Source organism: Amblyomma maculatum, chromosome 9 (genome assembly GCF_055883805.1).
Source record: "Amblyomma maculatum isolate TAMU_Amacu chromosome 9, ASM5588380v1, whole genome shotgun sequence".
Lineage (NCBI taxonomy): Eukaryota > Metazoa > Arthropoda > Arachnida > Ixodida > Ixodidae > Amblyomma > Amblyomma maculatum.
Genome location: NC_139352.1, coordinates 105,678,256 through 105,822,434, shown reverse-complemented (window position 1 = coordinate 105,822,434; position 144,179 = coordinate 105,678,256). Strand labels below are relative to the sequence as shown.

The window sequence follows — 144,179 nt, the reverse complement described above, 5'->3', positions numbered from 1 at the left end:
TGTTATTTCATTTTCCTGGTCCGGATCTGCGGATACTACCTGTCCTAAGTAGACATAATCGCCTACTACTTGCAGTACTTTGCTCAGTTCAGTTCAGTCGTTCAGTCGTGTCCGACTCTTCGTGACCCTATGGACCATGTCACGCCATGCTTTCCGGTCTCTCACTATCATCCTAACATCAGAAAACTTCATCTGCAGCGTCTCGACGATGCCATCTAACCATCGCGTTCGCTGCCTACCCCTTCTCCGGCGACCCTCAACCTTTCCCAACATCAAATCTTTCTCCAGCGACTCCTCCCTTCTCATCAGATGACCAAAGTAGCTGAGCTTTAACTTTAGAATTTGACCCTCCAATGAGCAGTCAGGGTTTATGGTCGACAATATCGACTTATTTGATCTTCTGGCAGTCCAAGAAACTCTCAGGAGTCTCCGCCAGCACCACAATTCAATCGCGTCAATTCTTCGCCGGTCAGCCTTCTTCACAGTCCAACTCTCGCATTCATACATCACAACTGGAAAGACCATAGCACGAGTTATACGGATCACTGGTTGGCAGAATAATGTCTCTACTCTTTACTAGGCGGTCAATGCTAACCATGGCTCTCTTTCCCAGAAGCAGGCGTCTCCTAACTTCATGGCTGCAGTCTCTATCCGGGGAAATATTGGAGCCCAAGAAGAGAAAATCTGTCACAGCTTCCACTTCTTGTCCCTTGATGCTCCAGGACTTGATAAGGCAAGACGACATGATCACTGTCTTTTTAATGTTCAGTTTAAGCCCAAATTTCTCACTCTCTTCTTGTACACGCATCAGAAGTTTCTTGAGTTCCACTTCACTTTCTGCAATTAAAGTGGTATCATCCGCATATCTAAGGTTGTTGATACGTTTTTCAGCAATCTTCACTCCAGCTGAAGACTCGTCCAGACCGGCCTTCCTCATCATGCACTCTGCATATAGGTTAAATAGGCAGGGCGGCAGTATGCAGCCTTGCCTCACTCCTTCCTCAATCGGAAACCAATCAGTAAGGCCATGCCCAGTTCTGACTGTGGCCTCGTGCCCTTCGTACAGGTTCCTGAGGAGACAGCTGAGGTGAATTGGAACTCCCATATCTTGGAGAGCTTGCCACAATCTGCTGTGATCTACGGAGTCAAACGTATTCGCATAATCAATAAAGCAGAAGTAGATGGGTTTCTGAAACTCTCTTGCTTTTTCATAATCAAGCGAAGATTGGCAATGTGTTATCTAGTTCCTCGGCCCTTGCGAAACCCAGCTTGCACGTCCGGAAGCTCCCGATCTACATAGTGCTGCAGCCTACCTTGGAGAATTTTCAAGATCACCTTGCTAGCATGCGAAATAAGTGCGATCGTGCGGTAGTTGGAACAATCTATGGCACTGCCTTTCTTTAGAATAGGGATGTAAACTGACCTCCTCCAATCCTGTGGCCACTGCAGGGTTGTCCAAATTTGCTGACATAATGTATACAGAACATTAACAGCGTCGTCATGGTTGAGGTTTTTAAGCAACTCAGCTGGAATGCCATCATTTCCCCTAGCTTTGTTCTTAGCAAGGCTGGCTAAGGCCCATTCAACCTCACTCTTCAGGATGCCCGCCTCGAGATCAGTAATCACAACCGCCTTATGTTGGGTTTGCACATCCTGGTCCTTCTTGTACAGTTCTTCCGTATATTCCTGCCACCTCTTCTTTATCTCTGAGGCTTCAGTGAGGTCCCTGCCTCGTTTGTCCTTTATCGCGCCCATCTTAGCACAGAAGCTTCATTTGATATCTTTGATTGTCTCATTCAGAGCTCTGGTGTTCATTAATTAGCTGTTGTCCTCAACTGCTTGGCACAGTATGTTTAGGAGAGCATTCTTATCTCTAATTGCTATTTTCTGAAAATCTGCATTGAGAACCTTGTATCTTTCTCTTTCCCCCATAACGTTTGCCATCCTCCTTTCCTCAGCTATTTGCAAAGCCTCTTCAGATAACCAGTTTGCTTTCCTGCATTTCTTTTGCTTTGGAACTACCTTAGTAGCAACTTCTTGTATTATATCACGAACATCAGTCCACATCTCTTCAGGCTCTCTCTCTTCCAGATCTAATTCTTGAAATCAATTCCTCACTTCCACAGTATATTCTGATGGAATTTGATCCACATCATACCTGAAAGGCCTTCTAGTTTTCTGCGTTTTCCTCAGTCGAAGCCTAATTTTGGCAACAAGACGCTGATGATCGGTGCCACAATCGGCCCCAGGCATTGTTTTTACTGCTTGTACAGCGCTTCTGCATCTCTGCCGGCAAAGGATATACTCGATCTGATTCCTGTACAGACCGTCCGTTGAAGTCCATGTGTACAGGCTCCTCTTGTGCTGTTGAAAATAAGTATTCGCTATGGTCAGGTTGTTTTCTTGACAAAACTCTACCAGCCTCTGGCTAGCTTCATTTGGCTCACCAAGACCGAATTTGCCTGTAATTCCTAAACATTCACTCCCGACCTTAGAATTCCACTCTCCTATGAGAAACACGACGTCTGATGATGGAGTGTGGTCTAAAAGGCATTGCAGGTCCGCATAAAATCTCTCAACGTCAGCTTCTTCATCAGTAGTGTTTGGTGCATAGACTTGCATAACGTTTATGCTGAAAGGGTGACCTTGGATCCGAAGTGAAATCATTCGGCATTTTTGGGGTTGTACGCTAGCACTGCTTTGCCCATTCTTCTGTTTACTATGAGAGCGACCCTATTCCTTCTTTTGGATCCGGGCCCACAATAAAATATATAATGGCCGCCGGAGTTAAATTCTCCCATTCCGGTCCACGTGAGCTCGCTAATACCCAAGATATCAATGTTCAATCTGTCCATTTCTCACTTGAAGGCATCCAGTTTACCTTGAGTCATAGATCTTACATTCAATGTTGCTATGTGATATATCTCCTTTCAACATCGGACTTTCCGGTCGCTTCCCGGCACATCCACAACTGAGCGTCCTTTTGGCTTTATCCCAGCCGCTTCATTCGTCCTGGAGCTACTAGGAATTGCCCTTTGTTCATCCCCAGTAACATGTGGGACGCCTTCCAACCTGGGGGGCTCATCTTCCGGCGCCATATCATTAATGGTATTGTGACTGGCCATAGGGTTTTCTTGGCAAGAAATACTGGAGTGGGTTGCCATTACCTTCTCCAGTGAATCACATTTTGTCAGAACTCTCTGCCGTGACCTGTCTATCTTGGGTGGCCCTACACAGCAGAGATCACGACTTCATCGAGTTTCGCAAGCCCCTCCGCCACGACAAGGCAGTGATAGTACAAGGCAAGTTAGTACTTCGCTACCTAATGTAAGCTGCTGTTGCTTCCCGAGGCTGTTGAACATTACCTTAGTCTTCTGCATATTAATTTTCAAGCCTACCTTCCTACTTTTCCTGTTTAGGTCATCAATCATTATTTGTATTTCATCCCCTGAGTTGCTTAGAAAGGCAATGCCATCAGCAAATCGCAGATTACTGAGTGTTGTGGCCGTGCATGGTCCGCACTTGCGCGCACTATTGTGCGTCTGTGGACATGGTATTGATATGTGCTTTTGGTGCAAGGGCTCTAAGTGAGCCTGTTCCCATGAATCTTTTTGTGTGAGCATGCTTTGCTTTGTCCTGACCCTGCAACTGCCAAGTTGGCGCTGTCAAGGGAACGTCAAGAAAAAATACAAAGAAACGTCGCCCTGCGAGAAATAACCGGAAGTGCTTTTGTTCAACTGTTCACCCTTCCCGTCGAGAGGCGCTATTGTCAAGTGAGGAATGCCTATGGTCCAAAGTAGACGATCGGAGTGACACGTCCGCTGACGTACAGGAGAAGAAAGGAGCATGAGAAATACGGCCATTAGAGAATTTCCCCTGAATGCAAGAAAAAGTTGCAATTGCCGGAAAGGGACAATGCTGGGAGCAGTATTCGTGGCGCGCACGTACACGTGGGTTTCTGAGAAGGAAATCCACTTGCCGGAGCCAACATAGCGAATCTTTGCAGAAGAATCGAAACTTACCTCCTCGCCGTTCCCAAGCTCTACCCGCCAGCAAGTGACCACGCCCGACGAAACAATACTGGACCAGTCAGCGCATCAGACCATCAGTGCAGTGATGGGATCGATTGGTTGCCGATATCTGAGGGGTGTGCCCTGGAACTGACTGGTCAGCATCTTCACTTCAGAGAGGGGCTTTACATAGGGGGATTTAAGGACGTTGCAGAGCACGAAATGAAGCTCTGAGCCCCGGGTAAACGGCTCATGCAGACGCTTCTCGCTATGAAGTCTTAACGCTTGCCATTTTGCTGATATACTCTTTTTTTTTTCATGTAAATAACTTTTCTCAAAGTGCCATTAAACCTGCTTGTATATATTTTACCAACTTCGAAGATTCAATTCTTCATCAACCCGGAGTCTCTGCACGCTACCAAGTGAAGGCCGGGTCGGCTTAGTCCCAGCGTAACGACATGTGGTATTCTCCATCTACCATTGTCCCCAACTGCTCCCATTCCAAGTCTCTGAATACTTCCTCTTAGCAAGCTGTGAATAGCACTAGGGAGATTGTGTCTCCTTGCCTAACACCTTTCTTTATCGGAATTTTGTTACTTTCTTTATGCAGAACTATGGTTGCTGTGCAGCCACTATATACCGGGTGTCCCAGCTAACTTGAACCAAGGGTTACAAAATAATATATTTTAGGTAGGTCAATAAAACTAGCTGCATACAACTGGCAGTTGCCTTGCGCACTACAGGAAATTTTTTGTTTTGCAATTACTTAATCAGCTAATTATGTTAATTTTTCTAATTTATGAAATATTCATCTTAGAACAGACATGTGAATTGGAAAGTTGTAGAGCACCTCCAGAAACCCCCATTTAATTATTTGCGATAAAGAAAGTCTCACGTGTATCTTTTTTTCCGGGCTCAGAAGAAAGCCCGCGAAATACAAATAATACCACGTGACTAGTGCATTTGTGCGACGCGATTGTGGTGCTCTCAGTCATGGTTTGAGCGAACTAAACTAGCTGCGGCCGTATCTTCTAGGCCCCGTTAAAGTGGCAGGCCGATATGCCTGCGATGGCTTCTTCGCCTGCGTCAGACAGCCGGCCCACGTGGCGGTGCAGTAGCAGCGAGAGCGGCGAGCCGACACCACGGACATTCTAACAAGGCCTTTGCATCACCTTCTCTCTCATCAGCGAACGTCACGACAAACGGATGAGCGATAAGTTATCAGCCACTGAATCTGCGCATGCAGGCTTGGGTAAAGGGGCGAAATGACATCATGTGACTTGACTAAAATTAGCGCTGCATCTTCATTTGCCGGTTCTTTATCGCCATCCGCCTGTCGTGATGTAGGCTGCTGCGGTGCGCAGGCCTGGCCAAAATCGCGGTGGAGACGGGCGAGCTCGATCTCGCTCGAACCATTGCCAACATTTCTGCCTGCCGCTGCAACGGGACCATGGGGTCACTGCCGCAGCTGATTTCGTTCCCTCAAACCACGACTGAGAGCACCACAATCGCGGCGCACAAATGCGCTAGTCACGTGGTATTATTTGCATTTCGCGGGCTTTCTTCTGAGCCCGGAAAAAAAGAAACACGTGAGACTTTCTTTATAGCAATTAATGGAATGGGGGTTTCTGAAGGTGCTCTACAACTTTCCAATACACATTTTCGGTCTAAAGCCGATATTTAATAAATTAGGGAAATTAACATAATTAGCTAATTAAGTAATTGCCAAACAAAAAATTGCCTGTAGTGCGCAAATAGGCTGGCAGTTGTATGCAATTGGTTTCACTGCCCTACCTTAATTATATTATTTTGTAACCCTTGGTTCAGGTTAGCTGGGACACCCGGTATATCTTCCAGCACTTTCACGTACGGCCCGTCTACCCCCTGATTTCGCAATGCCTGCATCACCACCGAGGTTTCAACTGAGTCAAATGCTTTTTCGTAATCAATGAGTGCTATGTATAAGGGTTGGTTATATTCCGAGCATTTTTCTATCACCTGATTGATGTATAGATATGATCAATAGTAGAGTACCGTTTCCGAAACTCTGCTTGATCCTTTGCTTGATTGCAGTCTAAGGTGTCCTGATTCTATTAGCGATTACCTTAGTAAATACCTTAGACGTGACAGACAGTAAGCTGATTGGTCTGTAATTTTTAAGGTCCTTGGAGTCCTGCCTATACAGGGTGGCCAGTTTGGGGATTGTACATTATGTCTTATTTTTTTTTTTATTTTTACTTCGTTAATCACATAAATTAGTAGTGTAATCTGTTTAGGGGAAAGATAAATAAACACAAAGTAGAAAGAAAAACAACGTGCCGATGGTGGGAACCGAATATCGCGTCCGGTGCTCTTCCAACCTATGTATATGTATATATATAATGTAAAGAAGACAAGGAAGAGAAAACGCTGCGGCATCGCCATCACCATCGCTGGTCTCCAGCGCCCATCTCTCGTGCTGAAGCTGTGCACTGCGGCTGGCAGTTCGACCCTGCTGTGCCCGCATTACTGACAGCGCTAGACGTTCAAACCAACTATTAAATCCACATTTCAATATATATATATTGAAAGGGGGTGTTTACTGTCCTTTAAAAGGGGTAATAGCCCTCTCCAAGTTTCACAGAGAACCACACAAGAGCACAGCCAGTCTAGGCCTCCACAAGCGAGCTCGAGCAGCGCAGCGGCACTTCGTCGTTCTTCTCCTTGTGGTCGTGATATCCTCGCCTGGTTCATCTTCGTCTTCATAATATTTTCGCACAGTTCACTACAATTTCCCCCGGAGCGAAGAGGAGCCATCCTGGCGACTTAGGGTGAGGGCAAGAGGAGCGGATCGTAGTATGTTTTGAGGCGGCTCACGTGCACAGTTTCGCAGCCGCGATGACGCATGTCTGAAGAGGGAGTGAGTGGCTCCACGATGTAATTCACAGGGGAGGTTTGGCGAACAATGCGGTAGGGGCCATGGTACTCGGTTCGAAATTTTGATGACAATCCCGGATGGGTGGCAGGAACCCAGAGCCAAACAAGGGATCCTGTAGGGAAAACGTGTGGCGTCTGATCTTTGTCGTGACGATATTTTTGGCGGTCTTGCGATTCCGATGTTAAACTGCGGGCTAACTGGCGGCATTCTTCCGCATGTTTGGCAACGTCTGAAAGGAGTGTCCACTCGGAGGAGTCAGGACGATATGGTAAAATAGTGTCCATCGTGGACGATGCCTCATGCCCATAAAGCAGGAAGAAAGGGCTAAATCCAGTGGTTGACTGCGTGGCGGTATTGTATGCGTACGTCACGAAAGGAAGAACAGCGTCCCAGTTGGTCTGATCAGCGGCAACGTACATTGTGAGCATATCTCCAAGAGTACGATTGAAGCGCTCAGTCAGCCCGTTAGTTTGAGGGTGGTAGGCTGTTGTGGTCCGATGTATGATGCGACATTCGGCCAGTAGAGCTTCAACGACGTTGGAAAGGAAGACGCGTCCTCGGTCACTCAGCAGCTCTCGCGGAGCGCCGTGGCGAAGAATAAAATGATGTAGTAAGAATAGGGCAACTTCACGGGCAGTAGCGGCGGGTAAAGCGGCGGTCTCGGCATACCGGGTGAGGTGGTCGATGCCGACGATAATCCACCGGTTCCCAGAGACCGTGCAGGGAAGTGGCCCGTAAAGGTCAACGCCAATGCGGTCAAAAGGGCGGGCCGGGCATGGAAGTGGTTGTAAGGGGCCAGAAGCACGAGGTGTTGGTGACTTGCGGCGCTGACAGTCGATGCAGGAGCGGACGTATTTGCGAATATAACCGTACATGCCGCGCCAATAGTAGCGTTGAGAAATTCTCTGAAACGTCTTCACTACACCAGGATGGGCACACTGAGGGTCGGCATGGAAAGAGGCGCAAATTTCTTGTCGTAAATGGCGGGGAATGACGAGAAGCCACCGTCGACCATCAGGCATATAATTGCGGCGGTAGAGAAGACCGTCTCGTAGGGCAAAGTGTGGTGCTTGACGGCGTAAAGTCCGAGAAGGCGCAGCGTTTGGAGAAGCGGACACGATGTCGATAAGAGATGCGAGCCACGGGTCTTTTCGCTGCTCCGCAGGCATATCAGCGAGTGTTAGAGACGAGAGGACGGGATCAGCCGCCGAGGAGCAAATAGGTGCGATGGTTAGGGGAGAACGAGACAGAGCGTCGGCGTCCATGTGTTTACGGCCAGATCGATATATAACGCGGATGTCAAATTCCTGAAGGCGGAGAGCCCATCGTGCGAGGCGGCCGGACGGGTCTTTAAGAGAGGACAGCCAACATAACGCGTGGTGGTCCGTGACGACGTCAAACTGGCGACCATACAGGTAGGGTCGGAATTTGGTTAGTGCCCACACAATGGCCAAACACTCCTTCTCCGTAACTGAGTAGTTGCATTCAGCTTTGGAGAGGACGCGACTCGCGTACGCGACGACGTATTCTTGAAAGCCATTTTTCCGTTGAGCCAATACCGAGGCCAACGCCACTCGCATCAGTATGGACCTCGGTAGGTGCTGTGGGGTCGTAGTGGCGAAGGACTGGTGGCGAAGTCAAAAGACGGCGCAATGTGGTGAACGCTTCGTCGCACTCGACCGACCACGCAGTTAAGTCACTGTTTCCCCCGAGTAGCTTCGTAAGGGGTGCAATTATAGAAGCGAAATTCCGCACGAAGCGCCGAAAATAGGAGCATAGACCAATGAAGCTTCGAAGTTGCTTGAGCGAGACCGGCTTAGGAAACTCCGCCACTGCGCGCAGCTTGGCCGGATCAGGGCGAACACCTTCCTTAGAGACGATGTGCCCCAAAATGGTCAACTCCCGGGCACCGAAGTGACACTTCTTAAGATTTAGTTGTAGGCCGGCGTCAGTAAGACAAACCAAAACTTGCCGCAAGCGCTCTAGGTGCGTGGCGAAGTCGGTGGAAAAGACAACAATGTCGTCCAGGTAGCAGAGGCAGATGTGCCACTTGAACTTCCGCAAGATGTTATCCATCATCCTCTCGAATGTGGCGGGCGCGTTGCACAAACCGAAGGGCATTACATTAAATTCATAGAGGCCATCCGGGGTCACAAATGCGGTCTTCTCTCTGTCACAGGCGGCCATTGGTACTTGCCAGTACCCGGAACGTAAATCAAGAGAGGAAAAGTACTCGGCACCTTGGAGGCAATCAAGAGCGTCGTCTATACGCGGCAGGGGGTAATTGTCCTTGTGGGTAATTTTGTTCAGGCGCCGGTAGTCAACACAAAAGCGAACTGAGCCATCTTTCTTCTTTACTAGTACCACTGGTGAAGACCAGGGGCTTTGAGATGGACGGATCACACCACGTTTTAGCATGTCCTCAACTTGCTCATTGATCACGCGACGCTCTGCCGCTGACACACGATAGGGGCGCTGTCGAAAAGGCGTGTTAGAGCCGGTCTGAATGTTATGCGCGACTGTGGAAGTGCGGCCGAGAGGTGTGTGGGCGGCGTCGAACGCGGAGCGAAACGTCTGTAAAAGGGCCACAAGCTGCGTCCGGTAGGTGGAAGGAAGGGCGTCATCGATGGCAGTTCGGAAGAAGTCTTCTGGCAACGAATCAGGCGTCGGATCGGACTGCAGAGCATCGATGTAGTTACCACGGTTGGTCTCGGAGGCCTCCAGGTCAGAGAGAAGGTGGGCTGGTTCAATAGAACCGGGAGATTCCCCACGTAGTAAAGTATTCGGGCGCGGAGACGGATTGTAGATGAGTAGCTTCGTGAAGCCACCGTGAACATCGAGAACAGCAGACGGCAGTGGCAGGTGCTTGCGGTAGATGAAGGATGCAGACGGCGTAAATAGAACACTAACGGCTGACACGGCAGGACACGAAAGAGGCACAAGGGCACAAGCTTCTGGAGCTACGTCGACATCTTCAGCGATGGCGAGCTTTTGAGGAAACACTGAACGGTTGTCGTCGTGCAGTACGTCGCACAGTGCAGAAAATTCCACTTCAGCTCGGGCGCAATCGATCACGGCGTTATTTTTGGACAAGAAGTCCCATCCAAGGATCACATCGTGAGAACAAGACGACAAAACTACGAACTCTACACTGTACAAAAGACCTTCAATGACGACACGCGCTGTACATGCTGCTAAAGGTGCAATCCTCTCTTCGCTGGCAGTGCGGAGCGACAAACCGTTAAATGGCGTTGTAACTTTTCGTAATCGTCGGCAAAGTCGCTCATGAATGACAGACACTGCAGCACCTGTATCGACCAGCGCATGTACAGACAGACCATCGATAGAGATTGCTATAACGTTCGTGGGCAAAATATGAGGCCTTGAGCTTTTCGCAGAGCACGCAGTTCTCGCCTCATGAACCGCGGAACTTAGTTTCCCTCATCAGCAGGGGGTGGTCGCCGGCGCATTGGTGACAGTGACCTGCGACGTGGAGAAGGAGAACGTTGGGTCGTGTACGAACGCTGTTCGGCGGCGTATGCAGGCGAAGACGGTGCAGAACGAAGCAGCTGTGGGGAATACTCCGAAGACGCAGGCTCGGGACGCGCAGCCATGCGGCGACGGCACCGACGGGCCACGTGTCCAGGGCAACCACAGTAGTAACAAATTGGGCGATTGTCAGAAGTGCGCCACGGGTTGTAATAGCGCGGAGTCGCAGGATGAAGCGGAGCCGTTTGAGGAAGCGGTGCATGGCGTAGGACAGGCTGCACGGGTGGTAACGGCTCAGGCGGAGGCCGCGCAGCCACTGCCGCGTAGGTCAAAGGGGCTGGGACAGATGGTTGGCTATATTGTAGTGGTGCTCCGACGTATGTCAAGGGAGCAACGGCAGGAGCTTCCGGGAGCGTGGGAAGTGCTTCTGCGACTTGGTCGCGGATGACTTGCTGCAACTTTGGCGCCAAAGGAGAGGAAGCGTCAGTACGATGGGGAACGAGGGACAGTTGACGGGCAACTTCTTCTCGAACGAACTGCTTGATTTGTTGCAACAAGGGGGACTGTTCTGCGTCAGCTGTTAAAGCTGCAAGAGGCTCCTGGTGTGAAAGCGAAGAACGAGTGATTTGACGGCGCTTGCGTAATTCCTCAAAGTTTTGGCATGCGCTGATGACGTCGACCACGGTTGCTGGGTTTCTGGCCAGAAGCATCTGGCACGCGTCATCGTCGATTCCTTGTAAAATATGACCAATCTTGGCATGTTCTGTCATTGAAGCGTCCACGCGCTTGCACAGGTCTACAACATCTTCAATATAACTCGTAAAATTTTCGCCGGGTAGCTGTGCACGGCGGCGCAAGCGTTGCTCAGCGCGCAGCTTGCGCACTGCAGGCCTGCCGAAGATATCGGAAAAAGTGGTCTTGAAAGCAGACCACGAGGAGATATCGGCCTCGTGGTTGCGGAACCACAGGTTCGCAACGTCCGTTAGGTAGAATATCACGTTATTTAATTTGAGACCGTCGTCCCATTTGTTGTGCGTACTGACCCGCTCATATGATGATAGCCAATCTTCCACGTCGTGGTCGCCGGTTCCACTGAAGATTGGAGGGTCCCGTTGGCGCAAAGCTCCAGCGCAGAAGACGGGGGACGAGGAGGCGGTTGGACTAGGAGTGGTAGCATCGGTCATGGCTGTTGTCGGTAGTGTGCGGCTGCGAAGCTCCAGGGCGGCAGGAAATCCTGACCTCCACCAAGTGAAAGGGGGTGTTTACTGTCCTTTAAAAGGGGTAATAGCCCTCTCCAAGTTTCACAGAGAACCACACAAGAGCACAGCCAGTCTAGGCCTCCACAAGCGAGCTCGAGCAGCGCAGCGGCACTTCGTCGTTCTTCTCCTTGTGATCGTGATATCCTCGCCTGGTTCATCTTCGTCTTCATAATATTTTCGCAGAGTTCACTACAATATATATATATATATATATATATATATATATCTATATATATATATATATATATATATATATATATATATATATATATATATAATAAAGAAAAGAAGGTACGGCATATTCACGGGCCGGTTAAGCTAAGCAACCCAGCTCTGTTTTTGATGGAACCATCGACGGTTTTCTAACGCATTAATCCCCTGACCGTGCTCTCAGTGACGCTTCCGCAATCTCCTTAGTCAGGCCGGCGTGTTTTCGATCCAAAGCAATCGTTTGGCCGAACAAAGGATAAAACTGTCTCTCACGGTGACACGTTTTACAATGTGCGGCTAACTGTCCGCCTGTAGCAATGTCGCCGACTTTTTTTGGTGTGTTCTTGCAGTCTCAGATTCGATGAGCCGATTCAAATGTTCACCGTTTAAGAGATTGCGGCTCCACGTTTAGGTAACCAGTAGTATAGGGGAGTTTTACTGTAAAAACATGTTGTGTGGTACATTTAGGCAAATAAAGAAAAAAGAGAAATGAGATATAATCCAGATATATTACTGGAAAGTAAGCACTAGCATCTTATCAGTCAAAAAAGCAAGAGCCAAGTAACAGGGAAGTCACTCCCCACAATTGCAAAAACGTCGGGAAGAGTTATATAAACAGAATGAACACCTTACTCACATCTAAACATTTTGGAAACAGACTCAAAAGCTACATGGCAAGTACTCTTCATTCGCAATTGCAACTTTTATAACCCCTTCGTCACGAATGAGCTCAGCGAAACGTGGAAATGCGGGGAGGATATTTGGCTGAAAACTTGTTTCGCACGCCAGACACATTCTTTTCCAAGTTCAGGAAAATAAGTGAACAAAAAATTACGAACAAGTGACCGCACGAAATAACTTTACAATTTTTAACCGCAATTTATTTAATGGCTAAGGGTTTTAGAGGTTATGTCCGAAGTGCCCTGTCTATCAGAGAAACAGCTGCGGAGGGCTGCGGAAAAGTTTTACCCCTTGGATACTTTAATGTTCCCTGACATAGCACAGCAATACGGCACCTTGCTTTTCGCGTACACCGAAGAGCGACGGCACTACTACTTCCCGATCCCACGTCATGGGCTGCAGCCATGGAGGAAGGAAACAACCTAGGAGAGGCCCTTGCCATTCCCAATGCTTTGGAGAAAGAGTGGCGGAAGTGACGTTAAAATGTAGGGTTAGCCAAGTCGGGCCATTAGCAACAGCGACGCTGTTGCTATGAAAACTTGGGTCACTAGAAACAGCGTTGCTAAGGTCCCTAGGTACGTTAGCGTCGCGGAGAAAGAGAATGCAGAGGGTAAAGGAGGAGGAGAGACGTTGCAGCGTCCGGTCGCGCCGCGCCCGTCCGCTTCAAAAAATGACGTCAGGGCCTCTCCTAAGTTCTTTCCTTCCTCCATGGCTGCAGCAGTGGAGACCCCTATGCATTGTGTATGGCAGTGGGTGTATTGAGCACATTAAGTAGTATAGGCCGGCAAACGCACTGTACCAGGGACCGACGAAATACTCTAAGAAATGCTTGCTCTTCTGAATGAGCTCACATTGCACTGATATTTCAAGAAAATATATATATCCGGAATGATACCAGAACCCTATAAAGCCGCCAAACTCCCCAAGCAGAGAAAAGACAAAAGCCCAGACGAGCTGCATCGCAAAATCATCGGAAAACATTTTGAATACATTGCTGTTAGTTCGTGAATATTGTAAACATTACATTCAGCATTGAGACTTCGACAAAAGGACTGCCGGATCTTATCTCCGTTTCCCTTCTGAAAATACTAGTTCAAAAGCCTACTGGGCCAAAGAGATCCAACTTCTCATTTGAAAACCAGGACATTCTGTAGCCATGAAACGAAGGACCTAGCAGCGACAATGATATTCTACCATGTCACTCGTCACAGCTGCGCCTCTCGCCTCCCCCTCTCGCCGAAAACTCGCTCCGTCGTTTCTCCTCATCCTACCAAGTGACTAATCGCCAGATAGTGGCAGATGAAGGGAAAAACATATGACTCTCCGCGGGACACCATAAAGCTGGTTGCTGGAACAAGCTCGTCGACGGCGTGCCGAAGCCGTCTTGATATTTCAGACGATCCTCTTGACAGAGCTCGCCATGAAGCCCAGGTGTTTAGAACTTAAGCAAAGTATAGAATCGCTGCTGAAACAGACGAACATGCAGGTTGCCTGGAGAACAACCTTCCTGAGTGGCAAGTGCAACGGTGCAGAAATTCAGTAGATTCGGCTAGTCTCCACCTTGACTTCGGACTTACGTTCGATTGAAAACGAGAGCGGTTAGGCGCCTCCAATTGAAACTAGCGCAGAGGTTAGCCACCTCCTGACCGGCCAGACGAGAAAAATGGCGCACTATGCTTCGGCTGCAAACCACTCATAGTGTACGCGACGGCGTTTGCAATGCCAACAATGTTCGTGCCGTAATTACCCATCCTAAACTTATGATCTGCAAAAAACACTGACCAGTTAAAAATACATCAATTAATTCCGTGCATTGCATCAGTTTTGAATTCTAGCATGGCTTTAGTTCGAAGGTACGACAAACACCACTGGCCAAGCACCGCATGATAACTGACTAACACGCCTGACCACTGCGCCAAAGGCCCTATCGTGTATCGCCGCGAGAACGCCAGGGCATACGCGATGAAGTTGAGGAAATGCGGCGTGATGACGTAATCCAGCCGTTGAACAGTTCCTGGGCGGTCGCTTCTGCGTTGATTACCGCCGCTTGAATAGCATAACTAAGAAGAATGTCTACCCTCTTACCCGCATCGACGGCACTCTCGACCGGCTCTGCAATGCAAGGTACTTCTCATCGATGGACCTGAAGAGCAGATATTGGCAATATGTGGTCGACGAAAGCGATCGCGAGAAGACCGCATTCATCAAACCAGACGGCCTTTTTGAGTTCAAAGTTATGTAATTTGGCCTCTGCTCCGCACCAGCCACATTTCAACGAGTAATGGACACTCTCCTGGCAGGCTTGAAGTGGCAAATTTGTTTGGTATATTTAAATGACGTTGTTGTCTTCTCGTCAAACATTGAAGACCACCTAAAACGACTGCAGACAGTGGTGGAAGCCATCAAGTCTTCGGGGCTAACGCTAAAAGCAGACAAGTGCCACTTCGACTACGAAGAACTGTGGTTTCTAGGTGACATCGTTAGTAAGGATGGTATTCGCCCAGGTCCGGAGAAAACAGCTGCAATCGCACAATTCCCACCGCCTGCTGACAGGAAAGCTGTGCGCCGATTCTTCAGGCTGTACGCTTATTATCGAGGATTTGTCCGAAACTTTTCGCGCATCGCCGAACCGTTGACGCAGCTTACAAAGGCTGACGTACCTTTTAAATGGGAAGCGCCGCAAGGAGAAGCCTTTGACGAACTCAAGCGCCGCCTGCAGTGCCCTCATGTACTTGGCCACTTTGATGAAAACGCCGAGACCGAAATTCACACCGACGCGAGCAGTGTGGGCCTAGGAGCCATTCTCGTCCAGAAGAGGGTCGGATAAGAAAAAGTAATCGCCTACGCTAGCAGGTCCCTCACAAAAGCCGAAGTCAATTACTCGAAGACTGAGAAGGAGTGAATCAGGGTCATCTGAGCCGCTTCTAAGTTGCGTCCATACCTATACGGCCGACCATTTAAGGTGGTAAGCGACCATCACGTGCTCTGCTGGCTGGCTAAATTGAAAGATCCCTCCGGCCGCCTTGCCAAATGAAGCCTACGACTTCAAGAATTTGACTTTACTGTAGTCTATAACTAGGGCCGGAACCATTCCGACGCAGACTGCTTATCACGCGCTCCCTTCGACGCTCCCCCGAACGACGATGACGACGACACCTTTTTGGGACCGGTAAGCACCAGCAGTTTTGCAGAACAACAGCGATCAGACCCTGAGCTGCAAGCGCTAGCCGATTATTTAGAAGCAAAGACCGCTTCCCCTCCTGGTGTGTTCAGGCAAAATTTATCATCGTTTGCGTTAAGCAATGGCCTCCTCTTGAAGAACTTCGCACCCAACAGGACCACGCAACTTTTTGTAGTGCATAAAAACCTCAGGCAGGAAATTCTGCATGCGTTGCATGATGAGCCTACAGCAGGCCATCTCGGATTTGCACGCACGTTGCGTCGAATCCAGGAGAAGTACTACTGGCCGCGACTGCCTGCCGAAGTTTTCCACTACGTTAAGACATATCGTGAGTGCCAACGACGCAAGATGCCGCCTATGAGACCAGCAAGACTACTAAACCCGATTGCGCCCGCATACCTGCCCTTTCAACAAATTGGGATTTATCTCCATAGTTCCTTTCCAGCTTCGTCTTTGGGTAACAAGTGGATCATGGTGGCCACTGACTACCTTACCCTTTACGCCAAAGCAAAAGCACTGCCCAATGGTACCGCGGCAGAAGTTGCCAAATTTTTTGTCGAACAAACTCTCTTGCGACACGGCGCCCCAGAATTGCTCATCACGGACAGGGAACGGCGTTTACGGCAGAGTTGACGCAAGCCATCCTGGTATACAGCCATACAAGCCATCGACGAACAACTGCGTACCATCCCCGGACCAATGGCTTTACAGAGCGCCTGAACAAAACGATCGCGGACCTGATCGCCATGTACGTCGATGCTGAACACAAGAACTGTGACGCCATCTTGCGCTACGTGATCTTCGCGTATAACACGGCTGTCCAGGAGACGACCATAGCGACCACGTTCAAGCTTGTGTACGGCAGGGAGCCCACGATGACGCTCGACGCAATGCTGCCGCACGTAAGCAACTAGGACAACCTTGACGTCACCGCCTACCTGCAGCGTGCAGATAAAGCCCGACGACTCGCACGGCTGCGTAATAAACACCAACAGCGCACCGACAGCCGACGATACAACTTACGACGACGCCACGCAGAGTACAATCAAAGAGACTATGTGTGGGTTTGGATACCAATTTGTCGTCGTCGACTAAGTGAAAAGTTGTTGCGTCGATACTTTGGGCCGTACAAAATCATGCGCCGCGTCAGACCACTGGACTATGAAGTCGTTCCCGACGGAACGTCAGCATCACAACGGCGACGCGCACGCCCAGACATGCTGTTCGTCTGAAGCCTTATTTCGCGCGTTATTGAATACATGGTGTTTAAACTTTGTATTGTTTCTATTTAAGTTGCTTTGTTTATTTTGGGATATCGAGGCGATGTATTTTTTAAGGGGGAAGTAATGCACGAAACCTTCAAAACTGTGTTTGTTGTTTTTTAGCACCCGCCAGCATGCGGCCTTATCATTGTCATTCTGGTACGCGTATCACTTCTGTATCCCGTGTTTGTTCATACCCGTTGTCGCGATACGACGCGTTATAATTTTCTTTGTGGCGAACGATGCGCCGAGATCTGTCTCGAAGATTCCGAACACTTGCGTGTGTTTCTACAATATTCCAGATTGTGCTAGTATCAGTTTGCGACGTTATTTAGATTGTTCTGAGCATCCCTTAAATTGAGTGTTGACGAGTGTGACGGGTATTCTTTGTTCAACGATCGACGAGCATGTTTGTTGCTATCACCGTCGCCGAGTTGCTTAGTTCTCTTGCGGGCGCACGTCAGCTCAGTAAAGAGTTTCTTCAGTGCAATCACCGACTCTTCATGACAATATCATTAACATGACAATATCTTTAACGTAAAATTTTTACGAAGGCGCTGCATGAGTGATCCTGGTATATCTTTTCATAACCTACAAACATTTTATTTGCATCGCGGCTAGCAAGTATATATTCCTCAACAACAGACACTGATTATTCTGTTTTTAGCATTGCAAAAAATGTTTTTCAGATTTCACCGACATTAGCGTAAAACAATTATAATCATAGTCGTCATCACAGCTTCAATAATTGTAATTTTCGGCGTCGTAGTTGAGAGTGGTCTTTCTCGCATGACGCCGTCGGCGGAAAATGGGAAACATAAATTTCTTTGAACAGAAAGTCAACGGATAAGCAATAATGCCTAGATTTTAGCAGTCATTATCCAGGACATTGTAATTAAGGATATACTTTGTAGGACTGGCAGCGCGGCTTAGAAGTATATGTAGAAAAAATGTTGACTGCTTAACCAAACTAAATTCATTGAAGAAAAAGCAATCAATAGAACTATCTGGAACTTCCTTAATAAGGCATTCGAAAAAGCAAGCAATTAATAGCCCAATGAAGTGCTCACAATACAACAAAAGGCAAACACTCAACGCCAGCCTTCTTTTATAAAGAAACACTCCAATTCCCCTTCGGAACATAGCCAATATTCGGTGAAATCCCGCTCCATACTGACGTATAATGGACGCCTGAATGATGCTTCTTTTCAGATTCGGCCACTAATGGCGGATTTCTGGCAAGGCCTACAAACAGCGACAATCACACCTTCCACTAACCGTTTCACATTCTCTTACTCCGTAATGGTTGGGCAAGCGCGATTGAAGAGGCGATTCATTTTCTGGACGTAAGCGAGGAGAAACTAGTTGGAGAGTTAGACTTTGGACAGAAGCAGTTCTCCTTATCATGCTGGCGAACTGTTTCAACAGTTCCATCTTGATGGGCGGACACGTCTTTAGCGATGACTCGTGGAACACCCTCACTGTTTCATCAAGAGCACATAATACGTTTTGATGCTTCAAGACGTCATTCCGGTTGTAAAATGCGACCACTCTCGCCTATTGCTTTAGCCAGTACAGGATTTTGTCCAGCGGTGGCACTGAAAATGGCAGGCTGTCGGAGCTACTGGATCACGACCGGTACTATATACTGGGCCATTGTCGACGTTGGGGTTTCCTGGTTCGAACGGGGTAAGTCAGCATATCGTATTCCGGTTGGAGGCCTTAAATATGATCCTGGCTCGGTGACCTGTAGGCTGATCTCCAGGGCGACAGGAGCAATGCAGAGTAGATCGGAGTTCAAAGGGGGGCAGCATCTCCGCCAGATATCGCCTGGTAGTGACAAGGCCGCAGGCACAAAGGAGAAGAAACGCGTAATAACACTGAAATCAACTCTTTATTGGGATGACTGGCACGAGCAAAAGAACTAAACTCAGCGGCAGACTGTAAATGGTAACTAGCGTAAGCTGGAATATATAACAAACTGAGGTAAGTGGTCACAATCTTCAAAATATATCTCAGCCCATCCTGCGCAACAAAGCAAAGCAAGCATCTCTCATTAACGAGCATAACAAGCAAGGAATACAGAACCCACTATTGCGCTAGAATCACAGTGATAAGGTCGCATGCAGACGGCTGTCGAAAAATAACAGATTTTTATCTTTTGCGACAGTATGCTAGTTCGTCATCTACAAGCTAAAAATTACGAGGGACTTTAGCAGCTAAAGAAGTGAAAGGCGAAAGCCTGAGAAGTCTCATCTTGTCTAGCGTTCCTGCTATCGGCTATCCCACACTTGAAAGTGCGCTAAGGAATTCCACGCGGCAGGAGCGATGGCGTACCATCCAAACGCACACTTGTCGGAGAAAGTGTGACAGATACTGCGACTTTCATCCAGAAGTCTCATCTTGACTAGCGTTCCTGCCTTCAGCGATCCCAGACTTGAACGCGCGCCCAGGAACGCCACGCGACAGCCGCCGCAGAAGCGGGGCTATAGTGCTCTAAGCACTATAGAGGGGCACACTTTGTCCACGACAGTATCAGCCATTTAAGGCTTTCGCCTTAATATCAGTGTAGATAACTCTCGCCATGGTTGGCTGGCGGTCCTCATGCCATTCATTGCCATTTTTATCACCGCTGATCAGGCTCCTCGGTTCCAGACCCGTCCTGCGAAGGACACATGTGACATTCTTCGAGCCAGTTGCTATGTTCACGTCACGTCTCGGCTAGTAATACACATTTCAAGGGAAATTACAAAACAAGCTCCTTCGTAGGCTGACACATCAGTCGATTTATGCGTTTTCACGCTCCGTCAGTGTATGGTCACCCCGTAGTCCACCTCACCTTTGTAGTTTTCGGCTCCAATTTTGCTTGATCGCTCAGGTAAGGCTGGATTCTGCCTTGTTCTCCTTGTTGACGTATTGGGTCTCGTACGAGGCAGATGCGTACGCATGGCAGATGCGTACGCTTGAGTTCGTCAAAGGCTTCTCCTTGCGGCGCTTCCCATTTAAAAGGTACGTCAGCCTTTGTAAGCTGCGTCAACGGTTCGGCGATGCGCGAAAAGTTTCGGACAAATCCTCGATAATAAGCGTACAGCCTGAAGAATCGGCGCACAGCTTTCCTGTCAGCAGGCGGTAGAAATTGTGCGATTGCAGCTGTTTTCTCCGGACCTGGGCGAATACCATCCTTACTAACGATGTCACCTAGAAACCGCAGTTCTTCGTAGTAGAAGTGGCACTTATCTGCTTTTAGCGTTAGCCCCGAAGACTTGATGGCTTCCAGCACTGTCTGCAGTCGTTTTAGGTGGTCTTCAATCTTTGACGAGAAGAAAACAACGTCGTTTAAATATACCAAACAAATTTCCCACTTCAAGCCTGACAGGACAGTGTCCATTACTCGTTGAAACGTGGCTGGTGCGGAGCAGAGGCCAAATTACATAACTTTGAACTCAAAAAAGCCGTCTGGTGTGAGGAATGCGGTCTTCTCGTGATCGCTTTCGTCGACCACATATTGCCAATATCTGCTCTTCAGGTCCATCGATGAGAAGTACCTTGCATTGCAGAGCCGGTCGAGAGTGCCGTCGACGCGGTTAAGAGGGTAGACATTCTTCTTAGTTATGCTATTCAAGCGGCGGTAATCAACGCAGAAGCGACCGCCCAGGGACTGTTCAATGGCTGGATTACGTCATCACGCCGCATTTCCTCAACTTCATCGCGTATGCCCTGGCGTTCTCGCGGCGATACACGATAGGGCCTTTGGCGCAGTGGTCAGGCGTGTTCGTCAGTTATCATGCAGTGCTTGGCCAGTGGTGTTTGTCGTACCTTCGATGATGACGAGAAGCACTCCCTGTAGCTTCGACGATGACTGCAAATCTGGTTTTTCCTGCTGTGGGCCAATGCCGGGTTGTCAGATGTGGGTTGACGGAATTGGTCCAGTGCGTCTTACAGTGGCTGGTCGTAGAGGGCGAATACGTGTTGGAGGTCCGCTAATTCGCCGAGAAAAACTATCGTCGTGCCCTTGTCCTGATGCCGGTATTCTTCGGTGAAGTTTGTTACCAGCATCTGAGCTTGTCGTCTCCGGAATTTCGCGATGCCGCTTGCGATACCGACACCTCGTTTCAAGAGCAATTGGATATTTCCTTCGATGATGACTTCAGCGGTTTTGATGTCTGCGCTACCTACGCTGACTGCGACGCTAGATCGGGGAGGCACGGTCAATTCTCCGTCGAGGACGTTTAGAGCGACATGTTGCGTCGACGTCGTCGTAGCAGGTATGACTTTGTTTGCAAAGAGCTTGATGGGCTTAAATCGGAGGTCGATTAAGGCTTTATGCTCATTTAAGAAGTCCATGCCTAAAATCACGTCTCGGGAGCACTGCGGCAAGACCACTAATCTGGTGGGGCAAGTGCGCCCATTTACGGCTATTCTTGCGGTGCATCGTTTTGATGGAGTAATCAGGTTGCCACCTGCGGTGCGAATCAGCGGGCCATCCCAAGCGGTAGTGACTTTCCTGAGCTGAGAGGCTAATGGTCCACTGATGGCGGAATAGTCAGCTACGGAGTCTACTAGGGCAGTGATTCCGCGACCGTCGACATCAAATTCAAGGTCGCTTATTCGCGTCCTCGCATTGCACGTGGGCCTTGGTGCCCGATCTCGGCTCCGTCATTTCTTAAGATCATGACCGGTGCATATCATTCATTTTTCGCTTTGCGGCGGGGTAGGCTTGCACTCTGGTCGTGTTGTCGTCGATGTCGTCGTGTCGAGCAGCAATGAAATGGCTGCGTCGTCGTTAGTGATCGTCGGCGGCGAAGGATCTGTGTTTTCGCCTTTGAGCAACCTCACCTCCAAAGGCAGCTGCCTTTATATTCCCTACGGGGGCTAGGAGACCGTCCATGCAAGTAGCCGCGGCATAATCATCAGCCTGACTATACCCACTGTAGGGTGGAGGCCTCTCCCATATTTCTCCACTAAACCCTGTTCTGTGCTAGCTGCATCCACTTGACCCCTGCGAAATTCTTAATCTCATCCGCCAACCTAACTTTCTGCCGCCCCCTGCTACGCTTTCCTTCCCTTGGAATCCAGTTTGTTACCCTAAGCGATCAACGGTTATCCTTTTTACGCTCTGCAAGTCCTGCCCATGTCCATTTCGTCTTCTTAATTTCCACTAGAATGTCGGTAACTTGAGTTATTTCTCTGACCCACTGTGTACGCTTCCTATCTCTTAATGCTACCCCTACCATTTTTCGTTCCATAGCACTCTGGGTTGTCCTCAACTTAAGTAGAACTCTCTTCGTTAGCCACCACGTTCAGCCCCATAGGTGAGTACAGGCAAGATGCAACTGTTGTATACTTTCCTCTTGAGCGATACCGGTAAGCTGCTAGTCATATACTGCGAGTGCTTGCCAAATGCGCTCCATCCCAATCTTGTTCATCTTGTTATTTCCTTTTCATGGTCCGGATCTGCGGTTATTACCTGTCCTAAGTAGACATATTAACTTACTACCAGTACTTCACTAACTAATGTAAACTGCTGTTGCTTCCCGAGGCTGTTGAACATTACCTTAGTCTTCTGCATATTGATTTTCAAGCGTATACCTTTCTACTTTTCCTGTCTAGGTCATCAATCATTATTTGCAGTTCATCCCTCGAGTTGCTTAGCAAGGCAATGTCATCAGCAAATCGCAGATTACTGAGGCATTCTCCATCTACCCTTATCCCTAACTGCTACCATTCCAAGTCTCTGAATAACTCCTCTAAGCAAGCTGTGAATAGTACTGCGGAGATTGTGTCTCCTTGCCGAACACCTTTCTTTATGGGAATTTTGTTACTTGCTTTATGCAGAACAATGGTTGCTGTGCAGCCACTGTATATATTTTCCAGTACTTTCACGTACGGCTCGTCTACCCCCTGATTTCGCAATGCTTGCATCACCGCCGAGGTTTCAACTGAGTCAAATGCTTTTTCGTAATCAATGAATGCTATGTATAAGGGCTGGTTATATTCCGAGCATTTTTCTATCACCTGATTGATGGTATGGTTATGATCGATCGGAGAGTACCGTTTCCGAAACCCTGCTTGATCCTTTGCTTGATTGAAGTCTAAGGTTGTCCTGATTCTATTAGCGATTACCTTAGTAAATACCTTGTACGTAACAGACAGTAAGCTGGTTGGTCTGTAATTTTGAAGGTCCTTAGAGTCTTTTTTCTTATGAATAATGATAATGTCATCGGTCATTGCGAACTGCTTTTTTTTCGTCACCCGCGCTTTTTGTACGACAAAAGCGGAATAAACATTCATTCATTCATTCATTCATTCATTCATTCATTCATTCATTCATTCATTCATTCTTCCATGGTTCCGGTACTGTCGATTACACCAGGCACTGCGTATACAGGGTGGCCAGTTTTTCCAGCACGATATCTCCCCCGTTCTTCAGCAAATCTGTAGTTATCTGATCCTCTTCAGCTGATTTCCCCCTTTTCATAGTTTCCAATGCTTTCTTGACCTCGTCCTTCGTCATTGGTGGAACGTCTGACTGTTTTTCCCTACCGCTAATCTCATTACGGTCCTGACTACTTTGGCTACTGTAGCGATTTGTATAGAACTCCTCGGCTACTTTGACTATCTTATCCATATTTGTGATGACGTTGCGCGCCTTGTCCCTTATCGCACACATCTGGTTTTTTGCCTATGCCCAATTTCTTCTTTGCCACTTTAAGGCCTCCCCCGTTCTTTACAGTATGCTCAATTTTCTCCATGTTATACTTCCTTACTTCGGCCACCTTGCGCTTATTGATTAGCTTTGATATCGCGGCCAATTCGATCTGGTCTGTTGGATTGGAAGCTTCCATACTCTGGCGTTTCTTAATCAAATCTTTCGTCTCCTTAGACATCTTTCCGGTATCCTCTCTAACTATCCTACCGCCTACTTCTACCGCACACTCAGTAATGATATCTCTGAAATTATTTTTCCTTGCTTCTAAGGTAATGTCGCCATCCTCGGTTAGAGCTGAATACCTATTCTGTAGCGAGATCTTGAACTCTTCTGCCCTCCCCCTCACCGCTAATTCGTTGATCGGTATCTTTCTTACTAATCTGGTGCGTTCCTTCTTCAGATTTAGGCTAACTCGGGACCTCACCCTCCAATGGTCACTGCATCGCAGTTTCCCAATTACCTCTACATCTTGCATAATGGCAAGGTTTCAACACATTATGAAGTCAATTTCATTTTTAGTCTCCCCGTTACTTCTTTTCCATGTCCATTTCCGGTTTTTCCGTTTGCTGAAGAAGGTATTCACGATTCTTAAGTTATTGCGCTCTGCAAACTCAGCTAGTAACTCCCCCCTGCTATTCCTAGAACCAATGCCATAGTCACCTACTGCCTTGTCTCCTGTCTGCTTTTTCCCTACCTTGGCATTGAAGTCGCCCATTAGTACAGTATACTGCGTCTTTACTTTTCGCATTGCCGTTTCTACATCTTCGTAGAGGCTTTCAACTGCCTGGTCATCATAACTACATGTAGGTGCATAGGCCTGTACAACCTTCAGCTTATACCGCTTATTAAGTCTAATTACTATGCCTGCCACCCTCTCATTAACACTATAGAATTCATCTATATTCCCCACTATATGCTTATTGACAAGGAAACCCACTGCTAGTTGTCGCCTCTCTGGTAAACTTCGATAACACAGTACATGCCCATCCTTCAGTATAGTATATGCCTCATTCGGCCTCCAAACCTCACTAAGCCCTACGACATCCCATTTTATACCCTCTAGTTCCAGTAAGAGCACTGCTAAACTAGCTTCACAAGCTAGGGTTCTAGCATTAAACGTTGCCAGGGTCAATTTCCGAGGGCGGCCTTTCCAGCGGAGCCAGGCATTCTTAGCACCCCCTGCTGCGTCACAGGTCTGACCGCCGCCGTGGTCAGTTGTTCGGCAGCCGCTGGTGACTGAGGGCCGGGGTTTTGTGGAGCTTATCATGAGAGGTTGCGGCCAATTCTGCACCAGGGTGGCCAACTGCTGTTCTGGTGAGAGAGTGCGTTGCCGGAGGTGTTCACCGGCATCAGGTCGCACCCCAAACCTGTTTATGCAATTCTATCGTCACGCGGAGTAGCCGCGGCTCGGCGACGCAAATCGGGCATTCTACGGCGATCGAGAGCGTGACAGACGCCTTGGCAACGAGTGCTTTTCGCTGCGCAGGAAGTCATTGATCTCCTGTGGTCGCTTGCCAGGACGGGGTCGTGGGGCGTCGACAGCAAATCCACGGAGGCCGATCCACCTGTACGGGCAGTGACGGAGGATGCGTCCTGCCTCACCACTATGGAACAATGGAAGCAGAACAGTCGGTTGTTAGGTGTCCTCCATGCATCGCATTTCCTGGGGCTTGGAGATCTTTGGTAGACTTGGCGGGCGGGGGCCAAGGGGCGGCTTTCGGCGGCAGGCTAGTAGTGACGAGGGCTTAGGAGGTTGCGTCGGGGTGCAGGAGGACGTAATGCAGCAGTATAGTTCATCGCTGCTGATTCATGCACTGAACCCGTCGGAGTCGTCGCTTAAGGAACGCCCAGTGCCTGCTGGACTTCTTGACGTACAACGTCCGCGAGCGTCGCCACCTGAGTTTGTTGTGATGATGGCAGAAATCGGCGGAGCTCCTCTCGCACGATCTCCCTGATGAGGTCCCGAAGATTCTTTCCGCTTACAGATGCGCTGGGGTAGTGGCTTGAGTAGTCCGGTTTAAGTGGTCGCTCGTAGTGGCGCATCCGGGTGTCCAACATCTTGTCGATGGTGGACGCCTCTGTTTCAAATTCCGGGCAAGACCTGCAGAGCGCAATTCTTTAACGCCTCGCATTAAAACTTTGAATCTTTCACCTTCGGTCATGTTAAGGTCGGCGCGGCGAAAGAGGCGCTTCATCTCCTCAACGTATGCCAGCACAGGCTCGTTAGGGAGTTGAAGTCTTGACTGAAGCAGGGCCTGGGCTCTTCCTTTCAACCGATGCTTGAAGAGGCAGTCAAGAACGCTTGAAAATCTCCCAATCTTTCATAGCTGCCTCATGATTTTCGAGCCAAACTCGGGCATGTCCTTGAACAACAAAGTAGACTTGCCTGCGGTTTACGGCATCATTCCAGCCGCTGAATTCTGTCCCACAGTCGATCCAGTCTTCCGCATCTTCACTGGGCAATCCGAAGAAGACGAAGATGGCTGGCTGACAGGCGATTCTTTTCGCTTGTCTTGCTTCTTCACTTTTATATTTTTTACGGGTGTCTTGGTACCCATGTTGCCCGGAGGAGCCCGGTAAGACCTGGGAGAATCTCCGAATGGCCTCCTTCCTAGTGGGCCATGCCCTTGGATTGCTTTTTTGCCCCATTCTGGTCTCTGGCTGCTGGCTGGTTATTCCTACCGGCTGCCTGTTTGGCCATGGCCGACGGGGCTGCTTCAAGCAGCCCACTGTCTCTGTGCGACGCGTCCTCATGTCGGGCGGCTCATAACACCGCCGCGGACCAGACTTCGTACACCCCGACGTCCTTTCACCTCCTGGTGCGATTCGTGAGTCGAACCCTGCAACCACTTCCGCCAGTCTCCATTTGGAACTAGACATCTCTGAGCTTTCGGGGCTCCTGGGCCTTCCACCGCGGACAACTGCGGACTCGGCGTCGCCGCAGTCTAGCCGCTTGGAGCTTGGTATAGACACGGACGCCATGAGGGTTCATAAGCAGATCGTTGCGGCAACTCTGGACAAAGATAACAAGATTGGTCCCGGAACTAGGGCAGTTCTTTTGCCTCTGGTCTGCGCCCTGTACCGACACAGTGTGCACTTTTTTGCGTGTGCGGTCGCTGAGCTGAATCATTCAGAAGCGCTGCGGACCTCTTTGGCGGCGCGAGAGCATAAACTGGGTGTCCTCCGAATGCGGCTTGCTTGCGGGACCACCCAGGACACCACTACTGCGGCGGACCTCTGCGACGTGAAGCAGCAACCCTAAATTCCTCGGACGTATGCTGCCACGTTGAACGGCGTTTCTTAATCTCATCAACAGGGAGGCGCTGCCATTGCAGCTCCTGCTGCGACCACTCATCCGTTCAGGCCTCCTCAGTCTGGAGACCCTGGCCAGGATCCTCAGCTGCACCAGATGTTCCTAACTTCTGTTGCACCATTGGACAATGTTTGCAGCAAGGTGGCGGCTCTGCTCAAGACGAACATCGATCCAGAAGCTGAGGGAATCGGAGCTGTTCCTCTCAGGGCCTCTCATCGCGCCCTGACGATTACCTCCAGGGACCCTGAGGACCTCGACCGTCTGAAGTCCGCCATTTCACGGATCGAGGCAACGCGGAACTCCGTGAACGTCTCAGTCCCTAAGCAACGGAATCCGCCCGTTCGACTGACTGGGGTTGACCCCGATATAAGGCCAGAGGAGCTCATCGCGGTACTCAATCATCGGAACCACGCTCTTCATCTGGCCCCTTCTTCCTGTAAGGTCAGGCTCTCGTTTGCTCAGCGCTCCGGACAGTTCATGTTATTGAAACTGACCCACCCGCTTTTGCTCGTCTCTGTGCGGCACGTCGTTTAAGCATCGGTTGGACTTCCGTCGAGGTCCGTGAGGACCTGCACGTTCCCCTGTGCACTTTGTGTGCGCAGTATGGCCACGCTTTGAAGCAGTGCAAGCTCAAGAATGATCCTTCGAATGCGTGTTGTAACCGTTGTGCGGGGTCACATGCTTTGGCGGCTTACCCTAGCTCCGTCACGGACACCAACGTTAAGTGTGCCCCCTGTGCTGCCGCCGGTCGCCCGGCGAATAATCATGCTGGACATGAGTCGTGCTCTGTTTTGCATGAACGTTCGGGCAAAATCCGCGCTCGAACTCAGTATGGGCCTTAGCACTCAGGTGGCCTCGCGTCCCTTACCCGTTGGCACCCCACACCGCAGCCCAAACATCGAACACATAGAAATCTGGCAATGGAACTGTAGGGGTTTCAGACGAAAACAGGGTTTGCTGAAACAATATCTCTGCACCACCCTCATCAGACCTGACATTATCTGTTTGCAAGAGGTAGGAGCCGACAGGTCACCGATGCTAGACAGCTACTACCCAGTCTGCCAACCCAACATGCCGTCGGTTGCAATCCTCGTCGCAAACGCCATTACTGTAATCGAGCACTCCTTATCCGAACCGGACGTTGAGCACTTAGCGATTGAAATAGTGCCTAACAAACGCGGCCGAAAGAGTACATTATTCATCGATATGTACAAGCCGCCATGACCCGCAAAGGCCGACGTCACCAACCTCCTTTCCGAATCCACCCACCTGGCGCAAGCAAATCAGCTTATCGTGGTCGGCGACTTCAACGCGCCCACCGGGACTGGGGGTACCAGTCAAACTCAGCCAGAGGAGTGACAGTTGCGCGAGCAATAGACGCCCTCGGCTTGGAACTCCTCACCGACTCTCTATATCCGACAAGGGAAGGCAACAGCGTCACCCGTGACTCCTCCCCGTACCTCACCCTGATCTAGAATGTTGCTGAGGCTACATGGGCGAACCTAGAAGAAACCCTGGGAAGAGACCACTGCATACTAAGCGCATCCATATCTTCTAGCAAAATCCGGAGGGATCTGGGTGCTGCCCACATCACCGATTGGCCCAAATCCCGCAACGCATACGTCCCATCAGGTCCAATCCAGTCCACACAGGACTGGAGCGAAGACATCAGAGAAGCCCACAAGAAAGCCACCGAAATAATACAACGCACACTGGAAGCCCCAAGGTAGACCGCCACCTTCTGAAGCTATAGCAGAAGCGCAGCCGCCTTGTGAGGCGATGGAAAAGACAGCGTCTAAATAGACTTCTCCGTCTGCGGATTGCGGAGGAAGCCCAGACATACGTTATCAACCTAGTACAACAAAATTGGCAACAGTTTTGCGAGTCATTGAGAGGAACGCTGGGAACGTCCCGTACTTGGGCAATCCTGTGGAACCTCATTCACTCCTCTAAATCAAAATCCGCATCTACGCGGACCTTGAAACGTATTGCTCACCTTTTTCCAGGGGACGACGCCACACTGCTTCAGGCTCTTAAGGATAAATACATCGGCACCAGCCCAGCTTCCCCTTGCTCTTTGACCTACCAGGGCGAGGAAAATTCGGCACTCGATGCTCCCATTTCTAAGGCCAAGGTGTATGCTGCAGTTCGATCATGCACACGCTACACGGCGGCGGCGATTGACAAGGTCAGCAACGCCATGATCCTCAACTTCAGCAAGGCACACATCAGCGACCTCACCAAGTACCTGAACGACTCGCTGTGGGAGAAGAATGAAATTCCCTCTGAGTGGAAGCGCTCGGAGATAATCGTAATTCCGAAACCGGGCAAGAAGCCGGTGGTCGAAACGCTACGACCCATATCACTCACCTCGTGCCTGGGGCAAGCTCTACGAGCCAGTCATCCAGACGCGACTTGAACACTACACAGAAAATAACGGCCTCTTCTATCCCTCCATGATCGCCTTCAGATCGGGCCTGTCCACTCAAGATGCTTTTCTTCTCCTCAAGGAGGAGGTACTCTCTAACATTCTGAGAGGAGGCGAGCACCTCAGTATGGCGCTAGTTCTAAAAGGCGCGTTTGATAACGTGTCTCACGAGGCAATCCTCTCCTAGCTCAATAACCTAAACTGCGGCGAACGAACCTTCCGATACGTCAAGACTTTTTTGTCCAACCGAACGGCAACGATAGGAATGGGTGACATGAGATCGGATCTTCAAGACATGCCAAACAAGGGCACGCCACAGGGATCGGTCATTTCCCCGCTCCTCTTCAACATCGTCATGATTAGAATCGCAAGGGCTCTGCAACAGGTTCCGAACATTGGATACACCCTGTATTTATTTATTTTATTTATTGAACCCTCAGGGCCGGAGGCATTAAAGAGGGGAGTGGTTACAAACTATAACATAGAAAAAATACAGAAACAAGAACAGTGAGTGTTACAAAATTATTCTGCTATTCTTACAATGTTAGCTAAAGCGTTGCGGAAGTGTTGGTTATCAGTGATGTCGGTGATTTCAGCGGGAAGGTTGTTCCATTCGCGTGAAGTACGAGGCACGAAAGACTGAAATGCAGACACAGTGTTAAATGTTTTGATTCCAACCTTGTAGCGATGATCGGTGCGGTGTGATAGGTAGTGGGGAGGAGAAATGAGCGCGTTTCGTAGAGCGGAATGATGGTACAGTTTATGAAAAAGACTGAGACGAATAATTTTTCGGCGGCATGCTAAAGGTTGTAAGGAGAGGAACGATTTCATGCTGGTTACGCTTGCACCACGGTTAAAGTTAGACAAAATAAAACGAGCGGCATTATTTTAGACCAATTCAAGCGAAGTAATTAATTTATCGTGATGGGGATCCCATATAGCAGCTGCATATTCCAGTTTAGAACGAATTAGTGTTTTGTAAAGCAATAATTTAAGAGATGGAGTTTTCATGAAGTTTCGGCGTACGTAGCCCAACATGACGTTAGCATTGTTAATAACGTACTCGATATGGTGTGACCACGTGAGGTCTGCAGAAATGTGGACACCCAAGTATTTGTATGTAGTAACAGACTCTAGGGGTACGTTATTTAGGTAGTATTTGAAGGGGGTGTAAGTGTGTCGGGATACTCTCATAACTTTACATTTGCCAATGTAAGGTCCATGCGTCAAGCGTTGCGCCAAGAAGAAATGTTAGAAAGATCGCACTGAAGAAGGTTAGCATCGTCAGAGGATTTTATTCCACAAAAAACAGCGCAATCGTCAGCGAACAGATGGATGTTAGATTGCACTTTGGAAGGAAGATCATTAATGTAGATGAGAAACAAAAGCGGTCCAATAACTGAGCCTTGAGGCACTCCCGAATAAACATCACTGAAAGGTGAATTATAATTGTTAGCGCAAACAAACTGAGATCGGTTAAGAAGGAAGCATTCAATCCATTTAAGAATATTAGGATCAATGTTCAACTGATTTAGTTTAAAAAGTAATAAGCGGTGACATATCTTGTCTAATGCTTTAGAGAAATCAAGGAAAATGCAATCATCCTGTGATGCTTTGTCTAAGATAACATGAAGTTTGTTAGTGAAGCAGGCAAGTTGCGTATCACATGAATATGATTTTCGGAAACCGTGTTGTGCGGGTGTGAAGAAGGAATTGGACTCGAGAAAATTAACAATGTGTGTGAATATTATGTGTTCCAGTAATTTGCAGCATGTGCTGGTAAGAGAGATGGGACGATAATTCGCAGGTGAGGTTCGACTGCCTGACTTGTGCAATGGAACAACCTTCCCGATTTTCCATTGTATGGGCAATGTTGAGGTATCGAGTGATGCTGAAAAATTCTGGTTAGTATTTCAGAACAGCAGGGAAAGGTGTTTTTCAAAAACTTGACATTAATACAGTCATAACCGGGAGATGAGTGAAATTTCAAATCGTTAATAAGTTTGGCAATACCTGATGTGTCGATGCGTATAGGAGGAATAACTGGTACTGGAACTACATAACTGTATTGGTGAGTGGTAGGTAGATTCAAGTTTGAAGAATAAGAAAAATTTTCCGCAAAGGTTTCGTTAAGGATAGAAGCACATAAGTTGCTGGGAACGGAGTCCCCTGACTCATCTAACAAAGTGATAGAATCATCGGATGGTGGGTTAATAATGCGCCAGAATTTTTTAATGTTTGTTGATAGCATGGAAGGTAGAGTGGAAGAAAGAAAATTTTGTTTTGCATCTTTTAGGGCTGTTACGTAGGCATTGGCCGCATCCTTATATGCCTCCCAATGCACGTTGCTGTTAGATAGTTTAGCAATGCGATAGCGGCGCTTTTTTCTGTTAGATAAGCGTTTGATATGGACTGTGTACCAGGGGGCCTGCGAATTGGAAGTTATGGTTCGGGTAAGAATGTATTTGTCTGTTAGTTCGTGAATTCTTGTTGCGAACATATCCCAGTTGGCTTGAAGAGATCGATCACTGAAGTTAGTGAAGAAGACTTCCATAAATGCCGATAATTCATTATTAATTGCATCGAAGTTAGCTCTGTTATAGTCATGTATGATCTTTTTCTTTCTGGTACCCTTGGGACTATTTGCTTTAATGACGAAGGTTAGCGAAGAGTGATCACTTAAACTGGGCAAGTAAGTAATGGCGGAAGCAACGTCGGGACAATTGGTTAAAATCAAATCCAAGGTGTTAGTGGTATTAACAGATGTTCTTGTAGCTTGAGTAACTAATTGCGTAAGAGAAAAAAATTGAGCATAAATCTAGAAATTCACTGGCATCGGAAGAGAAGGGAAACAGAGAGGGTGGCTGGGAATTCCATTTTATGTTTGGAAAGTTGAAATCTCCAAGTAAAAGCAATGGAGCTGAATGAAATCTGGAGCTTACTATGTTAATTTCATCATGTAGGTCATTATTGAATGAGCGCTCAGCAGAAGGTTGACGATAACATACTCCGATTATAAATTCCTTATAGTCGAGAGTGACTGAAACCCACACAGTTTCCAAAACGCTATTAGTATGAACGCAAGATGATGGAATATTTTTCGATATTGCTAGGAGTACGCCCCCACCACGCCTTTTCGTTCGGTCACAACGATATATTGCAAACTGGTGAGCGTTAGGAAAGATTTCATTATCAGTGATCTGTGATGACAACCAAGTTTCAGTTAGTGCAATGATTTGTGCAGAACATGTGTCGATTGCCGAGGAAAGAGTTGTACGCTTACTTGAGATACTTCTGATGTTAGTGTACAGAACTGATACGCCAAATGATGATGACCACTGCCCCTCACGCCCCCCTAGGATACAGTGTGCGGGGTGAATCATAAGCCGATGTAACTCGATCGCCTCGTGGCGTGACTTCTTCGACCATGTCAGTAGCTCGGTTGTACATGAATGATTTTCTGTTTAAAACTAATTGTTGTAACGCAGACGAAACTTAGGTGACCACGGTTGACTGTTGCCAAACTCGATAAGTTTTCTACGTGCCAACCGAGTGGAGGGCGAGAAATCTTCGCTTATTGTGACCTGGTGCTCCTGGAAGTCACTACGATGCGACAGGATTAGTTCTCTGATTTTATAATTACTAAATTTTGCTATTATGGGTCTGTTTTTGTCAGGGGAAAGGGCACCTATACGGTGAGCACGCTGGATTGGGTTGTTGGGAAGTGGGTCAACGACTTTGCTTAGGAGCGTTGTGAGCGTGGTTTCTGTTTGTTCCCAGGTTTCTGCAGAATCAGGTAAGCCATGGAAAAGTAAATTATCCCGTCGTGACCTGTCCTCAAGCTCGTCCAGCCACGACTGTAACATGTGATTCTGAGAAGTTAAGGTTTCAATCGACTCCTGCATGCTTGCAAATTCGTGGCTATAATTGTCAAGGATCTTCGACTTTTCCTCTAACTCATTTAGGCGTTGCTGAACGTCAGTTATCTTTGTTTCGATAGTTTTTTGTCCAGCTTTAATAGAGTTAACGTCAGACACCAGTTCGGCCTGCGTTTTCTAGCTCTGTAATGACCGCGTGTGTACGCCCTTCAGAAATCGAAAGAGAACAGGCATTTGTTCAGCGGGGTTGTCGGGGAGGGATTCAATTTCTGAGAGGGATTCGGATCGCGTAGTAGGGCCAGGATTAGTTTCAATGTCGCCAGAGCGTAACAATAAAAGGGCACTAGAAAAGCATTCACACACTGTATTATATAGCACTTCGGGGCACGGGAACAGCAATAAACATATGTCATCGCTTTTTCTGGCGTACAAAGAAAATGTACACACCTGCACCGGAGGAAAGCAGAACTTAGACGACATGATTCCCGCAGTGTTCCCGCGCCCACTAAACCGAAGACCATGAAGTCGTCGCCTTTATGCTTGGCGGGTGACGATGCTGCAGTCGATTGGGCTGGCTGGCCGAATGCAGCAGGATCCAGGAAAATCGCAAAGGTAGATTCCTCGTTGTGGTAATCGTTGGCTGATGACGACATTGGTCGCAACACCGTGAAAGCGCATGCCCGGGGTGTCGACGAGATAAGCAGCTGGTTCAGCAAAAACACGAGAGCAACCTGCACCGGAGGAAAGCAGAACTTAGACGACATGATTCCTGCAGTGTTCCCGTGCCCACTATGCTGGTGACATTACGATCTGGACAACCACCGGCTCTCTAGGTCAGAAAAAAGAAACACTTCAAGCAGCAGCAACCTGCGTGGAAACAGGGGCCTTTCGATGCGGGCTCCAATGCTCCCCAGATAAATCTGAAGTCATCCGCATACGTGGGTACCACTATACATCACCAGGCAATCCTAGCATCCTCCTGCATGGAGTCCCGATCCGGGAAGTGCCACTCATACGAATCCTGGGTCTCTGGCTCCAAAGCGATAGAAAAACAGACCACGTGCTCCACCTCCTCAAGAATACCCCACAGCAGACCTCTAAAATGATCCACCGGGTGGCCAGAAACAGAAAAGGCATGCGGGAAGAAGACACGATTCGTCTGGTGCAGGTGCTGGTCATCAGTCGCCTCTCCTATGGACTACCTTACCTCACTTTGCTCCGAAGAGATCTCAACAAAGTAAATGCAATGATACGTGCAACTTACAGAAACGCGTTAGGCCTCCCACCATACACCTCCAACGTCACATTGGAAGCTCTTGGACTGCACAATACATTTGAAGAAATTCAAGAGGCTCTCTTCCTGTCACAAAGGGAACGCCTTCTGTCAACTGAGACAGGCCATCTCATTCTCGACCGCGTTGGCTGTCCTTCGGAGGTACAAGCTATACAGTCAACGACTAACATTCCTGTTCCGTACCGGACAAGAGTATATGTGGCCCCTCTCCCAAAGGATGTCTCCAGTCCACAACGAAGGCAGAAGACACGCCCGAATGAATTATCTTAAGCGTGCAGTGGAACGCAGTCCGAAAACTGTCTATATGGATGCCGCTCTATACGAGCACACATCGAACGCAGCAGCAGCCGTAGTGGTGGGCTCTTCGTACACAGAAGTCTCCAGCATGTCTATCCCGCACTTTACTATCACAGAAGCGGAAGTGGCGGCGATCGTGCTGGCCATTACCTATGGAGACGCGACCAATCGAGAGCTTCACGTAATCACCGACTCACAAGCGGCGTGTGTCGGCTCCTTCTTGCAGGCAGAATACCGACAAAATTAGCTCGCTTCACAACTAACCCATTGGCTACAAACTCGCTCCTCAGACATCAGATCACTTGGGTTCCGGGGCACTCTGGATTGGAAGGTAATGAGGTCGCGGATAGGCTAGCTCGAGGTCACACAAACCGAGCGGCCACCAATCCCGATCTCACAAACAGCATTCCTGTCCCAGCGACTTACGGCGCGTGACTTAAGTACCTACGAGAACAACGTAGGATTTATCCCCCTCCACACAAGGGACTAAATGCACAAGAAACGCGGGGATGGAGACAGCTCCAAACCAACACTTACGCAAACCTACATCAATACAACATAATGTTCCCAGAACACTACGCAGACATATGCCCTTGGTGCATTGACCAGCCCACCGCCTACCACGTCACATGGGGGTGCACAGGTCCCAAATCTCCAAACATAAACATGCACCATTCGGAGGCGCAGTGGGAGGCCACTCTGCTATGCTCAGATCTAAAGACCCAGCGTAGGCTGGTAACTCAGGAAAGAGCGGCAGCCCAGGCCACTGGGGTCTTGAAATGAACACTCCACTCACTGCCCCCTGCCCCCCCCCCCCCGTTTTCTCTTGTTCTTTTTGAAATAAAGTTTTCTCTCTCTCTCTCCTTAGAAAATGGGGGCTCCCTGGGCTGCACGAAGACGATTGGTGCTGTTGACCGGGCCATTCTCAAAGTTTATGCCTTCCGGAGTCGACCGGGGTCAGGCAGCAGACCATGTTCAGGTTGCAGGCCTTGGAGTCGGCGGCTGGCTCGGTGACCTGTAGGCTGGTCTGCCAGGGTGACAGGAACCGGGATGAGCTCTTCGCTTGAAGGATCAAGGGCAGCATCTCCACCAGATGTCATGTGGTGGTGACCAGGGCCGATTACACAAATGAAGATTCGGTGATTGCACTGAAGAAACTCTTCATTGGGCTGACTTGCGCCCGCAAAAGAACTAAGCAACTCGGCGGCGGCGGTGATAGCAACAAACGTGCTCGTCAATCGTCGAACAAAGAATGTTCGTCACACTTCTTCACGCTCAATTTAAAGGCTATTCAGAACAATCTAGATAACGTCGAAAACTGCTACTAGCACAACCTGGAACATTGCAGAAACATACGCAAGTGTCGCGTACCGCGACGAATATGAACAAACACGTGATACATAATTGATACGCGTGCGATAATCACAGTGATAAGGCCGCATGCCGGGGGGGGGGGGTGTTAAAAAAACAAATAGTTTCGAAGGTTTCGCTGTAGTATCTTCTGTGGTTATGACCGATCAATTAGGAGTGCACCGGAGCTCCACTATATTTGACCATTTGAAACCAGAGCTTCTGGGTAGGGGTGTCACATGTGACATCCCGTATTTTACTCTTCGTCAGTCCCCAAGCACAGTGAGTGATATTTTCCAGCTCTGTTTGTTTTTGCACATTTTGGTTACGCCAGAAGTGTAATGAATAAACGAAGTAAACTTAACTCTATTGCTTCTTCAGGTATTTAGAACGAAGCTTCTGGGCGCCGGTGGATGGCCTCCCCAAACCTTCATTATACCTACACCCCGATTTAACATCTTGACTATACACTCCAATTGTTCACTATTATCGTCGTTGCCGTGCCACGTACCCGCCACCACATCACACTCTTTCTCACATCGATAGCACATACTGGCGACCACTCCAGAAACATTCGTTCCCATCTCCTCAAAATGCCCACATCTTTCATCCCACGGATTTCCCACCATACTGCACCACATGCAACGCCACCCCACCCGCCCTCTACCATTACTTATGGGAATGCCCACATACATCCGCGTTCCTCCTGTCAAACACCCCATCCCCTCCTGCTGGGAGGCTGCCCTTCTAGCCACGCAACCTGCAGATCAGTTGTGGCTGGTCGAACGGGCTAAGCTAGAAGGAACAGCCAAAGGGCTCCTGGACTAAGAGGTCCTCATGGGAGTGTTTACATTTTTTTATTTAAATAAAGTTTCTTCCTCCTCCTTGTAGTGATGGGATCAACATTTCAATGTTTCTGAGCAACTACGGTGTTAAAAGACACAGAATTGATTCCTTTCAGGACGCGGGGACCATGATCAGTTTCCAGCATGGTGTGGCCATATCGCCGGCAAATCGCAAGTACTTCCTTATGTATGACGCATAAAATCCAATCCGGACCATGAATGCGGGAAGAATGCCGGAGCTTCTTCGCGACCTCGGGCAGACGGGTGGGCGAAGTATTACCGTGATTGCTGCTTGAAAGTGGACCAGTTGTGTGTTGACCAGGCAGAAGGTCGACTTCGTGGTGAGATTTTAGCTCTCTAACACATCAATAAATGATTCTAACCTGAGGTTAGAGCTGCCTAGGAAGTCGCTTGAATATTCACTTGTTTGTAATCAGGGAGTAATTACTCATTGCATCCACCCAAGCGCAGCCATATGGCTACAAAAGAAAGCTATACAGCTTTCTCAGAAACTTCGTAGTTAAAGAAAAATTCGTCCGTATCCGGGAATCGAACCCGGCACCACCGCCTTTGCGGGGCAGTCGCATTACCGACTGAGCTAACCAGGACGGTCAGCAGATCAGATGGTAGGGCGAGAGCGAATTGATCTATAACTCGAACTGGGAATGGTGTTGGTCAAATATTTTAGGGGAATCCCCCAAGGTGGAGTAGATTTGTAATAAGGGAGTAATTACTCATTGCATCCACCCAAGCGCAGCCATACGGCTACAAAGGAAAGCTATACAGCTTTCTCAGAAACTTCGTAGTTATAGATCAATTCGCTCTCGCCCTACCATCTGATCTGCTGACCGTCCTGGTTAGCTCAGTCGGTAGAGCGACTGCCCCAGAAAGGCGGTGGTGCTGGGTTCGACTCCCGGATCAGGACGAATTTTTCTTTAATACGACGTTTCTGAGAAAGCTGTATAGCTTTCCTTTGTAGCCGCATGGCTGCGCTTGGGTGGATGCAATGAGTAAATACTCCCTTATTACAAATCTACTCCACCTTGGGGGATTCCCCTAAAATATTTGACCATTCACTAGTTTATACAATCAAATTTCTACTCAGTATTTACTTTCAGCGAACGATCACACCCAATGGCATTGTGGAAAACTTACATGACAGTTTGTAGCATTGTCTGCCGCTATCCTTCCGATACAAAACGTTTCTTAAAGAACTAATATTCTGAACATTTAGTGTTCAGCTGCTTTCCGCCTAGGTAAACCAAGATTGTAACCTAAAAATGTTAGACCTATGTGCTTGCTTTAACAAAACAGAACTAGTAACGCACCCTGCTACAAAAACAGCAAAGTTCTTAAAAGTTATATTTTATTCTTTGCGCGCTCTGGAACGCCAAGTATTTTGTACTTGCCTGGCCAAAGCGATCAGGTGGCATTCCACTTATACCTTCCCGTATGTCCCCCACGTTACCCAGAAGATAATAAAATATTTCGCAACCAAATCAAAGCCGACAACCACGCAATCAATGAAAACTTAATTAGCTATCTGCATAAACTGCATAAATGTTCAGAAACAAAGTACCTGGGGTCTACACATTAAAAATGCATGTGAAAACCGCATTTGCCTACCAGATGCATTGGATCGAACCCAAATTGACGTAGTACGCTGACACAATAAAACGTATTGCTAAAAAAAGAGATCGCTATTTCAATCCTCAAACACATTTATTGCATTTCATCCAAAGAACAGTACCACAATTTTGAAGATTACTATAAAACTATAAATAAAAAAACACTGTTTGAAGCTAAATGCTACATTCCCGTCTTTACTGCCGAGTATGTAATTACACAATTTTAAAATTTTGAGGGTACGTTGGAACCTACGCTGTAGAAATCCGAAAGCCTTAGTGTTGCTTGTGCACAAAATGCATCACGTTTGCTCTCATTATCATTATCAAATGAATACACCGTCATTATCATTGCTAATGCCAGCATTGTCGCTATCCCTAATTGCACGGTTATTTTCACCGATACTATTATCCCCACTATAGACAAGAAGAGTCATAATGTGTGTTTCAAAAACCCAGGTTTGGCGCAGTTGTTTAAACCGCTCGGATGGGGACCCGAGGGATGGAGGTTGGATTCGCTGTGGAAGGATTTTTTTTTCTGATGACGTTAGTTTAGGTTGCTGGTGATGATGTCATTTGATTGAGAGCTATAGTCGGACGGAAGAACAAACACCGACAGTATGAGCCAATAAATGTTTCTGACTTAAAATTGTTCTGGAACATTGTAAGCTGCCGTTGTAGTCGGCAGATAGTCTTTAGCAATCATTCCAGTGAGCTGTTTGCTCTAGTGCGCCCTCTGATTGGACCTCGTACTTTAAAATACTTTTGAAGCGAAGGCCTCACTAAGCCAGGTCTTCGAGACGCCAGCACGGAAGCGAATTCGAGGAGGAATACTTTTTTTATGTCCAGCAGTGTTTAAGGCGACAAGGCCTAGGTCTCTCACGTGGGAACGTTGACATCTTGTCTCTTCGCCGCCATGAGGGCCTGCTGGATGGACGAGAGTTGGTCGTTTAGGATGGAGCTGCGCAGAGCGGCGGACTATATCGACGAGAGATGGTCTGCCATATTTCTTGTGCAACGGGCTCTTCGTGTGTCCTTCAAAACCTTTCGTTTAATGACCCTGAGGTGTTAGCGCCTGCCATCGCTGTTTTTGCCTGCCAAGCAAGAAAGGCCTCTTGGTACTTCAAGCTGGGCACAGTGCCTCCGGAATTCCTGAAGACCTTTGTGTTCCTGAGGCCGTCTACTGGTCATTGCAGGAGACTGCCGTATAATGGTGTCTGAGATGTGGAGACAAGCCCGCCACTTCAACGATTGTCTACGACTCATGTGTGAGTGCACTTATACCAAGCAGCGTGCGTGCCGCAAGTACACAGAGTGGAGAGTCTTGAGTGAAAGAGTGACGGAATTTATTTGGAAGGTGGTTCTACCTCAGCTTCTACGAAAAAAGAAGATGAACGAAGATCAGCAAGCAAGGTATTGAATTTCGCAGATGAAGATAAACCTCTATATATTGATAAGATGCTGAAGTTGGGTCCTAAGCATGCTTTTATGCCTAGAGTTGATGAGGCTGAACAGGTGACCATGTCCCGCATGTATTGCAAGTAGAGTTCAAGGTTCTGATAGTCGCTGTGCATCCATGAGTGCTTGGAAGTGTTAAAGCACACAAAAGAAGGATTAAAGGGGAACCGTGCCCTATTAACTATATAGCCAAATGGATGGCCTCGAGAGACCTCAGAGTTATACTATCAGATAAAGAAAGGTGTTTTACTATTTTTTCTGAGAATCACTTTCAAGAAAAAGCGGAGGCTGCTGTTGAGAAGAATTTCAAAAGGTTTCCTATGAAAGCGACCATGGTAAAAGAGAGGGCAATGGCTCTACTAGGTGATCTTGGGCTTGAACGGACACGTGAACAGGTGAAACAATGAAAGCAATTACATTTGAAAGTATTCTCGGCAAAAACCCACAAACGAGATGTTCCGTTCAGAGCCATCGTATCTTAGAAGAGCACTTGACAGCACCTGGTCTCCAAATATTTGCAGACACACCTTTCCTCGTTGACTTTATCAGACCCCCTAAGGCTACCTAACTCTGGAGCCCTTGTTGAATTCCTCAAAGAACACAACCCAAGAAAATGTGTTGGCTTCAGCATGGAGGTCAAGTATTTGTATAATCGCCTCCCCCATGACTGCCTCCTAAAGCGTGTTCAAATGTGCATTACTGAAGACAATAATGAATGTGACTTCATTGACACCTCAGGTGTAAGTGTTGGAAGTTTCGTTGAACTTTTGAGGTTCTACCTGGAGTCCACCTTCATAGGCTGGAAGGACAAGCTGCATACCCAGAAGGCTGGACTATGCATTGGGTCGAGTGTTCCACCGGTCTTGAGTGACATCTTCTTAGTATACGTGTACAGACACCTGAAGGATAACTTGGAGGGCCTACATCATTCCACCTTCAGGTATGTGGACGACTTCTTAGTATTCACACATCATGAAGGATTCAATCAACGAATGAGGGACATTATGGATGTTTTACTGAATGTGGATCCGGGCTGAAATTTACTGTTGAAGAACCAGCTGACGATCGGTTACAGTATTTAGATTTGTTGATTCAATTCGCTGAAGATCATGTTTGTTGGGAATACAACCCGAGATCGGTGAAGCCCTTGCTAAGCTCCACTTCGGGGCATTCCATATTAGTGAAGAATGGGATGATCAACACATTCTTATTAAATGCGTTGAAGAAATCTTGCTACCACGGCATGGGCAAGAGTTTTGAAAGAATTGCAAATTAAAATCCACGACACACGTCGTAGTGTGTCGTGGATTTTAATTTGTTCCATATGAAGGTACCTGTACGCTTTGGCTCGACTTGGCGTGCTGATTATCACAATGTTCTTCTGCGTATTTGGGCATACTGTGTCTTCTTTTGTGCCGGGTGCGCGCAGTGGACGCGCATACTTGAGTATCTGCTAAGCCCAGCGCCTGTCGTTAGTGGCTGTAGGGCTAGCAAAGCGGCGGCGGGATTGCAGTAACGTCCTCCTAAAGGTGTCGGAATTACTCACCCACCTCAAAGTCGGCTAGCTTCAGATTACTCGTTACTTCTCAGAGATGATGGTGGAATAACCTTGGCTAAATTTTATTGAAATCACTGCGAAATCATGTGTCGAACTTGGCGCCGATTTGTGCACATCCGTGAACTTCGGAAATCACAGCGCCCTCCAAGCGAATTCAACCTTGACGCTTTTTGTTATTCTCTTTGTTTTTCTGAAGTGGCGGCGCTGTTTTTTGATTTTGAAAAACATTTGAGGTGAAAAACTGAACAGTTGCCGTGCATGTCGTTCAGGTGTCCACAGAACAAGTGTGACAGATACCGAGCGTTACCTTTCCTACGGACCAATTATAATTTTACCTTGAAAAACTTTGAAGGTCAAAAACATGAGCAGCTGCCATGCATTGTCGGTTCAGGTTGGCAGAGACCAAGAGTGACAGATACTTGCCGTGCGTGCCTTTCAGGTGTCCACAGGACACATGTGACTGATACTGAGCCTTACCATTCCTACGAACCAATTATAATTTCACCTTGAAGAATATTGAAGGTTAAAATCTGCAACAGTTGTCATGCATTGCCCGTTTAGAAAGGCCTTGGTTCAACGGACGCAGGGTGGCGTTGGTTGCCAATAGGGCACCGGAAAAGGGGCTCCACCTAGTATCGTGAGGGGAGGAGGCCAGTACGTTCCTAACCCAACATCTCTCTAACCATTTAGTGGTTGATAAATGTTTGAACCACCACCAGAGACTAAGTGTGACAGATGCTACACCTCTCCTCCTTACCTGTCCGGTGGGAGGAGGTGGGGGTGGCAGTTGCTGACCCTACGGAGCTGGGACTGGTAGGTCAACGCCGCTTGCGGCTGAGACGAGCCTGCCACGATTTTTTTTATCTGATGTAGGCCGTCATTGCACCCGCCACCGCTCAGGCGGTGGACAACGGCTGTTGCGGCGCGCATTTTTCTCTCCCTCTTTTTTTTCTTTGTTCTCTATTTTCTTTTCTGCCCGCGTGAAGCAGCGGAGGTGGCTCAGCTATAAAGCCAATAGCAGGCCCAAGCATTTTCTTTTCCTTCTTTCTACAGCCACAACTTACCTTTCTTGTGATCCAATTATAAGCAAAAATCATGAAAAGGTCGCGGACTGAAAATGCGGTGTTACAGAGGCTATCGCTGCAACACGCAAAGCTTTCTCTCTATCACTAGGTTGAAGCCATGCTTAAACCCCCTGATTTTAAAGCGATATAGCTTCACTAAGCTAAATAAATGCAAGGTCATCGTGCTCTTCCGATGACCTTACAATATTTTCGAAAGCTGGATCTTAAGCCATAACCAGTTTCAGCAGCCATGCTCCCACTAATGATCAAGATCAAAGGTGAACTGATATGGGAAGTAGCTTAACGCGTGAGTACCTGCATGGCCAGACACATGATTGTTGACGTCAATATTGAGTGTGCAACAGCATCACGGACTAAAGCCGCATTCACACTACACCGAATTTTCGGCGATTCGCTTCGCCTGAAAAAAGGGGCCTTTTCTCACCTACCCCTCTGACGGCTGAACCGACGCGGAACTGCGGCTGCTTTTCGTTTTTTTTTTCACGAAAGCAGCGAGATCGCACGGCAGTTTCTTTTCCGGTATCGGGAGTTCGCGAATGAAACGACAGCACGCGTCAGCCCCGCAGACAGTTCGCGCGCTTTTCTCCCCGCAAGGCTGTACCGCGCCTGCTATTCCTCATTCATTGGAGTGCTGCTACAAACAACTAGCATGGCGCGCGTCTTTATCTCCCTCTACTTTTTCTTTCTTCTCCATTTTCTCTTCTGTCCGCACGAGGCAGTGGAGGTGGCTCAGCTACAGGGTCAGTAGGAGGCCCATGCATTCTCTTTTCCTTCTGTCTACAGCCACAACAACAGCAAACAACTAGCATAGCTAGCTAGCATGATGGCTAGCATTTCGGAAGAGGAGGAGATTGATTCTATCCTCCAGTGCAGTTCCGTAATGACTATGCTTGAAGAATTGCGAAGGGCTGAGCAGCCCGTATCGCTGCGGAGGCGGTAGTGAGTCCGCCCGTCTATGCAGGAGCGCGACAGGCTGGGCCAAGCAAATAACTTCTTGCCACTGCTTCGCGACCGTGACGTGGAGTAACTACAGATAGTAAGTCAAGGTAACTACATGGTGTTTTATATATCTGACCTAAACAGTGCTAACGACTGCATGTGCTGTCGTCATTGTCGTGTACTGAGCAGCTTCCAGCGGATGTCACCGAGCAGCTTCGATACGCTTGTGGAGCTCATTGGGCCCCGCATCTCCAAGCAGGACACACGATTCCGCAAGACAATACCAGCAGACCACCGCCTGGCGCAAGTTATTAGGTAAGTTGAAAAATATTGGAGCGAACTGTCAAGGTCGACCTTATGTTTTGTGTACGTTTGGTTTCCCTTTTATTTTGCTTCCTAAACAAAAACTTTGCCATATCTGTGCACTAGTTCGCCAAAGATGCAGAATAACTGCCAACCAGAGCAACTTAAAAATTTGCTCTCGTAGTTATGGCGCTTGATCAGGTCAATTTTTTAAATCATACAGACTACATTTGGTGCTACAGTAGAATACCGCTATAATGAGCTCGAGTGTGGTAAAGAAATTGCGGTCTAATGCTGCCCTCTCTGGACGACTGCGCTTTTTTTGTTCATTTATAATTCAGACAATTTTCTGAAAAAACGGGTACAGCAATGTGCGTATGTTCATGGCTACGTAGCGCCTGCTAAATGATGAACAGCGGAGTGCGTGCAGACCGCAGGCATCGCAAGGTGCAGCGGAGGATGCAAATCGATATGGACCTTATAAGATGAAACGTTGTTATCCATCATTTATGGTGTATAAAATGTGCAAGCTATCTAAAATTTAAACAAAAGCGCCATTTTTGAGTATGGCGTAAAACGGCGTTTCTTAGGTAGCCTTCGGAGCCTTGAGGAGAGGCCAACTTTATAAAAATTGCTTTCATTTTTCTCCTATACTTATGGAAATGCGGTGGCTTCACAAGAATTATTCTAAATGTGAAATAAAATAAATTATTTGCACGTTCTGGGATGACAGCAACTGGCTGGGAGGTATTTGTTTAAAATCTTTCATTTCAAAATCAACCCTACATGTTATCAAGTAGCCAGTTAATTTCTAGACATTGTTCTCAAAGCCATGCCATCACCAACACCTGATAGAGAAAAGACACTGGTATCGTAAAGATCTTTACTCATCTAAGCAACTTAAAAACTTAGAGGTTGTTTTAAAGGAGACTTGAAAACAATATATACATACATATATATTGTCTAACATTTGGTTTGGAAGTTCTACTGTGCAAATATTTAACTGCTTAGCATCGTGCTTGCATAGAATATTTTGTTTTTCACTTATTTTGCTTTCCCTGTTTCAAATGTGTGGCAGGTGGGGAAACCCTTCCCTCTTCAGCACTTATTTTCTTGGCAGGCCGCTCAGCAATCTGCAACTTAATCTCTAAGTCTGCCAGGCCAATTGGGAGGTACTCGATCCTACATATCTTATAAGGCCTTCATCACCAGGCGCGTTGTTGAGGGTAAGTAGTTCCCAGTCCTTTGCTTTGTAACCCCGGACTCCTGGGATCTTTGAGGTATTGGAAATAAAAAAAAAATCATATAGCTTGAACCATCAACAGCCCCGATGTAATGTAGTTTAGGAATTAATATTTTCCAACCTGTGTGCTAAAAAAAGTGAATATTGGAAATATTCTATACATGATGGGTAACAGGTAAAAATAAAATTAAATGCTACATTTTTAAGGAATACGAAAGGTTCAGAACTCCTGTACTGCATAAGGTGTGTTGCACACAGCATGCGGCTGTACAAGAGGCTTGTTTTAAAGCATATCAACTACACTGCAATGAACAATAACATTTCTACTTTGTCCAACTTTTAGATTGCCAATGACTTTGAAAAGATATGGCAGATGCCACATTGGATAGGAGCCCTAGATTGCAAAAATGTCACTATAGACTGACATAACAAGTCTGGAAGCGTCGACAGAAACTATGAAAATGCATTCAGCAAATCGATGCTTGCAATCAGCGATGCCCACTACAGGTATGGAAGTGTAGTTGCTTTAATCACTGATGTTTATGCTGTCTGTAGATGCTGCATATGCGTAAATTTAATTGTTTGCTTAATGTGAGCTGATTTTACGTAGTGGCTGGTCTCTTCTCAATCATCACTATTTTAGTTGTGTCACGTGGTGTATTCTGTAACCATCCTGTGAGATATCTGAGGAGTTATTTGCGCTCTTTGTTCCCAGAAACAAGCCAGTAAATAATGTTATCTTCAGCATATAATAATAAAATCATAAAGGTGCCATATGCAACTTCTTACCTTAGCACGCAAGGCTCGAACGACTGAACTTGAATTCTATATGAGCCTTTCTGCTCTCATAGCTGTATAAATACAAAAGCTATGGATGCTTTCAACTGTATTACTTAGTGCATGTTTTCTTATGTGATGAATTTTCATGCATGTGATGTAGCTATAGTAAGTTTCATATGTCCTGCATTTTTGCCCTTAGCCGGCACTTATCAATAATGGTATTTTTTAAGCTCACATAAACAGGTTCTCGTTTGTGGAAATGGGCCACAATGGCAGTGAGTCTGATGGAGGCAACTTTGGAAGAAGCCAATTCTTCGAGAGGGTTGCTGACCGCCAGCAAGGAATTCCTGACGACTCGCCTCTGGCCGACGTTGGATGCAGCCCTTATTACTTTGTTGGAGATGAGGCGTTTCCTTTAAAGACATACCTAATGAGGCCATATGCAAGGGAGAATAAGTAATGTATTTATGGCAATTCCTAGCCTGTTTCAGTCTACTAATACTGTAGCACTATAACTCAGGGAATGATTTACAGCGCCAATTAAGAATTCCTGCTTCAATCAGCTGTTCATGTGTTTGTTTCGTCAACCAACTTGAGGTGGACAAGATGACAGATTACATTGAAGACTGAAATTACAGTTTACATTAGCTGGCTCAGACCACTATACATGTTGCCACTGCTACTAAGACAGGCTACCACTGAATGCCTGAAAAAAATACTGTTGTACATTATTATGGAAACATTACATATATATTATAAATCAGTACATGTTAAGATTTCATTGAACTTGCTTTTTGAAGCTGCAATTGTTATTCTCGAGATCTGCCTCCTCTCTTTGGAAGTTCTGAAATGGAAGCAGAGCAGAAAGATGGGGAACGAAGCCAGTTTGCCCAGCAACAGTCCATGGAATTTTCAGCTATAGGTTGAGCAGTGCTCGAAGGGTTATTGAAAACGCCTTCGGCATTCTTTCCCAAAGGTGGCGCATCCTACGTCGTCCATTTAAGGCGAAAGATGACAATGTCAAGCGAATTATATCGGCATGTGTTGGACTGCACAATTGTTTAATGAGAGAGACACGAGGACTGGCAGGGGCAGCTAACAGAATGGAGCTGGTGGCAGGTGACTGAACACAGCGGAGCGTTGGAACCTCTTACTGCCATGGGTTGTCACTCAACTAGGTAATCATGTTGTTGAATAATATGTGCATGAAAACTAGAATGCTGTTTACTCTTCACAACTCACACTGACGGGGTTATGTTCAGTAGTTAAGCACGTCACGACCAGCTACAGAAAACCTTTTCACTTTCATGTCATGCAGTTTTCTTTTCAGGCTTGCATATGCCACAAGAGACAAGCTGTGCAACTACTTCATTGGCAGCGGCAAGGTCTCTTGGCAGGAGGACATGATAAGGGGCACCAGAGTGTAGCATTGGTAAATTTTATTTTGCTGTCGTGCTAATTTTCAACAACATACTTCATATTTCACAGCCCATATTGTTGCTTATATTGAAAATGTTGCCCTTACATGTTTTGTTTCCCTCCAAAACAAACAAGTCCCCTTCATGGATCACTCCCTTGTCGTGGCGGAGAGGCTTGCGAAACTCGATGAAGTCGTGAGCTCAGCTGTGTAGGGCCACACAAGATAGACAGCTCACGGAAGAGAGTTATGAGAAAATGTGATTCACTGGAGAAGGTAATGGCAGCCCAATAAGGTATTTCCTGCCAAGAAAACCCTATGACCAGTCACAACAGCATTGAGGATATGGCACCGGAAGATGAGCCCCGCAGGTTGGAAGGCGTCCCACATGTTACTGGGGATGAACAAAGGGCGATTCCTAGCAGCTCCAGGACGGATGAAGCGGCTGGGCTAAAGCCAAAAGGAAGCTCAGTTGTGGATGTGTCGGGAAGCGACCGGAAATCCAATGTTGCAAGGAAATATATCACATAGAAACATGAAATGTAAGATCTATGACGCAAGGTAAACTAGATGTCATCAAGCGTGTAATGGACAGACTGATAATTGATATCTTGGCTATCAGCGAGCTCAAGTAGACCGGAATTGGAGAATTTATTTCCGTTGACCATTATGTCATTTATTGTGGGCACGAATCCAGGAGATAGAATGGGGTCGTTCTCATAGTAAACAGAAGAATGGGCAAACCAGTGCTAGGGTACATCCTCCAAAATGACCGAACGATTTCACTTCGGATCCAAGGTTACCCTTTCAACATAACAGTTATCCAAGTCTATGCACCAACCACTATGTGGACTGATGTTTGCGATATAATGCAAGAAGTTGCTACTCTAGTAGCTCCAAAGCAAAAGAAATGCAAGAAAGCAAATGGTTATCTGAATAGGTTTTGCAAATAGCTGAGGAAAGGAGAATGGCAAACGTTATAGGGGAAAGAGAAAGATAAAAGGTTCTCAATGCGGATTTTCAGAAAATAGCAAGAAGAGATAGGAATGTCTACCTGAATATACAGTGCCAAGCAGTTGAGGACAACAGCCAATTCAGGAACACAAGACCTCTGTATAAGACAATCAAAGATATCAAAGGAAGCTTCTGTGCTAAGCTGGGCGTGGTAAAGGACAAACGAGGCAGGAACCTCACTGAAGCCTCAGAGATAATGAAGAAGTGACAGGAATACAAAGAAGAACAGTACAAGGACCCGGATGTGCAAAACCAACATAAGACGGTTGTGATTAATGATCTCGAGCCGGGCATCCTGAAGAGTGAAGTTGAATGGGCCTTAGCCAGCCTTGCTAAGAACAAAGCTAGGGGAATTGATGGCATTCCAGCTGAGTTGCTTGAAAACCTCAACCATGACGAAGCTGTTAATGTTCTGTATACATTCTGTCAGCAAATTTGGACAACCCTGCAGTGGCCACAGGATTGGAGGAGGTCAGTTTACATCCCCATTCCAAAAAAGGACAGTGCCAAAGACTGTGCCAACTACCGCACGATCGCGCTTATTTCGCATGCTAGCAAGATGATGTTGAAAATCCTCCAAGGTAGGCTGCAGCAGTATGTGGATCGGGACCTTCCGGACGTGCAAGCTGAGTTTCGCAAGGGCAGATGAACTGGGGACCATATTGCCAACGTTCGCTGGACCATGGAAAAAGCAAGAGAGTTCTAGAAACCCATCTACATCTGCTTTATTGATTATGCTAAAGCGTTTGACTGCAAGATGACAGCAGATTATGGCAAGCTTTCCAAGAGATGGGAGTTCCACTTCACCTCATCTGCCTTCTCAGGAACCTCTATGAAGGGCAAGAGGCCACAGTCAGAACTGGGCATGGCCTTACTGATTGGTTTCCGATTGAGGAAGGAGTGAGGCAAGGCTGCATACTGTCGCCCTGCCTATTTAACCTATATGCAGAGTGCATGATGAGGAAGGCCGGTCTGGACGAGTCTTCAGCTGGAGTGAAGATTGCTGGAAAACGTATCAACAACCTTAGATATGCGGATGATACCACTTTAAAGGCAGAAAGTGAAGCGGAGCTCAAGAGACTTCTGATGCGCGTACAAGAAGAGAGTGAGAAATTTGGGCTTAAACTGAAGATTAAAAAGACAAAGATCATGGCGTCTTGCCCTAATCAAGCCCTGGAGCATCAATGGAGAAGTGGAAGCTGTGACAGATTTTCTGTTCTTGGGCGCCAAGATTACCTCGGAAGGAGACTGCAGCCATGAAATTAAGAGACGCCTGCTTCTGGGAAAGAGAGCAATGGTTAGCCTTGACCGCCTAGTAAAGAGCAGAGACATTAGTCTGCCAACCAAGATCCGTATAACTCGTGCTATAGTCTTTCCAGTTGGGATGTATGTATGCGAGAGTTGGACTGTGAAGAACGCTGACCACCGAAGAATTGACGCGTTTGAATTGCGGTGCTGTTGAAGACTCTTGAGAGTTCCTTGGACACCCAGAAGATCAAATCAGTCGATATTGTCGACTATAAACCCTGACTGCTCATTGGAGGGTCAAATTCTAAAGTTGGAGCTCAGCTGCATTGGTCATCTTATGAGAAGAGAGGTGTCGCTGGAGAAAGATTTGGTGTTGGGAAAGGTTGAGGGTCACCGGAGAAGGGGTAGGCAGTGAACGCGATGGTTAGATGGCATCCTCAAGGCGCTGCAGATGAAGTTATGTGATGTTAGGAAGATAGTGAAAGACCGGAAAGCGTGGCGTGATATGGTCCATAGGGTCACGAACAGTCGGACACGACTGAACGGAACTGAAACAAATAAGTGTGAAGTGTATATATATACGAGATACGTACATTTGGCAGTGACCGGACGTTTTGTATAGGGATTGACAATATACCTGTATTGTCATACATGCAGACTATATATAGGTTTTTTTAGTTGCAAAAGAATGCAAGGCCTTCTCAGTATTGTACAAATTGCATTTAAAAGCTCATGACATTGGCTCAGTGGTTACGGCAATCGGTTGTTGACCTGAAAGACGCGACGGTCCCCTTTTCATGGCAGAGGCCCATGTACTGTGAGGCTAATGAGCATAGTCAACTTATTGTGGAAAATAAAATGAGCTTTTAAAGGTAACGATAGATGTAACAATAAGAGAGTAGAGTGAATCAGGAAAGAAATGTGATTTAATGCATATAGATTGAAACGAAGAACATGGCATAGGCAGGACATGTAATGCAAAGGCAAGGTAATCAATTGTCTTTAACGATAGTAATCTAGATTTTTACGAAAAGCATGCGTGATGACAGATGATGACAGAGGGACAGCAGCATTTCGAAGGGTTTCTGATGAGCTGAAAGCATAGAAAAATCTTTATTACCCGTGTATTGCATACTGACTCTTGTTTTACCTTTGTTGTCGCTTTGCAGCTCGACGTTCTTTTTTCGGCATTCGTGCCATCCTTCGAAGAAATTGAATACCTTTGAGCATTGAAATACATTAACTGAACAAGTACAACAGCAAATGGTTCAGTACATGTGAGCGTTTGTTACACTAGAAATACTGAGCTTCATAAAGGTGGGGGCGGGGGGACTTATGGTACCCTTCCAAGTCAGAGTCGCAGTCATCTTCTGCCCCTCTTTCTAGTTGCCTATAAAAGTGGGTGTGCAAGTGGCATGGTTGTAGTACTTACACTGCACTGTGGTGACTGCGAACAATTGTCTTACATTCTCAAGACGCTTGCCTTTCAGATGCTGTAGCCTTAGGTGTGCTTGGGCTGCTCGAATCCACTGAACGAGCCTGCCAAAAGATCTTCCACTGCTACTTCATCTTGGGCCCGGGACGTCCTGTTTCCAGTGAATGATTATGACTTTTGTGCATAAAGCAGTAGATTTTTAAAGTACCGGACTTAGGTTATGAATTAATAATTTAATGCAATGTTTTTAGGTATACAGGTCACTGCCAGGCACAACCAGCAAGAGCTAATAGAAACCTATACACATGAGAATAAGGTACATTATTTGACAACTTGCTCTTGTGAAAGGGTGAATCGAGATTTGACATGAGCCTGCAAAAATAGTTTACACATAACGCACTCACAAAAATTGTACTGTCTTTATAATGCATTGACATTTGCACAAACATATTGTATCTGCATGTGTATAATGTGAGGGGGGAGTTTGAGGCCTCACAAAAATAAAAAAAATTAAAACATGAACTCGGCCTGTTCAAGACTACTCTTGCCATAAAACATTAAAAACAGCCATGGGGAGTGTGGCACACACAGATAAACGGATGCACCGATATTTCATTTCGGAGAGACTTCGGAAATGCATGCGACATCCTGCGGTACGGCCTCTTACACATCCACACAATATGCTATGCAGCAGTGGCTGCTATAAACCATCTTACCGCTTCTACCTCGTTTTGGCCAACGCTGTGCTCACCTGCCCCCTTTATGTTTCTCTAATTCACTCAACTTACGTTCTTATAGCCACCATCTCCTATGCACGCGCGTTGCATGGCCGCTTAAATTAGGGCGGCCGCAAAATTCAGATCTAGCAGGTCTCAAGTGTAGTGGCGAAGCTGTCCTTTGAACAGGTTTTTTAGGCATGGGTCACGGGAACTAGGTAGCAACCCGTAAAGAATGAAAAGTTGCACTTTTTAAAACATGCTCCTGAGACAGGGTGAAATGAATGCTTGAAGAGCCTGCAAACTATTCAGTCACATATAACAAACACAACAGCATATTGCATTTATAGTACACATGATTTGTAGATTGTATTAGATACTGCAATCACGGAATGAGTGCCCCGAGAGTGCACACTAGTGCATACTGAGGAAATATGCAACTTACATTGGTTCTCTCGACCCAGGCTCCATAACGGCCTGTATTTGTTCAAAGTGCTTCAACTTCACAGCAGGAAGTTTGGCAGGTCCGGCCTTGCTCTTCATACTGGACCTAATTTAGTTTTTTTTATTTTGGAAAACCTATCTTTATGTGTTTGTGTTTAGGCTTGCCTACGCTGTACTAGAGAGGCTCTGCAAATACTTCATTTGAAGAGGCAACGTTTCTTGGCAAGAGGAAATAACCAGGACCAGCAGAGTGTAGTGATGGTAACATTTATTTTGAACGAAATCAATTTTATACACCATGCTTTATGCTGCACAGTTTGTTTGCTTACATGTGACAGCACCCTTGCACACTTTTTCATTTTCTAGAAACAAAATATAAAACAGGGTTAACATATTGCCACGTGCCTAGCGGCGCGCGACAGCCGTGTTTGGTGCCGACGACGACGAAGCGGTTGTTGGCACGAGTGGCGCGCTGGTGCTGGACTCTGTGATCGGAACTACAAGCCGACCTTATTCTCGGGTCCTCGGCTACGTGTACCTTCCCGGCTCCCTGTGACTTCAGTCGTGACAATATGTATGTTGCAGGTACATTTCGTAGTATTTTTCTGACAGAAAAGGAGGCACATGCAAACACAGTAATGGAAAGCTAACAATGATTAACTCTGTGGCTCCTTGTACTAAAACAACACTGGGTATACAACTATGAAGAGTTTTTCTGACATGCTTTATATTGCACGATTTGTTTTGTCGTACTGATGACAGTACCTCTGCAAATTTTTCCATCTTCTAGAAACAAAAATACAACAGGCTTAACTATATATGTTGCAGGTACATTTCGCAGTACATTTCTGACAGAAAAGCACACACATGCTAACACAGCAGTGGTAAGGTAACAATGATTAACTCTGTGGCTCCTTGTACTAAAACAACATTGGGTACACAACTATGATTAGTTTTTCTGACATGATATATATTGCACAATTTGTTTCGTCGTACCCATGACAGTACCTTTGCACATTTGTCTATCTTCTAGAAAAAATATACAACAGGCTTAACATATATATGCTGCATGTACATTTCGCAGTATTTTTCTGACAGAAAAGAAGGCACATGCAAGCACAGTAACGGAAAGATAACAATGATTAACTCTGTGGCTCCTTGTACTAAAACAACATTGGGTATACAATTATGAATAGTTTTTCTGGCATGATTTATATTGCACAATTTGTTTTTCCTACTGATGACCATACCTCTGCTCATTTTTCTATCTTCTAGAAAAAAATATACAACAGGCTTAATATATATGTGTTGCAGGTACACTTCGCAGTATTTTTCTGACAGAAAAGAAGGCACATGCAAACACAGTAACGGACAGATAACAATGGTCAACTTTGTGGCTCCTTGTACTAAAACAACACTTGGTATATAACTATGAATAGTTTTTCTCACAGGCTTTATATTGCACGATTTGCTTAGTCGTACTGATGACAGTACCTCTGCACGTCTGCACGTTATTCCATCTTCTAGAAAAACAATATACAACAGGCTTAACATACGTATGTTGCAGGTACAGTTCGCAGTACGTTAGTGGCACAAAAGAAGGCACATGCAATCACAGTATGGAAAGGCGGCAGTGATTAACCCTAGCGCCTTGCATTCAAACAACACTAAGTGTACAAATGTGAATAATTTTTATAAATGGTTGCAGGAGAGCAATACACTTTTTCAGAACTGCATAAACCGTATTTCTAAATATATTCAATACGTCAGTGAAATTCTAAATGGTCCTAGTAGATTATTTATGCTCGACATTCTCCATATGCTGTTATGGGCACGGAAGAAGAAATGAACTAAAAATGCAGACTCAGCGTGCTCTGCATGTCTGCATGTTTTAGTCCTTTGTTCTCTCACAGCCAGAGTAGGACATTGAGAAATTGAAATGTTCTATACAGCTAGGCATCTGCACTTTAAGGAAAAGAACACAAGCTGCATGCAAAAGCATTAGCTGCAATAACTAGTTCTGGCCAACAGTGAAACGCTCCTTGCGCTATGTGATGACACTACCTGTAAATTCAGAACCCTTCACTATGTGTCGCTTCGGGATGTTAAAATCCTTCAACCAACTTCTGTGGTCATGCTGCTTGATAGGGTTGTGGTGAAATTTTTTATTTTTTTTTTATTCTTTTATGGCATGCATCTCACTATGTAGTTTTATTGCTTTGGTTCATATTAATTTGATCGTGGTAATTGTCAAGACCTTTATTCTCAATAATTACCAATTGTTTGTTTCTGAAATGCTGGCCGCTACAAGTTCAGTTCAGTTCAGTCGTTCAGTCGTGTCCGACTCTTCGTGACCCTATTGATCATGTCACGCCACGCTTTCCGGTCTCTCACTATCCTCCTAACATCACATAACTTCATCTGCAGTGCCTCGAGGATGCCATCTAACCATCGCGTTCCCTGCCTACCCCTTCTCCGGCGACCCTCAACCTTTCCCAACATCAAATCTTTCTCCAGCGACTCCTCTCTTCTCATCAGATGACCAAAGTAGCTGAGCTTTAACTTTAAAATTTGACCCTCCAATGAGCAGTCAGGGTTTATGGTCCACACTATTGACTGATTTGATCTTCTGGCAGTCCAAGGAACTCTCAAGAGTCTTCGCCAGCACCACAATTCAAACGCGTCAATTCTTCGGCGGTCAGCCTTTTTCACAGTCCAACTTTCGCATCCATACATCACAACTGGAAAGACCATAGCACGAGTTATACGGATCTTGGTTGGCAGACTAATGTCTCTGCTCTTTACTAGGCGGTCAAGGCTAACCATTGCTCTCTTTCCCACAAGCAGGCGTCTCCTAATTTCATGGCTGCAGTCTCCTTCCGAGGTAATCTTGGAGCCCAATAAGAGAAAATCTGTCACAGCTTCCACTTCTTGTCCCTTGATGCTCCAGGACTTGATTAGGGCAAGACGCCATGATCTTTGTCTTTTTAATCTTCAGTTTAAGCCCAAATTTCTCACTCTCTTCTTGTACGCGCATCAGAAGTCTCTTGAGCTCCGCTTCACTTTCTGCCTTTAAAGTGGTATCATCCGCATATCTAAGGTTGTTGATACGTTTTCCAGCAATCTTCACTCCAGCTGAAGACTCGTCCAGACCAGCCTTCCTCATGATGCACTCTGCATATAGGTTAAATATGCAGGGCGGCAGTATGCAGCCTTGCCTCACTCCTTTCTCAATCGGAAACCAATCAGTAAGACCATGCCCAGTTCTGACTGTGGCCTCTTGCCCTTCATACAGGGTCCTGAGGAGACAGATGAGGTGAATTGGAACTCCCATCTCTTGGAGAGCTTGCCACAATCTGCTGTGATCTACGCAGTCAAACGCTTTCGCATAATCAATAAAGCAGAAGTAGGTGGGTTTATAGAACTCTTGCTTTTTCCATGATCCAGCGAAGGTTGGCAATTCGGTCTCTAGTTCCTCTGCCCTTGCGAAACCTAGCATGCACGTCCGGAAGCTCCCGAACCACATACTGCTGCAGCCTACCTAGGAGGATTTTCAACATCACCTTGCTAGCATGCGAAATAAGCGCAATCGTGCGGTAGTTGGAACAATCTTTGGCACTGCCTTTCTTTGGAATGGGGATGTAAACTGACCTCCTCCAATCCTGTGGCCACTGCAGGGTTGTCCAAATCTTCTGACATAATGTATGCAGAATGTTAACAGCGTCATGGTTGAGATTTTGAAGCAACTCAGCTGGAATGCTATCAATTCCGCTGGCTTTGTTCTTAGCAAGGCTGGCTAAGGCCCATTCAACTTCACTCTTCAGGATGCCCGGCTCGAGATCAGTGACCACAACCGTCTTATGTTGGGTTTGCACATTCGGGTCCTTCTTGTACAGTTCTTCTGTGTATTCCTGCCACCTCTTCTTTATCTCTGCGGCTTCAGTGAGGTACTTGCCTCGTTTGTCCTTTATCACGCCCATCTTATCACAGAAGCTTCCTTTGATATCTTTGATTGTCTTATACAGAGCTCTTGTGTTCCTTAATTGGCTGTTGTCCTCAACTGCTTGGCACTGTATGTTCAGGAAGGCATTCTTATCTCTCCTTGCTATTTTCTGAAAATCCGCATTGAGAACCTTGTATCTTTCTCTTTCCCCCATATCTTTTACCATCCTCCTTTCCTCAGCTATTTGCAAAGCCTCTTCAGATAACCAGTTACTTTCTTGCATTTCTTTTGCTTTGGAACTACCTTAGTAGCAACTTCTTGTATTATATCACGAACATCAGTCCACATCTCTTCGAGCGCTTTGTCTTCTAGATCTAATTCTTGAAATCGATTCCTCACTTCCACAGCATATTCTAATGGAACTTGATCCAGATTATACCTGAAAGGCCTTCTAGTTTTCTGCGTTTTCCTCAATCGAAGCTTAATCTTGGCAACAAGAAGCTGATGATCGGTGCCACAATCGGCCCCAGGCCTTGTTTTTACTGCTTGTATAGCGCTTCTCCATCTCTGTCGGCAAATAATATAATCGATCTGATTCCTGTACAGACCGTCCGGTCAAGTCCATGTGTACAGGCGCCTCTTGTGCTGTTGAAAATGAGTATTCGTTATGGTCAGGTTGTTTTCTTGACAAAACTCTACTAGCCTCTGCCCAGCTTCATTTGGCTCACCAAGGCCGAACTTGCCTGCAATTCCGGATATTTCTTCACTCCCTACCTTAGCATTCCAGTCTCCTATGAAAAAAACGACGTCTGATGATGGGGTGTGGTCTAAAAGGCATTGTAGGTCCGCATAAAATCTCTCAACGTCAGCTTCTTCAGCTGCAGTGGTCGGTGCATAGACTTGGATAACTGTTATGTTGAAAGGGTGACCTTGGATCCGAAGTGAAATCATTCGGTCGTTTTGGGGTTGTACCCTAGCACTGCTTTGCCCATTCTTCTGTTTACTATGAGAGCGACACCATTCCTTCTCTTGGATTCGTGCTCACAATAAAAGACATAATGGTCGCCAGAGTTAAATTCTCCCATTCCGGTCCACTTGAGCTCGCTGATACCCAAGATATCAATGTTCAATCTGTCCATTTCTCGCTTGACGATATCCAGTTTACCTTGCGTCATAGATCTTACATTCCATGTTGCTATGTGATACATCTCCTTGCAACATCGGTCTTTCCGGTCGCTTCCCGACACATCCACAACTGAGCGTCCTTTTGGCTTTATCCCAGCCGCTTCATTCGTCCTGGAGCTACTAGGAATTGCCCTTTGTTCATCCCCAGTAACATGTGGGACGCCTTCCAACCTGGGGGGCTCATCTTCCGGCGCCATATCATTAATGGTATTGTGACTGGCCATAGGGTTTTCTTGGCAAGAAATACTGGAGTGGGTTGCCATTACCTTCTCCAGTGAATCACATTTTGTCAGAACTCTCTGCCGTGACCTGTCTATCTTGGGTGGCCCTACACAGCAGAGCTCACGACTTCATCGAGTTTCGCAAGCCCCTCCGTCACGACAAGGCAGTTATACATGAAGGGGGGCCGCTACAAGGTTACACATAAAAAGGAAGAAATGATGTCTAAGCTATAGGAGATTAATCTGAACTATCTTCATACGTGGCCTTTGGAGCCTGCGGTGCATTACTGTTTCGAGTTCAGCGATTGCATCCTATTGCTCTCTATGGTTAAGCATTCGAAGCTTCGAAGCAAGTGCCATGCACACGAAGTGTGCGATATTATCTTGTGGCTCTCGTTGCAGTTGAAGCCTCTGCTGCCTCTCTTCCCGCACTGACTGTAGCTGCTCCAAAAAGGCAGCAGCAATTGTCGCATGTATAGGGGCTTCTAGGGGGCTGCGAGTTTAAAAATGCTTCAGTAATCAGGCAATGTGCATCCATTTCATATTTACTTTTGTTGTCCTTTTGATGACCACCATAATTCTTTTGGCCTCGGTGCCCTTTAAAAAAAAATTTAAGCCCTCTGAGCAGTGAAATATGTCCATTTTAGAAACACTGTAGCAAATAGTGCGTTGCAAGCATGTACATAAAAAAAGCTAATGTCACATTGTTCTACCTACCTTTCAATAAGTCACATTCATCTTTTGTTTCTCTTGTCTCAGTATGGCTGTAAAAATGAATGTGACAGTGACATACTTAGTCTGACTGCATTATATTTCAGTGACTGTAGTCTTGTGTACCTACGTTCTAAGTTTACTTTTCAGATGCAGCTGTGACTGGTGTTTCTGCGCCGCTTGACTGAGCAGATGAGGAGGAGGTTCTTGGCATTTCAGCTTCGTCTTGCAATCCTCTGTTTCCAGTGAACACCAGTTATTACATGAATAAACCTACAATTTCTGATAGCCTATTTAAATTTGCGCAAAAATATTGCAATACAATGTTTTAGGTACAGTCATGAGTAGCAGAAGTTATAACCTATGTGAGAAAGTAAGACCGCTTATAGCAACAGCTTAGTCTTGGGAAAGGGTGAAATCAAGATTTGAGTAGAGCCTGTAAAATATGTTTACACATAAAAAGCTTGCTATCTGAATATAGGTCATATACTACAGTGCTTTTCAATGGGTAACATAAAACAGTGAAGCTAGGCTACACACGTGTTTGTATATTTTGTGAAATTGCCCTACTCACATAGGGTCTCTTGAAACAGGTTCCATGATTGCCTGCATGTGAGGAAAATGTTTCCACTTGACGGTGGCGATGTCTGCGGCGCCGGCACCGCTCTTCATGCTCATTTTTATCTGGTTCCTTATCTTCATAAACGTGTCTTTTAAATTCTTGAATTTCTTTTATCACAGCGAACCTGTGCAAAATAAAATGCATTATTATTTTTCGCCCGTACAGGGAAACATTTTGACGTTTTGAGGATGCTCTGCCGCAACAATCCTCCACTGTTCTGTCTTTGGTCGGCAATAACAAAACTACTGTCAATAGCGGTCATTACCAAGAATCGGCTGTCGCCGCAGGTCATGAATTGATAAAAATATGTTACGCTGGCTGTTGTCACACAAACGTTTATTCACTGCGCTGCTTTCGCGGTGCCGCCCGTGCACGCTCGAGCACGCATTCCGGGAGCTCACGAGCTCCGCATGCATGGAATAGGAGCAAGCAGCGATGCAAGCAAAATCATTGCTTTTGTGTGACGCAGAATGTGCATAAAAGCATAGTACTGGCACCGAGAAAGGTGTGTGGCTGGCATCGGCATGCATCGGAGCAAGCAAGTTTAAATAGAAACTCTACTCACCACTGACACCCATCTGCCTGCCGATTTTATCCCATATCTGTTCCTTGTAGGCGACGTCCTTGCAGTTGAGATGGCTCTTATCATAGAGTATTGGGTACTCTTTAATTAGATCTATTAGCATTTCGACGGAGAACGTCGCCTGCGTCGACATGGTAGCTGCCATGTTGACATTCAACGGGACGTGACGTCAAAACCACACCTTCCTACCGCGGCGAAAACGGAAACATCGGTCTCGGACCGATCGGCCTTGCCGCGCCGCTTTCCGCCCTTGTCGGCGTCAAAAGCGGCCAAATCGGCTTCGTTCGCCGCAAATTTGGTCTAGTGTGAACAGGCCTTTAGAGTATGCTAAGTTCAAACAAGGCGAGCTTCTTTACGGATTAACGCAGTCTCTTAGCCATAATCATGGAAAAACATTGTGCTGGATAAAGAACTAACCCATGCGTAATTATGAAGAGTGAACTGCTGAGCTTGCTTCCTATTCAATAGAAAGATCAGCGAACATAGACGCAGTAAAAGAGCAAAGAAAGCCCACACCTACGATATGGTGTGTGTGCGTGCGTGCGTGTGCGTGCGTGCGTGCGTGTGTGTGTGTGTGTGTGTGTGTGTGTGTGTGTGTGTGTGTGTGTGTGTGTGTGTGTGTGTGTGTGTGTGTGTGTGTGTGTGTGTGTGTGTGTGTGTGTGTGTGTGTGTGTGTGTGTGTGTGTGTGTGTGTGTGTGTGTGTGTGTGCTGCGTATGTTTTCGCTGGCTTCCTTTGTATTCCTTATGTAGCATGCTTCAGCTTTTGCTTTTTGCTTCACACTAGGTTGAACCGAAGCTAAAGCACAGTCAATTGTTAACATGGGATGCCATACCCTGGTCATAGTGAGCACACTCAAAGTGGACTCAGAAAGTAAAGCTATGATTCTGGATGCGAACATCAGTGTGGCGTAACAGAGGCATGTGAAGAAAGAGAAGAGATGCTCAGTCTTTCCCTTTCAGCGATCCAAATACTAAGGACACTTAGTTTAGCTTTCATCATAAAGGAAACCGCCGGCGGTCGGAATTGAACACAGGTACTACACCGGAGTATCTGGGTTCTCATCCGGCCGCCAGCGGCGGCGTTTTTGGTGGATGCCGAACGAGAATAGGAGTTAAAATATTTTAATGAAAATGCTTAGGAGGTCGTAATGGCGGTTACAGTCTTCAGTCCGGAACCCCATTGTAGGCTGCTGTCCGCGCTCTTTCAACGAGTTCTTTTCGACTCCGTGCGTCCGCGCTGGTCAGAGCTGCCACCCACCCCTCCTGGGTGGGCTGGCTATTAATAGTGATAGTCTGATTTCGCTGGTATGACCACACCATATGGTACAAGTCCGTCTTCTCCCGTGCAGAATTTGCATAGTGAGTCAAATGACTCTGGATCTATTGCGTGTAGTCTTCGTGGGTTGTTAAACGTGTTGGTCTGTAGCTTTCGAAGCTGTACCTCCTCCCCTTTGTCTAGTGTCATTGCCAGTGGAGGGTAGACCCGGCGAGATAATCTTGAATAAGTGCTGAAGTATTTCAATGCAGGTTAGAAATGGGGTAGGAGCTTCCGTGAGATCTGTATTGGGTGCTCGAGGGAGAAAAGCTCGGGCTGAGTCGCGTGCGCTCTCGTTCCCTGGGATGCCCTTGTGACCTGGTACCCATACTAAGTGTTCATGCGTGGGTTGGTAGCCACGGGTGTATTTATCTTGCAGGATTTTAGCTGCTAGCGGTGCAATCCTGCCCCTGAGTTAATTGTGATATGCTGACCGTGAATGTGTAAGAATGTATTCTGAGGTAGTGTGTGTTGCAGATAAAGCAATCGCCACTTCCTCCGCAGCCAGTGTGTCTTGGCTGGGCAATATTAGTCCATTCACTGTTTGATTTTGGTGCACTTCCGCAATGGCCGCCAATCCCCGTTCAGGACCCACAGCATCGACATAGAACTCGCCCTTGCGCCCGCCGTAGTGCCTTTTTATAGCTTTCGCTCCTGCTTGTCGTCTTGGCTGGTGAACATCGGCGTGCATATTCCTCGGCAATGAAGTTCCTTTCTATTGTCCTCTCCATGAGGATCGGATTTCGCTTTTAGGGTCTAGCTGCGGGGGCAATTGATGTTCAAGTCGTTCAAGACTTGTCGTCCAGATAGAGTCGTGGATAGTAGTACCACCTGTGCGGTGAGGTGTGCCTCTATCAGCTCGTCTACCATGTTGTGGAAGCCGGTCCATCAAAGTCGTATGAGGTAATCTCAGGGCCTTCTTCTAGGCTGTTCTCATTATGATGTCGAGGATCTTGATGTCAAACTTCTTGAGACGGAGGTAGGGTACTGCATAGACGATGCGGCTCGCGACGAAAGGCTGCACCAGTTGGAGAGTATCTTCGCGCATCCCTGATTTACGCGTCGTTATTGTGGCGATCATCGTGGCGACATGCTCGCTCATGAGGCGAAGTTTCTGGACGGCGAGGTTGTTGTTGCACTTGCTATTGATGTACAGGCCCAGTATTTTGACGGTCTCAACTTCCTTGATGGGTGAGTTGTCAACGTCGATGTAGATCGAGGCTTGAGTTTTGGGCTGGCGGAATACTAGTTCACATTTTTAGGGAGAGCAGGTTAGTCCTCACGCACATGTATAATTCTGAACAGTTCCTACCAATGTTCGTAGTATTTCTTCAATCATTCCCATACTACGCGTAGTTGTCCAGATGGCTATATCGTCAGCGTACAGGGTTTTGTGCGTGCCCTGTATCTGATTTAGAAGAGGTGGAAGATTTCGGAGTGCAATGTTGAACATAAGTGGGGCTAATACTGCCGCTACGGAGTACCCCTCGTGCCCATCTTCACTTGCGTGGTTTGTTTTGTTCCGATGCAGATGTTGCCCTTTCTGTCTTTAAGAAAATCATAGATGTATGAGTAAACTTGCTGGCCACAGTTCGTTGTCTGGAGGTCCTGGAGGATTGTGGAGTGTTTGACATTGTCAAAGGCTCCTTTGATGTCGAGGGACAGAAGTGCTCGGTCACTGTTTCTGCGTGAAAGGTCAATGACTTTGCGGTTGAGTTGCAGAAGCACATCATGGGTGGACAGATGTGCTCTGAATCCAAACATCGTGTGTGGCAGTAGCTTGTTGTTCTCTAGATAGTTGGAGAGACGCGCGTGGACTGCATTTTCTATGAGCTTGCCTGCGCATAATGTGAGGGATATGGGGCGTAGGTTTTCAAAGCTGATTTTCACGCCGGGTTTGGGGATAAAGTTTATATCGGCTGTTTTCCATGTCTGTGAAATGGTGCCGATGCGCCAGCATTCGGTAACGTAATCTATAGGTTGCTGCAATGCCTCCGTGCCGAGGTTGTTTAGAAGTTCGACCGTAATTTTGTCTTGTCCTGGGGCTGTACCGCGTCGCATATCTGCTAGTGCTGCTATGATTTCTTCTGAAGTGATGTTTTTATCTAGGTCATCATTGGGTTCTCCCCGGTATTCTGGATTTCAGCGTTCTGTTTCTCTAGAAGTGCAGATATAGCGACGTGTTAGTTCATCCACGGGCTCGTCATCCGTGCCATGAAAATTGCGTAAGGCTTGATGCAAATTTCTACGTACTTCACTCTTCGATTTCGGTAGATCAATTAAGCATCAGAGAAAGTTCCACGAAGTCTTGATGTCTAGATGACCTTTGAGGGATTCGCACCTTTTTAGCGAATTGGTGCGAGCGAGGTCCCATGCGCATTGGTCTGCTTGAGTAGTTAGCTTTGATATTCGAATTCTGAGTTTTCGATTGTGCCTTTGTTTCTTCCACCGTTTTATGAGACTATGTCTAGCTTTCCAAAGATGTAGGAGATGGGTTCTCCGTGGTGGCAAGGGTTTATATGAGGTTTTCTTTCAGGTCAAGAACGGATGCCGCCCACTCTTCGTAACTAGTTATTGGTTCCGATGTAACTAGTTTAGTGTCCTTCCTGAATTTCTGCCAATATGTCGCTCCGGCTTGCCCACGTGGTTTTCTGTGCTTGTTGCTTTCAACGATGGTCTGCAGCACGTAATGATCGCTGCCTAAGGTCTCTCCCGTATTAAGCCACTCATAGTTGCGGGCGTCGCCCCATGGAAACTGACCCTGACAACGTTTAATGCTAGAACACTGGTTAGTGAATCTAGTTGAGCAGTGCTGTTAGAGGAACTAGAGGGCATAAAATGGGATGTCATAGGGCTTTGTGAGGTTAGGAGGCCGAATGAGGCATATACTGTACTGAAGGATGGGCATGTACTATGTTATCGAGGTTTACCAGAGAGGCGACAACTAGGAGTAGGTTTCCTTGTCAATAAGTATATAGCGGGTAATATAGATGAATTCTATAGTATTAATGAGAGGGTTGCAGGCATCGTAATTACGCTTAATAAACGGTATAAACTGAAGGTTGTACAGGCCTATGCACCTACATGTAGTTATGATGACCAGGCAGTTGAAAGCTTCTATGAAGATGCAGAATCGACAATGCGAAAAGTAAAGACGCAGTATACAGCACTAATGGGCGACTTCAATGTCAAAGTAGGGAAAAAACAGGCAGGAGACAAGGCAGTAGATGACTATGGCATTGGTTCTAGGAATAGCAGGGGGGAGTTACTAGTTGAGTTTGCAGAGCGCAATAACTTGCTAATCATGAATACCTTCTTCAACAAACGGAAGAACCGGAAATGGGCATGGAAAAGTCCTGCCGGGGAGACTAAAAATGAAATGGACTTCATAATTGTTCAACCCCCGCCAATATGCAAGATGTAGAGGTAATCGGGAAAGTGCGATGCAGTGACCACAGGATGGTGATGTCCCGAATTAGCCTATATCTGAAGAAGGAACGCCACAGATTAGTAGGAAAGAAACCCATCAACAAATTAGCGGTGAGGGGGGGGGGGGGGGGGGGGGGGCAGAAGAGTTCAGGATCTCGCTACAGAATAGGTATTCAGCTCTAACTGAGGATGGCGACATTACCCTAGAGGCAAGGTACAATAATTTCAGAGATATCATTACTGAGTGCGCGGTAGAAGTAGGCGGTAGGATAGTTAGAGAGGATACCGGTAAGCTGTCTAAGGAGAGGAAAGATTTGATTAAGAAACGCCAGGGTATGAAAGCTTCCAATGCAACAGACCAGATCGAATTGGCCGAGATATCAAAGTTAATCAATAAGCGCAAGGTGGCCGATATAAGGAAGTATAACATGGATAAAATCGAGCATGCTGTAAGGAACGGGGGAAACCTTAAAGCGGTAAAGAAGAAATTGGGCATCGGCAAAAACCAGATGTATGTGATAAGCGACAAGGCGGGCAACTTCATCACTAATATGCAAAAAATAGTCTAAGTAGCCGAGGAGTTCTATACAGATCTCTACAGCAGCCAAAGTAGTCAGGACCGTAATGAGATTGGCGGTAGGGAAAAACAGTCAGACGTTCCACCAGAGACGAAGGACGAGGTCAAGAAAGCACTAGAAACTATGAAAAGAGGGAAGTCAGCTGGAGAGGATCAGATAACTACAGATTTGCTGAAGGACGGGGGGGATATCATGCTAGAAAAACTGGCCACCCTGTATACGCAGTGCCTGGTGTCATCGACGGTACCGGAACCATGGAAGAATGCAAACATTATCCTCATGCACAAGAAAGGGGACTCTAAGGACCTTAAAAATTACAGACCAATCAGCTTACTGTCTGTTACGTATAAGGTATTTACTAAGGTAATCACTAATAGAATCAGAACAACCTTAGAATGCAATCACGCAAAGGATCAAGCAGCTGGGTTTTGGAAACGGTACTCTACTATAGATCATATCCATACCATCAATCAGGTGATAGAAAAATGCTCGGAATATAACCAGCCCTTATACATAGCATTCATTGATTACGAAAAAGCATTTGACTCATTTGAAACCTCGGCGGTGATGCAGGCATTGCGAAATCAGGGGGTAGCCAAGCCGTACGTGAAAGTGCTGGAAGATATATATAGTGGCTGCGCAGCAACCATGGTTGTGCATAAAGCAAGTAACAAAATTCCCATAAAGAGAGGTGTTAGGCAAGGAGACACAATCTCCCCAGTACTATTCACAGCTTGTTTAGAGGAAGTATTCAGAGACTTGTAATGGGAGCAGTTAGGGATAAGGGTAGATGGAGAATACCTCAGTAATCTGCGATTTGCTGATGACATTGCCTTGCTAAGCATCTCGGGGGATGAACTGCAAATAATGATTGATGACCTAGACAGGAAAAGTAGAAAGGTATGCTTGAAAATCAATATGCAGAAGACTAAGGTAATGTTCAACAGCCTCGGGAAGGGACAACAGTTTAAGTTAGGTAGCGAAGCACTCGAAGTAGTAGACGAATATGTCTACTTAGGACAGGTAGTAACCGCAGATCCGGACCATGAAAAGGAAATAACAAGAAGAATAAGATTGGGATGGAGCGCAGTTGGCAAGCACTCGCAGATTATGACTAGAAGCTTACCGGTATCGCTCAAGAGGAAAGTATACAACAGTTGCATCTTGCCTGTAATCACCTATGCGGCTGAAACGTGGAGGCAAACCAAGACAGTTCTACTTAAGTTGAGGACAACCCAGAGGGCTATGGAACGAAAAATGGTAGGGGTAACATTAAGAGATAGAAAGCGTGCAGAGTGGGTCAGACAAATAACTCAAGTTACCGACATTCTAGTAGAAATTAAGAAGAAGAAATGGACATGGGCAGGACATGTAGTGCGAAGAGAGGATAACCGATGGTCGCTGAGGGTAACAAAACTGGATTCCAAGGGAGTGAAAGCGTAGCAGGTGGCAGCAGAAAGTTAGGTGGGCGGATGAGATTAAGAAGTTCGCAGGGGTCAAGTGGGTGCAGCTAGCACTGAACCGGGTTGAGTGGAGAAATATGGGAGAGGCCTTCGCCCTGCAGTGGGTATAATTAGGCTGATGATGATGATGAGTTGCGGGCGTTGCGGACGAGGCTGAGGATCTGGTGAGGTATCCAGCGTTATGCTGGTACCGACTCGAATCGGGTGCTGCGGGTCAGTAAGTAAGGTAAGTGCCTTGTCAGCGATGGCGGAAGTTAGTTTCCTGACTTTAGCGTCTTCCTTTGGATATCCCCATAAGGGGCTAGCAGCGTTAAATTCACCGACTATAGCTAGTGGAGCTGTTTGAGCTTCTCTTAGTGCTTTGAGAGAGATAGCGTAAAAGGCTACGCGGCGCTGTTCGGCGCGACTGTTTATTTTGCGTATTAAGGCGCCCTTGTTGTTTCGGTGTTGTGGTAGCAAGTTTATGAAGGTATAATTATTGTCGCTGTGTAGATCAAGTTCTACAGGGGTAACTGTGCATCATGTGTCGACCAAAATGCATGCTGAGGGGTTTGTTTGATGTGTTGAGTATCCTCTAATCTTAACCTTCATATTCCCTTCTTGCAGGGCTATTATTTGCGCCGCATGAGAATAAGAGTCTATGTATTCTTGTAATGTTTCCCTCTTACGCTTTAGTCCCCTGCGGTTCCAAAGTAGGATGGTGAGTTTACGTCTTGGTTGTGACGCCATGTTGAGGATTAGAAAGGTGTGTCTGATCCTGTGGTGCATCTCCAGGTTCCTTGTCAAGTTGAGGGATGACTACGAGACGATGTCCCATTTTGCCCTGTAATTTTGTGTCCTTCTTGTGAGAAACATCCGAATATTCCAGATTATTTTAGTCTATTGTGATCTCCTGCGCTTGCATCCTGATGAGAGCTGGTTCGCACTTTTACATCCTGGGCTTGATGACTGATTCTAAAATGCTTTTGATTGTCGTCGCGATCATAATTTGTAATTTATTCTCTATGAGATCTTGGACTGTGTTTTCCAAGCGGGTAATGCGGTCTTGTGTTTGGGTGTTCACGGTATATTGCGGCATGGGTGCCTGCGGTGCTGCTGCCTGCTGTTGTGATACCTGCGGTATTGGCGCCTGCTGTGGGGTCTCTAGCGCAGGTTGCCTATCGAGGGTGCTAGTATTTAGCTGCTCTGGGTACGGAGGGTGTACCTTTTCCTTATCTTCCTCTATCGGACATGCCTGTTGCGCCAATGGTGGTAATGGGTTGTTCGGGTTGGCTGCGATGCCTTCTTCTCCTCCATCGGACATGCCTGTTGTGTCAATGGAGGTAATGTGTTCTTCGGGTTGGCTGCGATGCCTAATTGCTCTTTTAATTTCTTATTTTCTGACTCTGCTTCAAGTTGTTTGTAAGCCAACGCTTCGGGGGAGGAGGCAGCTTCATCTGCCCAACTCACCTTGACATCGTTGCGCTGCTTCTTTTAATGGGGTCTTGTTGTCTTCTCAGCTGGACGACAGCCGGTAGGGTGCGACGCCTTGGCGGTAGTGCCAGGTCCTTTGCTTGATGACCGTGAGCCCGTGAGCCGTGTGGTGCTGAGCTGCTGATGTTGAACTGGGCCTGCTGGGTCAGTCGGTCCGAGCTGCTCGATGTGCCTATGCGGCTGGACCGGTCTCTAAACTTGGCCCTGGGCTGGTGACTGTCTTGACCAGTCTTGGATTTGGTTGGTTGTGATGTTCGGTACTTGTACTTGCATCGATTCGACCCCATAGAATGTGGGCCTTCGCGCACCGTGCACTTGGGTTGACAGTCATGGGCTTCTTAAATATCGTCCTGACCGCACTGCCGGGCATCGTGACTGCGCAGGGCAAGGGCAGACATCCGCCCGGTGTCCACGTTTCCCGCACAGTAACCGGGCTGCTATTGTTTTCTTGTGCAGGCGCACGGGAAGCGCCTCACCGTAGTAAAAGACGTGAAAAGGGACCTTTCTTCCTTCCAAGATGAGGGCCGTAATGTTGGAGGAACCTAGTGTTCTCACACTCACCAATAGTGCGTCCAGGAACCAAATCGCTTCCGTGATGTCTAAGTTACAAAATCTAGGATCCGCCTGTATTACTCATTCACATGCGTCGTCATAGGGCCGAAGGTAGGCGTACACTGCGCGTGCTGTGTCCACTAGTCTATGTTCTTGAAATGCCAGGATCTTTCTGATTATTTCGGCTTCCCGCACACCGACGACGACGATGTTTTGTTACCTAATGGGCCAAAAGCTGAGCACTGCTGATGTGTTGTTAATGCCTGCTGCTATGTGCAAGGAACTTCCACTTCCGAGAGTGTTGCTTCCGCTGAATTTGCTGAGATCAAGCGTTCCTTAGGCTTGATTATGATGACTGCGTCTTGCTTGTCGAGACGCGACTGCGGAGGAGGCTTCCAACGCTTGACTTGCGTGCGTGGCGTCTGCTGCAGCGGCGTGTCAGCTGCGGCTGAGTGGTCATCTGGTGTTCGTCCTTTGTGCCGTGCCGAGCGGTTGTTTCGGGCTGATGCGCGTTCCACTCTTCTATCTTGCGTTGGATATTGGCTTCCGTATCCTTGTCAAAAACTGACGTTTTCGCCTGCGGAAAGGAGACGATACGCATGCGATCCGGGTCCTACCCCGTCAAGGTCATCATGATATGCGGCACACTTTGCCCGCGGAGTCGCGGCGGGCAGCTGAGTCTTATCTGTTAGGCTTCGCTACTAGCTCGATTGGCTTGTACTTGAAATCCTCGCTGGATTTGAAGAAATGGTCCCACCAGAAAAACGGTGGTCTCCTCGTTGCTCAGAAGTGACTGGGAACAGGTCCTGGTGCTTTTGAAGCGCTTTGAAAATCATTATTCGAAAAAGGAGCATAAATTCGGCGGAGCCAATGTAACACACGGCCGTCCTTCCCGACTGCTCGCCTCCGCTGGAGGGCACTTCCGGGACCCGCCAAAGGTCTCGACAGATCTGAAGAGTGCCACCTTAGACGGCTCCAAACCGGGTGTTTTCTAAATCCCGCCATACTAAAACACATGGACCCGACATTCACGGGTAGGTGAAAATTCTGCGGGCAGTATGCTGACTTATACCACATTATGTAGGCCTGCCAGCAAAATACAAAACTAAAAGCAATAAAACAGCCAACTAGGGAGGGCTGGGAGGCGGCCTTGTCCAGCTTGGACCTGGAGGCCCAGCGTGTCTTGGTCCAAAGAGCTCGGGCAGTGGCGGCGGCCAATGGCGTCCCAGAATAGGGTCTGCCAATCAGCTTCACAATGAAACGCACCTCCGTTCTCAAATCATATCATCATAAATAATGTTTTCTCCTCCTCCTTCTCGCAGCGCCCTTGTCAAACGAAAAGACGGCCAACTACTGCCTGATGTTGTTCCGCTTGTAGGAAAAAAGAAACAAAATTGCACGGGCCTGCTATTGGCTTGTAGCGAAGCCACCTCCGCTGCAGCGTGAGTACAGAGGAGAAAATACAGAAGAAAAGAAGAAAAAGAAGAGGAAAGAGAAGGACGCAACAGCCGTCGTCCGTCACCGAAGAAGTGGCGGGTGCAGCATGGAAAAGATCAAACTTGTGGTGGCGGGCTAACTCCCACCTCAAACAGCGGGGACCTACCAGTCGCAAACCCGTAGGGCCAGGAGCAGCCACCCTCCCTGTTTTCAAGTACACTTTAAGGGTGACCGCAATTAATCCGCAGCTGTCTACTACGGCACATCTTTCTATTTGCTTTTACTCTTACCTCCCTTCCTTCCATAAGGGCGGGTCAGGTGCCCACAGAAAAAATTGTGGCTGATACTGCTCATTTCGTTTCCTGTGAACCACGTATTGATGCGTTTACACCAAAACGCTGCTGTGCCCTGCCGTTTTAAAACACTTTGATCCTGCCTATACAGGAAAATGCCCGCATTGTGCGGAGAATCTGCGGACATCTTCCCCGTGATATGGGCCTGCCAATGAACCCTAAACTTCGCCTCCACACCCAACCCCACCCACGAGAGGACTGGGGGGCAGCCCTGCTCGGCAGCTCCGACCTGGCGAGCCAGAAGGCCCTGGTCCACCGAGCCCAAGCCTCGGCGGCCGACAATGTGGAGCCCACCCCTTCCTATCTGCAATAAAGTATTTCACACACACAAAGTATCAAGTAGGTAGAGAGAGATAACTTTATTGTCCACTGGTGTGGCCCGCAAGCAGATTTATAATCGATAAAGAGCGGGGAACAAGCACTGTCAATTTCGATTGGGATATCTCGACGCAAATGGCACAAATTTCCTGCCATTGTGAGTATTCCGGTACTCTATGAGAACGTTCACGTGATGATTTTTATTATTTACGTGAACATTTGAAATAGTTGTTTTACGGCGAAAGTCTTTAATGTCTCATCATTGTCAACAGAAGGTTGTCAGCAGAGGTGTGTCGCTTTCGAGAGCAAGAGTTAAAAATCAATAATAAACCTTGTCTCCACAGGAAATCGAACCTCGATCTCTGGATCCCAAGCCCAGCGCAGTACAACTGTGCCACCCCCAGGCTCGTGAAACACTCTTCATAATTCCCCTTGCCTAACGCGAGGATTATGGCGGGATTCCACGAGTGACAGATACTGCTCCAGACACTCATTTCCTGCAAACTAAATATAGAACGCCGGTGAACTTTGATGCGATCAATTAAATGCTGGTTGCGTTCGACAAGGGGCGCGCGATATACCGTCGCGAAAGGTCATGACGTCACCAGGCGATTCACTGACTCCCCATTCCTCTTCAACGTGGTGATGAGGGGTCTTCCAAAAGCGCTGAGCAACATTGATGATTTCATATGAAATCCGTTTAACATGTGTTGAGCAGCAGTATGGCCACCTAGCACATCATATTGACATCACCAATGACAAAAGCTTTCAATTTGTTACTTGATGCATACTCTAAGGCTTGTTCGAGATAATGGCCGCAACGCAACTAGAACCTGTGGGGGTGGATACACGGCGATAACTCGAATAATATTTATGCCCCGCCGGGGTGGCGCAGTGGACATAGACAAGGTTGTCAGCCAAGGGGCATGGCAACCACGATCTTTTACTCATGTATTTGTACCAATTTATGCAATAAAGAAAAAAAAAGAAAGATAGGCTGGTGCTGTCAATAACCGCGTCGGAGGTCGAGCTCGCCATAGAAAAATTGAACACGGGAAAATCTCCCGGCCCCGACGGGTTAAGCGCGGCGTTCTACAAAGCATACAAACATGAAATAGTGCCGGTACTGACAGCCGTGTACAACGAGTCCTACAAAAGAAATGTATTGCCCCCGTCTTATGGCAAATCCAACACAGTGTTGATTCCTAAATACAATGAAGCAGATAAGTTACAACAGCTTACAGCATATCGCCTTATCGCACTCACGAATGTAGACTACAAAGTGTTTATGAAAATTCTAGCCCGTAGACTACAGTCAGTAATTCAACAGTTAGTTGGACCACACCAGACGTGTGGGATCAAGGGTCGATCCATTGTTTCCAATGTGCATGAAGTGAGGAGTGTGCTTGAGTTCTGTGATCACACAAACAGTTGTGTAGCCATCTTTCAGTTGGATCTGGAGAAAGCATTTGATTGTGTCTCACATGAAATCCCGCATACTCGACCATGTGAATGTAGGGTCCGTCATTTGCGAGGGAGTGGCCATGGCGTACCGAAGCTGCACAACAAAATTGATTGTAAATAAGAGTTTGGGGGCCCCCATAAACGTTCAGCGATCAGTGCGCCAGGGTTGTCCATTCAGCCCTCTGCTCTTCTGCATTTACATCGAGACACTGCGTTTAAATATCATAGAAAACGACAAAACTCGTGGCTTCCAATTGCAAGCTGCAGAGGTTAAGCTGCTGGCATATGCGGACGATGTGGTTGTATTCGCAGTGAATCGCGAAGGGGTAATCGAGGCCGTGTCGTCTGTAAAAGAATTCACAAAGGTTTCCGGCAGTAAAGTTAATTGGTCAAAGTCCCTGGGGCTTTGGCACGGAGAATGGCCAACGACGCCAGAGAGGTTCGCAAACATGTCCTGGGTGACAGCACCAGTAAAGTACTTGGGAGTCCCATTAGATAGTTATCGCGATAGCGAATCGTACTGGAGGGCACAGACTCAAGCCATGCGGGAAAAGTTGGAGGGGTGGAAAGGGCAACAATTGTCAGTTTTCGCCAGGGCCACAGTGTGCAATATGTTTTTTAGGTCGAAGCTGTGGTACGTGATGCAAGTGTTGCATTGTGCAAGGATGAACGTACAGATACTGCACCGGATATTTGCCATTTTTGTGTGGGCAGCAGAATGGGAACGATGTAGCCTGACCAGTTTGTTTAGGCGGGTGAAGGACGGTGGACTGGGTTTGGGGAACTTTATTTCTACGACAGATTGTCAGCAGATTTCTTTTTGTTCGCAATGTAAAATATTCATTTTTGCGTACTGTGGGCCAATTAAGGCTCCGAAATGCACTGCCGGACTTTGTTGTCTCGACCGAAAGTTATCGGGACGCATTTTTGGTTATTTTAGAGAAGTTGTCACTAGTGTGTGATTTCTGTCTGTTCGATTTTCTTATGAATATTTATCTTGTGTTAGCAGGAAGAAGCTGTAGAAGGATTTGTGTGACGTAGTTCTTCCCATACCAATGTACAGGGCCTTATACAGTGGAGGACCAAGACGCGACGTACTTAAGCGGATGAAGGCGATGCAGGTGCCGTCAAATGCAAGAACTTTTTTCTTTAAGTTACACACGGAAACACTGCCAGTAAAGAAGTTCTTGAAGGGAAGAATTTATTTTTACCTTGGGGTTCGCATTGCTTAATTTGTAAAAAGCCAGAAACCACGTTTTCCTACATTGTTGGGAAGGGGTATACTTTTGGGATATATTACAAAAGACTTTAAAAAAGGAATTTCCATTAGACTCGCATGGTATTAGGTACTTGCCAGTAGAGAATGAGGATGGGGTGCCTTTTGACCTTATTATGCTAATGGCCCTCCACATTTTTTGGCGCTCGAGAATGGCAGGATACCATTGCGATCCTGACGCACTGCCAGCACGGATCTATTTTTGGGAAGGCATGAATAGCTATATTGAAATTCAGAAACTTGCTCCTGAAGCTCCCGAGTGGCTCCGAAGATTGGAGCCATTAGTGACCCTAAGAGAATTTTAGCACGACGACGCCACAACCCACCTGGATGATTGTTTTATTAATGAATGCTCATTGTGCCCTGTAAGTGGTTTTGTGTATTGTGCCGAAGTCAGGCAATAAAGAAAAAAAAAGCCGGGGTGGCGCAGTGGTTACGCCGCTCGACTACTGTTCCCAAGGACGCGAGATCGAATCCCGGCCTCGGCGGCAGCTTTTCGGTGGAGGTGAAAAGTAAGGCGCCCGTGTGCTGTGCGATGTCAGTGCACGTTAAAGAACCCCAGGTGGTGGGAATTTTCGGGGTCCTCCACTACGGCGTCTCTCATAGCCTGAGTCGCTTTGGGATGTTAAACCCCACAAACCAAACCAATATTTATGCCTACTGCTAAGATATCTGCATCGCTATACATTAAACTAAGTTCTGGCCATTATCGCTATACATTAAACTAAGTTCTGGCCTCTTATAATGGGCCCCGCCGGGGTGGTGCAGTGGTAAGACGCCCGACTACTGTGCCGGAGTTCCCGGGTTCGAACCCGACCGCGGCGGCTGCGTTTCGATGGGGGCGAAACGAAGTGGCGTCCGTGTGCTGTGCGATGTCAGCGCACGTTAAAGATCCCCAGGTGGTCGAAATTACTCCGTAGCCCTCCACTACGGCTCCTCTTTCTCTCTTTCCACTTTCACTCCCACCTTCCTCCCTTCCCTTACGGTGCGGTTCGGGTGTCCACAGAGCAAGTGTGACAGTTACTGCGCCTTTCCCTTCCTGTGAACCAATTTAACTTTAACTTTAACTCTTATAATGGTTTTTTCCTCTCTTCATATAAACAAACTGCACGTTGCGGGTTAGAGATACACAAGCAAAGTCATTAATTTCACAGACATTTAAAGTGTCTGAAAACGAAGTTCCTCATAAATCAAAGCATCAAATTTGAAATTTACCTGCTTAAAAAGTTCGCGCACGTCTTCACTCTGTGGACGTAGGCTCCATGCATTTAAGTGAAAAACAGAAAAATGTATTCTAGGATTCCATCAAACCTTTTGTGCATTTGTTTATAGAAATAACATCAGTATAAGTCATATTGGATTATCCAACCATAAATCAATTATCCTTCTAACAACATCAAAACAGTGCTACACAATCTTTTCAAAATCACTTTCCGTTTCAATGTATATCGCTCCTTCTCCTGGCCTCCTGCCAACAAACATTTGGCCGCCTGTCTGCCACAAGAATTTTTACCCCATCTAGTCGGCTTTTCCGCATGTAAGACAAAGCAGGCGCTTGTTGCAAGGCAATTTTTTATAGAAGCGAAGGTCTGAATAGCTTACTTCTGAGATTTTTCCTTTAAAGAACCATTGATCTCTGGGGCGGTGGTGTAAAAGCGAATATAGAGAAGCAGGCTTGTCTTTTTTCGAAGGAAGTATGTGAATGGCATCAATGTGTGACGGAGTATAGTAACAATATTCATATTAACGGCCAGTTCGTTGACTGAGGACAACAGGGCCGGCTTGCACGATAAAGTCCGAGCTAAGTCCAGACTTAAATGGTGTCTTTAGAAAGTCCAAGCTTATTTAAGTCGGCTCGTGTTCCGAACGTCGAACGCTTCGGGTTCATGTTCACCAGAGTGGCTTCCCAGAACGGCCTCAGCAACCACTTGGGGCATTTTTCCTCGTAACACAATCTTAAGCCGCGAAAAGCAATGGCACGGATTTTACACAACGCAAAATTGACGGAATGTGTACATCTTACAGCAAAGACAGTGCCAGCGCATCCCTGTATTTCCCTAATTTCTCTACTTAGACACCTGGCGTCCTTGTGTCTTAACCAAGACAGCACTAGAGTCGTAATAAACAAAAAAAAAAATTAAGATAGGCTGGTGCTGTCAATAACCGCGTCGGAGGTCGAGCTCGCCATAGAAAAATTGAACACGGGAACACGGGACTTTAAAAAAGGAATTTCCATTAGACTCGCATGGTATTAGGTACTTGCCGGCTGAACTACGGGGGGATACTGCTAAGCACGAAAGATGCTAGCGTCCAGAAAAAGTTTTATTACGGTGGTAGTGGAATCCAAGGTGTCAATAATGGTCACAAAATTGCACACAGCCTCCGTGATGCCCTTTAAATGCCTACTCTGCTTTCTTGAGACACTCGAGATTGAACACTTTGCATAAACTCTGAAAAATTATTTTTAAAAGGCAGATTTCTGGGGTCTAAATGATTTGCCAGAACCATTAATCCTTTTGATGACCAACTGGAATAGTATAAACGGTTTTCCAAAAGACAAAGTCAAGCTTGAGTAATGGTTGCTTTTTTGCACGTGCTTCACAGGAGATTAACAGTTGACCCTTGAAAACAAACCCAGGGAGCACAATATTACTGCCAAATATTGACTGTTTAGTCAGTGAATGATGAGTAAAGGATTAACCATTAAACCACTGAGACCAATTTTTTATCCACACGATTGTCATCCTCGCACGACCCTGACATGCTGGCATTGGTAGACTGCGTTTCACTCATCGCTGCATGAATGTATGTAGGAACAAAAAAGAGGCAATATCAACTTCAATTCTTAACTTTTTTTGGTTTAGTTACCCTCTTCGCTCAGTCAGCAATATACAAGGGAGTGCAACTGGAAACCAAAGGGCAAGAGGAGCAGGGGCACTTTGCAAGGTAAGGGCTGAAGCCGAATAAAAAACAACATTGCTCAGAGGCACAATAGTATAATTAACATAGCAAAAAAAAAAAAACGGATTACAGCCGGGAGTAGGAACTTATATGAGACCAGAAGCACAGGACAATGTGGAAGTAGGAAAATAGGCTAACAGCATGAACACTCAGAATTTAATGTACAGGAAGCATCCTCAATAAGATAAATAAATGCGCAGGTAGAAACGCAACGTGTAACATTTCGACTGATAGGTCAAAGTACAAAATTGGACCTGCTAGACAGTTTGCTAAACTAATCAAACGTTGTTACTCTGTACCTGTAACTTTATTTTAAAGTCCTCGACATCGTCGGCAAAAACCAGTCTAACAGGCAGGGAGCTCCACTTCGATGGTGTTTCAAATAATAGGAACGTTGAGTAAATGCAGCTCTAAAATAACCTATTTCCCCTTTACATAGATAAAAGGTGAGACACACAGAGGCCTAATAAGGGCATTCTTGAAAGTTGGATGATGTTGATAAATTTCAAAAGTGACGTAAGCAGGAAATCTTTCTGCGTCACGGAAAATATAATATTGACAGAGTTGTGTCTTCATGAGCGTTGCGCACGGTAAACGACTATACAACTTGAGAATAAAACTTTCTTGACACTGTTTTTTATAATGCGCAAAAATGCCAATGGCGGAAGCACAATACACAGAAGCACAGGTGTGCACAGAAGCTCGCACGTCATTTTCGAACGAATGTCAGCAGTACACTTTTTGTACCAAAGCAGTTCAGTTTTCCATGAGTGCACGTGCTGCTTCGTCTTCATCCTTCTCTCTAGAAGAGATCCATCGCCTTCTCATGGTGTGATTCGTGTCGGTGTGCGACCCGGCTTCAGGTCTCTAATAAACATGGACTACCAAGACCGTCCTTACACGTGGTGGAGGAGCGTCTCGATATTTCTGCTGCCTCGTCACCTGCATCTACCTGGAGCTCCGTTCCGGCCACCCCTTAATAGCTACCACCATCGTTATGACTTAAGAGCGGAACGCCAATGTTTTGGGTTCTTCGCACTCCACCCCAGCTCCCCTTACTGACCGTGAGCAGCCTTCAGCGCGACCCCCAGACGTTTGCCGGTCTACGCGGGGACGACGATGATTACAGGTTTGACAACTACGACCGCGTCCGTGCCTTCACCCAGTGGGACGATCCCCTCAAACTTATAAACCTGTCATTTGACTTGACTGATGTGGCCAAAACATGGTTTTTCAACATCGAGTCGACTATTCCAGACTGGGCCAGTTCGGGAAAAAGTTGATATCCTGCACTCCTGCTGTCCGAACGGTATCCGCTAAGAAGCTGGATGCTCGAGTTCAGCGGTGCGGTGAAACGTATACATCTTATATCCTTGATAGAAGCCGAGCGGGCCCGCACGTCATTAAGGGCATTGGATTACTCGCCTTCAGAGCCCTGGCCATGCAGAACCCCACCACCATCGACGCCGTCATCTCTTTCCCCGGAACGCTACCAGGCTGGCCGCTTCAACTACCACGGAGAAATAGTGTGAGCGCTGTATGGCGCTTCATCTTTCACACGAGTGCACGTGCTGCTTCATCTTCATCCTTCACTCTAGAAGAGATACATCGTAGTGTTATTCACTTCGGTGTGCGATCTTTGCTTCAGGTCTGTAATAAACCTGGACTACCAAGCCCGTCTTTGCAATAATTGTACTTATTGTAAAGAGGCAGACGAGCTTGTGCTCGAGCCGCTTGGCCTTCGCCTGTGTGCACGCATGGCTGGTCTCGTTGATCTGTGACTCCTGCTACGCCTGCTTCTGTTCTTGCAGTTATCATGAGTTTTAGAAATAAACAGCCACCTTCTATTTGGTGGAGACGCTGGGTAGATCCATCGTCTCGCCCTAGAAATCCGCAGCCGCATGTTACCACCTCCTGCGATGCCAGAAGGCGCCAAACACCAAGGCGTACAAGTTGACTCGGACATTAATTTTCCCGGTTCCCTCCTCCAGCAAGCCCCGCCATCTTCAGCGGCACTGAAGAGCGTGACGTCGTGGACTGGCTTACATCCTAGGAGCGGGTGAGCGCTTACAACAAATGGAAAGGAAGCTAAGCTAAGCAACGTAATTTTCTTTCTCAAAAGCGGAGCAAATCTATCGTTTCGGAACAATGAATCGACATCCCATCCTGGTCCACATTCATAGCCAGTTTTTCTGAAGAGTTCAGCCTTGGGGCTTTGAGAAAACTCCGCTCTGAATAGCGCTTGCGTGCGCGGTCTCAGCAGGTTGACGAGAATTTTACGAGTAATATCGCGTGAACGCACAGGTTTCAGAGGCCGACAAAATCAAGCATATTCTGCAAGGCATCAATGGCTTTCATATGCTGCTAGCGCGAAACCTCCGCACCGGCGCAAAAGTCACACTATGTGAAAGGTTTGATAACCTGCGCAAGAAAAGGGCCCTGAATCGCGCAAACACCATGCCCACTGAGTCGCTTGCTGGCCTGACAGATACAGGTGAACATCCTGCGCTTCTGCCACAAATCAAGAGCTTATTAGCGAAGAAGTGTCTCGACCGCTCTCCCTTATGTCCCCGCTATCAACAACCTTCATCACACCTTGCTCTAAGTGTAGGCCATGTTATTCAAGAACAGGGCCCGCTTGCACAAAACAATCTCAAGACTGTCTTAGCTAAGTCCAGACTTAACTGGAGTCTAAAGAATAGGCCACTAGCATGGCCGCTTAAGACTGGAGTCAAGACTGGGCTTCAGTCCTGACTTGAATAAGTCGCCTGTATGATTACGACTCTAGTGCTGTCTTGGTTAAGACACAAGGACGCCAGCTGTCTAAGTAGAGAAATTAGGAAAATACAGGGATACGCTGGCACTGTCCCTACTGTAAGATGTACACATTCCGTCAATTTTGCGTTGTGTAAAATCCGTGCCATTGCTTTTTGCGGCTTAAGATTGTGTTACGAGGAAAAATGCCCCAAGTGGTTGCTGAGGCCGTTCTGAGAAGCCACTCTGGCGAACATGAACCCGAAGCGTTCGACGTTCGGAACACGAGCCGTCTTAAATAAGCTTGGTATTTCTAAAGACACCATTTAAGTCTGGACTTAGCTCGGACTTTATCGTGCAAACCGGCCCAGGTGTCTGAAGCTCTTCCTCCAGCCCCTCGATCCATATATGTCGCAGCCCCGTTGGCATAAGCGGCTGTTGCTACCCGACCACCACTATGATATGCTCCCCCTCGACAACCTGCCTACGCTCAGCCGCCTCCTGGTCTTGCTGGAGAATCCGCGCAGTATATTCGACCGGCTGCTCAACCGGCAAAGCCCTGGCGCACGGCTGACAATCGTCCGATCAGATACTTCTGCGGCTTCCTGGAGCTGCTATCGATGCATGCACGTCTATCGTCCGCCTTCTGACGTTTCTGGATACTGTAACCAACGCCAGTACTCTTCTGCTCTTGAGCTACCCCAAAGCCTTCCACTGTCTATGAGCACTGTTACGTTTCGCCACTGACATGTGTGACAGCTGACGCGGCCACCGCATAGCAACAAGGAGAACAGCGAGCGAATCGGCCATTTCAGCGCCGTCCGTCGGCCGCCCAACGCTTCCTCCCGCGGGCAAGCCTCGGCGTGATCTTGCCACGCGCCAAATGTGTGTGCGTGCGTGTGTGTGCAAACGCTGGCCAAGCCCGGCGCTCGAGGGAGAGTGCGTCGCCCTCGCCCGTCTGCAGGAGGTGAAGGAGATGTGATCGCGCCACCTGCGATTGAGTCATCTCCTCTTGTCTGGACATGCAGGGCTCTCCCTTCCCCTGTAAATGTTCAAGCCTATAAAAAGCAGCGGCAGACTCCGCCCGGACAGAGACTACTTTGACGCGCCGTACAGACGACGCTAGACACCAGCTGTGTGAGAGTGTCTGTATTCTCTCCGGGTCAGCTTCTCTGCCCGTTTATTTATTTTATTTATTTATTTATTTACAATACTGCCAGTCTCTAGTTGAGACCATAGCAGGTGGGCATTGTATTCATAATATCGAAAAAATGATGATGACAAGAAATAAAGCAGCTCTACAAAGATACAGTATTAGGCAATTCTTAAAGCACAAAAAACTGAAAATGTGTTATCAAATGCGCACAAACAGCTCACAAAATAAAGAACACATACAAGTTCAAAAACGAAACAATGGGATAACAGGCTGTCGAATGCGTTAAACAAGCGAAAGAAAAAAGAAAGCGAAATTTGTAACCGAATAATGTCAGCTCACACCGTGGCCTGTAGTTTGGAACAAAAACTTGAAAATGAGTCAGCGTTAGTAACAGATGAGTGTAGGCAATTCCATTCGCTTGTTGCCAACGGGAAGAAAGAATGTTTAAATGCATCACTGTGACATGAAAATTCGGTTAGCGTGAACGCGTGATGGTTTCTCAACTCTCGCTTATGTGATAATGAAACATACTGTGATAAGTCGATGTTAAAGGCGTTATGTAGTAGTTGATATAAAAATTTTAATCGCGCCAACTTTGCTCTTGCTGATAGCGTTTCGAGCCCGGATATTACAGCTAGTTCGGTTGGTGAATCTGTTCGCTTGTAATCATGATGTTGCAGTAAAGGTAGTTTCGTTAGAAGACACCTCGTCTTTGCTGGGACCGTTGATGCCGTCCGCCGAGCCACGGAGCCGCCAAGCCAACGCTACCGTGGGGCCGCGAGCCGCGTGTAATAACTGGTGGCAGCGGTACGATACTCAGGCGGAAGCCTAAACCTAATAGCACTTCGCATCTGATCGCCGTTCGCCTTCGCCGGCGTTTCATTTCTCCGATGCGACGCCGTCCCTCGGGAACCCAAGAGGAAAACTAGGGGCCGCAGTTCCTGAGGCGACAACTGCGCAGTTGTCGAGATTTCAAAGACCTCGAATATCTGCAGCTAATTTACCTGAAGTTTTCGTAGAGGGTGTTCCTGTGATGGCGCTTGTCGACATATGTGCGGCGGTCTCTGTGATGGATGCAGCGCTTTGCCGCTCTTCGAGAAAAGTGAACACGTCCCTTTCTGTATTGTCGTTGCGGACTGCGAGTGCACACCTCATTCAGCCATCAGCTGCGTATACTGCTCGAATACACATCCAAGACATTTTGCACACAATCGAGTTAATCGTTTTGCCGTCATGTTCACATGCGATCATATCGGGCTCATATGATCTCGGGCTTCCTATCGCTTCACGACGCGATTTTACTAGAAGCGCTTCTGTACGACTGTTCCACCTAATCTATAGAACAGATTAAAACACAGGTTACCCACTTGTAGCCCTTTTTCCATAAGGCATATATGCCAACGTAGTCTTAATCCTTTGCGTACATTGGCAGTTCATGTATTTCTTATTCCTTCCCGTATATTTGTCTACGCTATCACCTTAATCAATACGATGCCGCGCCATCTTGTTGTTTTGCTTGATGGTTCCTTGCGGTAATTTATAATGTTGTCTGCCGCCATTTGGACCGTCCGGGATGACAGACCAAGATTGTCGAATCGTGAGGGTAAGAACCAACACTTCTAAAATGAAATAGCAAAACGCGCCAATGACAACGTGATTGCGTAAAATGTTCGACAACACGACAGTGCACACAGCAGCCTGACCATGCATGCAGCCGATAGATGACGTCGGCAATATGCCATCGAAACACAACGTCAGGACGTTCACCAGCTTTTCGACACCTCAATAGGCGCCTGCAGTACTCAAGCAAATGCATACGGAGCATTTTGTTAACCTCTAAAATAACTTTCAACAGCGCCAACAAACAAGCGTGGCACTTGGCAGTGGACATAGAAACTGACATGAAATTCTGGTGCGGCTACGAGCGGGTGCGTAAGCGCTTCTTAATCTATATATTTATGCCTTTATTGACACTGCATCTTTTGCAAGACTTTAGCAGGGTCGGTACACAATATACAAATGCACGAATGGTGGCAAAAATAATTGAGATACCATAATTGTGAAGAAAGCAATTGCAAAAATACATACCAGGCACATGAATGTTTTCGCAACAAAAATGAAAAGCACGTGGTTCTTAGGCATGTTTTGTCAACTCTTTGTTACTGGATCAATTGTAGATTTTGTATTAGAAGACTTTGCACAGGACGCTACGCCGTGAACGGTGATCAGAACGTTCGGTGATCAATCGTAGAACTTGTGTCAGCACACGCGCGAGCGTCGGAGCGAGCGTTGTCGCATTGTCTTTCCTAACCGTCAGTCGTTGACCATGGTTGTCGTCGTTTCCTTTCTTCAGCGTCAAGTCCGTAATCTCTCTGAGGGAAAGGATCATTTGTATCTGTTACTTGCTACATATAGTTACGGTGCCATTGTCTTGTGTTATACAAGACAATGGCAAGACAATGGCACCGTAACTATATGTAGCAAGTAACAGATACAAATGCTCCTTTCCCTCAGAGAGAATACGAAGACAACCATGCCATTGCCGTGTTATACCACTTCGAGAAATATGTAATGGTTAATGTGTCAATAATTTGTACCCATTTACTCATTACAAGTAGAATTTTGGATGGTAAATGCAGTGTCAGAGTTTGTAAGAAAGCGATTTTATTAAGAAGACCAGTGATAGAAAAGCGTTAGTAAAGCTTGTGATGACCGCACTATATCTATGAACTCTATTTCAGCATTATTACATTTATTGAAGCCCCGCCGGGGTGGTGCAGTGGTAAGACGCCCGACTACTGTCCGGAGTTCCGCCCCGCCGGGGTGGCGCAGTGGTTACGGCACTCGACTACTGTTCCCAAGGACGCGGGATCGAATCCTGGCCTCGGCGGCCGCTTTTCGGTAGAGGCGAAAAACAAGGTGCCCGTGTACTGCGCGATGTCAGTGCACGTTAAAAAACCCAGGTGGTCGAAATTTCCGGAGTCCTCCACTACGGCGTCTCATAGCCTGAGTCGCTTTGGGACGTTAAACCTCACAAACCAACCAACCAACCTGCCCGGAGTTCCGGATTCGAACCCGACCTGGGCGGCTGCGTTTCGATGGAGGCGAAACGAAGTGGCATCCGTGTGCTGTGCGATGTCAGCGCACGGTAAAGATCCCCTGGTGGTCGAAATTACTCCGTAGCCCTCCACTACGACTCCCCTTTCTCTCTTTCCACTTTCACTCCCACCTTCATCTCTTCCCTTACGGCGCGGTTCAGGTGTCCACAGAGTAAGTGTGACAGATACTGCGCCTTTCCCTTCCTGGGAATCAATTATTATTATTATTACATTTATTAAAAGGATCTCTTGTTATGACGGCCTATTTTTGCATGGGTTGGGTGTTGGTGTCATATAAAAGTGAATTTATACAAAGAGGGGAAGCTGAGCTTCTGTGCACGTTACAAGAAAAAAAAAATATATATATATTTTTTTGATACTGTGAATCCGAGCAGGGATTGTAACAGGAAGGGCTGCGAGCATATTATACTAAAGCATAAAAGCATACACAATAATACATAGTGTAGAGTGTTGCATGCAGCTTACAACAATCGAAGAACACAGGATATATCACATATAATAATTACATGATTACGTATCATACAGCGAGGGGATCAGTATTAGTTGTAATTGACAGTCAAGGCACAATCAAGGTTTAAAATTCTAAAAAAGGAAAAAATCGACTCTAATGAATTCACAACTTGAATCGGGCACAAACAGGCAAGTAAAAATAATAAGAGAACAAGGAAGCATAAAAATAAGGAATACAATTGTTACTGCAATTGTTATAATTATTCTGCAACAAGGGAACAAAACCCAGCTAAGGACGTGCTGTTAGTAATGCGCCTGTGTAGATTGTTCCATTCTCGTGTTGCCCTTGGAAAAAAAAAGAGTATTTGAAAATATCAGTATGAAACGAGAATTCGCCTAATGTAAGCGTAAGGTTATATTGGGTTAATCGGTTCGAAGACGTCGGCATGTACTTTGTAATAGGCAGTTTTAGTTGATTGAATATTATCTGGTATATTATTTTAAGTCTTGCAAGATAGGCTCTGTTTTGTAAGGTTAGTAGCTGTGCACTTTTGAGTAATTCTGTTGGTGTGTCTGTAATCGAGTGTTTATTGTATATAAATCTTAGTGCCTTTCTTTGTACGGTCTCCAGTTTTTTAATGAGCTGTTTAGTAAAGGGGAACAAAATGGTATGGTCTTTATATGCAAGTAACTTTGTTTCAGGTGGTGCTAGTTTAAGACGCCTGTTAATAAAGAATAGCTGTTTTAGGGCGGAATTGACGTGATGTTGTTAACGTGAGTGTTCCCCCGGAAGTCAGACGTTAGTGTCACACATGAACAGATCCAAGGGGAATGCTGTTAAGGGTGTACTGAAATGCTGATGGATGCTTTTTTCTTGTTATAGATAAAAGAACAGACTTTTTAAAATTTATATTCATTTGCCAGTCCTGGCACCACTGATATACTTATGTTATGGCGTTGTTTAAAGTTAGATGATCATCAAATGAGTTATTTTCCTGATAAAGAACGCAATCATATGCAAAAGGTTTAATATTATGTGAAGCGTAAGCTGCTAAGTCATTTATAAAAACCAAAAATAATACTGGAGCTAGGACACTTCCTTGGTGTACACCTGATGAAACAGTAGTTAAAGCGGCTTTCTCGTTGTTAATTTCAACAAATTGTGTGCGATTACTAAGATGATTTTTAATCCAATCTAGAACAGGACCAGTTCCCAAAGTTAGCTAAAGTTTTACCATAAATTTTCTGTGTGATACGCGGTCAAATGCTTTAGAAAAGTCTAGAAATATGAGGTCTATTTGTTTCTGGTTATCAATGCTCAAGGATATATTATGTGTTAATTCAATTAGCGGAGTAATGGTGGAAAGGCCCTTACGAAAACCATGTTGACAGGGAGTTAAAATATCATTTACGTCTAGGAAGTCATTTATGTGTTTTAAGATAATATGCCCTAGTAGCTTGCATACTGTGCTGGTTAATGATATTGGTCTGAAATTCGAGGAATCAGATTTATTTCCCGATTTGTGTACTGGGGTTATTTTTGCTAATATCGATTCCCTGGGAAGAGTGCAAGAGGATAATGATTTGTTAAATAGTAGAACAAGGAATTTAGCCACCCAATCAGCATATCAATGCAGAAATATATTAGGACTGTTATCTGGCCCTGGTCCTTTCTTAGTGTCTAAATTTAGTAAAAGATTTAATACTCCAGTTTCTGCCATAATTATAGGTTCCATCTTCATACCTATGCTAGAGTTCATTGTGGGCAGTCTTTCATTATCACTTGTAAAAATGGAGAAAAAGTAGTTGTTCAGACTAATCGCAGTATGTTTGTTATCTTGGGTAGATGTTTGTCTTTCATCTTGTTTTTTATGGTTTATATAAAGCCAGAATATTCGGGGAGCATTCTTCAAGAAATTGGGAAATGTTTTTGTAAATTAGTATGGATTTGGCTATCATAATCTTTGATTTCAAGTCGTCAATGGCGGAAGTTAATTTTTGTACTGTGCGTTGCGATGGATAGCTTTTTTGTTTTGTTTTTTTCTGAGCTGGCGAACTTTTCTTTTTGCGTGGATAACGGTTCGAGTTATCCAGGGGTTGCGTATATGCGTTTATGCGTTTTTTTAGTCTTCAATGGGACGTATTTAGCGATGCAATGCGACACAACTGATTTGAACCGTTGCCATAAATGTCTGTGTTCGCATCATGTGAGAGTTCATTGAATGACGACAGTTGATGAGACAGTGTATCAATGATGCTTGTATCGTCAGCTGTGCTGTAATCTTTGTATGTTTTTATTGATTGTGAAGGTAGCAAATCGTGATATGGTACCGCCCATAATACTAGTTTGTGGTCCGACAGGCCAGATGACACTTACCTTATCTTATCTTTATGACTGGAAAAATGATTCCTTAGAAATACTAGATTTAAAATGTTACAGCTGGATCCTTGTACGCGAGTGGGTTCAGTTACTGTCTGGGCGAAATTAAAAGAGGGCGTGATGTCAAACAAAATATCTGCGCAAGGTGAGCGGTGGTGTAGTGTGTGCCACTTGATATCGGGTAGATTGAAATCGCCTAATAGTAACACCTCGTTTCCCCTTACATAATGCTGCATATACACGTGCAATGATTGTAGAACATTCAACTCAGAACAAGGACTACGGTAAATGCATCCCACAATGAAGGGGCTATTTGTAAGGCAAAGTTTGCAAAAAACGGCTTCAACTCCTTGGACCTCGGGCAATGTAATGAAAGGGATTTCTTTTTTTGCCACTAAAGCAACGCCTCCGCCTCGAGTTGATCGACATTTACGAATAATGACGTAGTTTGGGGGAGTACTTTCTAAATCTTTGATGTCTTTGTTTTGGCCAGGTTTCTGTTATGCCTATAAATGCCGTATCAACAACCTTAGATATGCAGATGATACCACTTTAATGGCAGAGAGCTAAGTGGAACTCGAGAGCCTTCTAATGCGCGTATAAGAAGAGAGTGAGAAATTTGGGCTTAAACTGAATATTAAAAAGACAAAGATCATGGCGTTCTGCCCTATCAAGTCCTGGAGCATCAAGGGACAAGAAGTGGAAGCGGTGACAGATTTTCTCTTCTTGGGCTCCAAGATTACCCCGGAAGGAGACTGCAGCAATGAAATTAGGAGACGCCTGCTTCTGGGAAAGAGAGCAATGCTTAGCCTTGAACGCCTAGTAAAGAGCTGAGACATTAGTCTGCCAACCAAGATCTGTATAACACGTGCTATGGTCTTTCCAGTTGTGTTTTATGGATACGAGTGTTGGACTATGAAAAAGGCTCACCGCCGAAGAATTGACGCGTTTGAATTGTGGTGCTGGCGGAGACCCTTGAGAGGTCCTTAGACTACCAGAAGATCAAATCAGTAGATATTGTCGACCATGAATTCTGACTGCTCATTGGAGGGTGAAATTCTAAAGTTAAAGCTCAGCTACTTTGGTCATCTGATGAGAAGGGAGGAGTCGCTGGAGAAAGATTTGATGTTGGGAAAGGTTGAGGGTCGCCGGAGAAGGGGTAGGCAGCGAACGCATGGTTAGATGGCATCCTCGAGGCACTGCAGATGAAGTTATGTGATGTTAGGAAGATAGTGAGAGACCGGAAAGCGTGGCGTGACATGGTCCATAGGGTCACGAAGAGTCGGACACGACTGAATGACTGAACTGAAGCTATTAATATTGATTAGAGGGGACCTAGTTTACCAATGGCATTAGCTGCGACGTTCTCAACATACATTTCCTAAAGAGGTTTTTTCAGATCCGAAGGGCAGGATACTTGTAGGTGAGCGAGAATTTTATTACCGGGAGCCTAGTTAAATGGGAGCAGCTTTTTACAAGTTATAAGCATGAGCACTGTTGTGTCAAACTATCACCCGTTTATCGTCGGCGCTATTATGTTCTTGCCTTTGAAATCGTTATTCAACGAGACTCGAACCTTAGTGCTACTTATTGCTTTATGCTACACACAATCATCGGCATACAATATACTAGAAAGAGAATTTAGCGGTCATGTCAATAATAAAAGTCAAGAAAAGAAGGGGCCCAAGAATAGATCCCTAACAAAGACCGGAATCGACAGGACCTCGAGGAGAATAGTTTGCTACCCCATAATTCCGCGTTATTTTTTTACGTAAGGTGCAATCCATGCGAGTAAATTGCCATTTTTATGCATTTATTGATTTTTAAATAAACCTGTTCCTCAAAACTTTATCAAATGTTTTTTATGGTTCGTAGATATAGCGCCAGCCTACCTTGTACTATTGATTATCGGCCATAAACTGTGTATTCTTGGTAGCTCAGTGGTGGAATATCATCGTAAAAAGACTTGCAGTGCATTAGCTAGAAGCTCGTTTTGCTCATGAAAATCTGCTGCATGTTTATGAATGGTATGTTCTGAAGCTGCATGACGTATGCAATAATATTACTGAACGGTAATTCAGATTAGATATTCTGCCTCCACTATTACAAATCGTTAATTATGACCGTTCACGATAATCCTTCGTTTATTTGACTTATTAAGACGATGCATAAACACTTAACTCGTCTCACCATAACGCTTAATAAAAGCGTTGGGAACGTGATCTGGTCTGGCAGAATTTTTAACGCCGATTTTCTTCAATAAACTGATGCAACCTGCCTCAACAATCACAAAATATGAAATTTGGGTCAAATTCGTAGAACAATAAGGGGCTGCTATCGTGCGTAAATACGATGCCCACAAAAAACCCTGCCCACCAAGGCAACATCGTGTCACACACCACTTTAAATATATCGTACGATCATGATGATGCAGTTACGTGCCTCATTAAGGTCTAATCGGACGTTGTAATGAAGAAGTGTTGCTAAGTAGTAAGCTACCTTTCCTTGTCGTGAGCCATTTATTACTTTGGGTCTTATAATGTTTCATCACTGATTGTACAGGATCACTTTCCTACTCATAATCTTCGTTTCCACAATCGGTTTAGATTTCGTTACCAGCGTCATTCTCGTGTGATCTTCTGGTAAATATTTAAAAACTTACTATAACTTTTAGAACAAAGCGTTTAATACACCTAAAGAGAAAAGCCTGAAAAATTGCATAATTCAGTCACGTTGCCATTGTAACTTCTAAACTGGTGCAAAGAAAATGTCTAATGAATCTGACAGCATCGTGCGTTCGTCATGAGTACAATTGCTTTGAAATCAAGTATCTGTTATAGTGCATTACATCTGACATTCTCTTTGACGGCATTATTTACAAATTAAACCAATTACGGATCCTGAATCATTGGGAACACTAGTAAAATGTATCACTACCGAAAATAGGTCAAACACAATGACACAAGAGTCATAATATGCTCAATGGTGGAAATAGAACATGAAAGCCTAGGGCACGCTCTATTTGATAAATTAATAACCGCCAGTCATGATTAGCGCATCAGACAGTTTTATATGGTGTTGCGACATATCGTTTTCAATTTGGTAACACTTTTACGGCGGCGTTCTCCGACTTGTATACGGCTGCTAAAATATTATGAACTTTATTTTTGCCAAAGTACATTGAAAGATCTCTCACTGTATTGTCTCAGTTTTTTTCTTTGGACTACGTTACGAAATCAACCGCAGTAGGTTTGAAAAAAAAAAAACAGCTGTTAATTATCAGCATCCTTAGAAAAATGTTAGGAAAATTGCAAGTATTGATTAATGTTGAGCAAGTTGTATTAATGGTTAACACGGTAAGAAAGGTATTGCAATAATAATCGATTACTCTGCTGCGATTGGCGGTAGGGAAAAACAGTCAGACGTTCCCCCAGTGACGAAGGACGAGGTCAAGAAAGCACTAGAAACTATGAAAAAGGGGAAATCATCTGGAGAGGATCAGATAACTACAGATTTGCTGAAGGACGGGGGGGGGGATATCGTGCTAGAAAACCTGGCCACCCTGTATACGCAGTGCCTGGTGTCATCGACGGTACGGGAACCATGGAAGAATGCAAACATTATCCTCATTCACAAGAAAGGGGACTCTAAGGACCTTAAAAATTACAGACCAATCAGCTTACTGTCTGTTACGTATAAGGTATTTACTAAGGTAATCGCTAATAGAATCAGGACAACCTTAGACTGCAATCAAGCAAAGGATCAAGCAGGGTTTCGGAAACGGTACTCTACTATCGATCATATCCATACCATCAATCAGGTGATAGAAAAATGCTCGGAATATAACCAGCCCTTATACATAGCATTCATTGATTACGAAAAAGCATTTGACTCAGTTGAAACCTCGGCGGTGATGCAGGCATTGCGAAATCAGGGGGTAGACGAGCCATACGTGAAAGTGCTGGAAGATATATATAGCGGCTGCACAGCAACCATAGTTCTGCATAAAGAAAGTAACAAAATTCCCATAAAGAGAGGTGTTAGGCAAGGAGACACAATCTCCCCAGTACTATTCACAGCTTGTTTAGAGGAAGTATTCAGAGACTTGGAATGGGAGCAGTTAGGGATAAGGGTAGATGGAGAATACCTCAGTAATCTGCGATTTGCTGATGACATTGCCTTGCTAAGCATCTCGGGGGATGAACTGCCAATAATGATTGATGACCTAGACAGGAAAAGTAGAAAGGTAGGCTTGAAAATCAATATGCAGAAGACTAAGGTAATGTTCAACAGCCTCGGGAAGGAACAGCAGTTTACATTAGGTAGCGAAATACTGGAAGTAGTAGGCGAATATGTCTACTTAGGACAGGTAGTAACCGCAGACCCGGACCACGAAAAGGAAATAACAAGAAGAATACGATTGGGATGGAGCGCATTTGGCAAGCACTCGCAGATTATGACTAGCAGCTTACCGGTATCGCTCAAGAGGAAAGTATACAACAGTTGCATCTTGCCTGTACTCACCTATGGGGCGGAAACGTGGAGGCTAACCAAGAGAGTTCTACTTAAGTTGAGGACAACCCAGAGGGCTATGGAACGAAAAATGGTAGGGGTAACATTAAGAGATAGAAAGCGTGCAGAGTGGGTCAGAGAAATAACTCAAGTTACCGACATTCTAGTAGAAATTAAGAAGAAGAAATGGACATGGGCAGGACATGTAGTGCGAAGAGAGGATAACCGATGGTCGCTGAGGGTAACAAACTGGATTCCAAGGGAAGGAAAGCGTAGCAGGGGGCGGCAGAAAGTTAGGTGGGCGGATGAGATTAAGAAGTTCGCAGGGGTCAAGTGGATGCAGCTAGCACAGAACCGGGTTAAGTGGAGAAATGTGGGAGAGGCCTTCGCCCTGCAGTGGGTATAATCAGGCTGATGATGATGATGATGATGACTCTGCTGCGATGTTCAGTTACGTTCCTGGGGCAGCTGTTGACCACCGTAATCAGTTAAACGTCAGACGGAACAACCTTAATTGCTGTAGGTAACTTATTTTCTGCAACTTATACAACGCTTAATGTAAACGCACTGGTTGTTATTTCTTGTTCACGGGGATTGCTATTTTGATTTCTGCTGCGGTTATTTACCTAAAGTCGCAACAATTTGTGTTCAATTTCAGCCTTGCATGGACCATATATTCGCCATTGATTTCATGTTTCGTGATATTAAAAACATTGTTACACAAGAAGCACACTTTCGATCGATCATGAATGCCTTGACGTGCGTTTTGGGTACTCGGTCTCCCCGCTGTTAAACGAACCTTAACGCCATCGTGGTAAACAGCGATTGTGTGTGTGTGTGTATATATATATATATATATATATATATATATATATGTAAATGGTTTCCGTGACGCAGATCGACAAATAGGTTTCAGTGCTCTGAAGCTATGCTCTGCCTTTTCAGGAGGTGAGGAAATGTCCTCTTGGATTGACCGAGAACATCACGGCAGGTCGCTTCCTATGCGCAGGAGAGCATATATACCGCGTCGAAACAAATGATTCATTGCATAATCTGGTAAGATGCAAGAGCTTTATATATCGAAAGATAAAGTTCATTGGTGAGCCAAAAAAGAAAATAACTGTGGAATAATCATGATGGAAAATAGCGCGGAAGTACATGAAGGACGGAAGGAAGTAAGACACGGACAAGCGCTAGCGCTTGTCCGAGTGTTACTTCCTTCTGTCCTTCGTGTACTTTCGCGCTATTTTCCATCATGAATGTTAACCAACTCGCCCAACTTTCGGCATTACTTAACTGTGGAATAAAATCTCAAATTATACGGTCCCGTCAATAAAATAGGAATACTTTAAATTTTGAGATATCGAAAAGCTACGGCACCACTGCAAATTAAAAAAAAAATGGTCCTGTTATTTGAGCAATCGCCGCCCTGTTGTATTCAGCTGCCATTTCAATTCTTGCAGAAGAAGCAGAGGATATCGTGAGCAAGGAGGAAATACCGTAAAAAGAGCATTTATTTTTACTTTCTGATGCATCCCCCTTCACAATCTTTCCACTCAAGGATTGTTTCCATTCCTTTAAATGCTCCGTTACCCAGTGACAATATTACAATGATTTTGCATGTTGGTCAGCAACAGTACACCGTTTGTTGCAGTATATCGCATTCTTTCTATTTTACCGATTTCCTTCCTCTGTTGTCTGTTTCGATACCAACTTTAAAAAATGCTTCGCAAACACTTTCCGAAGCAAAGGATTGAAGCCGAAACTTCATTGCGGCAGCCAGCTCGAGCCTTAAGCTTTAGTGTCGGTGGGTACCTGAAAGAGCGCCAACTGGAGCCTCTCATTTTATGTGGGAGGGTGAAATTAGAGTCAGCCTGCCATGCCATTTGAATTTACTTACCGCCATACCGCGGGCAGGAGCTGTCAACTGGCGTCAATTCTTTCATATGGGACGGTGATATCAGATTGAACCTGACAAGACCTTGTATTCACGTTATCCTTAGGACCACATATAAAGTGGCACTTTATATGTGGGATGGTAGCTTACGCTCTCGCATCATATACTCTGAAAAGCTGAGCTTAAGGATCCCCCAAAAATGTAACGTCCTAGGGTGTGATAGGGGAATAATATAGCAAGCAAAAGAAATTTCCGCTTCCATTAGATGGAGACAGATCTAAATCAGCCATTTTTTTTTTAAGATAGCTTGTTGTAATTAGCAACCACTACCAGCGTATCGGGAAAGGAAAATAACCAAGAAAATAAAATTGGGATGGAGCGTATATGGCAAGTACTAGCAGATTATGACTAGCAGCTTACCGGTATCGCTCAAGAGAAAAATATACAACAGTTGCATCTTACCTGTACTCACCTATGTGGCTGAAACGTGGAGGCTAACCAAGAAGATTCTACTTACGTTTAGTACAACGGAGAAGGCTATGGAACGAAAAATGGTAGGAGTAACTTCAAGAGATTGGAAGCGTGCAGAGTGCGTCAGAAAAATTGCGAAGAAAGGGTATTGCGAAGAGACGGTAACCGATGGTCGCTTAGGTAACAAACTGGATTCCAAGTGAATGGAAGCGTCGCAGGAGGCAGCAGAAAGTTAGGTGGGTGAATGATGCAAGTTTGCAGGGGTCAAGTGGATGCAGCTAGCACACGACCGGGTTAACTGGAGGAATATAGGAGAGGCCTTCGCCCTGCAGTAGGTGTTGTCTGGCTGATGATGATTATGCCCATCAATTAGCTTTTCTCAAAGTTCTGCTAGATGTTCTAATTGCCTGAGCAATTTGATTGCTCTGATAATGATCTAAGCAAAAACATTTGCTATGCTATGTGACCGCTCTTAAAGAAAAGTTCTCACACTGTTCATGCCTTCAACGGACGGCGCATCATGATGAGAGGGCTAAAGGTGCTAAAAGAATAACATTGCACGTACTAAATAAGCATGTCTTCTACGCTTCAGTCACCTGCTCTCGCGTAAAGTTTGAATAAACTTCCTTCATTTGGCGGAAGTTTCTTCGTGCTTAAAACTTGATTAAGGCACATGCTTCATAAAATAAAGTAACTGCGGCATATAAATCAATATTATGCTTAGGAACGGTCTTGTGACCACATCCACTGCAGTTGCATGAAGCTATAGGTAAAACATGTAACAATATTTTTATCTTCTTTATTTTCATTAATGATGAGGGATACTATTGTGTAAAGTGTCTTTAAGGCCCAATGCCCCTCTTATAAGACAGGCAACCTTGCATCAGTTATACATGCATAACAATTGCCTTCGTATGAAATTTGCACCAAACATAAAAGCAAGAAGACGCGTAAATTACCTGAAGAACGCTATCAAGTACCAATTCGTACAAATTTATCCTTAAAGTAAAAACGAAAAAATTACTTTTATATAAACAAAATATACAATGTTTTGCATAAAAAATGTAACTAAAATTTCGCAATTGACCTCCAAAAATTATTTTCAAAAGCCCTACCTCGAACATGAGCATATATTTTATCTTGATTTCAGCACAGCCAAAAGAGAATGCAAAAGGTTTAAGAGCAGACATTTTCCAAAGCATTACGAGCTTCACGTCAGAATAAGTCGGAAATATATTTGCCAGCAATCTCAGCCTCCCAATCCTTGGCTTCACAAGGACGAGAAAATAAACGGGCTTGTATTTTCCATGCCTCAAATCTGCTATAATTCAGTGTGCTTTTCAATTAGAGTTTCAGAGCTAAATTCGGCACACTTCTTACCCCATAAATATCTTTTAAGAGCGGCCAGCATTAGTTTGAACAATTTTAGTGTGAAAGTTAGAACAATACACAACGCTACCAGGAATCATTTTTGAAGATTTTGTCGAGCTGACATAAAACGTTCGGAGAGGAGCGAATTCCAAAGCCAAACATTCTTGTCAGAAGTGACTAATGTAACCTGTGACTTTCACTGCAGCCGATTACGACGCGTTGCAAACTGCAGCGCATACTCGCGCTGTACAAGCGCCCGCTTTCAGGCCGGGGGACGCTTGTACCCATTTTTACCGGTGGGTGTCCGGCGGTGGGTTTCGAACTAACCACCTCCCGCAGCCGAGACGGGCGCTCTAACCATTAGGCCACGGCTGTTCCCTTTCGGGTCTGCGCTATAGTATTTTCAGCTGCAATAAACTTTACGAATGTTTCAAAAGGGCCTTGCTGATAAGCTCTTAGGGAAGCCTCCTGAACGCATGCTTGAATGCAAAACTTGCTTTCTTTCTGCTTGCTGGAGCGATGCCAAGTTCACAGTTGTGGTGCGCGCGAAGTACACATCCGCTGTCTTTCTGTGACGGATCTTGGCTGTAAATATATCATCTTCCCATACCAAGAATTATTTTGCTGTCGCGCATTCGGTCATCGATGCAATGCGTGTAAATTAATATGGACAAACCTAGGTGCGAGCTTCGAAAGGAACCCAACTCTATTATGCGCGGTTTCATGGTCGCATGTCGTAGAAAACGTTTAAAATGTTTGATGCATATTCTCAAAATCAGATGAGTATGAGTGGCACTTAATTCAGTTTTACTGTTTTTTTACGCCTGGGACAGCCAAAGAAAGTAAGAAATTTTCGAATGTAATGTGCTGGAGAAACGCGAAAGACTGACCGTTGTTTATGAACATGGTACAACACACGTGTCCAATGTATAGATTTCTTTAGCAAAGGCCAGGGCTTGTGCTAAAGAGTGGTCATCTTTTCTTGGAACGCGTTCGTTACTGTGCTGCCTAAAGTGCAGGATTGGCGCTCCGGTGTCGCTCGTCTTCGCGTCCCCTACATTGTATTGGAGACTGCATGAGCATTAAACAAGGAGAACACACCTCGCGGAATATCGCGCACCGTTCTCAAGAAGAGATCTCGTACACGCGACGTTTTTGCCATGAGGGAGAAAAGGCTTTCAGAATAAAACTGAACGATTTTCTTCAACGCTTTCCAAACTTAAGGCAGCCTACAGGGCTTCCGGTTTGAAGTAAGGAAAAACCTTAAATTAAAGAATTCCCTGAGCAGTGGCTCTAATACAGCAGATAAACTGACCAACTTGCACTCCCCGATACTGTACAAACACTAATAAAAATTTTTCCAGCGAGTAGCTTAGTGTCCCTTTCTACGAGTGAAATCCACCTTTTGGGTCATTGGCGCAGTTACAAACAACATGTGATAGTTGAATGCAGCACTCATCCCTTAGTTTGTGTTGGATGGTCAACTACTACACTCGGTCTGGCTAGCGAGCGGTGCTCTGAGTGACAGTGCAGAAACATGTTCACATACTTATATCACAGAATGCAAGTCTGGAGTATTGTCTTGAATGCTTATTTCATTTGGCGTTAGAACGTTAATACCACCTAAAATACCGCAAATACCTAAATGAAGATTATCTCTCATCGCTAATGCTGAGGCACAGGCACTGACCTCTATCGGTTTTTAGATGGCTTGCGCCTCGCATATTTGTCAATATCTCAAGCAATATCAATGCTGGCTTTTTAAGTTCATTACTTCAAAACCCGCCCGAAGCTGCGGCAACCTGTCCACCAGCTGCTGGCCGCGGGCCGAACCGCCCCCTGCAAGTATCTGCTACTTGCTAGCCCCTGCACGGCGCGTTCATGCAGGCACCGGCGTCAAAGAAGCATGCTAGAATCAGATCTGGGCGTAATATCAAATCTGAACACAAGCGCATGTCAACCAAATCCTCATTAAAGATTGCTGAATAGAACTGCATCACCGGTAGGGACATTAACCACGATATAAACACGATTTGCTTCCCTACAGCTAAGCAGCTGTCACCAATGCAGCTTGGCTATCCAAGACAGATTTAACATTACATTCGAAACGATGGCGTCATCAAATATTTGTACAGGATAACAAGCGGTGTATTCCACTTGTCTGTGTGGGTCACGGCTGCTGTAGCCTTTCCCGGTAATTTTGCCATGCTAGAGATCCATGCAAAGCAATGTAGTTGTGTCATACCTAAAAATAAGTTAACATTCTTACATGTCTTGAAAGCATTTATCTGTGAACACTCGTTGAAGACCGAGTGGTATGCACCACTCTTCTCCCAACGTTACATTTGTGGTACTACCAGGCGGCCCAGACGAAGACAAGTCCTCAGACTTGTCTTCGTCTATCCGCAAGCTGCTATGTCCTCCACTGGGGCTATGTACTTCAGCAAAACCGTTGTTGTTCCCTGAGTTTTGGAGCTGAAGTTTCATAGTAATTCCTTTTCCCACTGAAATTCTTCTTCACGCTCTTTTCGAGCCCTATCTCTTTCTTCCTCGGCTTCCTTTCGAGCCCTCTCGTTCTTCTTTTTCTCTCTCTCTCTCTCTCTTTCCTCTATTTCTCTCTGGCTAACCTATTTGCGCAGTTCGGCACCGGACAACCCCAGCAGGGTACAAGCCTCAATTAGCTCTTTCAGATTCATATCTGAAGCGCGAACCGTTTGGGTGTAGCCTAAAGTCTGCTTAGCGAACCTCGCCTATCGCTTCCGCGTGGCACTACATCTCGCTATCGCTCTGCTGCTACACTGTTTACGACCTCTTCGTAAACTCTTCCAACTCGTTCTCCGTCCTCTGAGCTTGAGTGCACCAAACGTCCTGTCGCGGACGCCAGAATAATTGTCAACCGTTAATAATTAGGAGAGGTTATTAACGATGCGCCCTTTACGGTGCGCACACTCCCAGACACCCTTAGAGTGAGTGGGGGTAGCTGTTCCGGTCGCAAAGGAGATGCCCTCGACCTGTGTGGCAAGCTCAGCCAGAATTCAACTACCTTGTAGTGACAGAAGGGGGTCGTCATTTGGTGCCCAGCTGTCGCCGGTTCAAGCCAGAGTAAGGGTCGGAGTAAGAAGTAACAAACAAAACAAACTTTATATACAGCAAGAGACTATACAGAGGAATACACAAGAACACTTGAAATGAACAGACGAGGGGTCCACAGAAAAACAACCGCCAATCATGCAACTAAAGGTATTCAGTAACACAGAGGCTTTACAGCACAGATCAAACACGATAGAGTCACATAAACAAACACCAAATTTTTCACCGGGCACTGTTGCAGTCCGACGCCTCGAGAGTCACGATGTGGCCGCCATACAACACGAGCGCCGCTCCCTCGCATGTCCGTGGGCTTGCCAGCAGCGGGTAATCCCCAGGAGTCCAATTTGTCGCACTTGCGACCACGTCGCAAACACTGGCTGTATGACTGACTGACTGACTGACTGACTGCACAAGCGGCGCGGCCTCAATGATTAGGGCGCGCCGCGTCTGTCTGTTAAGGCACGATAAGGCTAGCACGCACGCACACTTAGCTTCGCTGGTTAGCGCGCTCCCTTTTCCTTCCGTCGAGCCGCGCGTCATGATTGGCTAGGACCCGTCGAAAATTCTGGAGAGCTCTGGCTTATTCCAGACTGATGAATAACCGTCATCGCCGGGTGATGAGAAAGAGGGTGACGGCGACGCGTACAAAAGCTACGCGCTCTCTCGCGCGGGGAAGGGTGTTTCCTCGAACATTGGGAAGCATTCGTGCGGCGCCGCGGGGGCCTCGCGCCGCGCCGGCCTGATAAAAATAGGCGCCGATTTCGTGACAACAGCACACACGCAAGAGAATAAGGCAAGATGTTCACACCAATTATGCGCTCACTACCAACTGGCTGTTATTTGTGATACGAAGAAAGCATCACAAACAAACGTAAGGGTACAATAAGAAGAAAACAGAAGATTCCGAAAAAATGCGAAGAAAGATTCAAAGGAAAAATAAAACGAAACAATGATAAATTGCTTCTATCTTCTTGTCACATTGTCCGAACGAAGCAGTATCACTTCCTTCCTGTTCAACGCCACAGAAGGAACACTCATGCATTCCTCTCCTTCACCAGAAATCATCTTAAACGCTTCAATAATCTGTCTTTTCAAAGTGTCTTTTGCGCCAGCCAGCATCTTAGTTTCAGTGAACCTTGCTCAAAATGGTTATCCCTCGATTCCTATTGAGCCTCTTCCGTTCGATAACGAGAGCAATGGGTCGCTAGGTTTCCCGGAGCCGACAATGGGGCACACGCATTTCTGCGTTCCCATAGCCTCTCATTGAGGCATTAGCCTGTCTGCGCCGCATAGGCCTTTCCACATGTCAGGGAAATCGTATACACAACACTTTGCGGCGGTTGACAAAGCATTCCCTGTGCAGCATGCCGCATCCCTCCTTGGTCTCACTCGTTCCGTTCACCTTCCTGCCCATACTCTTTAACTTGTTCGGTGCAGACACCACGACCCTAATTTCAAATCGGCTCGCGATCCTAAGAGAATGTGAGGTGCGATGTACCTAGGGCAAGACAAAAACCTGTCTTCTCTTTTCACTCTCTTTACGCTCTCTTGTCTGCGGTCGCATATTCTTCAAACAGCTTTCAGCCGCAGATATCAGCATGTTCCTCGGATATCCACTTGTTTTCAATATCTCAATCTGCAGGTTGACATTCTTACCCATCAAGTGCGGATAGGATTTGATCAATGCCTGCCGGACACACGAGACAGCTAGCCCCCTCTCGATCAACTTTGTATGACCGGAGTTGTAAGGAAGTAGGCATTTTGCCCCTCGTGACCTATAAAACTAACACGTATGGTCTTCGTGAAGCACAAGTCTGACATTCAGGTACTGGATCTGTGCATTCTCTATCTCAAACGTGATCTCAAGCCCCGGATGTGCATTAGAGAATAGTGTCACAATGCGCTCAACTTTGCTCTCTGTGTATTCGCCACATGGCAGGCGAATAAAAAAATCATCTACATTTCAGAATACCTTGGCAATTCCAGCTTCCTTCATATGGTTCAAAAGTGTCCTATCACCATTGCAAAAAAAGGTCACTCAATATAGGAGCAATTGAATATCCTATGCAACTTCCATCTTTTTGCTCGATAACAATTGCTTCAAATTCAACATACAAGGATCGGAGGTATAGCTTCAACAGACCTAAAAACTGGTCAGGGCTCTTTCCATTTTCATTTTAAAACTTCACTGCACCGTAGACATCAATTGCTTCTTCGACAGCGAGGATGGCCAAACGCTGTGGAATATTGTAAAACAGATCTTTCGCATCAACAGAAAAACACCTGACGGGTGCGGCCTGTTGAAGAAATTCAGTCAGCTCATCTGAATTCCTGACCATTGGGAATTGGGTCTTCTATTGGTAATCTTGTTTTCTTCTTCTTATTGTACACTCACGTGTTTTGTGATGCTTTCTTCTTCGTATCACAAATAACAGCAAGTTGGTAATGAGTGCATCATCGGTGTGAATGTCTTGCCTTATTCTTTTGTGTGTGTGTTGTGTTCGTGTGTAACTATGCAGCGCCAGGGGTCTTCAGAGTCCTCCTTGCAGCTCGCTATACTCTTCGCCCTGATTGTGGGATGTCAGCTCTAATGCGGGCCCTAGGGTGCAAAACAGCCGAGCAGTCTACTAAATAGACAGCCAGGCAGTCTCCAGTCATCTCGTCCCTCACATACATTGTTGCAACCTGTACCTCGCAGCACCTTCCCTTTTCTTCCGCCGATGACGCCTTCTACGACGGGCAAGCTTATTGTTTCTTCCTGCGTGGTAGCATTTCCTATGGGGAAACGCTGCCCGTTTTTAAGATCCAAATAACTGTACTGTTTGCAGGCCAGCACGTTTTTTGAGGTAGACGAGTCCCGGTTCTTTTGTAGCGGCTGGCAGTGGTTCACCCTGCACTGCGCCGCATTGTGTCTTTCTCGTGAGCCACAAAGGACCTGGAGGACGATGCCGGCGCACGCGGATGTTCGGCTGCCTTTTCCGCAGCCATACCCTCTCTCTTAGAGCCCTTTCAACCGAAATTGACGGCCCCTCATGCTATCGCGTTCTCGTCGGCTCGCTGCACCAATTCGTTCAGGTTCGTGGTCTTATTTTCTCGTATGAACGTGACCATGGCTGGTGCACAGTTCTGCTCTGGTGCACAGTTAACCCCTTCATACGACTTCTCCTTCTTTGAAAGCTCTATCCACCTTCCCAATACTTTTTTATTAATACTGTAAGCCTTCTTTAGGCTCTTACAGGAGTGGGTCAAGTCAATTATACATAGCAAAAGTACAAACAAACGAAACACAATGGAACTAAATATCCCCGACAGTCAAATAACATCATTTTCATCGTCAAAGAACGGTTAAAATTTTTGGAAAAGCTCATCAGGATTAGTAATATTAACAATTCCACTTGGTAGCGCATTCAACATTCCCCAAGTTCCCCAATTGAGCAACGAACTGCGAGAGAGTTTCTTGACCGTTGGCTGTTTTGTTTCGAAACTTCTGAAGGAATTTCTCCTCATTTAATCAAACCTAAGGAGCAGAGCATGCTTCAACTTGTTGTCACTTAAATCGGACGCTGGCATACTGCCGAACACACTGAAGGCTTCGCCCGTGAGGCAAGTAATTATATCAGTGGCCCCATGATCACGTGGTCAGTGCTGCGCTTCAGCGACACGCTCGAACCGCGTCAAGTACGCATCAAGGTCATCCCCTTTCTCGTGAAATGGGGCCATCACTTTTGTGTGAGCGAACGATGAGGGGTTGGGATGCCACCCCCGACGGGTTGGGCTGACTAGCGGAAGTAACACTAACGTCAGCATTCGCCCTTAGTAAGTACAGCTATTTCATTCTCGATTTCCTGGAGCTTCAGCTCCGAGCGCTCCTTATCCATTTCATAGCGCTTTTTCGCGCTGAGCCTCCAGCCTAAGCTGCTCGCGTTCCGCCGCCCGTTCTTCCCTAACAAATTCATGAAGTTCTGCTCCCTCCAAACTCAGCTCCCACCAAGTGAGACTAAGCGTTCTGCTTCCGACATCACGCTCAACACAAAACAAATGAGGCGGAAAAATAACGTGCCCGCAGCTGCACCGTTGCCGAGCGGTCAGGGCTAATTGAGGTTAGCGCTGGGTCCTGTTCGTGGACGACAGTTTGTCACGTTAAGAGAGAGAGGGGTTAGTAAACGAAAGGTCGCTTCCAATGTCTCCCCGCAATCCCAGTTACCGGTTTTGGTGGGAAGAGACACAACCACCTCTACCCAGGGGTAAATCTAATGCAGGACCTTGTGGCTAACCGGCGATAAGTTGTAGGGAATGAAATGAAACGGATTTGATTGGTAAGAAAAAACAGCACATTTAAAACTTAAATCCGAATCTAAAACAAAGCAGGTGTCACAGAATAGAAAGAATGAAATATGACATATATGCACAGCACCCAAAAATACAGATGAAGGAAATACAATAAAGCGCATTTACGAAGAGAGGAACTAAAGAACGAGTTCATAAGATGACAGCTTAGCAAGTGCTTAGCTGCTCAAGGAGGTATGGTCTGATCCGAGGTGAGTGTCGTGCTGCCGTCATCGGCTCGCCTGCAAGATTGCTTGCTGGACCGGACATATTGTGACGACCAGACGCACCCAGCTAACGAACTACACGCACGCGTGGTTAGCAAGCACAAGAAGACTGGAGTGTGACAAGTAATTACCTGTTCGGGGCATTAGTGCCCGGTTTGAGGCAAATGTTCCGCTTGCTCGAGTTCTCCTTGATTCGGACAACTCGCTACAAGCCAACGCCTTCCGGATGACACTCTACACGCACGCGCGGTTAAAGAACACACCACTACCAATTCCCGAGACTGGATTCCGTCTGGCGTCCGACCCGACAGAGTGCAGTACGTCGGTAGCGTCCCTCTCCCCGCCGGCCGCTGTCTCCAGACATTCTGGGGTCCAAGACAAACGAATCAGCGGCTTCGGTGAAATGTCAACTCTCAGGCCGAACTGTCTCGCCAGAGCCGCCGGCTGGCCTCGCAGGAGTTCGCATTTCAGGAATCACTGTTTCCCGGTGTCGGGAGGTAGACAAAGGCGGATGGGGGACGGAACATTTCAGTCTCCGGCGCTGAGTTCACCAACCGCGTCTAGTGGTCGCAAAAGGGGCGAATTCTGCTTCAATGTTATAACTAAGTGCATGAATGTTCATGCCCATCTAGCAAAAATATAGTGAATATATGGTATACGCCAATAATGTAAACCGTATTAACAAAATCATGCCAATCATATCCCTTACCTAATAAGCGCAAATTATGCCATTGTAGTATATTTTAGTTCGATTAAATGTCTTCAACTCAGTTTAGACTCCTGAATAACTCTGAATAATAAAAAAAGTAAACTTACAATCATACTCACAGCTACACAATGTGGGATTAGGTGACTTTCTGAAATGGTCTATGGGACAATTTCAGTTGCATTTCAACCTGTTTTTTTCTCAGAAAAACGCAATCCTTATAGCCGTTATAGCTGCTTCGCCGCTCTTCCGACCCATTGGATGGCGTCACAACACTATAGATCCTCCGGCTGGAACATTTTCTTACTAGGCCAAATCACATTGTCTAGTAATATTACTACCCCTATTTGGCACTCAGCTGCTGCGTCATGCGAACTGCCACTTGACGAATCACCTGCTCGTTTGGGAAGGAAATAACATTTGGTAAAGCACTTCATGACACAAAACTTCAAGTCAACATAATTAGACAACGTGGCCTATTGACGAATCAGTTTCACGATACATACTGGTAGCCACCGCAGCTACCAGTATGAAACAAACAGCGTTAAAAACCACTACATCAAATAATCCAGTTTTTATGTATCAGCCGTTGTTATAGGTACCCTGGGTAATCGGTCTCCGAAGAGGCAGTTGGCAAGTGAAATGTTCGGTTTCATATTAACACTGCGGAGTGTAAAACCGCGTTCTCTGGAAAACTACTCCGATGTCTACTTAACCCACAGCCGGCATTTTCGACCTTGTGGGTGTCAGCGTTGTGTGAGTTCATGTCTCTGGCAAGTAGTAGCTGACACTTGACGTAGTCTGTCACTAGTGTTATGTTCCATCATGTCGATAACATGTCAAGTGAGCTGTCAAGTGAGCTTTTTTTAATTTAAGGAACTGTTAGCTCGTATGCTTCGCTAGACCGATAATCCAAACCATCGAAACTTCTGTGCCATTGCGCAGACAAGTTATTGCTATACAGCGCAGGCCTCTTCTGACTCCTTGGGTAAAGTGAGGTTTTATAATTTTGCAAGGAAGTCATTCACACTAGCTTTCAGCATATCATTGTATATTATGAAACGTGTGAAATAGAGGTAGAAATTACGATTTCAGATATTAAGCAGTTACTTAAGTTCATCTATGCAAACTGTGATCCGGAATTGTAACGTGCACAAAACGCTTGAGCATATTAACATAAGGGTGCTGCAGAGCAGTGTCAATTTTGTATATTCACTAATTTTACGCGCTAAACATCGTCACGTATCAGTTTACGTTCACAGACCTTCAACAGTTCGAGTCTTTTATGACATATATGGCGGGCCAAGTTTCTTTAGATGTTTTTGAAATCCAAATCCAAATCCACTTTATTTCCAACCTACAAGTTGGGGGCCCCCCGGGAGAAAGCTATCACAGTCAGCTTGACTGGGCCCTGGGGGCCTACAGGCAGCATCTCGCAGAGGATTTCACAACACAGTAAAAAAATGGATATGTACATGAGATCAAAATCAAAAGAATTATACACGCATCAGATATCAGAAATGAATATGAACATCGCAGTATTTATTCATTGCCTCATCATAAAATTTGTTAATTCGTGTCTAAATGTATTAAGCGGGGCAGTAAAGTCAATGTGGGCTTTAAGTTTGTTATAAAGTTATGGTATGCGGTAGTCAAGAGTGGCCCGGCCATAATTTGTTCGTGTATGTGGCACGGCGTTAGTTCCCTGCGTAAGCTGTAAGCATGCAAGGGACGGTGCGTATCATTGGGGAGGTTACGTTTATGCATAAAGAGAGACAGTTTGTAATCATAAGTATACTATCTTTAGTAAACAAGGGATCAGTATATAGTTGGCTAGGGTTTCCATAAGAGTTTTCAAGAATTCGTAGCACCTTTTTTTGTAGCCGCTCGAGTTTATTATAATTATGGATGGTTGTAACTCCCCAAACTAAAATGCAATATGAAAGACGAGAGTAGAAATTAGCAAAATATATTGCTTTTTTGAGCCTCACTGGAAGTAATTCTCTCAGCTTATAATACCACGTAATACGAAGTAATTCTCTCAGCTTATAAATACACTTTATGATACCACGTTCACATGGCGTGCCAACTTGTGTATGACCTGGTTGACCTATTGGTTCAAGATGTATAAGAGCACTCACCATGGCCTAGCTCTTATTGAATTCCAGGTCGGCGAAAGAAATCACCAGTCGTTTTTAAATGTGAACTCTGAGCAATGCGCATTATTACTGACCTGCCGAAGTGAGCCTCTTGAGAAACGTTTGCTGTTAGCAAACGTCAACTCAAAGAAATGTCAACTCTTTTTGAACTCCTTTTCTGCTCTTGTAATCTGGTGGATGTTCTTAAAACTGAATATCGATTTCGCCGAACAAAGAAATGAACTTGTCTGTTTTGGTTCAGAATTGAAATTGAATAAAGGTGCGCTTCAATTTTCGCATTGATTGATATAAATTTCTTCATACACAAACACACTGTTTCCTTTCTGCCGAAGTGCAGCATATAATGTCACAATATTTTGAAAATCTAGATTGGAAGATTGTGATCATTTGAATAACACGCAATATATTTTCTGTGTTTACGCCCTTTTCGTTTGTCATCCAGGTGAAGATTGCAAGGTCATCAGATTTAAGCTATGGACTTGACCACATTAAATGGCTTGAAGACACGCAGAAGCACATGAACTACGACTTGAGTGTCTTCATTGCTGGAATGAAGGTACCGCTAAAGGACGTAAATAAAATATCTTAAAACAAACGATAGACTTCGTCATCTTTTATGGTCATCGCAGCAGTTTATTTTATATAAAGAATAAAAATAAATTTGCAATCACATCAAAGCGAGTTGCAAAGCGCAATGTTTCTTTTTAAAATACTCCCACTCACACACTCTCATTCTGAGTTTTCACCCACTATTAAAATCTGCGCTTCCGTGGACTTTTTCCAGAAAAGCTGATTTACTTTCTTCATTCACATGGCGCTAGAAATGGTATTCTTTGGATTAAGCATGTAAATTATACAATAGGCGCAAACATTATTAGCAAGCCAAAATTATTCTTGTCTTCGCTGTATTTGGCTCAATATTTGGGTGCAAGATAGCGGCCTAGCAGAAGAAAATGTTTAACGTCTGCTTGATCATGACTCACGTGCTCGCACAATGCACGGTGGAAGGCGTTGCAGTTTCTTGTTTCGGTATTGTGACATAGAAGGGCAAAAGACTGAGCATTACCAGTTATACGGAATACAGTTGGGGCAACCTCTGCCCGCACGCGAAAGCTACAGCCTCGCTAACGGTAATCTAGTAATCATGTGCTAGTTTCTCCGAAGTCCAATTATCTGTTACATATTCTCGTGAAGGAAGACAATATTCTCCGTAAGACAGCCTTAGGGAACTTAGAGAAAATAGTAAATACTATAAAATATAAATACTATAGAACATTTTATGACGTACTTTTTAGCTGCCAATTAAACTTCTTTGGAACTTAGTGCAAGCGTTCTAATATATGGCATAAATTCTGCGCCCCATCAACACATTTAAGGGCACAACTTTAATTGCAACAACTGTTTTGACCAAATTACCGCTACGAAGTATAAAAACAGCATGTGTAGGTGCGCTTTACAGGGTTGTCCAATATTCGAATAAGTGTGTGTTGTAAGTTTTCACATATGAGAAATACATGAATACAAGTTCATATAAAGATTTCTGGCATAAAAATGATTTCAGGAATTTAGGTAGAAATATTGTGAGCCCTCCACGGATCTTCTTTCATTTGTACATACCATAATCTTCTTTCTTTTGTACATACCATCGTCATCTTCCTGCGGCGCCGGCTCTGGCACGCGCCTGGGTTCACCATCAGATTAAACGCTCGCACGGCGTACCTTGCCTTGCCATCACGACTTTGCCGTCTCGACCTGCCCTTCTTTCACGATATTAATCATGTGTAGTGTGCTAATCTTCGTCGTTATAACTACCGACATGCATCGCGTGCTGGCGCGCCCGAGGGCGACGAAGTTGGTCGCTGTCTTCGAGACGCTCTGCTGTAAGTTCATCTTGAGCAGCTGGATACATCTCGGTCGCCTGAATAAAAAAATCCCTACAAGTGGTGCCCGGGCTACTAGGTACGTTCCCATCCCTCCTAGAACTAAGAAGCCACACATTGCCCTCTGCGTTCACCATGCCGAATGAGACCTCCACATCGCCGCCGGTCCCAACCACGGCCCTACGGTCTGGCGTTCTACGACAGCGCGTCCAATGCCTCTTCATTGGCGCAGCCGACCAAGACGTCAACGATTGGTGGTCGGAATTTTATTGTATCAGTGGCTACAACAATTGGGATGACACTGTCAAGCTATTTAACATTATCTGACTGATGCGGCAAACCTCTGGTTTCGAACCCATGAGGCTGACCTCCCATCTTGATCTGCATTTAAAAAACATTTACGGAAGTGTTCGGCTGTCCTCCATTTCGCAAGTTCATGCCAGAAAAACGCTCGCGTGAGCGCGCCCGGGATGCCAAAGAAACCTTCTATTTAGTTGCCGGGCCGTTGTGGAGGAGGGGAGGACTTCAAAACAGCCGGCTCGCTTCTTCTGTTTGTCTTTTCTTTCTGATTGTTAACTTTGTTGTCAGGGGTTTTTTTATGAGGACGCGTCCGGGCGCCCGTTGAACTTGAAATACGCAAGGAAAAGTTATTTGACCCGGAGTTCGGGGCTGAGACCTTGGGAGGTGGTGGTCGAACCGTGAGACAGAGTAGGCATCACGGCGCCAGACGCGGGAATTATGACTCTCGGGAAAACGACCTACGCCGCATCTGCCACTCGTAACACTTAAAGGGCCTGCAAATGTGCACGCCGCAGTGACCTTTGGCCTGTGCGACCGGACGAGTGTGCTGGTTGCTGTTGCAGCCGCATGAGAAACCCAGTATCGTCTTACGGGTAGCACAGGTTGTTTCAGTTTCAAAGACAGATCCGTACAAGTCAAGCGTGCCGGCGACGCTGAGACTGCAGAGAGCGAAACTATCTCCGCGTAGTCATTTAGCCGGTCAGCTCAGACCAATAACGTGCGAAGGTTTATTATCTTCCCTGCTCAGCGCATTACCAATGGGGCGGCACCGACGCAATCGCAAGCTGGCAAGACAAAACACGAAAACAGACCGTCGCTCGCTCGGGAAGCGTGACGTTTACACACAAGCGGTCTCGTGTTTCTGGCTGCGCTCGCGCGAGCCGGGGGTGCCGTTTCTATTGCGATGCTTTCGTGGTATTCGAGCGGAAAGGCGCACACCGCGCCGTCGACTCTCGCGTAAACATAAATATCCCCGCGGCGCTCTCACCTAGCCGGCCCAGACGCGGGCGAACCGTCAGGCACATCCAGTGCTGTCAGTTCTAACGTTGACGGAAACATCGCCGCAGCACATGGCGCTCGTGTTATGAGCGTGATAGCAATAAATTCTCTTCTTTTTCTCGGTCTGCTTACGGCCAGCGGGGTCCGGACACTACCCTCGTATTTCTTGCTGCCCTGTGTGCCCTTGCACGAGTATCCATTGCTGGTGAAAGTGGCGTTCATGTGTCTGTGCTAATTTGTTTTGTCGTGCCCCTGATTTTGAGAGAGTATCTGTGCGTCATCTCCACAGGGCGAAAGGGCGAACGATTGGTAGGAGGCACGCGGTGCTAGCAAGGGACCAATCTCGGAGGTGCCGATATTGCATTGGCTATTTAAAATGTTGCTTTGTCATTCTGATCGTCTGCAAGAAGCCCTTTTCCTCCGATTGGCCACGACGTTCGTCCCCGGGATGTTGAAAGTGTATACTTAAGATGGGTGTTTGGGGCGCGAAAAGGACAGACTGAGAGACTGACTGCCGACTTAAGACTGGGGGCAGGAAGCCGCGAACTGTGTTCGCGAAAGCAAAACATGTTTTTGACCCGTTCAATAAAGTGCCCGTAGCACTCGAAAAGTTGTCCCGTCCGTTTAATGCAACGTGTCCCCGGATCAAAGGATCATCTGGAATACCACATCATTCATATAAGAAAGTTAACTCCTTCACCAGTTATACTAAAGATATCGTTGACCTGTGCAAACGTGTCAACCCACTAATGTCCGAAGCGGACATAAGCAGAAATATCCTGAGAGGTATTCTTAAGGACGCGCGTCAGATGCTCCGGGCGAAAAATCCTGCCGCCCTCCGCGACGTGATGAAACTTTGCCAGGGCTACGGCGAGCTGAGTAAGCAGCGTTTTCTTATCTGGCGGTCCGGTGTTTCCGATGACACCATCTCTACAATAGCTGTAGGTGGCTCTACTCCATCCCAGGACAGCTATTTGATTCAATAGTTCAGAGCCTTCGTTCGTGAAGAGGTTGCCCGCCAGCTGTCCCTCAATTACAAGATGTTGGGCGCCTTGTTCATGACATGACTTGGGTCTTTGACCTCTACCATAAGACGTGTCGCACCATAAGAGCCTCGCGCTGCCAGCAAACCCAGTGCTGCCGCCCAGCCTCGTGCTGCCGAACGTAACAGCACCTTTGACGTACGGCCATGTTGCGGCCAGGCCGCTAGTGACATCCTAATCTGGTTCCTACCAGACAGCCTCTGCCTTCCATCCTCCGGCTTTGGATGAGCTTGCGTTCCCTCTCACTGTTTACAGGATACGAAAATGCCCTGCGAACCCTTGGCGTGCCGCAGACAACCGGCCAATCTGCTACTCTTGCAGGCTGCCGGGTCATTTCTCACGCCTTTGCCGCCAAAGCCTTGCACCCTCCAGCCCTGACCTCCGAAACTACTACTACAATGCCGAGCAGCGCTCACCAAGAACTCCGCCTGGTTCCGACTTCGTATCTCGCAACCATCATACATATACCACTCCCCGATCATCTTCCCCTCGTCGTCGTTCACCATCTCCGCTTCTACAGCGTTGTACCGGTGCTGTTAAACGAAACTAGCAGTCGCAGTTCCCGTGGCAAGAGGGTTTGGCTGGAACTCCTGAAGTCCTTCGTGCTCTCCCGCGAACGTAATACAAGTATTTATCGATGGCTTCGCAATACTCACTCTTCTCTACATGGGCGTTGACATATCCGTCATCAGTGAAGCTATTTGCCGTCGACTTCGCAAGGCGATCACCGCGCTTTCCGACTTCTCGCTTCGCACCGCCTCATCACAGCGCATTCATCCCTCAGCGGCGTGCACGGCCCGTGTTCTCATCGAAGACATTTCATACACCATCGAGTTTATTGTATGTCTCACTGCTGACACGACATCATCCTGGGCTACGATTTCCTTGCTCTCATCGCGCCAACATTTACCGCGTCCGCGCCGTAGTTGCGATTCCCTAGATGTGATACCCCCTTGTGTGACGTCCCTGCCTAGTCTGCAAAACTCCCCGTCGCCAACGATTCTATTCTTTTACTCGTGCTTCATCTGTCGCTCAGAGGAGGCAATGTGAGGCTACACATTTACAACTAAAGCATTCACATACACGAGAAAGACCCCACTGACAATAGGAACACCCCTGTGATACCAACTAAAGGCCATTCAGCGAACGTTTGTGCGGTAATGCAATGTAGTAAGCGAAACAGGCGGCAAATTGAGCGGTACGGAAGGCTTTGCGCAATGTGACACGCGTCTTAAGTTTAAGAAAGTCTTACCTCCATTGTTCAATTAAAATAGATGCTACTTAACGCTGCTCGTGAAGCCGTGTTTCTTCTGCCCTCTTTTCATTCTCCTGTAAAAGCGTTACTAATTCGACTGTTTTCTTCACAACTTGAGAAGCCGCTTCACGCCATTCCTGCCTCCTGCTTCTATTTGGTGTTCGCAAGGTCGAGAGTGGCCGTCTGCCCTGCTACACGACGAGTGTCTCGGCCGTATAAATAACCTGATCCAACGCTTGTAAACAGTTTTCCTGACATGCCTACTTGATTCGACGTTGTTATTCTCAGCTCTTGTGATATAGTGACCGCTTCGGTACCACACGATGTTATTCAACAGACCATTGACGCAGATCAATCAGCCGCGCAATACGATAAAATCGCTGCTCTCCTACGGTGCTTCACAATGGCAAAGACAGCTGAAGGTAGCGTAACTCCCATAGAATCCTGCCTGCCGATTCTGAGCGATGCTTTAGTCTCTTGGCGCCCCCTACGAACTCTGATGCAAAGCAATCACGTGACGTTATGACGTCACAAATGTTTGTGATGTCATGGTGACATACCATTCGCGGGGAATTCGATTTTTGTTTACTTTTGAACGAAAAACAAGGCCAACGACGACGGCGGCAGAACGATGCTCGGATAAGTTGGGAAAAAGGACACTGACTGCTCACCCAACATTACTTGACATGAATTTCTACTGTTAAGGTTTACGTTAATTGAAATGTTACGGCATCTTCAGTCACCTTATCACAGCATCGTTCTGGCTCCATCGTCGTTGGCCTAGTCTTTCGTTACGCGTCATGTTAACGCATTCTGGGGCTTATTCATTCACGTTCCTGAAAATAAAAGGCCTTCAGCTGAATTCGGCAACCATATATGGATAAGAACCACCCATGGCTTGAGGGATTTCACTAAGCGCTTAAATAAGTGAAGCTGTTCTGCATCGAAAGCCAGGTTTTATTCACGATTACTTATATAGACGCCTCACGACATTGCAAAATCCTGACCTGCAGAAAAGCAATCACCGTTCATTCGTCTGTCATCGTTTTCATGAAATCCTTGTGATAACAAAATGACCCGAGCATTGCTCTCCAGACGAGACGCAATGAGACTATAAGACTAGGAGTTTTTACGAACAAGCAAAATATATATATATCAGTGTCAAAGAATAAAAAAAAAACGAACAGGATAGCTGTAACGCTAGCGTTATAACACCCAGCTGTAAGAGCTTCGGTAAGATTTTCAAATAGGAATTGGTTCTCTTTTGAAGTTATTGCGTCAGAGAAGTGAAAATACCTGCGATAAAGCTTCGCTCCTTGCAATGGAAATTTCGCCTTATTCGCGATTCTATTCTTTTATTCGTGCTTCATCTGTCGCTCAGAGGAAGCAACATGAGGTTACGAATTCACAACTTCAGCATTCATATACATGAGAAAGACCCCACTGATAATAAGAACAGCCCTGTGATACCAACTAAAGCACATTCAGCGAACTTTGGCGCGGTAATGCGACGCAGTATTCGAAACACGCAGCAAATGTAGCGGAACGGAAGGCTTAGCGCAATGCGACACGCGTCTTGGGTTCAAGAAAGTCTCACCTTCACTGTTCAATTAAAATAGATGCAGTGATACTCTACTTGTGAAGCCGTGTATGCGTAAAACAAGCCACCGCCTTTGCGACGTGCCTGGAAGGCCGCGCTGAACACGCCGCCGAGCTCTTACGCAGCATTGTCCAATTGTACGAAAATGCGCACGTGCAGCGGCAATCAGTTTCTCATCGAGCACGCGTACTCATCGCCTGGATATAAAGCTCCACCACAACCAGCAGAAGAAAATACAGACTCTTTGACACAGATAACCAACTTTGCACGCAGCACGTACAGTTGAATGCTGAACCGGGGTCAATGACTCGTCCACCCAGCGGGTGAAAAAGCTTCGATCGGAGCCATATCTGAGCTTTTGGCAACTACATAGCTGATACTAAATGGCCGAGAAGGTCGGTAAAATAAGTTAAAATATCATTATAAATATGACATGTTTTTCCTTTCGCAAGAAACAAAAACTACATTAATTTCTGTGCGTAAATTTTATATTTACTTTCCACTCTTTGCAGAAATCATAATGTCTGTGCTTTATATATTACCACAGAGTTCGCAGGGTCCTTTGCATTATTCATCATCATAATCAAGTTGATTCCGCTGGAATAGTCACTTGCACACATTTTCTTCCAAGCAGCGCGACCACTTGTATTCACCTTGGCTTCACTTCTTCCTACGATCCTTCGCACACTGCTCTAGGTTGCACGTCTGTCCTTACGCGCACAATAGACACCGGTACAAACGCACCTTTCTGTCAGCGTCCTTACCGCGTGTGGTCCTCTGAGCGCCACGTCATTGCTAATAACGTGGACGGTATGCTTCGCCGGGGTGTCGAACAGCTATCTAGCAATCCATGGGATCCTCCAATTATTTTGATCACTAAGAAAGATGGTTCTATCCGGTTTTGCATCGATTACTGTAAGCTAAACAAGATCATGCGCAACACTTATATCCTCTGCCAAGAATCGACGACGCCCTGGACTGTTTGCAGGGAGCCGAGTGTTTCTTCTCTTTGGAATTGCGCTCTGATTGCTGGCAGGTGCCGATGGCGGAGGCGTACCACACCGAAAACTGCCTATATAACACCAGACAGCTTATACGAGTTAAACGTTATATCCTTTGGCCTTTTAAATGTCCCAACTACTTTCGTGCGCCTGATGGACACTGTTCTTCGCGTAGTCAAGATGCAGGACTTCCATTGTTATCTAGATGTAGTTTTTTCTACCGCCTTTTCCTCGCATCTTCTCAGCCTGAAGTATGTCCTGATGTGTCTCACCGATGCAGGGCTTCAGTTGCGATATAAAAAGTGCCTATTTGCCGACTGAAGATTCTCAATTTTTAGGCCGGCCATATAGTTTCTAAGGATGGGACTCTCCCTGATCCCGCCAAACTTTGTGCAGTAGCCGACTTTCCGAAGCCAACATCCCAGAAGCAGCTCCGTAGCTTTATCGGCCTCTGTCCTTACTCTCGACGTATCATCTTGGATTTCTACTCCATCATCGCCCCCTGACAAACTTCTTTCCGGCAGCTCTGACCTTTCCGCCTGGATGCTTGCCTGCGATAACGCCTTCCACAGTTTACGTCGCCATTTTGTTTCGCCTGCAATTCTCCGCAACTTTGATCCGACTGCGACTACGGAGGTTCACACGGACGTCAGCGGTATTGAGCTTGGTGCCATCCTAACGCAGCAATAACCTGGTTTCAGCCTGAATGTGACGGCATATGCCAGCCAAACCTTGAAGAAAGCGGTGTAGAATTATTCTGTAAAATAAATAGAACGTTTGGCCCTAATTTGGGTCATCGGAAAATTTATCCCGGTGTTTATGGCCGACCATTTTATGTGGTGAGAGATCCCCACGCTTTGTATTGCTTGCCTTTTTGAAACATCCATCCGTCCGCCTTGCTGGCTAGGCTCTCCGTCTTCAGGAGTATGAAAAACATGTCACTTATCGATAAGGCCTGAAGCATGAAGACGCCAATGCTCTTTCCCGCTCGCTGATGCCTAGCGTTTCCTCGTCTGACCACATCTGTCCTTACGATTTCTCATAGCTTTCCACTGTCAACATGGCCACAAACAGCAGAATCACTCGTGGATGAGTGCACTTCTGGACTTCCTTTTAAAACAAACAGCAGAATGACCCGTGGATCAGTGCACTTCCGGACTTTCTTTTAGGTTCTACTTCCGGTCATTCATCCAGAGCGCTCTTCCGCCAAGACACGCACTTCTCTATTCGTTACGCCCTGCTTAATTGCCGCAATAATTTGCTTCAAAGATGGAAATCGCTCCTAGTCACCGCACGTCATCTCCTCGCCGACATTTTCGCCGCTCTGCAAACTGACCCAGTGTGCCCATGGTGGCGTATTGAAACCCTACATGCGTCTTTGTCTAGGATTGTACTGGCGTGAAATGTACTGCTTTGTACGGCATTTCATGTGCGCTCGCCAATCTTGTCAGGACGGAAAAACTCCTCCTTAGACGGCCCCTGTTTCCTTGCAGCCGTTAATCTCTCCTGCCCTTCCGTATGAGGGTGTTGGCATAGACCTTTATGGCCCTCTTCTTATTACTCTAGCTAAAACCGCTGTATTTCCGTGGCAGTAGAACATCTTACTCGCCACACTGAAACATCACTTTGTTTCTTCACAAGAACCTGACTCTTCACAACGAAACTGCTAAACAGCTACTCAGCGACCACAGACACCTTTTTTGACGGACTCTTTTCAGGCGTTGATGACTTAATGCCCCACAGCTCACCGCACGACTACACCTCACCGCCCTCATACGAATGGTCAGAGAGAATGCTTGAGCCATACTCATATGACATGCTGGCCATGTCAATATGGCTTCTTTGTATCCAGCAAGATTCCGAGTTCCTTTTGTAGTTCGCGGCCCCACAGCTGCCAGCAAACTCCTCAAGATGGGCGAAAAGGCCAAAAAACCTGTGCGTGGCAATAAGACTTCCAAGGATGCAGCCTCTGCCAAATGCCGACAGAGCTTGGCTGATAGGCCTCCTCGGGCTGAGCTGAGCCTCACTACTGATGAGGTACCAAGCAAGGCGACGCCAATTGGCCTTCGCGTCGCAGCTGCGACCTCTAAGAGCACCACGGCAAGTACCGGACCAGGCGTCAAATTGATCACCGCAGGCTGCGGCAGCGAGCCGACACCTGCAACGAGTACCTGGCCCCAGAGCGACGTGGACGTCACATCCAATATGAACATCGCATGCTGGTAACCACCGAGCCCAAAGATTCCTTGCAGGTTATGAGGCACAACAGGAAGTCAGCACGGACAATTCGCAGCAGACATCACGGCTTATGAAACTACCTGGGTTTCCACTCAATGTACCACAGGCCAAAACGTAAGGGCCGCCCCTGATAAACCACATTCTACGTATCCAACTTGAACCTTGCAGCACTCCTTCAGAGTGCATATCAGACCTACAGTGCAGTATGAGATCACAAATATTCCGACCAAAGTTCTGCAGTGAAGGACGACGCACCACTTGGTACAACACGCTACCAGGGATTTGTAATCCAAAAGACATCTAACATCACACTGAAAAAGCCCCTCTTGAGGACGTACGCAAAATGTACCAGTAGAGACTTACTTGGGTCAGGTCCAAACATTTTGCGATGTGTCGTCTATGACCTAGCCTTTCATGATTCCTTGGAGTCGGTGGCAAGAGACTTAATATTAGGAACACATACTGTGTTGGCCGCACGTCAAATAGGGAACAAAGGCACATTTCTCATCAAATTACAGGGAACAGGTAACCTTCCTTAAAAATTTCATTACAACTTCTGCAAAGTTAGCCCCAAGATGTACAAACCTAACCATTGCTTTGTTACAGGGGCCACACAGAAGCGCAGTGGGCACATTGACTGGCTTACCAAAACTTACTCCCATCCCTACCCAGAAATCTGGGCAGTTCAACAAACTGACAGAACGTACTGAATTGGAGAGGCAACAAGGAATACTAAAGAAAGATATTGTTACGGTGCGACAAGCAAGACGACAGCACAATATGGCAAAGGGTGAACGACCATTTGATGTTCGGCTTAGCGCAAGAGCTCCTCTCGCGCCACTGCCGATCTTACCCTTCACAACACTTCCCGGGACCACGGAGCGGTCGTTCCGATCGGTTCATTGAAGTTGGTTGTGAGGTGACGGTGAGGATGATCAAGAGAAGTTGAAAGACAGTGAGGTGCTTGCCACCACGATGACGATGACCACGATGATGCTTTGGCAATCCGCCTTTCCTGGAGCACTTCAGCCAGCCGCCACCAAAGCATCCATGGGTCCCATGGCTCGAGGTCACGTCGGGCGGCTGGGCAAGGCGAGGTTTGCGGGTTTTGTCTTTCGGTTCTTCGGGTGCATCGGATCTTTGCCGATGTGGTCTCTGGTCAGTTCGAGTGTGGGCTTTGTCTTCGGATCGTAACTGGGGGTTGGGCGGCGGTAATTGCCGCCGGTCAGGTCTGGGGAGGAAGGGGTGGGGCGAAGTTGCGCGGTGACATCCCAGGGCTCTCGGTCGATGGTCCCGGCGCACGGATCGCGGCGATGTTCCAAGGCGAGGATGGGGATGACGTACGCCGAACTTCCAAACAAAATGTTTGACGGCGACAAACATTTTGTTTGTCGCCGACGACAGACGGCGCAACATGACGACAGGGTGAATGATGATTTAATGACTGGCCTAGCGCGAGGGCTCCTCTCGCGCCACTGCCGATCTTCTTAGCAACAATATGTTATACTCATGGCATCCTTGACCAATTTAGGGAGACAGACTATTACGACGAACAAAACGACTAAGCTACTTCGTACAGATAGGCCAGCGTCTCGACCTCTGGTTTCTCTACTTCCAGGAACCTTTTTTGCATATACAGATGCGTCGAAGTTAGAAAGCGGCGGCCGAACAGCAGCTACCAGCCTGACAAAGAGCTAAACATACATACTGAATACGAAACTGAACATCCGGACCCGCTCATCTTGGAACTTTAAGCAGTCCACTATGCAATGAAGGCCATAAATAAAACAGAGTAATAAAACACAGTCACAACAGAAGTCCATATCTATACAGATTCCTTAGTTGTCATAAAACAACTGAAAAGAGTGACAAAGACACAACGTGTAACCCAGTTGATCCATGCACTAATAATAAAACAGATACGCTTCCTGATACATAAGTCACAAGAAAATACCCAGAACTCTGAGCAGAGGAAAGGAACAACTTCACACAACAAATTCTAAATACTAATCCACCCTCTCCCCAAGCTACCATTCGATGCCCGCTCCGTTATCCCTATCCTGGCATACTCTCTGCGGAAAAGTGCAGGGGCTCTCACCCGCCGTGCACATACCATGACACTAATACCTAACCTAGGCTGGAGAAGGATAAGGGCTGGGGCGGCCCATCCCCTCAGTCACGTGCCTCTTAGAATGCCAAGACATAGGACTCACACCTGCCAGAAATGTTTAACACCGGCAGCAGAGTTTGATGTTACCCACCAGATGTAGACTGTGCAGGGATGAGGAGTCGAGATCACGAATTCTCTAGGAAGTATGATTGTTGACGGTGAGCGAGGATTATTTCAATCGGCTAACGGACAAAACTGAAAGCAAAATTCTTCTCCAAGTTTACGCAAAGAACGATTTGACTGACTTTCTGTAGTATGCCTCATTCCAATTGTGTCCAGGCTCTTCACTTCGTAACTACGCGTACAACACTGCGACAGCGACCACCACAAGATTCTCTCCCTTCATTGTTTATGGATGCGAGCCAACCTCCACAATGAACAAGCTTCTTCGCTACAACCCGGATGTTTCTGAATCCACGGCACTCTCAGATTCCGCCCAGTATGCAGTCGAATGCCGTCAGCTCACCCGTTCAAACACAATGGAAACTCTGGAGCAACAAAAATATCTCCGTGACGCCGCCGAGGCTTCTTCATCATCATCATCATCATCATCAGCCTGACTATACCCATTGCAGGACGAAGGCCTCTCCGATATTTCTCCATTTAACCCGGTCCTGTGCTAGCTGCATCCACTTGACTCCTGCGAACTTCTTAACCTCATCCGCCCACCTAACTTTCTGCCGCACCCTGCTACGCTTTTTTACCCTTGGAGGCCAGTTTGTTACCATAAGCGACCTTCGGTTATCCTCTCTTCGCACTATATGTCCTGCCCATGCCCATTTCTTCTTCTTGATTTCCGCTAGAATGTCAGTAACTTGTGTTATTTCTATGACCCAATCTGCACGCTTCCTATCTCTTAATGTTACCCCTACCATTTTTCGTTCCATAGCCCTCTGGGTTATCCTCAACTTAAGTAGAACTCTCTTGGTTAGCCTCCACGTGTCAGCCCCATAGGTGAGTAAAGGTAAGATGCAACTGTTGTATACTTTCCCATTGACCGATACCGGTAAGCTGCTAGTCATAATCTTCGAGTGCTTGCCAAATGTGCTCCATCCCAATCTCATTTTTCTTGTTATTTCCTTTTCATGCTCCGGATCTGTGGTTACTACCTGTCCTAAGTAGACATATTCGTCTAATACTTCGAGTGCTTCGCTACCTAACTTAAACTGTTGTCCCTTACCGAGGCTGTTGAACATTACCTTAGATTTCTGCATATTGATTTTCAAGCCTACCTTTCTACTTTTCCTGTCTAGGTCATCAATCATTATTTGCAGTTCATCCCCCGAGTTACTTAGCAAGGCAATGTCATCAGGAAATCGCAGATTACTGAGGTATTATCCATCTACCTTTATCTGTAACTGCTCCCATTCCAAGTCTCTGAATACTTCCTCTAAGCAAGCTGTGAATAGTACTGGGGAGATCGTGCCTCCTTGCCTAACACCTTTCTTTATGGGAATTTTGTTACTTTCTTTATGCAGAACTATGTTTGCTGTGCAGCCACTATATATATCTTCGAGCACTTTCACGTACGGCTCGTCTACCCCCTGATGTCGCAATGCCTACATCACCGCCGAGGTTTCTACTGAGTCAAATGCTTTTTTGTAATCAATGAACGCTATGTAAAAGGGCTGGTTAAATTCCGAGCATTTTTCTATCACCTGATTGATGGTATGGATATGATCGATAGCAGAGTACCGTTTCCGAAACCCTGCTTGATCCTTTGCCTGATTGTAGTCTAAGGTTGTCCTGGTTCTATTAGCGATTACCTTAGTAAATACCTCATACGTAACAGATAGTAAGCAGATTGGTCTGTAATGTAAGGTCCTTAGCGTCCCTTTTCTTATGAATAAGGACAATGTTTGCATTCTTCCATCGTTCCTGTACCGTCGATGACACCAGGCACTGCGTATACAGGGTGGCCAGTTTTTCTAGCACGATATCCCCCCCGTCCTTTAACAAATCTGTGGTTATCTGATATTCTCTAGCTGATTTCCCCTTTTCATACTTTCTAATGCTTTCTTGACCTCGTCCTTAGTCATTGGTGGAACGTCTGACTGTTTTTCTCTCCCGCCAATCTTGTTACGGTCCTGACTACTTTGGCTACTGTAGAGATCAGTATAGAACTCCTCACCTACTTTGACTATCTTGTACATATTCGTGATGGCGTTGCCCGCCTTGTCCCTTAGCGCATACATCTGATTTTTGCCTATGCCCAATTTCTTCTTTACCGCTTTACCCCGTCCTTTACATCATGCTCAATTTTTCCAAGTTATACTTCCGTATATCGGCCACCTTGCGCTTGTTGATTAGCTTTGGTATCTCGGCCAATTCTATCTGTTCTCTTGTATTGGAAGCTTTTATACTCTTGCGTTTCTTAATCAAATCTTTCGCCTCCTTAGACAGCTTACCGGTACACTCTCTAACTATCCTACCGCCTACATCTACAGCGCACTCAGTAGTGATACCTCTGAAAATATTGTTCCTTGCTTCCAGGGTAATGTCGCCATCCTCGGTTAGAGCTGAATATATATTCTGTAGCGAGATCCTGAACTCTTCTGCCCTCCCCTCACCGGTAATTTGTTGATGGTGTTAAGCGGGGATCCAGGCACTGGTAGCATCCGCAACGTGGCATTTGGCTTCCCCAAGAACGTTAACGGTGGTCGGTGCGGTGCACAGCGAAGAAAGCTCTACTTCGGCACGAGCGCAATAAATTACGGCGCAATTGCGACACAAGAAGTCCCACCCTAAAATAATGTCATGAGAGCAGTCACGAAGAACGATAAAACTGATGACGTAGAGAATGTCCTGAATGGTGACTCGAGCCGTGCAGGTACCGAACGGTTTGATGTGTTCAGCAGTGGCGGTGCGCAAAGAAACCCCAGAATACGGCAGAACAACTTCTCGTAACAAGCGGCACAGTCTAACGTCAATAACCGACACAGCAGCACCAGTATCTACAAGCTCAAGAGTACAAACATTTTCGATGGTAACTTCTATTAAATTGTTCAGTGGTGAAGCAGGACTTTCACTGTTCGACGAAAGCGCAGTTCTTGCCTGCGGAACTGCGTCTAGTGGTTTTCCGGCATTGGCGAGGTAGAACGGCGGCGCATCGGCGACGGAGAGCGACGGCGCGGAGAGGTTGAGCGGTTGTCATGCGAGAAGTGGTCAAAGTGAGAGGAGGGCTGAGGGGGCGCACGGAGAGGGGACGGTGGCTGCGCGTAGTTGACCGGGCTCTGATCGAAAGCGTACGGTGCCGAGCGACGGCGGCACAGGTGTGCAACATGGCCAGGGAGGCCACATGCAAAGCAAATCGGCCGATTGTCAGCTGTGCGCCAAGGGCGTAGAATAGGTGGCGCACGACGCTGAGTGAAAAATGCCTGCTGAGGCGAACCGTACAATGGAAAAGGCGCAGGAGGGGGTGGTCTTGTGGCAACCTCGGCATAAGACAGTGGACTGGGTCCGGGCGTCGGGAGAGCGTCGGCATGAATGAGCGGAGCTGTCAGTGGAGCGGCATGAAGAGGTGGTTGTCGAGGGGGCGGAAGTGCTTCGGCAACTTGTTCCTGAATAACCTGGCGTACGTTCGAAGCGAGGTGTGAGCTGGATTGCGGAACGTTTGAAATAATGATAATTGCCGGGCAACTTCTTCCCGACACGAAGTCTTTGATTTCCTGGATAAGCGCTGAGCTGACAGTGCCATCAGACATAGCCGCGATCGTGCCTTCAGGTTGTCGAGGGACGATGCGTTGGCGACGAAGTTCGTCGTAGCTTTGACACATCGTGACAACATCACTTACAGTGCGGGGCTCTTTGGCCATGATGATGTTGAATACGCCTTCATGGATGCCCTTCATGATGTGGCGAATCTTCTGAGCTTCAGTCATCGATGCATTTACACGATGGCACAAATCTAAAACGTCTTCGATGTAACTTGTGAAGGTTTCGCCTGTCTGCTGCACCCGCTCGCGCAAACGGTGTTCAGCGCGAAGCTTGCGGACCGCAGGGCGACCGAAAACATCCACAAAGCGAGATTTGAACGAGGCCCAAGTTGGAATGTCAGCCTCGTGATTAGTGAACCACAGCTTTGCGACTTGCGTGAGGTAGAATATCACGTTGTTAAGCTTCAAGATGTCATCCCACTTATTGTGGGTGCTTACGCGTTCATACGACGAAAGCCAATCCTCGACGTCCTGGTCGTCGGTACCGCTGAAGACCGGCGGGTCCCGCTGGCGAAGCACCCCGGAGCATGGAATAGAAGGGGCCGAGGTAGCGGGGCCGGTGGTGTTAGTGCTGGAGTCTGTCATTAAGGTAGGAATTCAGCGGCTGCGGAGCTCCAGGGCGAGGAAATAGAAGAGAAATCTCGCGACCTCCACCAAGTGTTAAGCGGGGATCCAGGCACTGGTAGCGGGCACTGGTAGCGGGCACTGGTAGCGGGCACTGGTAGCGTGCAGGACCGGAGCGGGGGTGGCCTAGCTTGCAGTCAGCTGGTACTCAAAATCACTTCCTCTTCCTCTTTCTCGGCGATATGTCCACCTGATCTGAACTTCTTCTTTACAATGGGTTTTTTTCTTACCAATCTGTTGCGTTGCTTCCTCAGATTTGGCTAATTCGGGACCTCACCATCCTGTGGTCACTGCATCGCACTTTCCCGATAACCTCTACATCTTGCACAATGGCGGGGGTTGAACACATTATGAAGTCAATTTCATTTTTAGTCTCCCCGTTCGGACTTTTGCATGTCCAGTTCCGGTTCTTCTGTTTGCTGAAGTATTCATGATTCGTAAGTTATTGCGCTCTGCAAACTCAACTAGCAACTCCCTCTTGTTATTCCTAGAACCAAAGCCATAGTCACCTACTGCCTTGTCTCCTGCCTGCTTTTTCCCTACCTTGGCATTGATGTCGCCAATAGTACGGTATACTGCGTCTTTACTTTTCGCATTGCCGATTCTACATCTTCATAGAAGCTTTCAGCTGTCTGGTCATCATAACTACATGTAGGTGCATAGACCTGTACAATCTTCAGTTTATACCACTTATTAAGCCTAATTACGATGCCTGCCACCCTTTCATTAATACTATAGAATTCATCTATATTCCCCGCTATATACTTATTGACAAGGAAACCTACTCCTAGTTGTCGCCTCTCTGGTAAACCTCGATAACACAGTACATGCCCATCCTTCAGTGTAGTATATGCCTCATTTGGTCTCCTAACCTCACTAAGCCTTATGACATCCCACTTCATACCCTCTAGTTCCTCTAACAGCACTGCTAAGCTAGCTTCACTAGCTAGAGTTCTAACGTTAAACGTTGCCAGGGTCTGTTTCCAATAGCGGCCTGTCCAGCGGAGCCAGAAGTTCTTAGCACCCACTGCTGCGTCGCAGGTCTCTCCGCCGCCGTGGTCAGTTGTTCCGTAGCCGCTGGTGAATGAGGGCCGGGTTTTATGGAGTTTATCATGAGAGGTTTTGACCAGTTAGTGCACCAGGGTGGCCAAATCTTGTTCTAGTGAGGGAGTGCGTTGCCGGAGGTGCTCACCGGCTTCAGGGCGAACCCCAAACCTGTTTTTGCAATTCCATCGGCACGCGGTTTTTTTTTTTCTATTTTAAATCCGGTGGAGAATTGCGTGGCACCGGGATTTGAACCCCGGTCCTCTTGCATGCGAGGCGGATTTTCTACCGCTATGCAACCGCTGCACCCTTTTTCCGCTTAACATTGCACAAATACTCCATGCAAAAGCGCACATGCAGCATTCTGTACGCGAGCACCATTTCTCGCAAGTACCTTCTTATTGTACCACTTACAATGAGACACGAACTGACAAGAAAATTAGGAAGGATTCGACCAAGCCGAATTTGGATTACTGTTCTGAGGAAGACATAATTTTGGTCACGAAGGTACATGAAACGCGAGACAACTTGCCGCAAAAATAAATGCGCCAGACCAAGCCCTCCTTTTTGTACGGAGAGAAACAAATTTGTTTGGCCCGTCCTTTCCCAGGTTGACGCCGAAATAAAAACGGCACAAACTTGGTGAAGTTTTTTTATGTTTGTCCTCGAAGCACTCAGCACATTCATCACGTACCACACTTTAGCAGTAACGAACAGGTTACATATATTGGCACGCGAGAACATGGATAACTGCCTTCCTTGCCACGCATCACTTTTTTCCTTGGCCCTCGATGCTTGGTCATGCCAGTACGGATATGGGTCCCGGTAAGAATCAAGGGGCACTCCTAGATACAATGCGTGAGTGGTTGACCAGCGCATCCGAGAATAGTGTTCGGGTGTGACCTCCCAGCTACCATGCCACAAACCGCAGCTTTTTTCCTAGTTTATCCGGGCATCTGTGCAGCTGCAAAACTTCTGTACTGCATTCGTCACCTCACAAATGCTTTCTCTGTTTGCACAAAAGTCAGCGATGTCGTCGGCATAAGCCAGGATTTTCACATGCACTGATTGTAGCGTGAAGCCCGTTATGCATTCAGTATTCCCGATGGCGTAGCAAAGCGGTTCAAGGTAGGCTGCGAATAGCAATGGCGACAGTGGACCACCCTGCCTCACAGAAGATCGCACTTGGAGACTTTCAGTGAGTTCTCCATTCACAACAATCCGTGTGGTACAGTTTTCGTATGCCATTCTAACGCCCTCTATTATTATTCGGCCGACATTTGCATGATCTAATACGGCAAACAGAACATCGTGAGAAACGCGGTCAAAGGCTTTTGACAGGTCTAGTTGTATCATCGCCACTCGGTCATCAAATGAGTAACAGCATTCTAGTATGGATCGTGCCACGTGTATGTTAGTGGCGATACCTCGCCCTTTTATGCCGCATGTTTGGTGCGTGCCTACAAGCGTTGTCATAACACCCTGCAATCTTTTCGCTAGAGCCTTCATGAAAACTTTGTAGTCGACATTGGTGAGGCTTATCGGGCGATAAGACCCCACCAACAGGCGCTTATCAGGGTCATCGGTTTCAGGAATAAGCACTATGTGGGATGTTGTGAAAGATAGCGGAACACGTTTTTTCTCATAGGTTTCGTCAACAACCTTCAGCAGAGCCTGGGCTATTGCAGGTTTGAACACTTTGTAGAAAGCTGCACCCAGTCCGGCAAGGCCAGGGGCTTTACCTGCTGGAAGGGCATCTATCGCATCCTCAATTTATTTCACGGAAATCGGCCGCTCAAGCCGTGTTTTAACTTCTTCCTCAAGTTTTGGCACAAGTGGATGAAATTCACTATACAAGCCCCGTTCGGGTTTTCGCGACTGACCCAGAATATATCAAAATGATCACAGATTGCGTTTTTGTTTACACTACTGTCCGCCAAAATACCTGTGCTAGTTCTTATTTCTCGTATTTCCTTTCGGCATGCGTATCGTTTTTCATCTGATAACGCAAGCTTTGTTGGTGCTTCCCCCGCCCCCAACTGTTTCGTCCGCGCCCCAATAACTGCTGCACTATACTTATCTACGTCCATTTTTTTTTAAGCTGGGCTTTGACACCCCCGATCTCAATAAAGCATGCGCCTAGTTGGGCGTTTTCTATAGACGTCAGAAATTCAAGCTGTTTACGAAGCTCTGCTTCTTTTTGCTTCTCTGCGTTTCTTCATTTCGTGCTTTTTTCAATCGCTCTCATTTTTACCCCCTGCCTAAAATCCTCCCATTTTGCAGCGAAGCTCAGCGGTTTCACTGTAAGTAATATATTTAATTCTTGATTTGTTTCGTTAAAAATGCTCTCGTCTTCCAACAACTTATTATTAAGTTTCCATAAATGCCAATTAAACCAATTTTTGCTTTGTTTTCTTTCAAAGGTTGCAATCACTAAGGCATGATCACTGAAAGCCACAGGTCTAACTTCGTACAAGGTGCAAAGTGGTACAAGTTCAGCTGCGACATACAATCTGTCTAATCGAGCATGGCTGTTTCCCTGAAAATGGGTATACTGCGTATGTGCCATTAGTAAATAAACTTCCAATATCTTCGAAATCATGGCCATGGGCGGTTTCATTCAAAACATCAGCACTTTTATCACGTACAAATGACTTTTTGGCGTGATCTGAAGCTTGGCAAACGCAATTGAAATCACCCAGTAATAACACCCTGTCACTGTTTAAGTATGACTCCAATCCTTCAAAACATAATTTTCGCTCAGTCTGTGCGTTTGGTGCATACACGCAAACAACTCGGAAATCAAGGCCGCAGTGCAAAAAATAAACGACAAGGAGACGGCCGCTTTGACACGAGAAAATCGACTGTGCCATAATACCAAGATTATTGCGAAGAAAAAGTACACAACCACAAGAGGCACCTACAGAATGACGGACACATGCATCAAAACGTGTACGGAACGCGGACACCATTCGGTCTGTAGCAACTTGACTCAATTTTCGATTCTTGCCCGGCGACTACATGTAGATCTTTATTTAGGAGGCGACTAAGCTGACACTGTCGCCTTCTTCCTCCAAGTCCTCTCATGTTAATAGTTTTTACACGCAGTGCTTCACTTATTGTGATCGCCATATCGAAAAGAAAAAAAAAAACGCCTTATAAAATGGTGTCTGCCCTCGCACTACACCCCAATACCCTTACCGCAAAATGACACTTTCCACAAGAAACTATGGAGGCGGTTTCCCCGCCTGCCTTGTATCGACCGAAATGTTCGGCCGCGGCTTCAGGGTAGACCGCCTCAAACCTGGTGTTTTAGGCGGCGGTCCGTCTCCCCCGTTGTGGTCCTGTTGAAGCGTCCCGCTGTCAACGGCGTCGTGGGGGCGCTTTCCGGCCACCAAGGTAGCCGCACCGAGAAGAATGTCCATGCCCTCAGAATCTGGTGAAATGCAAGGAGCCTTAGTATCGACTGAAGATTTCGCCTCGCCCTCCGACGTCCTGGTGAGGCGCTGGCTCACGTGTGGTGACATCCGCCTCAACCACCGTTTCTCCTGCTGCGGCACCCCCAGGACTGTCTTCCTCTCACCCGCAGCTGTCTCAGTCGTAGCGAAAGATGTCTCTTCCATATCCGCCTTGTCCATGAACAAGGCGAATGCATCCTGAGCGTTCACGGACCCGGTCACTATAGCGTAGGTCCGCTCGCACTGGCCCTCCTCGTGACCGAACCGTCGACAGGCACACCTTGGTATACGGCCCTCCCTGCGAATGTGGCTGGTGCCGCGGCAGCGTAGGCAGAGCGGAGCTCTCCCTGGCACGACCTCAAGGGCCAGCTCACCGGCGAAGCTCACCTGGTGGGGGATCTCATCATCATCATCATCATCATCATCATCAGCAGCCTGATTATACCCACTGCAGGACGAAGGGCTGTCCCATATTTCTTCACTTAACCAGGTTCTGTGCTAGCTGCATCCACTTGACCCCTGCGAACTTCTTAATCTCATTCGCCCACCTACCTTTCTGCCGCCCCCTGCTACGCTTTCCTTCCCTTGGAATCCAGTTTGTTACCCTCAGCGACCATCGGTTATCCTCTCTTCGCACTATATGTCCTGCCCATGTCCATTTCTTCTTCTTAATTTCTACTAGAGTGTCGGTAACTTGAGTTATTTCTCTGACCGACTCTGCACGCTTTCTATCTCTTAATGTTACCCCTACCATTTTTCGTTTAATATTACCCCTACCAGATTACTGAGGCATTCTCCATCTACCCTTATCCCTAACTGCTCCAATTCCAAGTCTCTGAACACTTCCTCTAAGCAAGCTGTGAATAGTACTGGGGAGATTGTGTCTCCTTGCTAATAGCTTTCTTTATGAAAGTTTTGTTACTTTCTTTATGCAGATCTATGTTTGCTGTGCAGCCACTATATATATCTACCAGCACTTTCAGGTACGGCTCGTCTACCCCCTGATTTCTCAATGCCTGCATCACCGCCGAGGTTTCAACTGAGTCAAATGCTTTTTCGTAATCAATGAATGCTATGTATAAGGGCTGGTTAAATTCCTGACCATTTTTCTATCACCTGATTGATGGTATAGATATGATCGATAGCAGAGTACCGTTTCCGAAACCCTGCTTGATCCTTCGCTTGATTGAAGTATAAGGTTGTCCTTATTCTATTAGCGATTACCTTAGTAAGTACCTTATACGTAACAGACAGTAAGCTGATTGCTCAGTAATTTTTAAGGTCCTTAGGGTCCCCTTTCTCGTGAATGAGGATAATGTTTGCATTCTTCCATGGTTCCGGTACCGTCGATGACACCAGGCACTGCGTATACAGTGTGGCCAGTTTTTCTAGCACGATATCCGCCCCTTCCTTCAGCAAATCTGTAGTTATCTGATCCTCTCCAGCTGATTTCCCCCTTTTCATAGTTTCTAGTATTTTCTTGACCTCTTCCTTCGTCACTGGTGGAACGTCTGATTGTTTTTCCCTATCGCCAATCTCATTACGGTCCTGACTACTTTGTCTACTTTAGAGATCTGTATAGAACTCCGGCTACTTTGACTATCTTTTCCATATTAGTGATGACGTTGCCCGCATTGTCCCTTATCGCATACATCTGGTTTTTGCCTCTGCCCAATTTTTTATTTACCACTTTAAGGCTTGCCCCGTTGTTTACAGCATGCTCAATTTTCTCCATGTTATACTTCCTTATATCGGCCACTTTGCGCTTATTGTTTAGCTTTGATATCTTGGCGAATTCGATCTGGTCTGTTGGATTGGAAGCTTTCATACTCTGGCGTTTCTTAATGAAATCTTTCGTCTCCTTAGACAGCATACCGGTATCTTCTCTAACTATCCTACCACCTACTTCTACCGCGCACTCAGTAAGGATATCTCTAAAATTATTGTTCCTTGCCTGTAGGGTAATGTCGCCATCCTCAGTTTATTTATTTATTACAAGTTCCTGCAGCGCCCGAAGGCATTATTGCAGGGGGGGAGATGACAAGTAATCTTGCTGGGAACGCCAGTGATAAAATACATAAAAATGAAGAAAATAACATGACACAAGTGATAATGCAGAATGAAAAACATGCATCTAAAGGGGGCAACTGCGCGACGAACAAAGTGATGAAAACACTCAAAAACAAAGTAATGAAGGAAACACACGCAAGAGAACTGGGCGCCACGTCACACATCCGATAAAAAAGCCCAAAATATATTTTCAGTGTAACAATCAGTGATGCCAGCTGGCAGCCGGTTCCACTCATTGATCGTCAGTGGAAAAAACGAGGTTATATACACATCTGTCCGGCATTTTATTTCGCGGATCTTCCACTGATAATCAAGTCGTCTAGACAAAAAGTGAGGTTGAAACAGGTACCGGTCTTTGTCAATGCTGAACTTTCCAAAATTAAATGCGATACATGATATGAAGTCTGAAATTTTTTCTGCGATGAGGTAAAGATTCCCAACCAAGATGATGTTTAATAGACGTGACACTAGATGAAAAATTATAATTGTTAGACACAAATCTGGCAGCATTATTTTAGACGCGTTCGAGCATGCCTGATAAGTAAATAAACTGGGGATCCTATACAGGGCATGCATATTCAAGAATTGGCTTATGTAAGTGAAATACAGGAGCTGCTTGACATTTGACTGAGCTTTGCTGAAATTACGTTTTAAAAAATAAACATTCTGCAGGCTTTCGATGTAATATGCTCAACTTCTCTCGTCCACGTATGGTTAGAGGTGAAATACACACCGAGATACTTATATTCAGAAACTTTTTGCAGGGGAACATTATTTATTGAGTAGCAGGTCGGTAAAGGGGAACGCTTACGAGTGAACGAGACAAGTTTGCATTTTGAAATGTTCAAAGACATTTGCCATTTTGAGCACCAGTACTGTATAAAATTTAAGTCTCTCTGAAGTTTTAATGCGTCAGAAGAACTTTCCACAACATGGTAAAGCACACAGTCGTCAGCATATAGCCGAACATGGCAGGTGAGGTCAAGAACAATACCATTAATAAAAATGAGAAAAAGAAGGGGTCCAAGGACAGACCCCTGGGGCACACCTGAAGAGACGTTTACGGAATCGGAGTGACAACCGTTAATTACAACACGCTGCATGCGGTCCTGGAGATATCAATGAAACCAGTCGAGGATATTGGGGTGCAGACCAAGACAACGTAACTTATGTAATAATAGCACATGAGGTACAGAATCAAAGGCTTTTTTGAAATCCAGAAATACACAATCAATTTGATATCCGTGGTCAAAAGAGTAAAACAGATCATTACTGAACTCAAGTAACTGGGTGGTACAGGAAAAGCCCATTCTAAAGCCATGCTGAACTGGCGTAAAGAAATCATGAGAGTCAAGGTGTTTCATGACTGCGCTGTAAATTATATGTTCCAATGTTTTACAACACATGCTAGTCAGAGAAATGGGTCGGTAATTAACAACAGACATTTTCGAACCGCTTTTATGCACTAGGACGACATTAGCATTTTTCCAGTCATTTGGCAAACATGCCGAGTTAAGCGATGTTTGGAACAAGGTGACTAAATAATGAGCAATTTCGTTAGCACATGATTTTAAAACAAAGGTAGGTACACCATCAAGGCCGCTGGCAGAGGCGGCCCTGATGTTATTAAGCAGTTTTAAAACACCCTGGTAAGTAAAAACAATTTCAGGCATGGTTTCGGTAATAGATTCACGAGTGTTCAGTAGCTCACCGATGTACGCTGGCGCAAAGGCAGACTTAAAATATGCATTAAAGCGGCAGGCTTTATCACCATTAGTACTAACAAGGTCACCATCGACGTCTAAGTTTGGGATTCCGACTGGTTCGCGTCTGTTGCGTTTCAGAAACGTCCACAATTCCTTGGGATTACTACGCAGTTTAGAACCCAGATTATTAAAGAAGTTATCCTTATGAGCTCTAATTTCAGTTTTTAGTGTACTGCCAAGGGCCCGAATTGACTGCAATACAGCAGGGCAACGATTCTTTTCATACGATTGAAGAAGGCGATGTTTTTTCCTGACAAGCCGTCTGATTTGTCGCGTGATCCATGGTTTGTCGCGGCGCCGCTTACCAGAAAGAAGTTTTGTTGGGATGTAATTATCAATTAGGCTGCCCAATTTATTTTTGAATACCTCCCAGAGTGAAATGCAGTCTAAACTCTGACTTAGAGTAATAAAATTGGGAAGGAAGGAAGCAAGTTCGTTATTCATTGATGCATAATCGCCCCTGGTAAAAACAAAGACATTCCTAGGGAGACCTTTTGGAATAAATAAGGAAAATGCCTAACATTAGCAACAACACAACTGTGATCACTTATTCCTGGTATAATAACAGTGCCGCGCACTACCGATGGTCGGTTACAGAAGAGTAAATCTAGCACTGAAGATGAGTGCTGAGTTTCCCGAGTAGGCTCAGTGACGTACTGATATAGATCATTAGTAGTAATTAATTCACAAAATGCCAAAGACAATGAAGATTGATTCGTACGAAGAGATTTGTAGTCAACCCATTTGAAATCAGGCATATTGAAATCCCCGCCAAACAGAAAGTCATTTTTTAAGCCAAGCAAGAAATCAGACAGTGACCTGAAAATGACAGGGTTGGTAGCGGAAGGGGGACGGTAGACGGAACCAATAGTCAGGTCCCTTCCATTGCTTAGGCGTAGGTTACACCACACTGATTCGCAGCCAACTAGGGGCGCTGTTATTGCTGAAGAGCGAAAGCATTCCTCAACTAGCAGAAATACCCCTCCACCATGCAAGTGTCGGTCTCGACGATACACATTATAACCAGTTGGGAAAACTTAAGGGCTCAGAATGGAATCATCCAGCCACGATTCAGTGCCAATTATAACATGAGGCTTAACGGGGGAAACATGGGCAGCAAATTCATCAGTTTTATTTTTTATACTCCTGCAACTCACGATGAGAATTGTCAATTCAAAATTTGATGATGCCGAAGGCGTAGAATGAAGATCAGGCCCATGCTGGTGAGCGGGCAGTTGCCTCCCTTTTTGCTATTCCCTAAGCTCAACAATTCGGTCATGTTCACAATCATAGACAAAGCACTTTTTATTTACGAAAAGCTTATCAAATCGCAACTTCGAAGGAAAAGCCTGATCACGAGCGTATTGTGAAAGCTTGAAACGTGCCTTTCTAACCGCAGGCGTGAAGTCTTCGCGCAAGGCGAACTTAGTATCCTTGAGCCTAAAACCACATGATAAGATATTGTCCTTGACCTTATAACTGCAAAATTTAACGACAATAGGTCGGGTTTTGCCTTCAACAAAGCGACCTATTCGGTGAGCCCTTTCGATACTTTCAGAAGGAACATCTTGGAGAAGAAAAGAGGAAAAGAAAGCGCGCACATTTTTTTTCAGATTCAGGCCAACTTTCTGTTGCGGAATCTTTTAGACCTAGAATAAGCAGGTTATTTCTGCGGGACCTATTAGATACATCTTCAAAACAAGCCTTAAGATGCGCAATATCGCTGGATAAGTTGTCAACACAGGGTAATGCACTCGGAGTACGAGCATTTGCAGTCTGCCGTAAGGAATGCAAGTCGGTCTCAAGTGCAGAGACACTGCCCAGGAAGCCTTGCAAAGACGCACTTGTAGCGCTCTGCTGTTGTTTGAGCATGTGGAGTTCCTGAATAAACTGCGTCTGACGTAGTTCTAGACGTTTCAATACTGCGTAAATCCCAGCAATAGCTTCGCTATCCGAACTAAACTGAGGAGCATCATAATCGGGACCGGGGTTGCTCTCAACGTCACCAGATAATAACAGTAAAATTTGACATAGGAGACCATGACCATACTTCCACATAGCGCACACTTTTTCATACCACAAAGCAGGCCGTCGGGCCACGACACCGCAATAATACATCGATTGGAGCTGCAATAGCAGACAGCGGGAAACCGGTAACCAACCTGAGCAAGAAACAGCGGTGAGCGCATGGCGGCTGCGATGTCGTGCCCCAGCTGGCTGGCTTGAAACTGACGAATAAATAACCGCCCCTCGAAGATAGTGCTCCACGTGCATCCGTGTTGCCAGATCACCAGCGCAGTCGGAGCCAAACTGGGAGGCAGATGCAGAGGCGGGACGCAGCAACTTGCTATCGAAGCATCATCGGCAACAATTGAGCTGAGGTTGAAATGGATAGGCGCATGCTTGAATGCCTCATCCAGTGATGATGGATCCACGGGAGACCAAGAGTAGAGGATGCAGGACAGCACCTGAGCAAGAAGCAGCGGTGAGCGCATGGCGGCTGCGATGTCGTGCCCCAGCTGGCTGGCTTGAAACTGACGAATAAATAATTTAGAGCTGAACACCTATTCTGTAGCGAGATCCTGAACTCTTCTGCCCTCCCCCTCACCGCTAATTCGTTGATGGGTTTCTTTCTTACTAATTTGTTGCGTTCCTTCTTCAGATTTAGGCTAATTCGGGACCTCCCCATCCTGTGGTCACTGCATCGCCTTTCCCGATTACCTCTACATCTTGCATAATGGCGAGGGTTGAACACATTATGAAGTCAATTTCATTTTTAGTCTCCCCGTTAGGACTTTTCCATGTCCATTTCCCGGGGATGGTGGGGGATGTCGTCGAGCTTAACTCCCGGCTTCAGATTCAGGGTCACATGCCGTGTAGTCGACCCTTTGTTCACAATGCCCTGCACGCGCCACCGCTCGCGGGCGACGTCGGTGACCTTGCCATATGCTGCAAATGCGAGCTTCACGTCTTCGTCCGGAACACTGTGTAAAAGCCAGTGCACTTTCATGCGTACATCATGGTTAGCTGGGTCGATGACGAGACACCGACACTTTTTCACCACCAGCTCACCAGAACTGACGTTTTTCACGGCGTCTTCATCCTTGAAAGTAACCGCCCACACATGGCTCATCCTGTAGGCTCCTATGGCGATTACTTCCGGTAGGAGCGATAATTCCGCGAGCGCATCGCGAAAATCTTCCACCCGGTAAGGGCGGGCCCTGATACCTCAGTGCGAAAAGCTGTGTAAACAACAAGTCGCCCTATAGGCAAACTCGGTAAAACTACCTGGTATTCACACCCCGCTGAAGAAACAGCGGCAAAGGACCTGTTAGCGAAGCCCTGCTGGGCCGCTGACGCCGCGCCGACGGAATCCATTACACACACGTCCGCTCGCTAGCGAAGCCGGAAGTGCAGCCCGGCCAGCAGATCAGCTGGTGGGGCGAGAGCGAACTGATGTATAACTCGTAGCAGGTGTGGTGTTGGTCAAATTTTAGGGGAATCCCCTAAGGTGGAGTAGATTTCGTATAAGGGAGCACATACTCATTGTCATCCACCCAAATGCAGCCATACGGCTACAAAGGAAAGCCAAACAGCTTTCTCAGAAACTTCGTAGTTAAAAAAAATTGGCCCTGATGCGGGGATCGAACTCGTCACCACCGCCTTTCCGGGACAGTTGCTTTACCGACTGAGCTAAACCAGGAGTTTCAACGCGGTAGCGTTAAGGAGCTCCTGTCGCAGAAAAGCCGGTGTCGTCGTCGTCGTTGGCCGTGAGCGATAAATCCCGGCATGCGCTTCATAAATATAAAGCAACTTCCAAGATGGGCTGGGTGGGAATCAAACCAGGGTATCCAGAGTGTGAGACGGAGACTCTACCCCTCAGCCACGAGTTCGATGCTTGAAAGCGGTACAAAAGCGCTTCTAGTGAATGCGGTGTTGCCTTAGAAACGTGCCATAGAACGTTATACTGCGGTGTATATCGGTAATTATGAGCATGTTACTTACAGAAGTCGCAGTTACATGAGTAGAGAAGTACGTTTCCGCTACATTTCTTTTGCGCTCTGCGCACATGCAGAGCCATCTTGCGGCAAACACAGAAGAACCCCTCCTCGCAATGTGCGGCGCTGCCCCGACACGTGGCGCGCCACTCGCCCCTGACGTTTCGCCGTGCACCCTCACGGGCTGTACAATCAAGCGTATTTCCTTTCTTTAGATCCCTATCTTCGCTCACCCGCTTCTCCCCTTCGGGCCGCGCGGGTACCGGTGCGAGGATGCCTCAATACCCTTGAGTTTAATAAGTTTTCTCGCTCTCTCCCCTTCCAACATCCAGCGTGCGTCACTCGAACAGTGGTGTTGAGTCGACGCGGCTCCTCTTTCCGCTCACAGCGCGATTGCTAGGTGCAGCGTCTGATGCCGGACGCCTCTGACGTGATCGCTGCGCCGTAGCGCTTCTGCTGGGAAAGCGTCCCCTGCGATGTGTGCCGAGCTGCTTCCGAAGAATCATGCTTCTGCTTGGTGCTCCCAAGCGATTTGAAGGAGTCCAAAATGATTTACACTACGATGAGTGAAAATGCCAGTTTGGTGTGTGTGTATGTGTGTGCTGACTGACCGACATACTCAGTGCGTGTGAACGCTAAAGGAACACGGGAGCAAGAAGCGTTGTAGTGTGCACAACACAGTGCGATAATGTAGATTGTGAGAAGCACTTGTTTGAACAAATAATTCGAAAAAAGTTGTACAGTGCACTTAGAAGTGTTGAGTATGAAAATTATGTCTTTGTGTGACTCAAGAGCATACCGAGCGAATGAGTGGGCGGTGCGAACGAGGTGCAATAACGCTATCGCGTTCCACTCTTGAAGACGAAGCTTAAGCGTGCTTCAAATTTTTTTTTCCTTATTACCGACTAGGCAACTACAAAGAACGTTGAGAAGTCGCATGGAAAAACACAAGTCACTTTCTTATAGGTTTCTTGTGATAGAATGGATTAAGTGACGTGAGCTTGTCCAAGACTGGCAGCCATTCCTGGGGTCCAGATTGCCCTCCGAAAACATCACGAGTGTACATTACACTTTCAACAAAATACTGATGAGCTGGGTGTACAACATGCTGATGGCGAACATCCATTCGCGTTCTCCACATGCTGCGCATACACAAGACCATTAATAAATCACTGGGCACTTCTCCTGGCTGGGCGCATAGAAGGTAGCTGCAATCAGGCTAGCCCCTTTACCGCGAAATGTTGCCGATTTGCGATCCTTTGTGGGAATGGTTACATTTTACAAGTTTTTGCCAAATCTTTCCACTATGCTTGCACCCCTGTACAGCCTTCTTGAAAAAGGTGCAAAATGGGTTTGGCACAAAAAGAAGACGCGTCATTTAAGAAGGCCAAGAATGCTTTGTGTTCAGCCCCAGTGCTAACGTACTTTAATCCGCAGCTGGAGTTGATGTTGGAATGCGATGCTTCACCTTACGGTGTCGGTGCTGCCCTTTTCCACCGAGTAAATGGCGAAGACAGGCCAATTGGCTTCCGATCACGGACGCTCACCTCAGCTGAGAGAAACTACTCCCAGAGAAACTACTACTGCTGCAGATAACAATGCTGCAGATAACCAGCGCATGCGTCGATAGTCCCTCTTTCCTTCTTCCCCTCCTTTCTTTTCTTCTCTATATATTTCCGAGCCGGAAATAAAGCGTCGTCTTTTCGCTCTGCGAATCTGCCTGGTTTTCATCGCGTAGCTGCCGGCCTTTGGCCGGTAGATCGCAACAGTAGCGTATGCCAAACGGCGTTATTGGTAATTCCTTTTTAATAGCACGCTGTAGCACGTCCCGCAAAGAAACCGCATCGTGACAATCAAGGAAAATATGCTTTATGGATTACAGCTTTTTGCAAATTAAACAGTCAGCAGACCAAGTCACGAAAAGGCCTTTGCTTTCCAGCCATGGCTTCACCGGAAGAGTGCCGGTATGCAATTGAAAAAAGAAAGATTTAGCGGACGATCTGATGGGCATTCTTTTCACTCTCTTCAACACGTCCCGCTCCGGACCCAAAGCATATACAGCGCGATAAAGAGGCACAGGTAAAAAGGTTTCCAATAAATCTTTGTACAGCCGTTTTCGCGCAACAGTACACATATACTCATTTGAAAATCTCGCCTTCACTATTTGGGCCTGTTTCGACATTATTGCGATGGAGTGACCGCTCAAGGTAACTACAGTTACCTTCGCAGCAGCTTTTGTGCCATTTCTGTACGAACATATACACAGGCAGTACTTCACGTGAATCGGATGTCACAGCGCAGCTTTCCTGCCTTCGATTAAGATCATACTCACACGGTAGCAATGTCTTATGACTTGATAGTATATACAACAAAACGTGCACAAGTTGCAGGCGTTTGCTCTTGCACTCTTCGTAGTGCGGCCGAAAAGCAACCACAAAAATTAAGTTGCAAACTAACTGATCCAGCTTCAATGCAGAAGTGCAACCCACGTTAGCCGAGAAGGCAATGTCTCACCGAAGGGTCTACAATTGTCGCTCTCAACACCGCTGCCCTTCGCTCTCATCTTTATCCGGCAGCAAGAAACATGTGAAAACAGGTGCCATTTTCTTTTTTGTGCCTCGTGGCGTAACCAACCGCACCACAGCTTGCAGGAATATTAGGAATTATGCTCGAAAACACAGCAAGCGCCGCGCATCCGATGCAGATTGCTCGGGCTTTGGTCTACACCCCGAAAGTCACTGCTATCGCCGGCGTCGCCGCACCTCCACTGGCGTCACAGGCTGACACTTGCCTATACAGAACCTTCAAACAAGACCTCTGGTGCCCTGCAGTTCAGCTTGATTATGGAACCTCCTTATGCCTCCCTATGACTTCTTTGACCATTGACTCTCCCTCCTACACCGACAGGTAAATCTCACTGACAACCTCACTGGTAAATCTCACTGACAAGTTGCCGCTGCGCACTCGTTGCCCTCTTGGACTCAGTGTGAACGTCTCGAGCATCCAACGGGTGGTAGAGCGTCTTCGGTCTCGTCTGCTTCATGGTGTCCATTCGATCGCAGAGCAGTTTCGTGCCCTGGAGAAACTCATCTGAGCTTGCGTAGTCTCGAACGCTGAGGATTCACACTAGATCTTTGTCGTTGAGTCTAGTGATGTCATACTCGATGCATGCCGCTTCACCGATGTTGAAGCGCTTTGCTTTTGCCAGTTTGTCGTAGGAGTACACTTCGACACTTTCGTGGCGCTCCTTCTTTCTCGAATCCATGTCCTAGAATGTACAGGGTCCTTCAAAATATGTGCGAACACGGCGAAGCGTTCGCACATATTCGCATATTCGCACATATTTGAAGCGTTCGCATGCGCCACATTGTTTCGATGCGCGACCGCGCCGGATGCGCTGACGCTCACGGAGCGCGGGCACGCTTCACCGTGTTCGCACATATTTTGAAGGACCCTGTACGTTGAAAACTGGATGCCGAAGGAAACGCCCTCTTTGTTTCAGTTTTCCAGTCACCCCAAGTTCATTGGACATCTGTGAGACCATCCTACTATGTTTTTGCGACACCTTGGAGCTTCATGAGGGCGAAGCAAGTGGTCTGCTGGTCACTCCAACTGTAGGCTGCAGCCAGATTGTCCACTTTCGGCCGTTGGCTGATCGTGCAAAAATGGGTCGAATTGGCAGCAGTTGTACGCTGCCCGTGGCTAGTCGTCCATCCGCGACGCCCGATGCACCTGCCAACGGGTGGTGCAGTGACGATTCGGCCTGTAGCATTAGCTGGGCTGTTCCTTGCAATCCCTCTCGTACCGCCATCTGGATCGCAGCCTGCATCAGCGCCTGGAAGTCGAAGGCACTGAGAACGGGCACTTCTTCGTTGGGGCTATCCATGTCGTGGCTGCTTGCCGTTGCAGCATTCATTGATCCCCTTTCTACGTTGGGCTGCGTCTCGTCTTCGTTCTGTACGATGTCGTCGTTAGCCGAGTAAGCCGGTCGTGATACCTCGCCCTTGGGTCCTCCATTTGTCTTCGAACGTAGCATCATCGGGGCTTTTCCTGGTCGAATCACTTCAGAGACACTCGTTGAGGAGGGTAGCTGGTTGCAATCCCACTTCTGAAAAATGTTCTGTAGTCGACACAGTCGTTAACAATGAAACAGATTTATTGTCCCTTCGTTTGACAGCACTCGCTCGAACGGCGTGCAAGACACACACTGCCCGAAAAGGGTCCGTTTCAGTGGCGGCATGATCCATTCGGTCCCTTTCAGCACACCCTCTCATACCAGATGTCCGAGTTCGAAATGGCCGAGGTACCCGACGGTGGCTTCACAGTGGACCAGAGCACCCCCGTAGAGTCCGAGGCGGGAGCCCGGAGAGAGTCTGAGAGCATTCCGCTCGTGGGCCGAATGAGCGTGGTTCTGTCGACAACAGATGGAAAAAGAAGACTGGACAGGAGCCGCGTGCCATGAACGCTCGGGCTCTGAGTTTGTCTCGGATGTAGAAAAATAAAAAGCGTTTGGTTCGGGTCCTGTCTCGTAATTATGTTCCATGCGCTCTGGACCCTATCTCTGTACATGTAACTGCACACCTGTGAATACAGTTGGCTTAGATATTCTCACGCTTGATGACTGAAGCAGGGAAGCAAGAAAACAGGTGAAGCTTTTCAAAGGAAACTTTATACGGCGTAATTAAGTGTTGTGAGATTAGCTGAACTTGGGGTGGTTGCAGCAACAAAAAATGTGATCAGCAGTTATCAAAGATCAGAATGACCATCATTCAGCGGGCCTGAACATAAAAGGTTGGAATGACACCCTAGAGGTAAAGATAATATCTGTAACACCTATGATAACTTCAGACATGACGTCTGACGAGTGACACAAAGTTTTAAGCCACGCAATTACTTGAAAACTCATTTATTGACACATCAGGTTACGTGCCCGATGCACAGTGATGAATGATAAATAAGGGAGCCACTTAATGTCCGCCTTTAAGAGTGGGACATAATGGTGTTACTGCCTCCCATCTGCAGGTCTCATTGCAGGGTCTGGCTCGTGTACATGCACTTTGTCACTTGCTTCATCACTAATCTAATTTTTTACTCTGTTCTCTCACATATATTCATTAGCACGCAGTCATATGCTACTACATTATGTGAAAGATCACCCAACAAAGATATAAAAGACCACTTTATTCAACCATGCATCGTACTTTCTTAGCCTTTTCTTTTCTTTTTAATGTGCAAAATATTCTGAAAGAAATGTCTGGCTAAGCAAGTGGGAAATTGGAAACTGCATATGATGGCAGTGTTGTTTTTCATATTTACTCATGCAGCTCTAGAAACAGGTGACTATAACGTAAGTACTGATGCGAATGTTTACGTAATGTGCCTTGGCTTGCTTCTGGTCCATAGTGAGTTATTGTACATAATGCTTTACCACTTTGCGTGTGCCTTGTTCAAACTACTGTACTAGGCTTTCCATGTAAGAAAAATGGTATGAACAAAAATGATCATAAGTAGTATAACAAATATCATAATGCTTTAAACTGATGCTGTCATCATTATCAGAAATGTCTGGCAAATTTACTGAATTTGCGTTCCCCACTGGTCTTGTAGTCACCCGGTCTTCAAGAGCCTTATTAGGAACTTATGTATAGCATCTCTACATTTTTTACATGCAAAGGCTTTGTAGGTTAAAATGGGTCACGGCTATTGCAGTTTGCTGAGGAGTGCCAGCCTTCTATCAAGCATGTCAACTTTGACTGAATGCCCTGCGCATATTTTTGTGCACATGCCCGATGCCTTATCTTTACAATATCAGTGCTGATGGTGGTGCTGCAGTTCTTTCTTTGACAAATTAGAGCATAATTTGCTGCTGAGGGCCATCTATCCAAATGCTTATCTGGCAAGCATGAAGCTCCTTTGCAGTTGTCTGGTTTACAGTAGCATTGAGCTGTAGTGTAGTGAGCCTTCATAGCACTTTAAATGGGTGATCAGCAGTGGTGGCATTTTTTCTCTTAGACTGGACTTAGTCCTGGCCATGGTAAAGTTGCATTGCAGGCAATATGCTGAAGTGTTTTGTTCTGCAACCAGTCACTTTTGCTCACCCACGGCATCTATACAGCGCGCAGCCTCATCCATCTCCGCGACGGCCGGTCTGAGCTCCTGGTGACTAACTTCACCAACGAACCCCGGAATCTTTTTCGTGCTTCTGCCATCGCGTTTCCTGACTCCTTAGCGCGTGTTTTTGAATGTTTTACGTTTGGGGCTGTTAGCACTGTGCAGCCCCCACTTGACCGTCTTGATATTAGTCCGGATCTCTCGGACACACAAAATCGTGAGCTACGTGCCCTCCTACTAGAGTTCAGCACTTGCTTTGCGTCCTCATCGAAAGTACGGCAAACGCCTCTCGTGAAGCACCGCATCATTACTCCTGACGACGCCCGCCCTGTCCGCCAGCAGCCGTACCGTATCTCAACGACGGAACGTGAAGCGATTCAGACACAAGTTCAGGAGATGCTTTGTGATGGTGTCATACAACCATCCAACAGCCCGTGGTCATCCCCTGTCGTGCTGGTAAAGAAAAAAGATGGGACTCTTCGCTTCTGTGTCGATTATCGAAAGTTGATTGTCATCACTAAAAAAGATGTCTACCCGCTGCCCCGTATCGACGATTCGCTTGACAAGCTTCGTCGCGCCCAGTACTTCTCCTTCATTGACTTGAAGAGCGGGTACTGGCAGATTGAGGTCAATGAGCGGGACCGCGGAAAAACAGCTTTTGTCACCCCAGATGGACTGTACCAGTTCAAAGTGCTGCCTTTTGGCCTATGTTAGCGCCGGCTACTTTTCAGCGCATGATGGACACCGTTCTCGCCGGCCTCAAATGGCAAACCTGCTTACTCTATCTCGACGACGTTGTCGTATTCTCTGAAACCTTTGAAGAACACCTCGAACGCCTGCGCGCAGTATTAGATGCCCTCCGGTCAGCTGACTTGACGCTCAAGCCCGAGAAGTGCCACTTTGGCTACAAAGAGTTGAAGATTCTTGGTCACCTTGTGAGTGCCGCAGGCGTTAGGCCAGACTCCGACAAGACTTCTGCTGTCGCCAAATTTCCCGTTCATGCAAACAAGAGAAGTTTGAAATGCTTCCTAGGACTCTGCACGTACTACCGCCGCTTCATCGCCGATTTTTCCAAAGTTGCCGCCCCAATTACTCGCCTCACGCGCGATGATACACAGTTCGTGTGGGGCGCCGAGCAACAAGAGGCTTTTGCGGAGCTGCGCAGCCGACTGCAAACAAGCCCTGTTCTTGCGCACTTTCATGAAGACGCTGACACCGAAGACCACACCGACGCCAGCAATATCGGCCTTGGTGCTGTACTCGTTCAACACCAAGCTGGCGTCGAAAAGGTAATAACGTATGCCCGCCGCACACTCTCCCGCGCCGAGACAAACTACTCCACTACGGAAAAGGAATGCCTTGCGTTTGTGTGGGCAACCATGAAATTTAGGCCTTACCTCTATGGCCGCCAGTTTAAAGTTGTCACCGATCATCATTCCTTGTGCTGGCTGGCTAACCTCCGCGAACCATCGGGGCGCCTAGCACGATGGAGTCTTCGCCTCCAAGAATTTGAGTACACCATTGTGTATAAATCTGGCCAGAAACACGAAGATGCTGACGCGCTGTCGCGCGCACCCGTCGGTTCAGTCGATGAGAGCACGGACGATGAGAGCGGGTTTCTTGGACTGGTGAGTGCTTCAGACATAATGACCCGACAGCGAGCTGACCCCGACCTTCGACCTGTCATTGACCACCTGCAGGGTCGCGCTGCTGATATGCCTCGGCAATTTGCTCGGAACCTGTCTGCTTTCTGTGTCCGGAATGGCGTTGTATACAAACAGAACTCCAGCACTGTTGACCGAGCGTTTTTGTCCCCGTAGTGCCAGCCGACCTCCGTGCCGATATCCTTTTTGCTTTCCAGGATGAGCCCACCTCTGGCCACTTGGGCTTTCCACGCACACTAGCCCGAGTTCGTCAAGCCTATTATTGGCCTAAACTTGCTGACGCCGTTCATCGCTACGTCAGAGGCTGTCGTGAGTGCCAACGTCGAAAGGCGCCACTTCTCAAGCCAGCGGGTTTGCTCCAACCTATTGCGCCTCCCCGAACACCGTTTGACCAAATCGATATCGACCTTCTGGGCCCATTTCCGCTGACATCGGTCGGTAACAAATTGATTATAGTCTCGACCGACTATCTCACACGGTATGCTGAAACCAAGGCGGTGAAGCGTGGCATGTCATCTGAGATCGTCCAGTTTTTTGTGCAGCAAATCGTGTTGCGCCATGGCGCACCGTCCCAAGTAATCGCCGATCAATACACGGCGTTTACGGCACAACTTATGCACGACTTATATGAGCTGAGTCACACGAGCCATCGCAAAACCACTGCATATCACCCACAGACGAATGGCCTCACGGAGAGACTCAATAAAACGATCGCCGGCATGATTGCAATGTACATAGACTCCGAGCACAAGACCTGGGACGAGATTCTCCTGTACGTCACATATGCCTACAACACTGCCATCCAAGAGACCACGCGTTTCACGCCATTTCGCCTGCTCTATGGACGCGACGTTCAGACGATGTTAGATGCCATGCTTCCGTGCTGCACGGATAATCCTCTTATCCCAGACGTTGAACAGTTTGCTCAGCGCGCCGAGGAAGCATGTCAACTTGCCCGCATCCACATTCAGCAACAGCAGGGAAAGGATACGCGTCGCTACAACCTCTGTCATCGACACGTCACATACCAACCAGAAAAGCAAGTTTGGTTGTGGACGCCGGTGCGCCGGCACGGCTTGTCTGAAAAACTGATGTCGCGATACTTTGGACCTTACAAGGTCGCGCGCCGTGTCACATAAGTGACATACGAAGTCCTTCCAGCGGGTACTGTGCAGACCTCGCGTCGGCAACCACGCTCCGAGGTGGTGCACGTTGTGTGCATGAAACTGTATTTCACGCGGTAATGTGCAGTGTACTATGCACTCGTTTAGTTGTGTAGGGCACCGCCACCGTTTTATATTCGTTTTCTGTACTGACTTGCATCGCCCATCGCTCGTGCCCAGTCTGTGCTTTCGTTTTTTTTAGGAGGCGGAGGAATGCCACCTGGTGTTCCTGATGTTCTTAGGTAGCGCCTGGAAGAAAAAAACGCCGAAGGTGCGTCGCGTGCTGTGCGCGGAACTTTGCCTGCTGGTTCAGCTTCGTCCCGTCGTGTTAGTCACGTCTAGCACTGTTGTCCGTACAATATTTTGGTATTTGGTTTGCAATATTAAAATCGGCCCTCCACTGTGCTGTATCTCTTGGCCGATATGTTATTTTTACAGGTTGAAATGTATCTGCTTTTTAATAAATTATTGTTAAATTATATCTGCTTGTAACATATTCCCGTGACAAGTGTCCTTTTCCATTTTGGTAACATTTGTCTTTGACTGTTCAAACTCCAACTATGTTTCAAGCAATGCATGAGTTTGTTTATTTCTAAATCATTATCATCATCAGCCTGATTATACCCACTGCAGGGCGAAGGCCTCTCCCATATTTCTCCACTTATCCCGGTTCTGTGCTAGCTGCATCCACTTGACCCCTGCGAACTTCTTAATCTCATCCGCCCACCTAACTTTCTGCCGCCCCCTGCTATGCTTTCCTTCCCTTGGAATCCAGTTTGTTACCCTCAGCGACCATCGGTCATCCTCTCTTCGCACTACATGCCCTGCCCATGTCCATTTCTTCTTCTTAATTTCCACTAGAATGTCGGTAACTTGAGTTATTTCTCTGACCCACTGTGCACGCTTTCAATCTCTTAATGTTACCCCTACCATTTTTCGTTCCATAGCCCTCTGGGTTGTCCTCAACTTAAGTAGAACTCTCTTGGTTAGCCTCCGCGTTTCAGCCCCATAGGTGAGTACAGGCAAGATGCAACTGTTGTATACTTTCCTCTTGAGCGATACCGGTAAGCTGCTAGTCATAATCTGCGAGTGCTTGCCAAATATGCTCCATCCCAATTTTATTCTTCTTGTTATTTCCTTTTCATGGTCCGGATCTGCGGTTACTGCCTGTCCTAAGTAGACATATTC

General features: G+C 46.6%; 1 non-coding gene across 1 annotated transcript; it reads left to right on the top strand.

Annotated features, from left to right (window-relative positions):
* The first annotated feature begins 37,974 nt into the window (after positions 1–37,974).
* On the top strand, positions 37,975–38,048 carry TRNAS-AGA (transfer RNA serine (anticodon AGA)). Its single transcript has one exon. It is a non-coding gene; the product is annotated as a tRNA-Ser (tRNA).
* Positions 38,049–144,179: the final 106,131 nt, after the last annotated feature.